This window comes from Acipenser ruthenus, chromosome 4, assembly GCF_902713425.1.
Source record: "Acipenser ruthenus chromosome 4, fAciRut3.2 maternal haplotype, whole genome shotgun sequence".
NCBI classification, from domain to species: domain Eukaryota; kingdom Metazoa; phylum Chordata; class Actinopteri; order Acipenseriformes; family Acipenseridae; genus Acipenser; species Acipenser ruthenus.
The window spans coordinates 65,901,068-66,024,150 of record NC_081192.1 but is presented as its reverse complement, the minus strand read 5'-3'; the positions used below and the strand labels follow the sequence as shown (position 1 = coordinate 66,024,150).

At 40.1% G+C, this 123,083-nt stretch overlaps 2 protein-coding genes and 1 long non-coding RNA gene across 5 annotated transcripts; 2 read left to right on the top strand and 1 right to left on the bottom strand.

Moving 5' to 3' along the window:
* Positions 1 to 43,946: 43,946 nt before the first annotated feature.
* LOC117969815 (uncharacterized) lies at positions 43,947 to 80,947 on the top strand. 3 transcript variants are annotated; one of them, XM_034917778.2, is made up of 11 exons: positions 43,964 to 44,174; positions 49,974 to 50,048; positions 50,348 to 50,413; positions 54,215 to 54,289; positions 54,597 to 54,662; positions 58,464 to 58,538; positions 58,846 to 58,911; positions 62,695 to 62,769; positions 63,071 to 63,136; positions 76,588 to 76,680; positions 79,280 to 80,947. In XM_034917778.2, the coding sequence occupies exons 1-11, from the start codon at positions 44,010 to 44,012 to the stop codon at positions 79,316 to 79,318; spliced, it is 861 nt and encodes a 286-aa protein (XP_034773669.2). In that variant the 5' UTR covers positions 43,964 to 44,009; the 3' UTR covers positions 79,319 to 80,947. The 3 variants fall into 3 exon arrangements, with proteins under 3 accessions (XP_058878652.1, XP_034773670.2, XP_034773669.2); XM_059022669.1 differs by lacking the exon at positions 54,215 to 54,289 and having other exon boundaries at positions 43,947 to 44,174; XM_034917779.2 differs by lacking the exon at positions 49,974 to 50,048 and having other exon boundaries at positions 43,953 to 44,174.
* Positions 80,948 to 86,559: 5,612 nt separating this feature from the next.
* On the bottom strand, positions 86,560 to 92,374 carry LOC117966699 (uncharacterized). Its single transcript, XR_004661760.2, has 3 exons — positions 91,086 to 92,374; positions 88,518 to 88,627; positions 86,560 to 86,840 (listed from the first exon to the last, which is right to left on the bottom strand). It is a non-coding gene; the product is annotated as an uncharacterized LOC117966699 (long non-coding RNA).
* An 8,487-nt stretch (positions 92,375 to 100,861) lies between these two features.
* LOC117399878 (atypical chemokine receptor 4-like) lies at positions 100,862 to 107,258 on the top strand. Its single transcript, XM_033999313.3, has 2 exons — positions 100,862 to 101,141; positions 105,745 to 107,258. Exon 2 carries the CDS (start codon positions 105,753 to 105,755, stop codon positions 106,803 to 106,805), a length of 1,053 nt encoding a protein of 350 aa, XP_033855204.3. The 5' UTR covers positions 100,862 to 101,141; positions 105,745 to 105,752; the 3' UTR covers positions 106,806 to 107,258.
* The last annotated feature ends 15,825 nt before the right edge of the window (positions 107,259 to 123,083 follow it).

Here is a 123,083-nt window from a genome sequence, read left to right as displayed (position 1 = left end):
GGTGTTTGCAAAAAAGAATGCAGATGATACTGCAGACATGTGGAAAAAGGTTTTGTGGTCAGACATGACAAATTGAACTTTTCGGTCTAAATTCCAAGCGTTACACCTGGCGCAAGTCCAACACTGCACATCACCCAGTCAACACCATCCCAACTGTCAAGCATGATGGTGGCAGCATCATGTTATGGGGATGCTTCTCTTCAGCAGGGACTGGGAAGCTTGTCAGGATAGAGGGGAGAATGGATGGTGCAAAGTACAGGTGAATCCTTGAGGAAAACCTGTTTGAGTCAGCCAAGACTCTGAAACTGGGGAGGAAATTCACATTTCAGCAGGACAGTGACCCAAAGCACAAAGCCTAAGCCACACTGGAGTGGTTGAACAAGAAGAGAATTAATGTTCTTGAGTAGACCAGTCAAAGTCCTTACTTGAATCCAATCGAATATTTATGGCGAGACTTGAAGATTGCAATCCATCAACGATCCCCAACAAACTTATCAGAACTGGAGCAATTTTCCCGTGAAGAATGGGCAGAAATTTCACCATCCTACTGTGCAAAGCTAGTAGAGACCTATCCAAAAAGATTCATAGCAGTAATTGCTGCAAAAGGTGCTTCTACCAAGTACTGACTTAAGGGGCTGAATACTTATGCAACCAGTACATTTCATTTTGTACATTTTCTTTGCAAGTTTTGCTGACATTTAACCTCCTCATCATATAACAGTGTTCAGTTTAACCACTACAGCTTTGAATAAAAAAAAGTTAGTTTGAAAAACTATGCATACATTATTTGTAATTCAACAAAATGGGACATTATTGGTAGGGGGTGAATACTTCTGCAAACCACTGTGTGTATATATATATATATATATATATATATATATATATATATATATATATATATATATATATATATATATATATATATATATATATATATATATATATATATATATATTGTAACACGATTCGTACTCACTCGGGTTCGTGCCCCTTTAAAAATACGACCCAGCACACAGAAATGGATTTTCTTGCACGGTTGCACTAATTTAATAAACACAAAAATAAAACAAATACACAAAATAAACACCTAGCTCTGTACAAGCACTAACTAACACACGGGAACATCCTTCCTAACACGGGACAGCTAAGCTGTTTTCCCGACTTTTCAAAAATCACAAACTTAAACACCCAGATTTGACACCGCACTTACTTTTCTTCTCTGGCTACTCGGAGACAGAGCACCTCTTCTGCCTCCTTCTACTCAGCAGCCTCGAGCAGACTGCCTGCTCTCCTTTTAAATCCCACACCTGGACCTAATTTTTAATAACGTCCAGGTGCGGATGATAATTAACAATAAAACAATTAAACTAAACAATAAGCAAATTAAATGAAACAATAAAGCAATACAAAACTGTGCATTCTCACATGTTTTTCTTTCTTTTTCCTTTGCAGGGAGGTTTTAACCCCCTCCCTGCCGTCTCTCACAACCCGCTATATTACAATATATATATATATATATATATATATATATATAATTTTTTTTTTACTATGGGATTTTGAGGAGGCAGTGCCTCCCTTGCCTCTTCTAAGGAACCTTCACTAATGTGTGTATATATCCTTCAGATGACACATGTGACTCTGCAGCAGCAGTTGCATAGATCACCCCTAGTCTCTGTCGCTTTGGATAAAAGCGTCTGCTAAATGACTGATTATTATTATTATTATTATTATTATTAATAATAATAATAATAATAATAATAATAATAATAATAATAATAATAATAATAATAATAATAATAATAGGTTTATGATTAAATATATATGCAGTCAAAAATGTTTAGCAAATAATACATGCGCTTTCTTATGGAATGTTTTTTTTTTGTTTGCTTTTATTTGTGTAACACTATGTCCCTGCTTTTTTAGTTTTTTCCCTGTGTTTTTTTTATTACATTTGTGGCCAAATGAGACAGGCTGCACTTTCAGTGTTTTAACACAACCTAAAAGCTTTGTGGAAACCCAGTTTAAGAAAGCTGTACGATATGAGGTTTCGCGCAAAACCAAATCAGAACTCAGACATTAAATATACCCTGCCATATTTTAATAACACATACAACCCAAAAGTACTACCAAAATAGAGTGAGAAAAAGGTGAGACTTTTTTATCTTTTTCCATGGAAATTTCACCAAGCACAATAATCTCTCTGCGCCTTTATTTTTTATTCCTCCAAACGTGCTGCCTGCATCTTAACAGTAGTTTAATTTCTCCAGAGCAGTGTTGCTAGATCAGTTTTTCCCTCCAGATCTAGGGGTTTTATGTTTCTGCTCAGGGCAATCTGGAGGTAAGAAATGGGCAAAGTTTTTTTTAAAGGTATATTTTTAATTTTAGATGATTTTCTTTGGCAGGTTAGATCAATCCTACTTGTTATCTACTATGTATGGCCATTTGCTAATGAAATCTTAAAAGCCCCATAAAATAATTTTAAGATCTCTCGAAATAATATTCTGTTAATTTAGAGATATCTCCAAATGGACAGGAAGTCCACTGAAAACATTTTTCACAGGAAATCATATAAAGAATGTGCAAACACATTTTCGGATGCCAGACATTAACCTCATCTTCATCTGGGAATTTAGTTGGAGAAACGGAAGACATAATAGCCCTCAATATTGCTGCACATAGCGCAGTGTCGATCATTTAACTGAGCTGTGCAAAGCTTGATTTAAGAATTCCCATGCATCTTGTCTGGGGCTGCACAGTGCTCGGCTATCATTAACATTTTGTGTAGTATCAGTTGGCCAACCCCAACCCTAATCATAACCCCACCCCCCTCTAGTGACATTTCTGGAGACTTTTCACAGTATAGTCTACAGTCTTTCACCAAGTAGGTGTTGGCAACACTGCCCAGTCACGCTTTGACCTTCAAAGGTGGTTTGCCTTACTGCATGGGCATGTGATCTTCTTCAGCCAATCACAGGGTTTAATTTATCCAAGCCATTCTAGAAGTAACATTTCCACTAGGCTTTAACCAAAGCTTATTCTGTGAAAGTCCCGTCTGTGATCAGTCCCAGTTACCGTGAGTCCACGGAGGCAGGAATTCAGTCTGTAAATCTGGTATATTTAAAACAGTGCCATAAAAATGAATTGTAGGGCACATAAAAAAAAATCTTTCTAATTAAGTATTTATTTTCTTTTGGACCGGATCACTAAGGAAGCTTGAAACGTATGTGTTGTATCAGTTTTATGCAACGAATGATGAGGAACGACCAAATAACTTCCACGTAAAGTGGCATAAAACTGATAAAACACAAGATTCTAGCCAGTAACCTATTTATACCTGTGAAAGGGCAGTGTCACTGGTAAGGGTATTTCTACCAGGAAGTGAGACTCAGACACAGAAGGTACAGTAAAGCGCTAATGCACACGTTTATTAATAATAATAATAATAATAATAATAATAATAATACACAAAAGACAGGAACAAAACTAACGGCACAAGGGCCAAAACAAAAGGGTATACAAAACACTTACAGTACTACAGGATGAGACAGGGACTAAATACACAAACAAGATGGCACAGCACGCACCATGAAAACCTCCATGTCTTACCAACAACAAATCCAACACTAACCAAGCTAACACCCGTGATCACCTTATTTATACACCTGTGGCTGGAGCCTTAGTTAATTATTTAATCACTTATTCAACTCATGGCTCCAGCCACATTCCCACGTGTTTTTGCAGGGAGGATTTTAACTTCCTCCCTGCCACCCAATAATCACCCCCCCCACTCACACACACACACACACACACACACACATTTTTTTTTTTATTTTTTTTTTAAATTTAGTCGTTGCCAATTAGTTTTTTTTTTATTATTTTCTCCCCAATTTGAAATGCCCAATTATTTTATTATGCTCAGCTCACCGCTACCACCCCTGTGCTGACTCGGGAGGGGCGAAGATGAACACACGCTGTCCTCCGAAGCGTGTGCCGTCAGCCGCCCGCTTCTTTACACACTGCGAACTCACCGTGCAGCCGCCTCAGAGCTACAGCGTCGGAGGACAACGCAGCTCTGGGCAGCTTACAGGCAAGCCCGCAGGCGCCCGGCCAGACTACAGGGGTCGCTGGTGCGCGGTGAGCTGAGGACACCCTGGCCGACCTAACCCTCCCTCCCCCCGGGCGACGCTCGGCCAATTGAGTGCCGCCCCCTGGAAGCTCCCGTCCACGGTCGGCTGTGGAATAGCCTGGACTCGAACTCGTGACGTCCAGGCTATAGAGCGCATCCTGCACTCTGCGAGTGCTTTTACTGGATGCGCCACTCAGGAGCCCCCCCACACACATTTTTTTAATTCTGTTTTTCTTAAAATAAATAACATTTTAGAGATCCAGCTACTTGGTTTCATTGGGACGAAAACAAACCTCAGATAAAAGTTAAGCCTTATTATAAATAATTTGTATGCAATGGATTTTACGTACTCTAATGTGGTAGAATCTATGAATAATAACCACTTTACTTGGAACCTGATGGGCTGAGACGGACGATCAACTAAGTTTTAATCACAATTATTTCTTCTTGACATGTAATAACATGGCTGCACTATAGGTATGAAAACATGAAGACAATGAACACATGTTCAGAGGTTTTTGTTTTCGTGACTTGGAACCTAAATACCCTAACCTCATGGTGAGCAACTGATCTGAAAAAACAGGATTAACTCTTATATAACTAATACAAGTATTCCACAGTTATAGAAGAAGCATTCCTTTCAGTTTATCCGAATCACATGCTAAAGCTTTTCTGTACCAGTGTATAGCAATAATAAAGGTTATTAAAACCTTTTTTTTTATTTGTAGTATCTCTCTATGATTTGACTGTCTGATGTAGTTTTCTAGTAGATTAGCAATCTAAATATTTTCTCATAGTTTGTGTTTTATAACTTTTACTGAGTGAGAATTTTATTTCACATCTTCTCAGAGGTTATTTCAGGTTATAAAATGTCCCTTGGAAACATGCACTGCTTGATTAACCACTAGTATATAGTCTAGTGGAGCATAACCTGACTTTACATATTTACTGAGAGCTCAACACACCAATACTGATTACTCAATAGGAACCCATTTCTATTTGCAGCCATTTTGTTCCCTAAATAATAAACAGGATTCACTTGTTTATTTCCTAATGTGAAACTATGACAGGGCATTTTAAAATGTAATCCTAAATTTCTGATATAAGCAGTTCTATTACTCAGATCAGTAATGTTTTGTTGTTATAACAAATATAATGTTTGATATCAACAATTCTCAATATCATTTTTTTATATCAAATATAGAATTGTTGATATCAAAACTTCATACTAATAAACACCTGGCCTGCAAGAGCTCCAGGGCTATTTTTCTATTGAGTGTCTATGGAGATGAGTCAGATTGGGCAGATTTTCTCAGTTTCTGAAAGAAATGTGTTAACTTTCATATCACCCACAGTGAAGTTTATACAAGTGGACAGACCAGATGTGGTCACCTAATTAGTATGCATTTTTATATAAAAAATTCATACTGGTTGGTCATTAATATGCATTTTCTATATCAACAATTCAGACCAGATGCTCATTACCATGCATTTTTTTATAGAAAAAATGTAATTGTTGATATCAACAAATCTATTTTTTATATATAAAAAATTACAATTACTGATTTAAATTTTAGATTTTTTTATATAAAAAATTATATTTCTGGTATCAAAAATAAAAATGTTGATATAAAAAATAAAATTGTTGATATCAGAAATAGAACTGTTCATATAAAAAATTGAGGATTAAATGTTAAAACTGCTTGCCATATGATACTGCCTTTATTTGAACACACACAAAACATTAAATACATATTTAATTATCCTGTGCTAGACAACTTCAGGCAAAATTAAAAGAAAATTGGTCAAATTTTGATAAATGTAAAAATGGAACACAATGTGCAAACTCAAGCACTTGTGTAAGATGTGTAAATGTCACTAAGTATAGTGTGCACTGATTAATTATTATTATTATTATTAGTTTGATTATTATTGATTTCACTTATTTGATGTATTTTGTGTGAACTTCACTTTCGTTTGTAGCTTGTATTAGGAAATGTTTTTGTTTCACATACCCCTTTGTCACAGTACCCCAGTGTACGACAGCTCATTGAGGCCATTGAAAAAAATAAAATGTCTCCTTTAGGTCAAGATCACAAGATCATTTATCTCGTGATTTTTTGTGTTTAAAATATGTTTTTTACAATTGAATTTTTCCCCTACATGCTCAACATTGATAAATAAAGAAAGATACACAGGTTTAGTTTTGAAATAACCCTTGTTTGCAACATTTGATTCCATTAATAATTTTACAGTGTTGTTTTTCGTTTGTAGTTAAACTGCTAGAAACTATTCAGTTTTTCAAAATTTCTAAAATTTAAAAAGTAATAATTAACAGAGTGTAAAATCAAGTTATACATCCCATATCACTTTTGTTTAACCTATTTTATTTTAGCTTATCAAGTACCCAAACAAGTTCAAGAACATATCTTCTTTGCTTTACTGAACATTTCTTTCCAAAACCATACTTAGACAATAGTTCCAGCTGCATTGGCTTTTACAAATGTGTTGTATAATTCAAATTTAAAAGAAAAAGCTGCTTGCATCAATAAAAAAAGCAAAAAAAAAAAAATCAATAAAATCAATAAACTAAACAGTGTGCCATCTAATAACCAGTATTTTAACCACTGCACCATCTAATAACCAGTATTTTAACCACGGTGCAGTACAATTGCATTACATTTCCAACTGTACAAATACATTAGTTTTGTTTTGTTAATCAGAACCATAGCCATACACAAACTTTACAAGTGTAGCACTGCACAGCACTGACATGTAGAACAAGTTACAGCAGAGGCGGATTAACGCACGGGCCTACAGGGACCCCCGGGAAAAAACACTGTAACACTACTATGGCAAAAAAACAATACAATTAATTAATACACTTAAATAAATAGGTATTGTTAGACCCGTACTAGAGGCTATTGGTATGGCCTGTATGTTTTCTTGTAGTTTACCGCAGTGTACAATGTAGAATGTGTATTAAAAAAAAGTGTCAAACAAGAGTCTACATGACCACTAAACTAAAACATCATTCCATTTCATGTTATTTTACATTTATGGTGATCCCATGCATCTAAGTCCATTTCCTAAGGCAGTTATTTTATTCAGTTTTGTCTGTTGTAGGCTTTCTGCATGAGGTATTAATTATGTTATTAATTATATGTTTTACATTTACGTGTATGTCTTTTATAGTTAAATTGTTTTTAATCATTATGTTTAAATTGTGTGTGAATGTGCTTTTATAGTCGTTTTAATGCAGTATTGTCCAAGTTTAGAATTCTCTTATTACACATGGCTGACCCTGAGATGGGGGGAATGTGCATTTAAAAGGCAAAAGGGACGCACCATACCACATTACACGTGGCTGACCCTGAGACGAGGGGAGGTATTTTAAAAGAAGATGGATGCGCCCTGCTGAATGTAGAACATGGCGGACCATAAGGTCAGAGAGCACCGCCCCTTTCCCACAGAGGAAGTATGTGGTAGGCTCGCCATGTGTAATAAGAGAACGACTACCTTGATTATTGGACGGAAACCAAGGGGAGACAACAATTGGTTACGAAGGTATAAATATCAAACATTGTAAAGTTTTGTCAGTCTTTTCATCTCTTTTGAATTGACTCCATGAATATCCGTGCTTTCTGATACAAACGTATCATACACAGAGCTGTACTGAGGCTTTATCTAAAGTCAATTTGTAACCCGTGCTTATATGATTGTATTGGAGGTATACCTTTCTTGTATACAAAGTGTTTTTTAATCAAAAACCATTTGTCAGCTTAATTTGTTCACTACAGTGTGGCAAAATTGAGTAGTTAATTTTGACATTGTGTATTGTGATTTGATTGCTACAGATCCCAGGGGTGGGTTCAGTCTGAATGTAGACAAATGTAGGAAAAAGGAAATTCACAGAGACTGACAGCTATTGACCTAACAGTGGAGCAGTATAGCTGTGACCTTTTCATATTCCAAAGATTGATAACTTTACCACATTTTTTTTTTCTCCACGTACACACGCGTCTCAGTCGAGAGGAGGTCAGTCAAGAGTCTGAAAGCTTGCGTTTAACATTCAAAATGACTAAGGATATTGAGAGTAACAAATTAAAACTTTTAATTAGAACAGTGGCTACAGCTGAGAGACCCTCCTTCTTCCCTGCTGAATGTGCTCTCATCTCTAAAATCGAGATTGACATTCATCTGAACCCTTGTATGTTCATCCGGTACCTCGTAAATGTTTTGATATTTATTATAAAATGGCCTTTATGATGAGATATTTTACTTGTAAATTCTTACTATAAACTTTAATAATAATAATAATAATAATAATAATAATAATAATAATAATAAAAACCTTTGCTGAGAACTAGTATACGGTGGCACAAGCTGGCAATTAATTGACCCTCGACTGAGAAATTAGAGGTTGCTCCATACATAAAACATAGCTAACAGAGGCCTGAGAGCAGTAAGTTGTAGCAACAGCCCAGCAACTGGACAAAGCCTTGGGTGTGCAAGCGAGAAGGCTGTAATCAAATAACTGTACGCTACGTACTGATACAAGTGAGGTGGCTGTGCTGTGTATAGAGAATTGACAGCCTTTCTCACCTATAAACAGTATTCATGTTGCTGGGTGAATCTGACCTAGTGATTTGATTGGTGGGAAGTATAAAAACACGATGCAAGAGTTTGAAGGTATCACAATCAAGACACAATCTTTATTTTAAATACAGACACAAGCACATTCTGTGCACATACATAAATGTTAAAAATACAGATCGTCTTAGGTCCTCTACTAATAATTTTAACTATAATGCACTGCACTAAATCAAACTAGAAATACACACTTTCATTTCAGAACAAGTGAATAAATACTTTAGGCCAACTTTTTTTTACCCGAGGTCCACCTGTTGAGCTGCATTAGGCACTGCGGCCCACTATTAGCACTCCTTGGGAAAATGTCAAATTAAGAACATTTTACATGTTTAAACCTGTAACATTATAAATAAACCTAATCTAAACTGTCCTTTATTCACTTGAATAAATATTGTAAAAGATGGAAATCACATAGAATATGCACTGAGTGTAAATACATTTTTTTGAAACACTTTAATTTTACTAAACAAAATAAATTGCAAAACTAAACATTTTTTATCTAACTTTTAAATTTGGATTAATCAACTGCTTTTGTTCCTTTGATCAAATCAACCTAAAAATATATATATATATATATTATTATTATTATTATTTATTTCTTAGCAGACACCCTTATCCAGGGCGACTTACCATTGTTACAGGATATCACATTATTTTTACATACAATTAACCATTTATACAGTTGGGTTTTTACTGGAGCAATCTAGGTAAAGTACCTTGCTCAAGGGTACAGCAGCAGTGTCCCCCACCTGGGATTGAACACACGAGCCTCCGGTCCAAGAGCCCTAACCATTACTCCACACTGCTGCCCTGAAATGCACACAATTATTGATTTATTTGACATTCTATTAAATATGTATGGGGTTTTGTTTCAGGACTTGCTAATATTTCAATATAATTGTGCTGTCATTTGTAAAGCTGACAATTTTATGATCTTTTATTACAGACTGATATTTTACCCACACGTTTGAAGTTATGACAAGTTGAGGTGCTTTGTTGCTTTGTGGATGTTTAACTTTGTACTCTTTTGTAAAACTATTTCTGTCCCTTGTCCTTTGCAAAGAATTAATGTATTGCCAAGTCATTCTTTGAGACTATAATGTATCCACATTAGGAACATCAATCAATGATTTTCCGTGAAATCCCTGTTTACTGCCCTGTGACTATGCCCATGTAGAGCACATAGGATCCAGGAGCTTGCAACAGAGACTGCTCCCCATGGAGTTACATTGGTACGTCAGCGCAGCAATGAGGATTCAAGGGATTCAGAGGTGTACCTGGCCAGTTGACAGGTGGGGGGCTCTGATTGGTTGGAGTGTATACAATGTTGCAACTGCTGTATACTGGGGGGGGGGGGGGGGGGGGTATTTAAGGACAGCGTCTGCATGGAGCATGGGGGAGTGTATTGGTGGTGTATAGAAGAGTCCAACTTACAGAGACTAGGGTGTGTGAACTATGCATCAGCTGCAGAATCACTTACAATTACGTCTCATCCAAAAGACGGAGCACAAGGAGGTTAAGTAACTTGCTCAGGGTCACACAATGAGTCAGTGGCTGAGGTGAGATTTGAACCGGGGATCTTCTGGTTACCAAGCCCTTTTTTTACCACTGGTCCACACAGCCTCCTGACGGAGCATAAAACCAGTGTGGTCTTAGGTCACAAACAATACAAAATAATAATTTAAAAAAATGGACCCATATCCAGCCCCTATCTACCTGAAAGCACGGAAAGTCGCAAGGTTGGGGAGTGGGTAAAAGCCAAAACTTTTCATATTTTTTAATCACTTCAAATGCTGCCAGACCAAGAAAAAACTATCCGGACGGGGCATTTAAAGGGGTCTGGTCTTCTTAAAACCTACCTCAAATTATTTCTTCTGCATATCAAAAATTATCATTATAGCAGTTTTTCAATTCTTTTTAAATACATTATAATGGTTCCGGAACAAAACAATACTAATTATCACTTTCCCAAGCTCCTTTTCTTGGTGCTCTGTGTATCAAGAAAATTTTAAATGGACTGAGCCGACAGATACAAAATAGGAGACAACTCGAGTAATTAAGATAATGAAGCTGTACTGTCTCTGTGCTCCTCATATGTAATTTAAGTAATCGTTGCAATAGTAATAATAATAAAGCAGACAAAATGGCAGTCCAGTATCAGATATCCTCCGGACCGGCCCGGACGCAGCAGTTATTTCAATTTAACATATGATACATCATTCATATGATACGTGTTATTTAAGTTGAATTAACTGCTCCGTCAAATGAAACCTGCAGAATAATGTTACTTTAACATATTGAATTACATACCGCTTTGTAGTTTTCCATATACTTAATGAAAAACTAACAAAAATTTAAATATAACATGAAATACTGTACTACTAGAATGGCTTCCAGTAGGCTTTTGCGATATAATTTAGTTTTTTTGATTACATGATGGTTAATAAAATATCTAAAGTACTGTATAACCAATTACCACCAATTCGAGCATACATGGATGACATGACAACCATGACTACAACAGTAGCCTGCACTAATCGGTTATTGGGCAAATTAACCAATAACATTGAATGGGCATGAATGCAATTCAAGCCCACTAAATCAAGGAGCATCTCTATAATTAAAGGTAAAGTAGTAGATAAAACATTCTTCATTAATGGTGAGGCAATACCTACAGTGTCTGAGAAGCCAGTGAAGAGTCTTGGGAGATGGTACAACTGGGATCTAAAGGACACAGTTCGTGTGGGAGAAGTTAGACAACAAGCAGTGGAAGGGTTGAAGAGCATAGACAGCAGCGCTCTACCAGGCAAACTAAAACTCTGGTGCTTTCAGTTTGGTCTACTGCCGAGGTTGCTGTGGCCACTGACTGTGTACGAGGTTTCTTTGACAACAGTAGAGAAGCTGGAAGCTTTAACCAGTTCATACATCAGGAAATGGTTGGGAGTTCCACGCTGCCTCAGCAGAGTGGGACTTTATGGTAAAGGAATACTGCAGCTACCAGTCTCCGCTCTAACCGAGGAGTTTAAGTGCGCCAAGGTCAGACTGGAAATGACATTAGTAGAGTCACGCGACAAATGTGTAAGGGAGGCAGCACCTGTGTTGAAAACTGGAAGAAAGTGGGCGGCAAAGAAAGCTGTGGAGGATGCAAAGGCTGCCCTTCGAATTGGTGATATCATGGGGCAAGTTCAGCTTGGAAGAGGGGGTCTTGGTCTCAGTTCAGCTCCTCCTACATGGCACAAGGCAGCCCCAGCTCAATGGAGGAAGCTGGTAGTCAACGAGGTGCAAAAGCAGGAGGAGAGTATGAGGTGTATAAAGGCCATTTTTCCAGGACAACTGGAAGCTGCTAGAGACTGGAAAATGCTGGCAGATGTTGGTCAACGGCTTATTTTTCCACCTGAGATTGCCACCACTAACCTTCGACCAGATATTGTCTTGTGGTCTGGATCAGCACGTCTTGTTCACCTGGTAGAGTTAACAGTGCCATGGGAGGATGCTGTAGATGAGGCGTATGAGAGGAAGAAACTGCGGTATGCTCAACTAGCCACTGAAGCGGAACAACGAGGATGGAGAGTCCGGGTTTACCCAGTGGAGGTGGGTTGTCAAGGATTTGTGGCACACTCTACAACCCAGTTTCTCAGAGACGTCGGATTCAGTGGCCAAGAGTTGCGTTGCACAGTGAAGAACTTATCTGAAGCAGCAGAGAGGAGCAGCAACTGGCTGTGGTTGAGACGGAAAGATTCTGGCTGGGGATCTCAAGCACAATAGAAAGAAAGAAACGCTGATGTACAGGTAAGTAAGCTGGGCTGAGTTGAGTGGGAGACGGAGGGGGGTGATGCTGGGACGCCAGAATCACCGTCGAGCCCTCTTGAAGTGTCGTGGGCTAGTCAACGAAACACTGAGGATGGAAGGTGCCCACTTGAAGACCCCAGAGATGTACCCTACTTAGCTCAATCCAGACGGTTGTCATGCTGATGCGCTGGGGAGGCCGCACTGTGGTTGACCCCCGGAGCCAGCATCGCAGCCGTTGTGTGTGCTGATGCGCCAGGGAGGCAAAATAAGCTGATCCCTGGAGCCAGCATTACACTTCAGCCATTAACACCAGACAGAAGGATATCTACATCATCATATGGAAGGAAACGTAAATGGATGGAGACACATATGGATCACATTAGTTTACTGTAAAGCTACGTCTTAGTTGGTGCTTATCTTGGCGAGAGCTGAGTTCAAATCAGCATGAAGTTTTAACATCTACTCTCGTGTAATGGAAATCAATTTTTTTTATGTTCATAGAGTTTATTTTTTATTTTTATTACAGTATCAGTCTCAATCCTAAAATTTTAGGGTGATGCAAAACTTTGAGCATTTGATTTACATATGATCTGTGTCATTAAGTTTTAATTAAGTGCCTTGCCTGCATAGCAATGTGCTGTGTCGACCACGTAAATACACCATATAACTGAAAGAAGTATGCAATAGCTCCTAAAATTAATTTGGAAAGTATTTCCATTGCATTTGTGCACATCATTTATCGTACAGGATACATTTTTATCCACCTCTATCAAAAAAATAAATAAATTCCATTCACTCGCATGAATTAACCGAATTTTGCCTGTTTCTGTCACAATTGTCGCACTTTTTTTCATACTCATTACACATAAAAAAAGTTTGATGGAAACATAGTTAATAACACTACTGCTGCAGTTTAGCAGGATAATATTGCTGAAATTCTGTTGAGTAGCCTTTTTAGCTTAATAATTATTTATGAAATCCATACACCATCTGTTTACAGCTAGACTATGGTAATACAATATATCCCAGAAATGCAGGTTTCTAAATGTATCAGTTTCATGAAGTTTATTAATTTTTAACACGTACATATTACAACATGTATTTCACATAAAATAAACCCACAATAAACAAAACAAATATTACTGTACAGCCGATTAACTTTGTTTCCATATTTCTTAAGGTTCTCCTTCAACATTTGGGTAAATTTCCTTAGCAATTATTTCTTTCATTTAATATATCTAATTGATTATTACCTATTTCTATTAATTTGTTGAATTTTTGAAAAAATAAAAGATAAGGTGCTGTCCTGTTTTTGTAAAAGAAAAAAAAAAGAAATCAATGGCTGCTTTCTGGTAAAGATTGCTCTGTCCAATAGAAGAAGGGGACATTTGCCAAATAATCCTTATACCCCCCCCCCCCCCCATATTTCTGCATCAATGGATAAATGTAGCTCTTCATCTATTCATTCTGTGTCAACCCCTTCAAAGCATACATTCCCCTCCCCAAGTGTGAATCGACTCATCACATTGAATTGCATCACTGTTGAGCCTTCCTGAGGTGTCGTGGGTTAGACAACGAAATACAGGAGATGGGAGGTGCCCATCTAATGACTCCTGCAAAGTGCCCCACCCAGCCCATTCCAGACGGTTACCCTGCTAAGGTGCTAGGGAGGCTACACTTTGGTTGATCCCTGGAGCCAGCATTACACTTCAGCCAGCAACACTGTGCCAATGGAAAATCCACATTACCTGGTGGAGGAAAAAAGCCAAATGCTCATATATTACAGCAAAGCTACGTTGGTAGCTTGGTTGATCCCTACCACTACTACCTTATTTTATATGGGAAAAAGCCAAGTCCAATATTAGCATGAAGTAAACAGTTTCTCTGAGTGGGATCTACAGATCAAATGACAAAGAAGATTACTGGCTATTTAAGTTCAAAGGAGAGAAGTGGCACATTGTAACACAACATAAATATTGTCTATCTGATTATATTTATAAATGAAAAGCATTTTAAATTGCTCTTTTGCCTACACTAGCTTTGCTACACATGGCTTGTGTTATAAAAAATGGTAATGAAGGGTTAAACAAAACAACACTAACATTAACAGAAGGGTTCTCAGTAAAATGTAAGTTATGCCCCCCACACATTTTAAAACAGCTAAGATGAAGCCACCTCTTCCTCTGCCATACGGTACATGAGTGAGGAAGGTTCCGCTCTGGTCAGTGCTGCAGCCTGGCGTTGAGAAGCCAGTTTGCCCTTTGATCATTGTCTTATATCGTTGACGCTCTCCCTACAGTCCATCCCGGTTCTACGGAATGAGGAAGAGGTATTGATGATTGCAGCTATTTTCCCATGCAGCTTTACACTCATTTGGGTGAAGTGCCCAATTTATCTCCTGTGATGTGAAACATTGCTTTTGCTGTCTCATATGAAGTGCCTGTTCCGAAGTGATGCTGTCTTCCTTCACAATTTTGGATCCATTGTTATTTGTGTTGTGCTATTCAAGTACAGGCTGCAGCACTCTTCAAGAGATTGTTGTATTCTCAAGCAAAAAGAAGTTGACCACACACAAAGAAGTCCTAGAAATTCCCAGTTTGTGATGCTAGGGTAATATGCCTCTTAAAGGGATAGTGCATTGTTCATAATTGGTCACTGTTCAACACCCACTGGTCATAATTGGCCAGCGCTACCCAAAACGCAACAGCGACTGTTGATTTAATTTTTTGCATTTATCACAATTGGGAATTCTAATTTCAGTAGGCATTGCACTAGATTCTAATTTCACTACATTCTATTCAAAGCCCCATACATAATCTAAAAATACCCACCACAATGACAGGTTATGATGCTTTCCAGTAATTTTAGCTGTTGCCATGCAAAATGTGTTGGTTTGCGAAGTGAGCTCCACCTCTGTTAGTCAGGGTACTGCAATCTGTTCCTTCACAAAGGCTGCAGTGAGTTCAGCTAAGTGGTACATTTTCTTCTTGGCCTGACCTAAACAGTTTGTTTTTTCCAATGTAGATTAATTTAAAATCAAATCATGAAGTACATCTGATGATCCATATGTGTTAAACTCAATTGACACTAAGAGTGATTGTGTTGCAGAAATAGATCTTATTCTCCGCAATAAAAATTCTTGGCAAGCTGTGCTGTCTTTTACATAGTTATTGTAATGTAACCATGGGTAAGGAAACCTAGGCTTCTTCAAAAACTGACAGTCTTGTTTTATGTAGTATTTCTTACATTCACTAGGGGCTGAGAGTTGCAGGGTCACAGGTTAACGGTTACAATCTGCTGTACCAGCTGAACTTAAGGAGAAAACACATTTGAGAGCAGCTTTGAGGCCAGGCTATGCTATAAACACAAAAAGTCAACAGGGTGTAATGACTGAAACAGAAATGATATACAAAGTGATTCTAAATAAGAACACATTACCAGTAGTTTACATTAAATGAAAACTGTGATATACCATACCCACAACAAGTTACTCTTTAATATGAGAACTTTACAATTTAGACAAACGTTTAGATGGACAGCAGATTTCATTGCCTAGGTTATAAATGTTCTGTGGGCCAATTTTGAGTACAAACATAAATATTTGTATGGTTGGAGGTACACCTCCACTGTACAACTTTCATCTTCACTGTAACCAGAAGGGGGTCTGTAAAGCGGATGTTGTGATTAAACCCTGCTCGGAGTGAGCATGTAGGACAGACAAACCAATCAAAAAGCTGAACTTAGGCAGATGAGTCAGGAACCAATGAAATGTTGCTGATTGAACAGGTTGGATTCCAGCTGCCCCTGTTGTGAATACAGAAGACATTCTGCCAGGAAGACCCGACGTAAAACTGATGTGAAACAAATACAACTAGTCAAAATTGATTGAACAATCGCAATTATGTTGAAAACGATATTGCAAGAATACGTACAGTTAGGGTAAGTAATGCACTGTTTTACATCCTACAACCTGTTCAGTAACACTTTCATATATATTTCCAAAAAATGTACGTTTTCATTTTCAAATAATTCATTTTTAAGTCTGTACAGAGAGGTGAAACGGAAGTTAAGAAAAGCATCAGGCACCTAGGTTTGTTTTTGCTTTACTGGTGTCAGGTACCCATGGGAATAATGATCTGCTTCAGCAGAGAACCCAGAACCTGCAAGCCAGTCAATTACCTAGAAAGATAAAACTGACTTCTGAGCAAGGGTGTGCAGGATTCAGACTCGAAAATGGGCGGGGTCATACAAGTAAAGGGCGGGACAAATTGTCAGATTGAATGTGGATGGGGTCAGAAATCTTTGTAAAACATGTTCCATTCGACTTTCTATTCATGCTGTGTTCATGTTCTATTCACCTTGTGCCCACAGGGCCAGCACAGGTACATCCAAACTCAAGTAAACTAAATTAAATCGTTTAAATGTCAGCCTTAAGGCATAATTCGGGGGGCACAGGAGAGGGCCTCTTTCCCTATGATTCCTATCCTTACCTCAATTCTGCTTCGATGCAGCCTTTCCCAAACACTCTGGTCAAGTTAATGGGTGCAGTTTTGGATGCAAGGTCTGCCGCACGCCCGAATCCCATCTTTTATTCCTGACTCCAGATACACGCCGGGGGGGCAGTGAAGCTCACTCCCCCTGCCTTGGGTTCTGGCCGCGCCGCCCATATGCCAATATGGCAGAGGCTGTCATGGGAAGCCAGAGGGGACCCCCGGCCACACCTGTACTTTCACAGCTCATGCTCTTTGCCTCTACATAGGCGCTATCCTAATCCTGTCTCTACTAGCCAAGCTCAACTCTCGCAGCTCTGGCCTCTAACTGTTTTCTTATTCAAAGAAACCCTCACAAACCCTAACCCTAACCCTAACCCTAACCAACTCTTTCTGTTTCCAGGTCCGAGACCTTTCCGCCCCTTGGGAAGCCGAGTCTACCCAGGCCACTAGAACACGGTCCTCCGAGCAGTAGGGGCTCTTCCCGTCCTATATGTTTTCGGTTCCAATCACATGGTAACCTCTGCGCTCTCATGGGTATCTGTTTCCCAGACGAGGTCCTCTGAGCAGTGAGAGTTATGTCTGTCCTGTAACACTCAGCCTTCATATGCGCCCTGTGAATGCTATGTTTCCAACTGACCTGCCATTTCTATTTGCTATCTACAATCCAATCCAATTATACAAAGATGACTTATACTGTACTGCATGTATAGTATATGTTTTTTATACAGTCTGAGGTTTTTAACTCACCTCTGAAATTATTTTTATTCGATTCTAATTAGGTTGCTTCCTCCATAAAAGTAATTTAAAAAGGCCCAAATTTTGACTGGTGGGTTTCAAAGCCATTTACAAAAGGTTTCATTTTGGATGCCTCCGATGGAGGACGATAGGACTGATTTCAAATTGCTTTCAATTCAGCCCCAAATGGAAAGGCATTTGTTGAAAGGCAGTGATATGGTTAGACGTGTGCATAGCTGGTTTACTTTGATTAAACCTAAATGAATTAAGCTTTATAAGCATTAAGATATATGACTTCAGAGAAGTCTTAACATCATGGCTAAAGGGGAAAACCGAGAAGCTTAATCTATTAGACAAAGTGTCAAAAAACATAACATTGCTTAACAGTAAAATTAACAATTCAGTTACTGTTAAGGAGAAAAATCAAGCCTGGGCAAAAATCACTGAAGCTGTGAACTCTGTTAATCTGGAGGTAAACAGGACGGTTGACAAAATAAAAAAGAGGTGGAACAACATGGTTTCTGATGCTAGGAGAGAATTCTCCAAAATGAAAAGACCAAAAACGGGGTGGACCGCTGATTGAAATTTGGAGGAATTTCCCAAGGATGGGACATAATCTATCAGGTGAGATAAATTAAACATTTATATTCTATCCAATGTTCATTGATCTGATAAACAATACTTATAAATCTCCCAATAATTCTTCTTGGTTCCCAATATTTCCTCCAGTGTTATATTTGAAATTCTTATTTTGTTCAGACGAGTAATCATAATTATCCTTTCCAAATCATTCTTGCTACAGTGAATAATAAGATGACACACACACCACATCCTCTACATGTGCCATCAATATGTTTCCCAATTCATTTTAGATACTTATTTAACCCACAATGACCTATTCGTAGTCTACCTATAATGACCTCATCCTAAATATAGGTCAGATCAAAACTTTGGTATACAAGGATTCTAGTTTCTTTTTCAGTGTTACTCCAGTTGAGGACCAGAGTTCAACATCCTCAGGTCCAGATCCAGACCCTGTATCTCACCCAACATCAACACCTCATAGTACAGAGGTGCACAGAAACAAGGGAGAGACCGTTTAAGTGAACTACAACAAGAAGTGCTAGAGCTAGAAAAAAAACTGCAAGCTGAAATCACTAAATTAACACACAAGACAAAAAAATATATATGCTCACAAATGTAAAGCTACAATTCAAGTGAAAGCAGACGGGCATACACATCGAATTCCACAATGAATTGTAAACATGATGGTCATTTTTTTGTTTTTTGTTTTTGTTTGATTTTTTTACTTAAACAATAAATAAAATTAACTTAGCTCTTAAAGTTGCAGATTTCAAGTTTCTTTTAATTAAGCAAGTTGTTAGTTAATTTAAGGGTTTAGTTAAATAATTAAAAGCCCAGTTGTAACAAAAACCTGAGGACACTGGGGTGTATTTTACTATTTTTATTTTACTAGGCAATGAGATTAAAACCTCTTTTACAAGTGAGACAGCAACACCAACAATACGACAATCAATTAAGACACAATAAATATAAATACAGTGACAGGATTAAACAGCATATACAATAGAATTCATTTAAACATTCAGACAAGCAAATCTCAATAAAAAACAATAAAGTAAATGCTAACAATGCTAACATTTCACACAAAATGAGTTTGAATGAGGATTCTTCCTGCTGCAATCCCATCGTTAAAACAGGGCCCTCATAATTAAACTGGCCCCCTCATTAGCTGCTTGAGCAACTCCATCTATTTCCTCTCTATCAGGAAAATTCCTCTCTCTGGCAATGTTATGCAGAATGATGGTAGTTGTGATGACATTCACTGCTCTTTCTGGGCAAAGACGCAATTCATCATATAGGCAACAAAACCTGCGTTTCCACACTTATATAATACACCTCTCCACGATACATCTGGTTGAACTGTGTGCCCTATTGTATAAATGGATTGATATGTGGAGAAAGACCTAAGGGGGTATCCAATGTCTCCCAGTAAAAACCCACGACCCAGGTCACCTGTTACATAAAAAGGAGTATAGTTTGTTGTATACAATTGTGCAAAAATATGACTGGGGAAAGACCATATTAAGAGAAATATGTCAAGAGTAGCCTACTATATTTGAATATAAATATATTTAATTTATTATATAATAAATTCTATATAAATATTATATAAATTCATAATGAATAAATCACCAATATATTCCATAATTTGAGTAATAAAACATTTACATATACTGTGTGTGTGTGTCCCGCAGACACTTCAAATCCAGGCCGGTAATTGGGGGGGTGGTGTCTGGCCTTGTCTTTACCTGCTTTTCTAAGAGTTTTCCTGACTCACAGGAATACATTATTGCTGGTTTTAAACTCGCTGTCAGCAGAGATGTTAAAACTTCTACTGTTAAAATATATATTTAGTCCAGCTCAGCGTTATAAAACTGGAGACTGGTCCCCAGTTGAACTTCTTGCACTGGCATAAAATTCCCTTAATGTAGTTGAGATTTTTTGGACTTATTTCCATAAAACGAATAACCATATTTTTTTCTTTAAGTACATTAACCAGCCTATGCTGTAGTTTTTTTTGTGTGTGTTTTTTTTCAATCTTTGTTTTCTTCTATTTCATTTAGCTGTCCCTCATCTACTGTTATGTGTCTACTCTTCCTAGTGCACTTATTTTATTTATTTATTTTTGTGGGGTGTGATACTGAGCTTATTAAAAATCTTATTAAAATAAAGCTTTATACTACGTAAACCATATGCAATCTGTAGGACCTCACTTTTACCAATCAATGCATTCTCAAATAATGTACGCACTAATTAGATGAAAAACAATCTGTTGTGATGGTGGGTGTATTATATGGAGTGCCAGTAGATGGCAGTGCAGCATTAAAGCCTAGGCGTATGCAAGTGAAGGCACGGTAAAAAAAAAAAAAAAAAACAGCTTTGTGTGAATCTTCTTTTTTTTTTTAAGCACTATATAATTAAATGCAGGTGTCACCTGGCAGTATTTGGCAATGCCGCTACTTTGCAGGGCTGGAGTCATATTTGCCCAATGTTGTTAGTCAACAACAGTTGTGGTAAATAAAATAAACATGTGCATTTGTGTTTACATATCATGACTACCTGAAAACTAGTTAAACTGCTTTACATATGACTGCAATTCTATCTATCTATCTATCTATCTATCTATCTATCTATCTATCTCCACTGAAACCGCCCTCCTGTCTGTCACCAACTCACTTAAGTGTGCCCGAGCTGCCTCTCTCTCCTCTGTCCTAATTCTCCTCGACCTCTCTGCTGCCTTTGACACTGTTGATCACTCTATTCTACTATCATCTCTTGCTGACCTGGGGATCTCTGGCACTGCTCTGGCCTGGTTCTCCTCCTACCTCTCCAACCGCACTTACCAGGTAACCTGGCGTGGAGCAACCTCCACACCTCACCCTCTCTTAACTGGAGTCCCCCAAGGGTCAGTCTTGGGTCCTCTCCTGTTCTCTCTCTACACCCGCTCCCTGGGCCCCCTCATCGCATCCTATGGTTTCTCATACCATTTCTATGCTGATGATGCTCAGATTTTCCTCTCCTTCCCCACCTCTGACTCCACCATCTCCTCCCGTATCTCTACCTGTCTGTCTGCTATTTCCTCCTGGATGCACTTGCATCACCTCAAACTCAACCTCTCTAAATCTGACCTCCTTTTCTTTCCCTCCTCCTCCCCCTCCTCTGATCTCTCTATCTCTGTTCCTCTGGAATCTACCACACTCTCTCCCTCTTCCTCAGCTAAGAACCTTGGAGTCACCCTGGACCCCTGCCTCTCTTATTCCCAGCACATCTCCACTTTGGCACGCACTTGCCGATTCTTCCTGAGCAACATCCGAAGAATCCGACCCTTCCTCACCAACTATGCTACCCAGCTCCTGGTCCAGGCCCTGGTACTCTCCCGCCTAGACTACTGCAACTCCCTCCTGGCTGGCCTCCCTGCATCCGCCACCCGTCCGCTCCAGCTCATCCAGAACTCTGCTGCCCGCCTGGTGTTCTCTCTGCCTCGCTTCGCCCACGCTACTCCACTACTCCGCTCGCTCCACTGGCTCCCGATCACCGCTCGCATCCAGTTCAAGACTCTTGTACTAGCCTACAGATGCCTTGACCAGACTGCACCCAGCTACCTCCAGACCCTCATCTCTCCCTACACCCCCACTCGACCTCTCCGCTCCGCCTGCACTAGAAGACTAGCTCTACCTCCGCTACGGTCCCCTGCCTCCAGAGCCCGCTCCTTCTCCACCCTTGCTCCGCAGTGGTGGAATGACCTTCCTACAGATGTCAGGACTGCCCAGTCCCTGACCACATTCCGGCGCCTCCTCAAGACTCACCTCTTCAAAGAGCACCTGTAGAACTCCTCTGTTTGTATCCTGGGACACTATCACCCTTCATGTAAATGTGCTTTACTTTGCTCTTATCTGCCCCCTATTTTACTGCATTTAATCCTGTACTTCAGAATACTGTAATCTGCCAAGTGTTTAACCTGTAGTACTTTGTATTTAATCACATCCTGATGTAACTATCACTATTTAATCATATCCTAATGTAACTATCACTATTATCTGCTGTATTATTGAATTGTGGTTTGTCACACTTGTACTTTGCTTGAACAAAAGTTATTGTATTTCTTGCTCTTATTGTATTACTTGTATTGTAACACTTGAAATGTATTTGCTTACGATTGTAAGTCGCCCTGGATAAGGGCGTCTGCTAAGAAATAAATAATAATAATAATATCTATCTATCTATCTATCTATCTATCTATCTATCTATCTATCTATATATATATATATATATATATATATATATATATATATATATATATATATATATATATATATATATATATATATATAACACTAATAACTGTGATCCCCATAGGATATTGCATATATTTCAGACCTGTCACCTCCATATTACTGAAATTGAAACCACCTTGATGTCCATCTAATTTGAAAATCAATAATCAATAATCAGGCAAATCAATAATCTAGTCCACTGTGTACTGACAGCTGTCTGACCTTTCATTGAATTCACAACTCGTCATCTAAACTTGCAGGTCTACATTAAAAAATGTAAACATGAAGCAACTAGAGTAACAGGAAGCAAGCAAAAATGTAAACAACTTAAAATGTTTGTATAAAAACTATATCCATAATAGGTACTATACACATTTTAACTATATCCATAATAGGTACTATACACATTTTTTAAATATACATTTTAGTGTGTATGTATATATCACATACAGACAAACAGACACACAGGGCTGAGCTATGGTGTTACGGAAATGAAACAATGGGCCATTCAGAGAAATAATAAAGCAAATTAAAGTGCAAAGCTTTTAGAAATGTATCTTACCTTCTGTCTGCCTTCTAACAAGGAGTAACTAGCTGTCAGGGATCACAGATTCGATTGGGAATGTTTGTTTGATGTTGAACTCTTACTTGCACAACACCTTTTAAGTATAGACAACTCAAATACACCCAACTAAGAACTTCTGCATCCTTAATCCCTGATTAACCTTGCTTACACTTGTTACAGACAAACTCTACAGATTTACTGTTGAAAACATCTTCCCCAATACTTTCACATGACTGTTGAAACCACTCTTTGCAGTTTGTGCGCTGCGCCATGGGGATTTCCTCATGTAACAAGGCAGGCTGTCTACATATGCAGTATAACTGGACACAAGTGGTTTGTTTTGTTAAGCACTCTACCAAATGCATTTGCATTTTTGGCTGATCCCATCTGATTGTAGTTGGGTGTTCTCCATTGCACAATGCATAAGCATTGGCAATGACAAACAAGCCACAATCACTACCACCTGTTGCTGGACCGCCATGTGCTGGGTTTCTATAAAACTTTGTTGGCAATAAAGAAGGGCTGCCACTGTTTGCTTTAGTTGTAGAGTAACAGACACTCCCAGGCTATCGTATATTCTTACCACATTTTGACAAGGTACAGAAACATTTGAAATAGTTAACCAGTGGCTCGCCTTTAAGTTTAGAAGTTGAACAAATGGCTTGTCATAAATGATCACCTTGCCTCCTGCATTGCCAGCATGTAATGCCACTACAGTTTGAAACCCTTGGACTTCTTTGAATTCCATAGCCAGTAAAGCCTGGGCTGCATCAATATGCTCATCAATAAGCCAGTCACCAGCAATAAAGTACTTCATGTCCAAATTAGAGCTGTCTTTTTTTAGGCGCATGGCAGGTGGCGGCACTAAACGTTTTCAGAAAACTGTATATATTGATGCTGTATCTGGCTTGAAACCTTTGTATACACTGATCCTCTGTCAAACCCAGAATATTGTATTTAGCCCGGGGTCTGTATATTCGCTCCTGAATTTGTCTCCTTCTCCTGCACTGTCTCCAGTGTCTTTCTCAGTGTAATTTGCAATGTAATTCAAAGTATAAACTGAAGGACACATTTTGTATACTTCTGGTCAGAGAGAGAGAAACTGCATTTAAAAAAACAACTGCTAAGTATCGTGCTGGTGCTAAAACCAGCACGCTTATTTGTTTCTATTCGTTTGGCCAACGCGCCTTTTTGTTTTGTGTTTTGTTGTTTGTTTAAATCTTTTGTTTTGTTTTATTATTTAATAAATACGCTGACCGCAGTAGCGTTCAGCTTCACCCGCCCATCCACTGTTTTGTTTCTGGTACTTCCTGGTCCGTGACGTCACCACACCTCACCACTGCAAGCCATCCTGCCACACAGCCACAGAGAGGGATAGAGTAAATCGATATGCCACCCCTCCAATGGACATTTTAAAAACAATTTGGGCAAGATCAGTAAAACATATTATTAAACAACCAGGCACGTGGCATTTACAAACCACAGATTTATTACATGAGCTTAACACTGTGCTTTAGAGTTTCACGCAAACAAGATGTCACCTGACAACCATGGATTTCCAGTTGAGATTCTCTCGTGCAACTGTCTCTGTGCATGGAAACCACATTTTCACAAGCTATCTGCGAAAACAGCATGAGAACGCTATGCGTGGCTAAGTTGCATATCGACCTCCTCCTTTCCACTTTATTTGCATGACATCAGGTGAAAAGAGGGTCTTCTCGAGTAATATAAACTGAGACCATGGAAACACGAAATGTATAGGGTCATTTTTAATTTGGCTCGAGCACAATGGCTCGAGAAAAATTACAACACACAAGGAAACTCCCTCATTGAATATTTATATATTGCTACAATTGGCATGATACGGATTGTTAGGCTATATTCTCACGATGAGTTAATGGATTTTAATAATAAACCATAGCAATTGTCCCTAAATAATTATCCTATAATGCCATGGAAATGCAATATTTAATAGAAAATGTAACATATGTACAGTAAAGTTCTTTATATATACAGTATATATTTAATGTTAAACGGATTTTATATATATATATATATACGTAATTATTTGTAGACCCACAATCAACCCAGTAATTATTAGCCTAATATATGCCTCATACTTCTTAAAGCTGCTGCCTACCCCTTGAAAAGTCCACTCACTATACTCATTAATATGTCTCTTATGTCTCGTGAAATGCCTCACCATTTAAAACAAGCTATAGTATCTCCTATCTTTAAAAGTGGGGATGTCACGGCCTCTGGTAATTATAGGCCTATATCTGTCTTGCCAGTATTATCAAAGGCTATTGAAAAAATTGTGCAAACCCAATTGACTAATTATCTAACAACAAATAATGTATTTACTGATTATCTATCTGGTTTTTGAAAAGCTCACTCGACCACAACTACATTAATAAAACTAACAAATGATATATATCAGGCTACAGGAGAAAAGAAACTCACTGGTGCCATTTTTATTGATTTCTCTAAAGCTTTTGACCTAGTTGACCATAGTTACAACACTTCTTAACAAGTTAAGTAACCTTGGAGTCATGGGTACAACATTGTCGTGGTTTAAATCATATTTATCGGAGCGTTCTCAAACTGTTGTCTTTGAAAAAAATAAATCTGACTTCATGCCTATATCCCTAGGTGTCCCGCAAGGGTCAATTCTCATACCTCTTTTATTTTCTATTTTTATTTATGAAATACCGAATAACTGTCAGAAAAGTTCTGTACATATGTATGCAGATGATACTGTGGTTTACTATAGTTCTGATAATATCCATGACTTAACTAAGATACTACAGAGCGATTTTCTTGAACTTCAGAAATGGTTTGATGAAAATGGTCTGATCTTAAATGAAAAAAAAGACTAATATCATGCTCTTTGGTTTGGAGAAAATGATACAAAACACTAGTACCATTTTTTCTACTGTTACTTGTAATATTACACCATTGGAAAGAGTTGACACTTTTAAATATCTGTGGGTTTATATTGACACAACTCTTAAATTTGAAAAACACATTAAAGATGTATGTAGTAAAATTGGTAGGAAGCTTGGAGTATTGTATTGTCAGCACCACTGTTTAAGCTTTACAGCAGGGTTTAAATAGCCCAACAACTTTTGTTCCCCATTCTAGACTATACTGATGTGATCTATAGGACTGCTAATAAGGAATCATTCAAGACGATCGATACAATGTATAATAGGATCTGTAGGCTTTTCCTTCAGTGTACTCCACTAGAGCATCATTGCAGCTTGTACTTAGATTAAAATTGCTATGCCCTGCTAACAGAAGGAATTACCACTGGAATCTGATTCTTTTTAAAGGGGCACTGATGTAACTTAAAACATGAGTATCGATGTTTCTTAAGAAACTGCACAGATGCCATTTCTTAATCAGTGTTAAGTTTATTTCATACATGCAGGGAAACCAGTCCAAGTATAGAACCGATTACCAGTTACATCTTTTACATGACATTAAATACCCTTCTGCATAGGTGTCTCTCTCCTCCTCTTCCTATAACACTTAACCAATAGAAAAGGTACAACACATTATTCTGTTACCATATATTTAATTTTGTGTGTGTGTGTGTGTGTGTGTGTGTGTGTGTGTGTGTGTGTGTGTGTAATCTAGTGTGACGACCTCTGAACTCAGTGCATTCTTCAGACCCCTGGTGGTGCCCCAAAAAGGTCCATACATCTGGTTTTTGTCATCTTCCTTGTTCCTATCTCTCTGTTTTGCCTGAGACCCTTTGAGTCCAGTGGCATTATCTCTTATTCTCCCTGTGAACCTTTGGGTCCAACGGCAGTCCCTGGGAGCCTTTTAGCTCCTTTATGCTTTGTATTCCCAAAAGTCTTAGAGCCTGGCCCCTTCTGGTCCACAGCGTTGTTATCTTGTTAGCTTGCAGTCAATGTTGGACAAGAAGCTTGTAGACGCAAGGTCTCTTATCAATTGTTAGCAGTACATGCAATTTGAACCAAACAGTCTGCTATCTGCAATATTAGTCTCTTTTCAGAAAAGAACACCAGTATAGCTCTGCCAGTCCACATGCATAGCAAACCGCTAATCAATTCTCGATCCATGTTTTCCAACAGGCACATAGCACATTACCAGTTTATTTCATGAGTTTGCCTGTAAAAGCCTACATAATGTCTGTGGCACAAAATACTTCAATATACCATCTGTAAAAAGTGCTGCGGGAAGAAAATCTGTAGTTTTTTCTGCTGCTACAGACTGGAACCTGTTACCCGCAGGACAGATCTGACATCTCCTGTTGTAATTTTTAAAAACTGTTGTTCCAGTACTTAAACAGGCCTTGTGTATGTTCTGTGTAAATTTAACATGTACTTTGTGTATTGTATTGTCATTATGTGTTTTTTATTATTTTTATTTTGAAATCTGTAACCTGCTGCTGTACTTTCTAGGACGCCTTTGTAAAAAAAAATATATCTTATCTGCAGCAAAGTCATCTATTTTTCTACTTTCTCTTTTTAACTCTGCCAATTCCAAACAAGCAACATTGTGATCTCTCTCCTACTCAAAGACAGAAGACACCGACAGACACAAAACACCTGGAATCGCCATCCCGTTTGTTAAAACTTGGGCTTGTACATCCAGGTGTGTAAAATTACAGATAATTTAATTAGATGGTACCCACAAATAAAGTGGAGAAGCTGTTTGAAAATGATACAAATCAAATAAAACATTTTCTTAGAACTCAAATCTCACAGGAGAACCAACTCCTACCAGAACTGAATTGTTTAAATTTATTAAGCTTCACTAGACTTTTTACCAAGGGCATTCTGCTTGATTTATTCTTTTTTCTCTATGCTCAGCAAACGGTTTTATCTTTGTATAAAAAAGAGTGTCATCAGATGTTATTCAGCAGGACAGATTTGCATGTCCTGAATAAGTGGAACACTGGTAGGATAATTTATTGAAAAATGTATGTGCTCATTATATTATGAGTTGCTGACAACAGAGGTCATGGAGAGGTTAAACGTAACTTCCATCTGTATGTCTTTCATTAAGTTTCTTTCTAAATTACTTGTTGATTTGCAAAGAGGTAGCCATGAGAAGCATGATGTTTCTTTATTTTTCCTAACTTGCCCAGGTGGTTAAGCTGGTTCCTGCAATACTATTGAAAAATGAATGCCAATAGTGCTACTTATCATAGTAATTTTTAAATATTGTGTAAGTTATTAATTGTAATTGGTTATTGCACTCCTACATAACACATCAGTTTATCCATATGCATCATATCATATTATACTTTGTCTGGGATGCCGGAGGATGTGGTGCTAAAGCGTTATCGTCTCTCTCCGCAGGTCATCCTAGACCCAATAGCTGAAGTTAGGGATGAGCTAGACCCCAGCGTCAATCTAGGGACTGCTATCCCTGCACATGTGAAAGTGCTGTGTTCTCTGCACTACTTAGGATTTGGTTTCTTTCAGACCATACTTGAAATGTCGGGAGGAATCGCTAAAGCCACCTTTTCCAGTGCTAGGCAAATTTCTAGATACGATCTAGAAATATAATTTCCTAAGGATACTCGCATAATTGATGTTGGCTGAGGCTTTTCCAAACAACTCTGTTTCAGTGACCTCAGCCATAAGGACTCTCAGCTCCTTCTCAGAATTAATTTTTTTCCAGTGCGCCAAGAGGACTTTGCTGCCCTTTCTCTGAAATATTTTTTTTTATTTATATTTTCATGCTCCACAAATGTCATACAGCGAGTACCGCTCTCTGTACTCCTAACTCTGCAAGTGCGGCCACTAAACAGACCGATGCGCTCATTTTCAATTCTTTATTTCTCTCCGCTGGGAGTTACTTTGAAGTCACCTGTGACAAACAGGCCTGGAAATACAGGCGGACAATAATATTACATATTAACATTATATATAGGGGTTTGATAAAAAAAAAAAAATAGAAACACCTGAAATGCATACACTGCACCTTTGTTCAAAAGCCGCTTACATACAAAAAATGTCAAGCTATCACCTCAGAATTAATATCGTTCATTTTTTAACCTAAAAATAATGTAACCTAACATTGAATTAACAGCCAATCAGAATTTGCCATCGTAGGGGTGGACAGTACTATCAAAAAGCCAATTTTAAAATCCCAACATACAGTATATTTGTCCACTGGTGTTCAATATGGTCGGCTGGACACATGCAGGTCTGTCACTGGATCAATATGTTTGTGACAGTATTCCAATGGTATTTCAGACCACTCTTCCAGTGCAGTTGTTTGCAGCTGCTAAAACAAGTTTGATGGAGTTGCCTCTAAACATAATAATGTGACAAGTGAAGTTAAGGGATTCCACAGTATCAGTTTTCATATACATCAAGTTATCAGCCCTGTGGATTAGCTTGCTATGATACAAAATTAAAATTCAGGGGTGTAATGCCACAGTGTGGGGAGTCAATTGGCTTGTAGCTGGAGTTTTAATATGTACCCTGTACAAGAGCTACATCTGCATTTGTGGCACTTCGGTATAAAAACATTATCAATCTTACTTAGAACCAAACCAACCCCTTCCTTTAACACTAATTTCTGTAACACCTCTATGTGACATTCCTCCAATTTTACAAACATTCCCCTTTCATCTCACAGGAGGTTAAGCCCCATTTACCTCCAGATGAAATGCATGGAGTTTGAATCAATTAATCTTGTGCATACCGTATCATACAATAGGGATAAGGCTTAATGATAATGTAGTACTTTGAAAAATCATGTAAAGAAAGTGGAGGTGCTGTTTCATATGCAATAAAGTCTCGCAGCTGGCGATTTTATTGCAGGCATACTTCATATCACTGCACTTACAAATGTCTAATATCAATTAATGTACAAAAAGCTTTTTTCTAGTGGATCTGTCCGTAATAAGGTATGTCCCTCACTCATTAAATTATTAAGCACTTGAGGCAATTTCTTGAATTTGAAACAATTTCACTTGAAGCAAACTGGCATACTTTTATTTAAACCAAAAGCGCCTGTGAGTTGTATATGGAGTTGCATATTAGCAAAAAATTGCTAATTGCAACTCCATATTCCAGAAAAGTTTAATTATTTTATAACTACATTAGAGTGATATGCATTCATAAACCATTAGCAAACTGTAAATACATAGGGCTGTGCTGATACTTTATGAAAATGTAGGAACAGTAGCTTAACTATAATTTTATGCAAAGCTGCATTTGATTAGTTCCAATTTACTAATTTTGAAAAAGTTTGATAAGATTGAGGAATTACAATGAACAATACAATCAGAAAACAAGAGGGTTTAATTAGTAGCAGCAGTTTATTGAATGGCTACATATATTGACATATCTTTATGAAGTCCTACCCAATAAAATCGAGCCAATATTCACTCCCTTGTCTTGTCAGCTCCGAGGTGCCCCGCAAAAGGGATATCATGCGCCAGCCTCATGACCTCTGTCCGACAAGACGGGGGGAACCAATAATTGTTACAGGCTGTCCTGTGACTGCGGCTAGGTTTACCCTATACAGTAATTGCCCCTTGATAATGAAATGTGGAAATACTAGCGCCCCAGCGCCGTCAACATCCTTACCTTCAACAGACTGGACCTGTCCCCAAGTGTGTACTAGTGAGGGGTCGTTGTGTTGTCCCACACTATGTCCGCACTTGAATACCACATATCCGGTACATTGAGAGGGGCTGGAGTAGCATCTGCTCTAGATGGCCCAGTAACCTTGCCCCCTCGCAGTCACATTGCGTACCGACTCTTTTTGATTAGCATTTGTTACCTTCCTTGCATTCTCCCACCAGACCCCAGCCTCATCTCATTAATGCTCCTTCCCACTTTCTAATCCGTCTCTCTTTATTAGTTTTTCTAGGATGAAAGAGGGGGGAAAACGTTTCAGTTTAAAGGAAGAATATCACCAATTATTTCCTTTTCTTGCTTTTCTGCCACATTTACGTGTGTGGTCGAGTCTGCTATTAATTTGACCAATTCTTTATAATTTACCACCCAAGAGAGCTGCCTTAATTAAGGTCTGCTCACACCCGGTGTCCACTAATGCATGGGTTTTCACCTTTCCCAAAACCGCATTAACAATACAAGGCCCTCCCGACCATTTTCCCCTCGCTTACCAGCTTCTGATGTCCATTTACACGTTGCCACTTCACACTCCATTGCTGATGGGCATTACCTGGCCTGGTGTCCCTGTTGATTGCATCTAAAACAGGTAGGGGTAAGGAGGGGTATTATTATTATTTGTTTATTTAGCAGACGCCTTTATCCAAGGCGACTTACAGAGACTAGGGTGTGTGAACTATGCATCAGCTGCAGAGTCACTTACAATTACGTCTTATCCGAAAGACGGAGCACAAGGAGGTTAAGTGACTTGCTCAGGGTCACACTATGAGTCAGTGGCTGAGGTGGGATTTGAACCGGGGACCTCCTGGTTACAAGACCTTTTCTTTAACCACTGGACCACACAGCATCCTTCCACTGGACCACACAGCCTTGGATACATATCTGTCCCTTTGCTGGTATGGCAACGGGGCAGGGGCAGCAGCTCTACCCCAGCTGAGGGCCAAACTTGACCTCCATGGAGAGGATGCAAGGTTGCCCATTGGGGCCAGATATTTAGAAGGTCTCGGTCCCAGTCCCGGTGTTGAGGGTGGAGCAGAGAGAGGGGTGGTGTACGGCTGCTCCGGTGGACGGGAGCTGTGAGCAGGCTGGTGTTCGTTGAGACCAGGGAGTCCTCGAAATCCTCAGCCAGTGTAACTGGGGCTGTGCGGGGTTGTGACACCATATCCACACCTGTAAGTTTTCTGTGGCCTTGCCTTTGGGGCCGTCATCACAGGTGCAGACCCATACCAGAATCTTTCCAGTGTCCATATATATATATATATACAGACGTGCTCAAATTTGTTGGTACCCCTCCACAAAAAACGAAGAATGCACAATTTTCTCTGAAATAACTTGAAACTGACAAAAGTAATTGGTATCCACCATTGTTTATTCCATATTTAATAGAAATCAGACTTTGCTTTTGATTTTTTATTCAACATAATATTGTAAATAATAAAACAAATGAAAATGGCATGGACAAAAATGATTGGACTGCTAACCTAATATTTTGTTGCACAACCTTTAGAGGCAATCACTGCAATCAAACGTTTTCTGTAGCTCTCAATGAGACTTCTGCACCTGTTAACAGGTAGTTTGGCCCACTCTTCCTGAGCAAACTGCTCCAGCTGTCTCAGGTTTGATGGGTGCCTTCTCCAGACTGCAAGTTTCAGCTCTTTCCATAGATGTTCGATAGGATTCAGATCAGGACTCATAGAAGGCTTCAGAATATTCCAGTTTTGTTCTTATCCATTCTTGGGTGCTTTTAGCTGTGTGTTTTGGGTCATTATCCTGTTGGAGGACCCATGACCTGCGTCTGAGACAGAGCTTTCTGACACTGGACAGTACGTTTCGCTCCAGAATGTCTTGATAGTCTTGAGATTTCATTGTGCCCTGCACAGATTCAAGGCACCCTGTGCCAGGCGCAGCAAAGCAGCCCCAAAACATAACAGAACCTCCTCCATGTTTCACTGTAGGTATGGTGTTCTTTTCTTTGAAAGCTTCATTTTTTCGTCTGTGAACATAGAGCTGATGTGACTTGCCAAAAAGCTCCAGTTTTGACTCATCTGTCCAAAGGACATTCTCCCAGAAGGATTGTGGCTTGTCAATATACATTTTAGCAAATTCCAGTCTGGCTTTTTTATGTTTTTCTGTCAAAAGTGGAGTCCTCCTGGGTCTTCTTCCATGGAGCCCACTTTCACTCAAAAAGCGACGGATGGTGTGATCAGAAACTGACGTACCTTTACCTTGGAGTTCAGCTTGTATCTCTTTGGCAGTTATCCTTGGTTCTTTTTCTACCATTCGCACTATCCTTCTGTTCAATCTGGGGTCGATTTTCCTCTTGCGGCCACGCCCAGGGAGGTTGGCTACAGTTCCATGGACCTTAAACTTCTTAATAATATTTGCAACTGTTGTCACAGGAACATCAAGCTGCTTGGAGATGGTCTTGTAGCCTTTACCTTTACCATGCTTGTCTATTATTTTCTTTCTGATCTCCTCAGACAACTCTCTCCTTTGCTTTCTCTGGTCCATGTTCAGTGTGGTGCACACAATGATACCAAACAGCACAGTGACTACTTTTCTCCATTTAAATAGGCTGAATGACTGATTACAAGATTGGAGACATGTGTGATACTAATTAAAGAAACTAATTAGTTTGAAATATCACTATAATCCAATTATTTATTATCTTTTCTAAGGGGTACCAACAAATGTGTCCAGGCCATTTTAGAATATCTTTGTAGAATAAGCAATAATTCATCTCTTTTCACAGCTTCTTTGCTTTATTCTATGATATACCAAAGGCATGCAAGTATACATGATAAAATAGCTTTTAATTTCATCACTTTTCAGGAGGAATGAAGCATTATTTCAATGAGCTATAAGGGTACCAACAAATTTGAGCACGTCTGTACTTCCGACTGTGACCCAATTTTTGGTCACAGTCAGTGACATCCGGTCTCTCCTCTCCTCCTTCTCCTCTACTCTCTCCTCTGCTAAATGTTCTTATTTCCAATCTATAATCCAAGCCTCCACTAACAAGCCACGTAAACTATTCTCTACCTTCTCCTCCCTCCTCAACACTCCCCCTCCTCCTCTATCTCCTCTGATGACTTTGCCTTTCTTCTCTTCTAAAATCTCAGATATCTGCAAACTCTCTAAACTCTTCAACCTCTCTAAATCTGACCTCCTGTTCTTTCCCTCCTCCCCCTCCTCTGATCTCTCTATCTTCATTCCTCTGGAATCTACCACACTCTCTCCCTCCTCCTCAGCTAAGAACTTGCCGATTCTTCCTGAGCAACATACAAAGAATCCGACCCTTCCTCACCAACTACGCCACTCAGCTTCTGGTCCAGGCCCTGGTACTCTCCTGCCTAGATTACTGCAACTCCCTCCAGGCTGGCCTCCCTGTGTCTGCTACCCGTCCGCTCCAGCTCATCCAGAACTCCGCTGCTCGCCTGGTGTTCTTTCTGCCTCGCTTCTCCCACGCAACTCCACTGCTCCGCTCACTCCACTGGCTCCCGATCACCGCTCGCATCCAGTTCAAGACTCTTGTACTAGCCTACAGATGCCTTGACCAGACTGCACCCAGCTACCTCCAGACCCTCATCTCTCCCTACACCCCCACTCGACCTCTCCGCTCCTCCTGTACTAGAAGACTGGCTCTACCTCCTCTACGCTCCCCTGCCTCCAGAGCCCGCTCCTTCTCCACCCTCGCCCCGCAGTGGTGGAATGACCTTCCTACAGATGTCAGGACTGCCCAGTTCCTCACCACCTTCCAGTGTCTCCTCAAGACTCACCTCTTCAGACAGCACCTGTAGAATTCCTCTTTTCCCTCTGGACACTTTATCACTCTTCCTTAAATGCGCTTTACTTGCTCTTATCTGCCCCCTATTTTACTGCATTTAATACTGTACTTTAGAGTACTGTAATATGTCAAGTGTTATTTAATCTGTAGTATTTTGTATTTAATTATATCCTGATGTAACTATGACTGACACTGTTATCTGCTCCGTTATTGAATTGTATTTTGTCATACTTGTACTTGCTAGAACCAAAGTCATTGTTTTTATCTTGCTGTTAATTGTATTATTACTTGTACTGTGATTCTTGAAATGTATTTTTGTTTACGACTGTAAGTCGCCCTGTATAAGGGCGTCTGCTAAGAAATAAATTGTTTGTTTGCATATTATTATATTGCACCAGGATCTTTATCATAATTTCCAATTCAACTATCTGCCTGTTCCGCACACAGTGCAGCAATGGAAGCAGTGTGTATTAATCAAATGATGAATCAGCTTCTACAGACCCAGGGGAGTGTGGGAGATTGATGTGTGTGACATATCACCCCACTTTTGAACTGTTTTATTTAATGTAAAGCTTTTCTAGGCAAATACACAAATGTATTCATTATTTTCATTGATTCTTCTCTAAATTATGGAGTCACCAGGAATAATATAGCACACATCTAAAATAAATTGACAGAACACACATTTTTTTATATCCATTGTATCTGGAATGTGTTTTTATTTTGCAGTGTCAGTATTTTTAATTTATTCAATTCTAAATTGAGACCTGTGGCAGGGTAAAGTATTCTCCCCGTTTATTGGTGGAGTTCGGCCTCCCGACAGGTGGTGACGCTGCGTTTACTAACTCCTGTTCCTTACCAAGATGTCGTGGACCCTAAGTCTAGTGTCCGATTGTGGTGGCCATCTTAGTAGAGGAAAACCGCACATGTGCTATAGATGCCATTTCCTTGAGTCATTGTTAGATCAGCTGCACCTGTGCCTTAAGGATAGATGCAGGACTGATTTATGGGGTGGAGACTCAAAACAATGAATGGCGGGTGAAACTGAGGCGCAGTGGCGCTCAGTGCTTTATTAAACAATATAAACAATAAGATTTAAACAAAACAAAACACTTTGGCCAAACAAATAACAAATAAGTATTGGACTGTTTTTTAAGCCAGCACGCTTAGCATATTGTTATATTTTTCAGTTACTTAATTTATCTCCTCGCTCCCGTTCTCTACTCCTAGACACTCTCTTTCCCGAACAAGGAAAACTGCAGGCTTTTATATTCTGACCAAGGTGTTAACTAGCTATTTATTATCTTATTACCTCTCGGCCACAGTCAGTTTTAATAAGGATGCATGACTGTCAGCTAGTTAAACAATCAGTAGCTGATCAGTCACGCATCCTCATGAGGTCTTTAAAATCAAAACAATAACCTGGCAGACGGCGTCTTGCTCGCCAAACCATGTAATACAAAATACAAATAATAAACAAAGGGGTGGGACACTCCGCCACAGGGAGTTAGTCATGCTAGAGGATGCCAGAAGCGGAGCTGAGCCGAGCCGAGCCACACTATACACAGCGAGATATACAAATTGCTTGCTGTCTGACTTTGTGCTGTGAACAGCGTTTGCAGGACATCGATCCTGCTTCGGACTGCATACATGGAACTACCCGAGTGAACTTGTAGTTGGATTAGAGCAAGTGAATGAAGGTAAAATTATATGTAAAAACAACCTGGAAAGTGCAATATGGCAATTGGAAATGAAACAGCAGGTACTGATGACTGACTCAGACAACTAACAAGATACAGTATGGCTGCTAGAGTTTAACAGAATGCATTGTTACTGCTTCTTTCTTAATGCTATATTTTCTTAATTGATCAGTTTATTTCTTTATATAATTAAGGATGGCAAAGGGGGTCCTTGTGAATAATTGCGAGCATGGTAGGTCCTCAAACCCCCCCACCCCCCCACCCCCACCCCACCTCACCTACCTGGCTATCGTTTATTTCTAAAATGTGAAAGTTGGAAAACATGGTACACTGTGGTATCGCAGTTACGAAACATCTGGCTTTAGCAGATTTTTTATGTTGCTCTTCTTGCTCAAAAGAGAAGTGAGACATGAAAGATCAAAGGTGGTGTGCAGCTGTGATGATGAAAAGAAGTCTAGGTGTTGAGCCAAAAAGAAGACTTCCGGTGGGGTGGCTATGTGTCTCCATATTGATATGATGCACAAAGTATGCTCTTATGAAACCAATGCCCATGTGGTAAATATGTGCTAAACTAAAGCAACAATTCAGAAGGAATACTTTGTGGCTTTCTTTACAGAAGCAAACCAGACTGCATCCTGTCACAGACTCAGAAGTCACAATAAAATGTCTGGGCATTAACAGGTGTCTGGTTGAGATACAAAGAGAGATGGAAAGAAGTTTGTATGTGTGGATAAGGTGTGAACAGAGACAGCCACAAAGAGCAAACTAGTTTGAACCAACTTTTCATGCAACGAAAGTAGGATGTTATGTAAAATTTGTTGATTTAAGTAAAAGAGGTTAAATGTCATAGAATGTTCTATAGCTTTGGGCCGATTCCCCCCTGAACAGGAGGTGTGCTAAAGGTGTGAGGGTGGTTGCCTCAGCAATTGGATATTGAACAAGAAGATGGGATAAATGTATGTGTTTTTCCTGTTATACTTGTTCTGTTCATGTCCTTGAATTGAACCCACAGATATCTGTGTTCTAATGCAAACATATACATTGATTCAGATGGAGACTTGTACTTGAAGTCGACTGTAAACAGTGTCTATAAGATTGTATTGGGGTATGCCTTTCTATCATATAAAGTGTTTTTGACCATAAACCAATTTGTCTGTCATTTCTCTCTACAATTAATGTTGAAGGAAAATACTTTTGGGTGGATTTCTCTCAAAGGACACCACGAGGCAACTACAGTCATTATATTTCTTAATCATGATGGATTCAATTTGAAATAAAATGTTTACCTTTTTAAATTTCAGATCACACATTCACTTAGAATATTCTTTTTTATTAATTTGCCAGACAGGTAATAATCAAATCCTTCAGTGGCGATGCCAGGGGCTAGCTGGACTGGTTCCTGTATTTTGGTCACTCTTTCCAGAGGCATCTTTGCTAAATGAATCCCTGCGGTTGCTTTCTGTAATTGGGTTGCTTTGGGTGTCACGCACATGCAGAGCACACGTGGGTTGATATAGGACTGAAAACTACAGGCTGTTAGACCAAACAATTACAAGTGAACTGAAATAATCCGAAGAATATTTCTCCATTTCACATGTGGTGGGATTTCAAATTGGGATGGTCACCAATGTACTAGAGAATGTCCAGATACATTAACTCACCACAGCAATTATCCACAACAGCCCAGGAGAACTGAAGGTTAGTGCGTGTCCTTCAAAGCCAATTGCCTTTTACTCCTAGGAACTCAAGAGTGAATGCCAGCAAGTTACACACATGGGAATGTGGCTGGAGCCGTCAATTGAATACATGTTTAAATAATGAATTATGGTTCCAGCCACAGGTGTATAAATAAGATGATCACAGGTGGTGAAAGGGTTAGTGTGTTAGAAGTAATGTTGGTGTTAGAGGTATGTGGTGAGTTTTTTTCGTGTTCTGTGCTGTGTCGTTTGTCCTGTGTTATTTACTCCTTGAGTGTTTTGTACAGTCCTTTTGTTTTGGCCCTTGCGTCGGTTATTTTGTTAATGTGTTTTGTTCTGTGTTCTGTCTAGTGTTTGTTTATTCTTATTATTTATAATAAATCTGCGCATCAGCGCTACACTCACAGTACTGTGTCTCTTACTGGTCTGACGTCACCCACCCAAGCCTATCCGTGACAAAGGGATTATCTTAGAGTCTGTTATATTTCCAAGGTTCTTTTTAAGGGTAGCATTATGCCATTGTTATTTAATATAGACTATTAATAAATCCAAACAAAAATTGGTTTATTTTATATTTTAAGGTGCTTTATTTTAAAGTAACTAAAAGCCTGTAAATGTTTAAACAGGAAGTTTCACATACGAACAGCTAGTTGAATCTACACCAGTGAGAGGCATGCGTAAAATAACATCACAAACCAAAGTCGTAAATCAGGAAAACATGATAATACATCAAGTGTAAGCGCGAAACTTCGATATTATAATACGATTCGTACATTTGCATATGAAAATAGTTTGAAACAAACAGTCGCAACTAAACTACCGCAGCAGGGATGAAAATGACTTTAATACATCGCGGGTAGGTCTACGAAGTCACAAAAACCCACAAAAAGGAAAGATACAAAGGAAAAATCAATGATACATAGAGCCCAATGGCATTGAGCAAACCCTCCACGAGTAATAAACAAAAGTGTGAGGCTATAAATCAGACTGGGAGAAAGAGTTTGCTTTCACTGAAAACAATGGTAAACCTGTGTCTCATCTGCAACAAATCGCTTACACACTGTAGTCTGTACAAGGCGAGCAGCCTCAAACGTCATTATGAAACAAATCACAACACATTTTCATCTGAATATCCTCCTGGATCAGACAAGGAGAAACAAGCTAGCCTCTTTAAAAACATGCCTCAGTAGTCAGCAGGTGCATCTTTCGGCATTCAGTAAAGAAGCTGATTTAACAACTGAAGCGAGTTTTGTATGGCATGGAATATCGCTCGTGGCATATCATATGTCTCGTCATGAGCAGGTACTGTAATCCCTTTCAAAAATCTCAAAAAGAAATTCAGCATTCAGATCTTTAAGGGAAGAGCTTGTCAAAAAGAATCCTTAAAAAATGTATTTTTATGTTTTTTTAGTGAAACCAGGTCAGTTATTGTATTTTGCTTCATAATATATGTTTTATTTAAAGTGCGTGTGACGGGGGACTGCCCCGTCTTTATGATCATGGTTGGGACTGGCAGGGAGGGGGTTAAAATTCCTCCCTGCCAGGAAAACATGTGAGAATGTGGCTGGAGCCCTAATTGAATAATTAGCAATTATTAATTAATTGGGCTCCAGCCACAGGGAATAAAAGCCAGGGGAGAGGCCCTGGCTGGGGAGAGTTGTAGAGAGAGTTTTGGAAGCAGAAGGAGTGTTTTGGAAGCAGAAGGAGTGTTTTGGAAGCAGAAGGAGTGTTTTGGAAGCAGAAGGAGTGTTTTGTTTGTGCTGTGTTTTCAGTTTGTTTTTCTGTTCCAGTGAAGGCAACGCCCAGCCTGGAAACCTTTATTTTTGTAAGTTTTGCTTTTTGCTTTGTGTTTGTTTTATGTTTAAACCTTTTTGTTTGGCCCTTGTGCTGGTTTATTTTGTATTTTTGTTTATTAAAAACTTTATTTTTGAACTCTATACTGTCTCTGAGTCTCAAACCTCGGTCAATCCTGTCACAGTGCGTAATACATAGAAATCATGGAAAAGCACCACAGTGTTACATTTAAAGTTCAAAACACTATAGATCTACAATACAATAAAAAATACAAATATTTAATGTTTAACAGTATGTGTCTTGCGGCTCATGGACATTTTGGTATGCGGCTCCTAAGGTCAGGAAGTTTGGCCACCCCTGATCCATTCACTCACATCCTTTTCAGTGGCACATGTTTCCAATTTTAGTTTGAGGTTATTTATCACAAACATGTAGCTGTCTTGAATACAAAACAGATCCTCTACATATGTTTCTGATATTGATTGTATTTATAAAGGCACACTGTACCTCCAGTATTATTCTTTGTTTTTCAGAACATCTTTATTTGGTAACATGCTAATTCAAACATTTAAAACCACAACGAAAAAAACGTTACTAAAATAAATACTGAAGACTTTGTCCAAGATTGAGCCTGCATTATAAATTAAGTAATGCACACAGAGCAATGTAATAGCAATGTAATTGACTCTTTTGTATAGTGTTTAAGAGCTGGTGCTGAAGAGTGCAAGGAGAACCTGAAATTGTATGTTCATGGATTCTGTCTTTCTTCCATGACCTGACAACATGATGGATGGTTTGTTTTGGAATGTGCTTTTCAACTATGCCTACCTGACAGCCACTCCAAAAATAGCTTTGTTAACAATGTTAACTCAATTAAATATTGTAGCGCTTTATTTAATTGTATGGCAGTTCAATGTATGTTCCAAATGAATTTGGCTACAGTAGTCGTGAAACATTGAAGTTTGCCAGCTTTGTAATTGAAACCATTAATTATGCATCTACTTTGCATATTTTCAATTTTCCCAGTCATTGATGACACCAAGCTTTTCAAACATCTTACAGCAGTTTTTTTCTAAGTAGTATTAGTGTGCAAAAAACACCAGCCCACTTTGCTTCCAGATCACTCTACTTAATTTTAAAATCCCTTTAGCACATCGTATATTGGCTCTACTATCACTCGCATACATCAAAGTGGAGATATCAAAAACACAAGCAAAGTTTCAAGAAACCATTGGGGCAACCTTGGCCCCCATCGGCTTTGTGCTGGACAAGGTTGTCCCCAATGGTTTCTTGAAACTTGGCTTGTGTTTTTGATATCTCCACTTTAAATGGCTGGGACTTTTGATAACTTGCTGTTTTCTCACATTTCCAATGTGTTTTTGTTTCAGATATCACTTCTTTTTTCACTTAATGGATAATAACACACACACGGGTTACGTGAATAGCAAAATTGTTCAACCTATATTGAGGTAATTTATTGCCGTTTGGATAGGGTAAATGTAAATAGTAGCCTAGTCTGTTGAAAGGGTTAAGATGTGAATCTGTGTAGCATAACGGTTATGTAGTTAGAGTAAAAGTATGACTAGTTAGCTTGTGTTTTTTATACAAGTTAGAAGAAACAATTGGGGCAACCTTGGTCCCCATTGGTTTTACAGTTGTGCCTATTTGCTTGATGCTGGGCAAGGTTGCCCCAATGGTTTCTTGAAACTTGGTTTGTGTTTTTGATATCTCTACTTTAAATAGCTGGGCACTTTTGATAACTTGGCGTGTTTTTGTTTAAAGACTAGTAAGAAAGCAGTATGCTACTGTTTAGAGACATTTATTAGCAACTGTGACTTATTAATATAGGGTTTTCTCCTCTCACTGTAGGAGGATGTAGCCACTACAGTACACACCGCTGATTTCGTAAAATACAGATATTCTGTCGGGATATACACGACTTGTTAAACTTAACAAATAGCAAAAATGTAGAATTAGCAAAGAAACAACCTGAATTATTAATTAGCTGATGTGTTTGCATTTTAATGGGCGCTGTTTAAATTGCGATCCGTGATACAGAGCAATACACCTGTTAGAGCCTTGAGCTAGTTAGTCAGTGCGTTGCTTTTTTCTGTAAGTAATTCTTTAGAGTGAAAGAAAGATTGAAGTCAATGTCGCTGTAAAATGATTAGTTTTGATTTTGTTTTTATTTGAATTGTTTTATCTCTTAACAGTAATATACAGTAGTTTAATTAGGACGCTCAGTTAGGACGCATTCAGTCTGTGATGATTGTTACAGTATTAATCAACAATGCAAAACACGTATTTCGGAAAACCCCCCATTCCCTTGCGGTCAATTACAATACTTTCAAATCAAAATGTTACAATCAACAATGGTCAGTGGAAAAGTGATTTACTACTGGAGGCTAAAAAGGCATCAGGCCAGCAGTGTGGAGTTGTGGTTAGGGCTCTGGACTCTTGACCGGAGGACTTTACCTAGATTGCTCCAGTAAAAACCCAACTGCATAAATGGGTAATTGTATGTAAAAATAATGTGATATCTTATAACAATTGTAAGTCGCCCTGGATAAGGGTGTCTGCTAAGAAATACATAATAATAATAATAATAATAATAATAATAATAATAATAATAATAATAATAATAAAAAGAAAAAGGGGAGTTTGTAATGACGTGGCAAGAAACAGTTATGTATCCATTAAAACAGACGTAAGCTTACCTTGTGAACATCTCTTCCAAAAACATATAATGTCACTTTCTACTTGAAGCCATTCATAAAAAAAAAAAAAAAAAAAAAAAAATCACAAATTCCAAATACAGTAGGCCTACTAGTAAAAGCCTATTACTTGAAATGATCGTGCCTCCTGGCCTGGGCTGTTGCAGTAACAGTTACAAACGGGCATAGTGAATATAAAAAAGAATATGACACAGAAGACAGCAGCACGAAAAATACATTGTTAGATTACGATTTCTTTGGTTAAATTAAAATAAGTGGCATACAGAATGTGGATTACTACTAGTAAAAAGAAACGCAGGAAGGTTATGGTTTGTTTACTGAGAAATATATTGACATATGTTATCCTTTATTCTTGAATGTTTTAAATGTGGTTCTGGAGGTTACAGAGATTTATTTTTTAATGTTTTTTAATTGTTAAGCACAGTTATCATAGCGAAACCAGCTGCTAGGTCAGAACACATTTGTTTACGCTGTCTCTCGCATGACAGTTGTTGGTGCTGATACTATAGTGATAGGTGATAGGTTGAAGCGATGAATGCCTGCCCTCGCATAGCAATGCTTTGTGCTAATTGGTTGAAACATTAAATGCCAGCACCCACACACGGCAATACTAATTGGTTGAAACAGTTGATTCATGACTTTCTTGCATGCAGTGCAAATGCTCATTCATCAAATAAAGTTAACGAGAAAAGTTGCTGGTGGGGCCACACCCCCACTTCTCGCGTCCCTGGTCCCTGTAATGTGCAGGAAAGCCAGGATAAGTAAGCGTTTCCCAGCTAAAATTGCAAGCTTAGCACAGCTAGTACACAAATCTGCACACCACCAAGTGGGCCACTCAGGGATCCTTACAGTTTATTCTTTTGACCCCACACCGTGAAGTTAACGTTTTTCTTTTAAATAATCTGCATGCTACAAAAAGACAAGCAGTGTCGCATAATCAACACGAGAGGGTGTTGCAGTCATGAAGCTTTCGGTGTTGTGAGGGCCCCTTAAGTCTGCCTTCAATAACAAACAGAGAAATGGATGTTTTGTAGCTTGGGGGTGTAAGAGCTCAAACAAAACACTTAAAAGTTGGCAACTTAGCAATAACAAAATTTGGAGCCTATCATTAAACCAGCATATCCATATTTTATTTCTCTCAAGATTGAAAACAGAACCCATTTGAAATATAGTCACTTTGTTAAGTGTGTTTTGGAGCCAATAATAAAATGAGGTCATAAGGGAAGATAAATGATGTATATTTTTTTAAATTTCCTGCTATTGGCTTGATTTATGGCGCAATAAACCAGGCAAGGGTCAGAATGGAGCCGATTGAGACACACTTGTGTTTTTTTTAAACAGTTGTTTGGTTTGTGAGCCTGTGTTTATTTCTGCAAGACATCTGGACTGCATTATCTCTAAAGTATAAAACACCAAACTGAACTGCCTTTCAGCAGCAATTCACAATGGAACGGACCCTAGCAGTACTGCTCTGTTTACAGAGTAGCCTGCTTGTTACTGCCTTTCAATGTTCAGACAAAGTGATCATCTCAGCGGTGAAAGAATACAATGTGGAAAATACACACAAACATTGGTTTGACTGTATACAAGTGAACACCGTAGATTCGGAGGTAAGTTATCTTACCCTTTTATATTCTTTTTTTTTTGGTGGGGGTGGTATTTGTATAGTTGATTTAATTTGTCCAAACCACTGTTGTTTCTTCTTGAGTTTAACTTACCAGTAATGTATTATTGTATTGTAATGATGTAACCTAGACTTGCTTCCAGAAGCAGTCATTCAGGTTTTGGTTAGGCATCCAAAAGGTAAGAATATCAGTGATCTAGATCCAGGGGGGCCAAAGAGAGGGAGGAGGGCACTCTGCTGGACGATTTTTAAGTGTAACGTTTGTAAAAGACAAAGCAGAAACAAGTATTTGACTCTTTTTTGTTTCTACCAGTACATTTTAAAGAGGTGTGTCAACTTGAATATGTTTTATTGCTTTCCCCATCAGGGAGTTAATTGTCGTTGTCTTAATGCAGCAAAAATAAAGATAGCTCACAGCCTTGACGACCTTGCAGGAGTTCAGTCTCCAAGGATACTCAGCGGAAAGTCATCTGGGTCAAAAGCATGTTTTAGTACACTTTTGAACTATACAACAACAAAAAAAATGGAATTGTACACATTCTAAATTGGACCAATCAGATATAATCCAGTCATTTTCCTTTGGATTCCAGGACAGTAAAACTGCAGTTAGTATAAGATTATAAACATTGAGGTATTTATTTGAGTTTTTAAGTATTAACCTATAGTAAAACCACTGCAGTTTGTTGGCAATTTACTCCCTTGGAATCTAAGGGAATGTGCTGTTTGGTTTTTTTGTTAATCTAGCCAATGAACAATCCAGGTGATTGGTTAGGTGCACTGATGGAATAGCTGCGATTTATGATATCAACATTACCACTTCCCTACATAGAAAATTGTAATTTAAATGATTTTAGAACAAGTCCAAAATAGCATGTGTAATAATTGCAATTATTATTTTTTTTAAAAAAACACTGAGTTTGTTTAGCTGCTGGCATTACAGAAGGTGCCCCTGCCACATTATTTTTACCTGCTTCTTAGGGCTTAGTTTGACTACAAAAAATCTGTATTTCAGTGGATCCCATTTCTATACTATTGTTGTTCTCAATACAATGAAAAGCATTATGAAATGGTTTAGCCTTTTTATAATTCAGTTGAGAAACTAAGCATTGGGAATGGTAAGCTCTGTTTTATATTTTTCTGTTGTCATTGGAAGCATAAAATAAAGCAATTCTATAGTACCAGTATAGCTGTTTTCTCCTCTAAGATAATATGAAACCAAATCAAAATAATTCTTCAACAGTAGTAGCCTGGATATGCTAGTGCAGGGGTTATCTACCGGGGGTACGTGTCTAATTTGTATGTATGTAGGATGAAATAAAGTAAAAGAAAATAATGATCAAATTAATTTTTGAACAGTATTACCTCTAAACCACTGTGCCTAAATATTTTATTTTTGTTTAGCAGCTCAAAGTTTACAGTCTGGCTATAGTTTCAAAATTATCATCTACCTGTACGTGTGCGTGATTTCAATTGAGCGTGTTTCTACTGTGATATTACTCAGGCGCGGCTGCCTTTTAGTAACAACAATAGCGGCTGGTTTAATCGTGTATCATATCTCAAGTCAAAAATGGATACGTTTCTTACTTGCAAAAGGAAAAAAGACGGAAGAAAACACAAAAGAGTCTACAAAACGAGCAAAGCGACAGAAAGTTATACCAAGTCCATTTGGATCATTTTATGTTGCCGTTAACATTGAGGTTAATGTTTTTTTGATGTTGTAAACATTTTAAATGGCACATGTAATTATGCTGAGAAGGGAAGTAAATGGTAACGTGATAAATATTTCCAATACAGACTAAAATAATATTGCCAAATAGAAAGTGAATATGTGTGTTTCCGAAGAGATTCCCAAATATTGCATTTTGATTCTGTGAATCCAAAGATGTGTAATTAAAAGTTTCAAAAAGGTATTCTGTCCTAAACCAGCAGTCCCAAATCATATATTAAATAAATGGGGAAAAAAATATTAATCGGATTATTCTGCCTTTTATTGCAACCTTGGTACCATTCAGTAAAACAAAAAAATGTAAAGGGTTACTTGAGCTGAAAACCTCAGACTGAAAGTGTGCAGTTTTAGAAAAAGGTTAAAAACTGCCATGCAGTAATCCGACTATGCCAGATCTATAAACAAAGAGCAACAAAAATGTAATATTTGCCAATTTTGTTCAGTTTAACAGCACAAGAAAAGCAGAGAGCAAGCAAAGATGGAGTTCAATGTTTTTATTAAGATAAAATAAGCTTTTCACATTTACAAAAATAGAATATATCAAATGGATCCTTTTTTTCCTGGGCTTCATAAAAACAGAGGCATATTAGTTATCAGCTACACAAATTAGACACCATCGTTCACAAGTCAGCATCACAATTTGTAAAGCACTGAAAGGCACCTAAGTAGAATAAAACAATCCAGTTAGTTACATTGGTGACTTGGAGATGTGGTTGAGGACAGTCAACAAAGTGTTTTCAAATAACTTGGTGCTCCAACTAAACAAAGCAAAACCTAGCGAGTCCTCAATCTCGCCTCCAATGGAGTTCAGACACTGAGCATCGGGCACGTATTCTATTGACTAAAAATCCCATTCTTTCACAGCTTTCAAAGAAAGGAAATGGATTTTCATTTTACAGGGTAAATAATCACATAGGAGCCATTCTAGATCTCCCCCTACCCCTCTCACTACGATGCCAGGCTAAGAATGTAACAGCAGCGGCAACTCATGAGCTACAATTGCTATATGCGGATACATACCACCGCCAGTATACGCTACAGTTCATAAACTTCATACACAAACTCATATCAGTTTCTCAAAACCCCCTGCTACCGCTCCTACTTCCCAGCCTGGCATCCATGCTCACATGACTTGCTCGTTATCCTGAACGTCCTCCCAGCTCTCTCCTAGGTCTTAATGAATCAATGACAATGCAATTTCCTTACACACATCCACACATGCTTTAAAAAACATATCAATATAAAATAATCAAAGTCCAATACAAAAATGACACATCTATAAATTATAAATACAAAATAAAGTGCAAAGAAAGCTTAACCCTGTTACATATGGACAGTTCAAATTATCAATATTGGTGGTGGGTCCCTGTGACAGAGAAAGAATGAATCTTGGTTATAAAGTTCCCTCCCGACCTGTGAGGTTGCTGCATAAAGGGAACAGAGTGTCCTGGACTGGATGGTCAGACAATTCATTCCAAGGGTTAGGTGGAAGTTGGCCATCTAGAAAGGGGGCGGGGCTACGGTACAAAAGGGGACGTGGCTAGGTGATCTGTTCCTTTGTAATGGTTAAGAGAGAACCACTGAAGGACGAGTGCAAAATAACCATGAGTGTTTTGTTGGTTTGTATCGTCTAATTGTACTGTTTGTTATTTATTAGACAGCTAACACGATCCGGAGCTGTCGCTATAGGCCAGCGCAAAACACTTCACCACTGTGCACAAGTAAATTGTATTTCACCACGAGCACTACAGCACTCACTCTGGACTTGTGACAGTGTCTGTGTTTTGTGTGTGTGTGTTTAATTCCGTGTTTATAATTTCGGGACTAAACCTTTATTGAACTGTGCAATACATATTGTTGTGTATTGCCAGCCCTCCATTTCTTTACTGTTTGTCATCAGACTTTAAATTATAAATAAACCACCATTTCACCAGTACTTTGTTGTTTGTCATAGTCTTGAGCACTGCATCACCTTTACACCTGCGCACTGTAAACCACTTTACCACAGTTCCCATGCCCAGAATTGTCCAATTACAGTCAATCCTTGTAAATATGAATTTCAAAGTACCAGCAAAAATATGTGTCTTATCAGTAATTAGCATTATCAGGAATCTAAAGCTTTATTCACATTTTTTTCCCTGAGAAGGGGAGAGGGCTCCATATTATTTGCATTAACAGGAAAATCGTGTTTAGTGAATTTGTATTATAAGAAGTAATTTACAGTGACTGCTAAATTTTGCCAGGACCTTCGAAATTCATCTGATCTGAGTTTGTTTTAACGAGAATTGACTGTAGTTCTTTCTAAAGGTCTAACTTGGATTTTGCAGGTCAAAGGAAATACATTTGTAATAATGCCATCTTTGTAGTATGTATGTGTGGCGGGGTGTCCCACCCCTTTGTATTATTATTAATATTATGATTTATTGTATTATTGTTGTGGCGTGGACAAAAGCCACCACCATTATGTATTATTGTTTTTGTGTGTTTTTAGAACCTCGTGAAGATGCGTGACTGATCTAGCCATAGTATACAAATCTTTATGTAATTTTAAAGACAATCAATAAAGGTGGCAATTATATAAATGTTGCTGCATTTAAAGCTCATTTTCGGATGGAGCGAGCAATATTCGAGGTAGCTTATGTCATGTTTTATTTTAATAATGCTAATAGTAATTGTAATATTTATAATAATAATAATGAAGTTAATGTCACTTGCCCCCTTTAAAAAAAAAAACTGTGCAGAGGTAGCAAAACTATGAGAATAATAGCGTTTAACATCTTTACTAACGTAATAAAAATACTACAGTATGTGACCATAAGTTTATATTTATTTACAATAACATTTATAAATGTGAGCAGCCATTACAACACACAATAATGTTTACTTCTTGTACGTGTGGAAACGTATGAAAAATGTCACTTTTTTTAAAGCAAACAAGATTTACACATTAACAATGACTACAAGCATGGACAATAATGTACTTAACACAGATATATTGGTCAAATGTGACCACACTTTGCACACTGGTAGTTCACCTCTGCCATTTTGACACGCTGTGACAGAGATTGAATGATTCTTGGTGTTAGATCTCCCTCTCGACCTGTAAGGGCACTGTGTAAAAAGAACAGAGTACCCTTAACTAAATGGCACGACAATTTATTCTGTAGGGTAGGTGGAGTTCGGTCATTTAGGAAAGGGGCGGAGCTACAGTATCCAAACTCAATGACCCAGACGGTAAACGGTGTGGCATCAGAGGACTGAAGGAGCGGATGCGCTCGTTAACCTAGGGGTCATGAGTGAGGATATAAATAGGGGACATAGCATAAGTGATCTGTTCCTTTGTAAATGGTTAGAACAACCTAAAAGGAGATTGCTGTTTAAGTGAAAACGTTAGTGTTGTGTTTGTTTGTTTTGTCTTAGTAATAACTGTTTGTTTTTGTTTCTGAAGACTACTAACACTATCCGGAGCTGCAGCTGCAGGCCAGCAACAAACCCGGACACCAGCACTTCTCTGTTTGACAAACTAACTTTTCACCACTAGTTTCACGCACTAAATAAACACTGTGTTTTGTGTTCTGTGTTACGTGTGGGTGAGGAAAGAACAGGATTTTTTGTTATGGGTTCCGGGTCAAACCGGAGGATTACAAACAGAGTGATACACGCCGCTGTAGCACTTCCAACATTTATTATTTACAGGTGTTTGCCCTAAGGCTCTGGACATTGTAAAACAATAAACATAATTGCACCTGTTAATCATTGTCTGTGTATTTTGTATCCGTTCTGCACTGCACACATCTGTAACCATTCACCACTTTGCCACACACACGCCCACAGAGTCAACTCCTGAGAGTGTTAGCTAACGTTACAGAGCGCTTTTTTGAAACAGGGCGTTCAATAGAAAACGTTACGGAACGTTCTGTAGCGCTCTGGCTATTGAACGCACTGGATTATCGTTGTCTGTCTCTTTATTAATCACTGCTGCATTACCTTCACCTGCACACAGTTAACCATTTTGCCACACAAGCCTAAAGTATTCACAACTTATATTTTCTTTTTTAGAGTGGAAAAACAAAGCGAGATGTACAGATGCAGGGAAACAATAAACTGAAACGTCGACCTGGAATGTTTTCCCTTGTGGGTATTGTTTTTATCTAATGGAATTGCGTCATAACCCACCACATATAGTTAGTTCTTTTTTTCTGTTACTGCCAAAGCTCAAGCTACTCCTTATAAACCTGTCGCACTGCTATTCAGAAACTATCTAAAATAGTTTTATTGCATTTTAAAAACAAGATCAAACTGAAAATCTCCCCCTATGTTCCCCCTATTGTGTTATTCATTATTTTATTACAAATTCACCACATCTATTTCTATGTCAACAACTCATTCTATGAATATAACCGTAACTGAAGTATGTTTTATTTTATGTTCAGGCATCCAGAACTTCCAGTCAACAGCTAACTGAATCACCACCAGTCCTTCCAGTATTGGATTCAGCTGTAAGTATAAACTCCAGAAATGTTCTGGTAGTACGGTGTAAATGGATCGTAAACAGCAATTTTCAAGTCTTGCCACAGATTCTCAATTGGATTGAGGTCTGGGCTTTGACTGGGCCATTCTAAGACATTCAGGTTCTTGTTTTTAAATCACTCCATTGTAGCTTTGGCTGTGTGTTTAGGGTCATTGTCCTGCTGGAAGGTGAACCTCCACCCCAGTCCCAGGTTTCTTGCAGACGGAAAGGTTTTCCTCTAGAATTTCCCTGTATTTGGCTCCATCCATCTTGCCCTCAATCCTGACCAGTTTCCCAGTCCCTGCCGATGAAAAGCATCCCCATAACATGATGCTGCCACCACCATGCTTCACCGTGGGGATGGTGTTCTCAGGGTGATGAGCAGTGTTGGCTTTGCGCCACACATAGCGTTTTGTGCTAAGGCCAAAAAGTTCAATTTTGGTCTCATCAGACCAGAGAACCTTTTTCCACATGTTTGCTGTGTCTCCCACATGCCTTTTGGCAAAATCCAAACGGGATTTGATATGGGTTTTTTTCAGCAATGGCTTTCTTCTCACCACTCTTCCATAAAGCCCAGCTTTGTGGAGCGTCCGGGTTATAGTTGTCCCATGGACGGTTTCTCCCATCTCAGCTGTGGATCTCTCCAGCTCCTTCAGAGTTACCATTGGCCTCTTGGTTGCTTCTCTGACTAATGCCCTCCTTACCTGGTCACTGAGTTTTGGTGGATGGCCTTCTCTAGGCAGAGTCGTGGTTGTGCCATATTCTTTCCATTTTTTAATAATGGATTTAACGGTGCTCTGGGGGATGTTCAAAGTTTGGGATATTTTTTTATAACCCAACCCTGATTGGTGCTTCTCCAGAACTTTTTCCTGGACTTGTTTTGATAGCTCCTTGGTCTTCATTATGCTGTTTGTTTAGATATGCTCTCTAACAAACTCTGGGGTCTTCCAGAAACAGGTGTGTTTAATCTGAGATCATGTGACACTTTAATTGCACACAGGTGGACTCCATTCAAGTAATTATGTGACTTCTGAAGGCAATTGGTTGCACCAGAGCTTATTTAGGGGTGTCACAGCAAAGGGGGTGAATACTTATGCAATCAAGACTTTTCAGTTTTTTATTTGTAAATAATTTTGAAAAATATGTCCATTTTTTTTTTTTCCCCACTTCGACATTATGGACTATTTTGTGTAGATCACTGACAAAAAATCTTATTAAATCAATTTTAATTCCAGGTTGTAACACTACAAAATGTGGAAAAGTCCAAGGGGGGTGAATACTTATGCAAGGCACTGTATATAAATGGGTATAGTTGTTTGTATAATAAAAAAGCTTATAGTTCACTATCACTAATTATTGTCCTACCACAGTGAGCCTTGTACCCTGGACTAAATGGCACAACAGTTTATTCCCAGGGTTAGGTGGAAGTCGGCCATCTAGAAAGGGGGCAGAGCTACAGTACACAAATTCAATGACCCGGACGGGAAACAGCGTGGCATCCGCGGATTGGAGGAGCGGATGCACTCGTTGACCAAGGGGTCATGGGTGACGTTATAAAAAGGGGATGTAGTGATGTGATTTGTTCCTTTGCGAATGGTTAAAACGGGATTACCCAAAAGGAAACTGTGCTGTAAAATCGTGAGTGTTTTGTTTGTTTATTGTCGTGTTTAAAAGAATACTGTTGGTTATTATTTAGACAGCTGAAGCAAACCAGGAGCTGTCGCTTAAGGCCAGCACTAGCCTGGACAACATTGCACTTTGTTTGCACTAAAGAACTGTATTTTCACCATGAGCACTAGAGCACGCACTGTGGACGGGTGTTTGTGTTTGTGTCTGTGTTACGTGTGGGTGAACTAAACGGGACTGTTATTATTTCAGGGCAAACCCGCAGATTACAAATAAGCAATACACGACACTGTATTGCTTCATTACCATTGTTATTATGTATTGTTGTTTTGCCACCAGGCCATTGGATTTAAAAAACCATTAAACAACATTGCACCTGCGTTCAATAAGCAGAGCGCTTTTTTGTGGCGCTACGAGGCGGAAGTTAGGTCTTATTGAACGGTATGTTAACGAACGTTTTCAAAAATGGCAGACAAAGTTGAAATGGGGTTAGCTTTACAGGAGTTTCTGGAAGATAGACAGCATCATGCTTACTTGACGGTATACTCAGCAACGAATATTGCAGCGTTAGCGACTGTGACAGCAGTGAACTCAAATAGTCCAGTGAGGGTAGAAAATGACGTTGAGAATGATGTGATATAGCCTACTACACCGATGCTGCATTTAAAGCTCATTTTCGGATGGAGCGAGCAATATTCGAGTTAGCCTATGTCATGTTTTATTTTAATAATACTAATAGTAATTGTAATATTTATAATAATAATAATTAAGTTAATGTCACTTACCCCCTTTAAAAAAAAACCAAAAAAAAAAACATTATAACTGTGCAGGGGTAGCAAACATATGAGAATAATAGCGTTTAACATTCCTATCTTTACTAACGTAATAAAAATACTACAGTATGTGACCATAAGTTTATATTTATTTACAATAACATTTATAAATGTGTGCAGCCATTACAACACACAATAATGTTTACTTCTTGTACGTGTGGAAACGTACGAAAAATGTCACTTTTTTTAAAGCAAACAAGATTTACACATTAACAATGACTACAAGCATAGACAATAATGTACTTAACACAGATATTTTGGTCAATTGTGACCACACTTTGCACACTGGTAGTTCACCTCCGCCATTTTGACACGCTGTGACAGAGATTGAATGATTCTTGGTGTTAGATCTCCCTCTCGACCTGTAAGGGCACTGTGTAAAAAGAACAGAGTACCCTTAACTAAATGGCACGACAATTTATTCTGTAGGGTAGGTGGAGTTCGGTCATTTAGGAAAGGGGCGGAGCTACAGTATCCAAACTCAATGACCCAGACGGTAAACGGTGTGGCATCAGAGGACTGAAGGAGCGGATGCGCTCGTTAACCTAGGGGTCATGAGTGAGGATATAAATAGGGGACATAGCATAAGTGATCTGTTCCTTTGTAAATGGTTAGAACAACCTAAAAGGAGATTGCTGTTTAAGTGAAAACGTTAGTGTTGTGTTTGTTTGTTTTGTCTTAGTAATAACTGTTTGTTTTTGTTTCTGAAGACTACTAACACTATCTGGAGTTGCAGCTGCAGGCCAGCAACAAACCCGGACACCAGCACTTCTCTGTTTGACAAACTAACTGTCTTTTCACCACGAGCACTAGTTTCACGCACTAAATAAACACTGTGTTTTGTGTTCTGTGTTACGTGTGGGTGAGGAAAGAACAGGATTTTTTGTTATGGGTTCCGGGTCAAACCGGAGGATTACAAACAGAGTGATACACGCCTCTGTAGCACTTCCAACATTTATTATTTACAGGTGTTTGCCCTAAGGCTCTGGACATTGTAAAACAATAAACATAATTGCACCTGTTAATCATTGTCTGTGTATTTTGTATCCGTTCTGCACTGCACACATCTGTAACCATTCACCACTTTGCCACACACACGCCCACAGAGTCAACTCCTGAGAGTGTTAGCTAACGTTACAGAGCACTTTTTTGAAACAGGGCGTTCAATAGAAAATGTTACGGAACGTTCTGTAGCGCTCTGGCTATTGAACGCACTGGATTATCGTTGTCTGTCTCTTTATTAATCACTGCTGCATTACCTTCACCTGCACACAGTTAACCATTTTGCCACACAAGCCTAAAGTATTCACAACTTATATTTTCTTTTTTAGAGAGGAAGAACAAAGCGAGATGTACAGATGCAGGGAAACAATAAATTGAAACGTCGACCTGGAATGTTTTCCCTTGTGGGTATTGTTTTTATCTAATGGAATTGCGTCATAACCCACCACATATAGTTAGTTCTTTTTTTCTGTTACTGCCAAAGCTCAAGCTACTCCTTATAAACCTGTCGCACTGCTATTCAGAAACTATCTAAAATAGTTTTATTGCATTTTAAAAACAAGATCAAACTGAAAATCTCCCCCTATGTTCCCCCTATTGTGTTATTCATTATTTTATTATTTTATTACAAATTCACCACATCTATTTCTATGTCAACAACTCATTCTATGAATATAACCGTAACTGAAGTATGTTTTATTTTATGTTCAGGCATCCAGAACTTCCAGTCAACAGCTAACTGAATCACCACCAGTCCTTCCAGTATTGGATTCAGCTGTAAGTATAAACTCCAGAAATGTTCTGGTAGTACGGTGTAAATGGATCGTAAACAGCAATTTTCAAGTCTTGCCACAGATTCTCAATTGGATTGAGGTCTGGGCTTTGACTGGGCCATTCTAAGACATTCAGGTTCTTGTTTTTAAATCACTCCATTGTAGCTTTGGCTGTGTGTTTAGGGTCATTGTCCTGCTGGAAGGTGAACCTCCACCCCAGTCCCAGGTTTCTTGCAGACGGAAAGGTTTTCCTCTAGAATTTCCCTGTATTTGGCTCCATCCATCTTGCCCTCAATCCTGACCAGTTTCCCAGTCCCTGCCGATGAAAAGCATCCCCATAACATGATGCTGCCACCACCATGCTTCACCGTGGGGATGGTGTTCTCAGGGTGATGAGCAGTGTTGGCTTTGCGCCACACATAGCGTTTTGTGCTAAGGCCAAAAAGTTCAATTTTGGTCTCATCAGACCAGAGAACCTTTTTCCACATGTTTGCTGTGTCTCCCACATGCCTTTTGGCAAAATCCAAACGGGATTTGATATGGGTTTTTTTCAGCAATGGCTTTCTTCTCACCACTCTTCCATAAAGCCCAGCTTTGTGGAGCGTCCGGGTTATAGTTGTCCCATGGACGGTTTCTCCCATCTCAGCTGTGGATCTCTCCAGCTCCTTCAGAGTTACCATTGGCCTCTTGGTTGCTTCTCTGACTAATGCCCTCCTTACCTGGTCACTGAGTTTTGGTGGATGGCCTTCTCTAGGCAGAGTCGTGGTTGTGCCATATTCTTTCCATTTTTTAATAATGGATTTAACGGTGCTCTGGGGGATGTTCAAAGTTTGGGATATTTTTTTATAACCCAACCCTGATTGGTGCTTCTCCAGAACTTTTTCCTGGACTTGTTTTGATAGCTCCTTGGTCTTCATTATGCTGTTTGTTTAGATATGCTCTCTAACAAACTCTGGGGTCTTCCAGAAACAGGTGTGTTTAATCTGAGATCATGTGACACTTTAATTGCACACAGGTGGACTCCATTCAAGTAATTATGTGACTTCTGAAGGCAATTGGTTGCACCAGAGCTTATTTAGGGGTGTCACAGCAAAGGGGGTGAATACTTATGCAATCAAGACTTTTCAGTTTTTTATTTGTAAATAATTTTGAAAAATATGTCCATTTTTTTTTTTTCCCCACTTCGACATTATGGACTATTTTGTGTAGATCACTGACAAAAAATCTTATTAAATCAATTTTAATTCCAGGTTGTAACACTACAAAATGTGGAAAAGTCCAAGGGGGGTGAATACTTATGCAAGGCACTGTATATAAATGGGTATAGTTGTTTGTATAATAAAAAAGCTTATAGTTCACTATCACTAATTATTGTCCTACCACAGTGAGCCTTGTACCCTGGACTAAATGGCACAACAGTTTATTCCCAGGGTTAGGTGGAAGTCGGCCATCTAGAAAGGGGGCAGAGCTACAGTACACAAATTCAATGACCCGGACGGGAAACAGCGTGGCATCCGCGGATTGGAGGAGCGGATGCACTCGTTGACCAAGGGGTCATGGGTGACGTTATAAAAAGGGGATGTAGTGATGTGATTTGTTCCTTTGCGAATGGTTAAAACGGGATTACCCAAAAGGAAACTGTGCTGTAAAATCGTGAGTGTTTTGTTTGTTTATTGTCGTGTTTAAAAGAATACTGTTGGTTATTATTTAGACAGCTGAAGCAAACCAGGAGCTGTCGCTTAAGGCCAGCACTAGCCTGGACAACATTGCACTTTGTTTGCACTAAAGAACTGTATTTTCACCATGAGCACTAGAGCACGCACTGTGGACGGGTGTTTGTGTTTGTGTCTGTGTTACGTGTGGGTGAACTAAACGGGACTGTTATTATTTCAGGGCAAACCCGCAGATTACAAATAAGCAATACACGACACTGTATTGCTTCATTACCATTGTTATTATGTATTGTTGTTTTGCCACCAGGCCATTGGATTTAAAAAACCATTAAACAACATTGCACCTGCGTTCAATAAGCAGAGCGCTTTTTTGTGGCGCTACGAGGCGGAAGTTAGGTCTTATTGAACGGTATGTTAACGAACGTTTTCAAAAATGGCAGACAAAGTTGAAATGGGGTTAGCTTTACAGGAGTTTCTGGAAGATAGACAGCATCATGCTTACTTGACGGTATACTCAGCAACGAATATTGCAGCGTTAGCGACTGTGACAGCAGTGAACTCAAATAGTCCAGTGAGGGTAGAAAATGACGTTGAGAATGATGTGATATAGCCTACTACACCGATGCTGCATTTAAAGCTCATTTTCGGATGGAGCGAGCAATATTCGAGTTAGCCTATGTCATGTTTTATTTTAATAATACTAATAGTAATTGTAATATTTATAATAATAATAATTAAGTTAATGTCACTTACCCCCTTTAAAAAAAAACCAAAAAAAAAAACATTATAACTGTGCAGGGGTAGCAAACATATGAGAATAATAGCGTTTAACATTCCTATCTTTACTAACGTAATAAAAATACTACAGTATGTGACCATAAGTTTATATTTATTTACAATAACATTTATAAATGTGTGCAGCCATTACAACACACAATAATGTTTACTTCTTGTACGTGTGGAAACGTACGAAAAATGTCACTTTTTTTAAAGCAAACAAGATTTACACATTAACAATGACTACAAGCATAGACAATAATGTACTTAACACAGATATTTTGGTCAATTGTGACCACACTTTGCACACTGGTAGTTCACCTCCGCCATTTTGACACGCTGTGACAGAGATTGAATGATTCTTGGTGTTAGATCTCCCTCTCGACCTGTAAGGGCACTGTGTAAAAAGAACAGAGTACCCTTAACTAAATGGCACGACAATTTATTCTGTAGGGTAGGTGGAGTTCGGTCATTTAGGAAAGGGGCGGAGCTACAGTATCCAAACTCAATGACCCAGACGGTAAACGGTGTGGCATCAGAGGACTGAAGGAGCGGATGCGCTCGTTAACCTAGGGGTCATGAGTGAGGATATAAATAGGGGACATAGCATAAGTGATCTGTTCCTTTGTAAATGGTTAGAACAACCTAAAAGGAGATTGCTGTTTAAGTGAAAACGTTAGTGTTGTGTTTGTTTGTTTTGTCTTAGTAATAACTGTTTGTTTTTGTTTCTGAAGACTACTAACACTATCTGGAGTTGCAGCTGCAGGCCAGCAACAAACCCGGACACCAGCACTTCTCTGTTTGACAAACTAACTGTCTTTTCACCACGAGCACTAGTTTCACGCACTAAATAAACACTGTGTTTTGTGTTCTGTGTTACGTGTGGGTGAGGAAAGAACAGGATTTTTTGTTATGGGTTCCGGGTCAAACCGGAGGATTACAAACAGAGTGATACACGCCTCTGTAGCACTTCCAACATTTATTATTTACAGGTGTTTGCCCTAAGGCTCTGGACATTGTAAAACAATAAACATAATTGCACCTGTTAATCATTGTCTGTGTATTTTGTATCCGTTCTGCACTGCACACATCTGTAACCATTCACCACTTTGCCACACACACGCCCACAGAGTCAACTCCTGAGAGTGTTAGCTAACGTTACAGAGCACTTTTTTGAAACAGGGCGTTCAATAGAAAATGTTACGGAACGTTCTGTAGCGCTCTGGCTATTGAACGCACTGGATTATCGTTGTCTGTCTCTTTATTAATCACTGCTGCATTACCTTCACCTGCACACAGTTAACCATTTTGCCACACAAGCCTAAAGTATTCACAACTTATATTTTCTTTTTTAGAGAGGAAGAACAAAGCGAGATGTACAGATGCAGGGAAACAATAAATTGAAACGTCGACCTGGAATGTTTTCCCTTGTGGGTATTGTTTTTATCTAATGGAATTGCGTCATAACCCACCACATATAGTTAGTTCTTTTTTTCTGTTACTGCCAAAGCTCAAGCTACTCCTTATAAACCTGTCGCACTGCTATTCAGAAACTATCTAAAATAGTTTTATTGCATTTTAAAAACAAGATCAAACTGAAAATCTCCCCATATGTTCCCCCTATTGTGTTATTCATTATTTTATTATTTTATTACAAATTCACCACATCTATTTCTATGTCAACAACTCATTCTATGAATATAACCGTAACTGAAGTGTGTTTTATTTTATGTTCAGGCATCCAGAACTTCCAGTCAACAGCTAACTGAATCACCACCAGTCCTTCCAGTATTGGATTCAGCTGTAAGTATAAACTCCAGAAATGTTCTGGTAGTACGGTGTAAATGGATCGTAAACAGCAATTTTCAAGTCTTGCCACAGATTCTCAATTGGATTGAGGTCTGGGCTTTGACTGGGCCATTCTAAGACATTCAGGTTCTTGTTTTTAAATCACTCCATTGTAGCTTTGGCTGTGTGTTTAGGGTCATTGTCCTGCTGGAAGGTGAACCTCCGCCCCAGTCCCAGGTTTCTTGCAGACGGAAACAGGTTTTCCTCTAGAATTTCCCTGTATTTGGCTCCATCCATCTTGCCCTCAATCCTGACCAGTTTCCCAGTCCCTGCCGATGAAAAGCATCCCCATAACATGATGCTGCCACCACCATGCTTCACCGTGGGGATGGTGTTCTCAGGGTGATGAGCAGTGTTGGCTTTGCGCCACACATAGCGTTTTGTGCTAAGGCCAAAAAGTTCAATTTTGGTCTCATCAGACCAGAGAACCTTTTTCCACATGTTTGCTGTGTCTCCCACATGCCTTTTGGCAAAATCCAAACAGGATTTGATATGGGTTTTTTTCAGCAATGGCTTTCTTCTCACCACTCTTCCATAAAGCCCAGCTTTGTGGAGCGTCCGGGTTATAGTTGTCCCATGGACGGTTTCTCCCATCTCAGCTGTGGATCTCTCCAGCTCCTTCAGAGTTACCATTGGCCTCTTGGTTGCTTCTCTGACTAATGCCCTCCTTACCTGGTCACTGAGTTTTGGTGGACAGCCTTCTCTAGGCAGAGTCGCAGTTGTGCCATATTCTTTCCATTTTTTAATAATGGATTTAACGGTGCTCTGGGGGATGTTCAAAGTTTGGGATATTTTTTTATAACCCAACCCTGATTGGTGCTTCTCCAGAACTTTTTCCTGGACTTGTTTTGATAGCTCCTTGGTCTTCATTATGCTGTTTGTTTAGATGTGCTCTCTAACAAACTCTGGGGTCTTCCAGAAACAGGTGTGTTTAATCTGAGATCATGTGACACTTTAATTGCACACAGGTGGACTCCATTCAAGTAATTATGTGACTTCTGAAGGCAATTGGTTGCACCAGAGCTTATTTAGGGGTGTCACAGCAAAGGGGGTGAATACTTATGCAATCAAGACTTTTCAGTTTTTTATTTGTAAATAATTTTGAAAAATATGTCCATTTTTTTTTTTCCCCACTTCGACATTATGGACTATTTTGTGTAGATCACTGACAAAAAATCTTATTAAATCAATTTTAATTCCAGGTTGTAACACTACAAAATGTGGAAAAGTCCAAGGGGGGTGAATACTTATGCAAGGCACTGTATATAAATGGGTATAGTTGTTTGTATAATAAAAAAGCTTATAGTTCACTATCACTAATTATTGTCCTACCACAGTGAGCCTTGTACCCTGGACTAAATGGCACAACAGTTTATTCCCAGGGTTAGGTGGAAGTCGGCCATCTAGAAAGGGGGCAGAGCTACAGTACACAAATTCAATGACCCGGACGGGAAACAGCGTGGCATCCGCGGATTGGAGGAGCGGATGCACTCGTTGACCAAGGGGTCATGGGTGACGTTATAAAAAGGGGATGTAGTGATGTGATTTGTTCCTTTGCGAATGGTTAAAACGGGATTACCCAAAAGGAAACTGTGCTGTAAAATCGTGAGTGTTTTGTTTGTTTATTGTCGTGTTTAAAAGAATACTGTTGGTTATTATTTAGACAGCTGAAGCAAACCAGGAGCTGTTGCTTAAGGCCAGCACTAGCCTGGACAACATTGCACTTTGTTTGCACTAAAGAACTGTATTTTCACCATGAGCACTAGAGCACGCACTGTGGACGGGTGTTTGTGTTTGTGTCTGTGTTACGTGTGGGTGAACTAAACGGGACTGTTATTATTTCAGGGCAAACCCGCAGATTACAAATAAGCAATACACGACACTGTATTGCTTCATTACCATTGTTATTATGTATTGTTGTTTTGCCACCAGGCCATTGGATTTAAAAAACCATTAAACAACATTGCACCTGCGTTCAATAAGCAGAGCGCTTTTTTGTGGCGCTACGAGGCGGAAGTTAGGTCTTATTGAACGGTATGTTAACGAACGTTTTCAAAAATGGCAGACAAAGTTGAAATGGGGTTAGCTTTACAGGAGTTTCTGGAAGATAGACAGCATCATGCTTACTTGACGGTATACTCAGCAACGAATATTGCAGCGTTAGCGACTGTGACAGCAGTGAACTCAAATAGTCCAGTGAGGGTAGAAAATGACGTTGAGAATGATGTGATATAGCCTACTACACCGATGCTGCATTTAAAGCTCATTTTCGGATGGAGCGAGCAATATTCGAGTTAGCCTATGTCATGTTTTATTTTAATAATACTAATAGTAATTGTAATATTTATAATAATAATGTCACTTACCCCCTTTAAAAAAAAACCCCAAAAAAACATTATAACTGTGCAGGGGTAGCAAACCTATGAGAATAATAGCGTTTAACATTCCTATCTTTACTAACGTAATAAAAATACTACAGTATGTGACCATAAGTTTATATTTATTTACAATAACATTTATAAATGTGTGCAGCCATTACAACACAATGTTTACTTCTTGTACGTGTGGAAACGTACGGAAAATGTCACTTTTTTTAAAGCAAACAAGATTTACACATTAACAATGACTACAAGCATAGACAATAATGTACTTAACACAGATATATTGGTCAATTGTGACCACACTTTGCACACTGGTAGTTCACCTCCGCCATTTTGACACGCTGTGACAGAGAGCGAATGATTCTTGGTGTTAGATCTCCCTCTCGACCTGTAAGGGCACTGTGTAAAAAGAACAGAGTACCCTTAACTAAATGGCACGACAATTTATTCTGTAGGGTAGGTGGAGTTCGGTCATTTAGGAAAGGGGCGGAGCTACAGTATCCAAACTCAATGACCCAGACGGTAAACGGTGTGGCATCAGAGGACTGAAGGAGCGGATGCGCTCGTTAACCTAGGGGTCATGAGCGAGGATATAAATAGGGGACATAGCATAAGTGATCTGTTCCTTTGTAAATGGTTAGAACAACCTAAAAGGAGATTGCTGTTTAAGTGAAAACGTTAGTGTTGTGTTTGTTTGTTTTGTCTAAGTAATAACTGTTTGTTTTTGTTTCTGAAGACTACTAACACTATCCAGAGCTGCAGCTGCAGGCCAGCAACAAACCCGGACACCAGCACTTCTCTGTTTGACAAACTAACTGTCTTTTCATCACGAGCACTAGTTTCACGCACTAAATAAACACTGTGTTTTGTGTTCTGTGTTGCGTGTGGGTGAGGAAAGAACAGGATTTTTTGTTATGGGTTCCAGGTTAAACCCGAGGATTACAAACAGAGTGATACACGCCGCTGTAGCACTTCCAACATTTATTATTTACAGGTGTTTGCCCTAAGGCTCTGGACATTGTAAAACAATAAACATAATTGCACCTGTTAATCATTGTCGGTGTATTTTGTATCCGTTCTGCACTGCACACATCTGTAACCATTCACCACTTTGCCACACACACGCCCACAGAGTCAACTCCTGAGAGTGTTAGCTAACGTTACAGAGCGCTTTTTTGAAACAGGGCGTTCAATAGAAAACGTTACGGAATGTTCTGTAGCGCTCTGGCTATTGAACGCACTGGATTATCGTTGTCTGTCTCTTTATTAATCACTGCTGCATTACCTTCACCTGCACACAGTTAACCATTTTGCCACACAAGCCTAAAGTATTCACAACTTATATTTTCTTTTTTAGAGTGGAAAAACAAAGCAAGATGTACAGATGCAGGAAAACAATAAATTGAAACGTCGACCTGGAATGTTTTCCCTTGTGGGTATTGTTTTTATCTAATGGAATTGCCTCATAACCCACCACATATAGTTAGTTCTTTTCTTCTGTTACTGCCAAAGCTCAAGCTACTCCTTATAAACCTGTGACACTGCTATTCAAAAACTAAAATAGTTTTATTGCATTTTAAAAACAAGATCAAACTGAATCTCCCCCTATGTTCCCCCTATTGTGTTATTCATTATTTTATTATTTTATTACAAATTCATCACATCTATTTCTATGTCAACAACTCATTCTATGAATATAACCATAACTGAAGTATGTTTTATTTTATGTTCAGACATCCAGAACTTCCAGTCAACATCTAACTGAATCACCACCAGTCCTTCCAGTATTGGATTCAGCTGTAAGTATAAACTCCAGAAATGTTCTGGTAGTACGGTGTAAATGGATTTTACAAATCCAGGCACAGCTATTAAACTGCCAGTATCTAAATAATTTTGAGATATTCAAAATACATTTAGAGATATCTGAAAATGATTTCCAGAAATCATTAAATGGAGCTTTAAATCAGATCTAAAATCTATCAGATATCTTGAAATCATTTTAGAGAGATCTCTAAAAGAACAGGAATTAATTTCGAGATATCTTAAATTGAATTTCAGATGTGACAATTATTTAAGGATATCTCAAATACATTTTGAGATATTTTCAAATGATTTAAAGATATCTGAAATGCATTTTAAAGCGCCATTTAAAGATATCTGGAAATCATTTTCAGATATTTTATATGTATTTGAGATATCTTAAAATGATTTAGAGATATATTTAAATATTTGAAGATATCTTGCCATAAAACACAGCACAAAAATGTCTGCGTCAGGAGCATGGAAACAACAGAAGGGAAGAAAATATATTTTCAGATTCTATCTTGCCCAGATATTTACGCATTTAGAAGCATATAGGATTATACTTGCTTTTCATTGTTGTGGTGGATAGACAATAGGCTATATTGTTTTTACATGGTAGAATAATAAAAGGTAATCTCAAGAATGTAAAAAAGATGATATATTTGAAAGATTTTAATCAAATATGGGCTTTATTTGTGAAGAAATTACCTCATAGGCCTACTACATGTTGTATTATTTTCTTAATTAATTTTATTATATGACAGGTTACATTGTGTTTGTGTTGCCGACCCTGGAATCTGTGAAGGTCTTAAATGTATTTAGGGGCAACAGTAAAAGGGAAAAACAGTTTATTTTGAATGTTTGTTTTCCTATATTAAGTATGCTAAGTTTTTTTTTCTGCACTTCACGCAAACAATGGATGAAGACAAACGTGTAGCCTACAGCCTTCAATATTTAAATGAATACAATAAAAAAAAAATATATATCTATTTGTCATAAAACCCCTAAAAATTCCAAAGTATGAAGTGTTTGTAAAACTTATTACAGAATTTGTAGCATCTAATCATTCTATTAATATAACCATAACTGATGTCTGCTTTATTTCAATGTTCTTATAAGCATTTATGGTAGTAAATGGATTTTTACAAGTCCAGACATAGCACTGAGTATCACACTTTAAACCATCGACATACAGGGTTTCAGTTAATAAAATACCTGCTGTAAGTAAATATAGTAGCGAGGACTATGTTTTAGATGTAGAACATGAAAGTGGCATTAGGAAAATAAAAATGCAAAAAACAAAGGAATGTGAATTGGGAATGGAGAGGAAGGTTATTGATCGTTTTGCCAAAACTAAAACAGATGTAGACCTAATATCATTGCAAGCGCTCAGTTGTAAGTGTACATGAGTAGGCTGTTGGCTTGTTTGAACAATGGTTAAAACCAGGAAAGAAATGCAAATCTAACATCTGTGTAATTGATGGTTCCCTTTCAAGTACGAAATGTAACCATTACCTAACGGGTATTTACCTCATAAAGACCCCAAAACCTAAATATTCTATACCAAAGCTGCTCGGACGAGCCTGTGACAGAGTCATGCTCGCCCCTGAGGGTATAAAGGACTGCATGCACAGAACTCAGTGCCATTATTCCTGACAGATAAGTAGTTGTTGCTTACATCTGCATAAATTGCGCTAATTTTTGTGTATTACACTTCATTAATGCGATATTGATAACGTTGTATTAGATTTACTAATTGCACGTATATTGTGCACACAGCCTGTTGCTTGTTAAGTCCCGCTGCGACCTTGTGCCCCGCATGAAGCCAGCGGCTTGAGGCGATCCTTCCCAGGGATCAAGCAACATAAGTCGGCTGACTTGTGCTCTCTTCACAGGCTGCATAGCTCCGGCTGGAGTTAAAATTAAAAGTTTGTTTTTAGTAACGATATTATATTCTGAACTGTAATTGTTTTATTACTGTTTCCTGAGAGAGCATTTTTCTCTTGTGTGTTTCTGTTTTCTTTTTTTTTTTGTTTTTTTTTTTTTGTTTTTTTTTTTTACAGAAGTACGCGCACAGATACTGGGCTCAGCAGCTCTGCGTTGGACCGAGATACATGCTTCGGAGGAGATTGCTTACAGTCTCTTTCCACAGTATCTCGCTGCCGTTTTGGTGACTGCTTTGGGTATAGACTGTGGTTTTGCCAGTAGCCTATACAAGTGGGCATCCCTGTATAGTGCTTCCTGCGGTAACTGCGAACTGAGTGGACCCGTACCGGTACTGCAGTCACCGATTCGCTCAGTTCCCAACCCGGTACCATTACGTACCAAACCAAGAACGAAGTTACCGCACTGGCACCATAACGTATCGACTGGTGTTAATCACCGAACCAGTACCAAACCGACCCTGGCTCCGCTCCGGTTCCTTACAGTACCTACCGGGTGCTACAGTTACCAAACCAACCCAGTATCATCTGGTACCATCCCGATCCATACCCGGTACTGCACACAGTGCTATAGTCACCGAACCGGTACTGAACTGACCCAGTGCTTACACCCCTGGTCCGGTACCATGCCACCCTGTTGTTGTCTATGAGCACATTGAGGCAGCATCTGTTCTTACTGTACAAAACAGCTGGGTTTTATCCTGCGACTTATGCAAGGCCAAGACAGGCACTAACAAACAGTTTCTGTGAGTTTTGCGTAGTTTTCTGAAAGCACACGCTAGAGAAATGTGTCTCCCATAGCTCTACAGAGCGCTTTGTATCTGTTACACCAGCACATCGTTCCCCATCACCGTCTGGTAGGGAGGTGGCTGCGTCCTCACCCCATAGCGCTATGCCAAGGGAGATCAGGTGACGTACCCGCAGCCCGCACAGGAAGCCGTCCTCGCTGTCTTCCTCATGCTCTGCCTCTCCTTCTCCTCCTCCGAGGAATAAGAAGAGTCGCCGTTTAAAGCGGTCAGCAGACTCGGAGCAGATTGGAGAAGGTCTGGGCAGCCATTTATCATCAGGGAACGGTGCTCGCAGAGCTGCTGCGTGAACGTGTAGTGCCACCTGTCCCCATGGATCCCCAGGGGGGAGAAAGTGCAGAGTAACAGCAGGAGGACGTACTGTCCATCGCCGCCTCTGAGGAGGTGGGCGAACAGGAGCTGCCGTTATCGTCGGAAGACGTGGAGTCAGACAGTACATCCCCTGCGGGTAAGCTCTCCCTGTTGGCAGAGTCGCTGATTAAGATGGCCACTGGAGTTTTGCAAGTGCCTTGGCCTACACAAGGTGAGACAAGGCAGTCCATCTTTGATGATGAGTCTACCACCTCTCCTGCGGGCCCCCCAGTGCACCCAGACTTTCTTTTTGAGATAGTCATCCTGGATTCACCCGGCTACAGCTGTGGCTGTTTCTCGGTCGATGGACACCCTATATAGCGTGCAAGTTGGGTTTGCCATAGTTTCCACCGGTAGAGGCTTCAATTTCCGCTTTGGTACAGGTGCCTACTTTAGGGCTCCTATCCAAATACGCGATCTGCCCTAACAAGCTGTGCCGGATCTCTGAGGTGATCCTGCTTATTCAGCTGGTTTATTCACAGCATGTCTGGGCAACTATAATAGCATACTGGTAGCTGACCAGTCTCTCTTGGACAGCCACAGGCCCTCGGCACAGCAACTGGAGGAGCTGCACTTGGTCAATAAAAACCTGCTCCATATATTAAAGCTGAACGGGCAGGCTGTGGGCAGGAACCTGGCTGCATTGGCAGTTGCATGCAGCCAGCTGTGGCTTCCCATGGCTCATGTGCTTGACGGGGATAAAGAGCCTTTGTTGGATGCCCATATTATGCGTTTGGTCCTGCGGTGGACAAGATGCTGCAGCGCTCTCACCGCACGCGTGAATCCACAAAGGAGCTGGTTCACCTGCTTCCCAAGCGACCACCTCCAAGGCCCAAGGCCCCAGCAGCCTCAAAGACCGACACAGCCGGCTGCACCTGTAGCTAGAGGTGATTTTCAGAACCGGCTCACGGCTGCTTGCCGCGGAGGTTTTAACAGGTTTCGCCTCCAGGGGCAGAAGCAAAAACCTCAGTCCAAGCCACAAAGCCAGGAGCAGCCCTAGGAACTTGCTGCCAGAAGCCCAGGGCTCCTTTTCAGTGAGCCATCTGGGGTATTGGCGTCAGTGCACCACGGACATCCGGGTGCTCACTACCATTCAGACCGGCTACTCTCTGCAGTTCAAGCACAGTCCTCATCCCTGCAGTGCTGTCTCAGGAGGTAGCAGCTCTGCTGCAAAAAAGGGCTATTCTCATGATCGACCCTCTCCGCTGGGAGGAAGCGTTCTACTCCAGGTACTTCCTGATGCCTCCCTGTAGCCCCCAGTGCATTTTCCAAGTGCAGGGAAGCTGCCCAGCCCCATTGAGACTCAGAGGCATCAGAGTGTTCAATTATTTGGATGACTGGCTCATTTGTGCCCAGTCGCCAGCGCATCAACCCATTGTCCCCTCTGGCTCTCCATAATAGGAGACGGGGACCTGCTGGCGGTAGATGCCTTGGCACACTAGTGGCCGACGCAACTGTTATATGCCTTCCCACCGTTCCTCTTGCTACCACTGTGTCTGGAGAAAATCAGGTAGGACCAGACCAAGGTGCTCCTAGTAGCCCCTTATTGGCCCAGGAGACTCTAGTTTTAAACACTGATGCAGCTCCTGAGCGGTCAGCCGTGGAGACTGCCCAAGCGCCGTGACCTACTTAGTCAGGCATGGGGGACTTTATGGCATGCCGACCCATTTGAGCCTGTGGCTCTGGGTGTAGCCCCTGAACGGCTGCATTTGAGCCATCTGGGTCAGTCCAACAGGGTCATTGACACCTTACAAAATGCCAGAACAACATCCATCTGTTCCCATTAGGGGTACAGACTTGTCCCATGGCAGTAATATTGCAATGTTTGGCAAAATCCACCTCTACATTAAAGGTCTATCTGGCAGCCATTTGGCTTGCCATGTCAAAATTGATGGTCTCCCAGGAGCTCAGCTTCCTAGCATGGCAATTTTTGAAAGGTGCTCAGCGGCTTCTGCAGTCTTTAAAGGATATTGTTCCTCGTGGAGGCTTAACGCGGTGCTTGATACACTCATGAAGCCTCCATTTGAGCCCTTGCATTGAGCTGAGTTGAAATATTATCGCTCAAAGTGTCTTTCTTGCTTGCTATCACCCCCGCAAAGTGGGTGAGTGAGATGCAGGCGTTCTCCATTGCAAAAGCTTGCCAGGACAAAGGTTGCAGTCCATACCAATCCTGCCTTTTTGCCAAAGCCAATCTTGACATTCCATGTCAACCAGTCTGTGGAATTGGAGGCTTTCCAGCCACCTCCTTTCCAGTGTAGCAGAGAGCGACAACTCCATTCGTTCTGCCCAGTTTGGGCCCTGGTGTACTATGTTGACAGGACAAAAAGTTGGAGGCAGCCAAACCTATTTTTTGTCTGCTATGGGGCCGAGTCCCATGGTCAAGCCCTGTCTAAGCAGAGGATCGTGGATCCTGAAAACCTTGGTTTTGGAACTAGAGTGTTAAAGGCGGCTTCTCAGTCGACCCTTACAACACAGGCATAAAGGTGAGTTTCTGCTTCAGTTTTGTAGTATTTCAGTTGTTCTGCAATATTGTCCTTGCAACGGGCTTTGGTACACATACCCATATGGTAATAGTAAAATTTCGTACTTGAAAGGGAACTTTAGGTTATTATCATAACCCTGGTTCCCTGAAATAGAAATGTAAGCATTAACCTTTAAAGTCACTGCATCCATGATTGCAGCAGGCTTAAAGGAAAAATGACATTGAGGTCTGTGACTGCAGTGTTTTTATGTCCTCAGGGGCGGGCCATGACTGCGTCACAGGCTCGTCGAGCAGTTTTGAAATATCATATTCACGTTTTGGGTCTTTAGTAGGTAAATATGTAGCGCTTGACTGGCTATAAAAAAGATATAATAAGTGTACAGTCTGACCACGCCAGCCCTATTAAGAGCACTACATTTATAATGTTAAATTATTAGTTAGACACTCAGGTCCTTTTTATTCTGTTGGCTGGGACACAATGGGCATGCAACACATGAAAAGGACAGAACTTTACAATAAATGATATATTTTAATTACCACTGGAATCCTCCCAGTGCTCCCACAAAACAATATTGGAATAAAATTGCAGTACAGTTTCAATACAATTATGCCACTTTAGAAACAAGAAGGGGTTTGTAGAAGTCCGAAGTTAGAAGACACTTTTGTCTACTAAACACTACCTGCTGCCACAATTTAACAAAAGGTGGTTGTTTAACTATGCATTTAGCTTATAAACAATTCCAATCCTCTGTGTGTCTTTTACAGAAGACAGCACGTAGCAGACCTCCAAACTCCCCTCTGATGCCTATACAAAAATCACCTAATATATAATGGTAGTCCCTGGAGCTAAAATACTAAAATCAACTAAAATGATTAACAGATAAGTAAACAAGCTAAAATCAATGTATACCTGTGACAGGCTGGCTGCAGGGAGGAACTCAGACCAGAGAGAGAAACACACACAGACGGTGGTGATGAGAAGCTGAGTGCAAATGGTAGCACTCAGCGTTTATTAACAAAATAAAAGGATTAAACAGAACACAAAAACAGGACACGGCACTTGAGGCCAAAATAAATAGACGAACAAAAACGGACTAAAACAGTAAACAGACAGACAAACGGTGCGTGAAGCAAAACAAACGTTTCTTTCTTTTTCTTTCTTTCTTACTTTCTTTCTCCTCTCTCTCTCTCTCCCGTTCTCCACTCACAAACACCCAACCCCGAGTGAGTCAAACGTGCATCTATATATACTGTTGTGCTGGGATTCCAATTACTAATTAATTATTCACTTGAATCCCAGCACGTGAATTAATTACGTGCAACCTCGTGCTCACATATTAATTACTTTAAATGCACGTGAAGTGATGTGCAATCCCGTGCCTAAATACAATTGCATCTTAAATAACTCGTGCTGCACACACCCATTTATATCCCGTGCAGCCATCTCTATACACCAACATTTACACACAACACGTAACATACAACATATAACACACAAATGCACACAGGGGCGGGGCACATTGCCACATATACCCCCCCTTGTGCGCAGCACACATGGCCTCAACGGCCACCTCCCCCCTTAAAAACCCAGCAGTCCAGGACAAAGTCTGGGGCTGGGAAGGGAGGCTTCAGTGGACCCGTGGCTGGCAATGCTGTCAGCACCCCTGCCGGTAGTGGCACGGCTGACAGCATGCTGGTCCACTCCTGCAGCGAAATTGCTGCGGGGGATGCTGGTCTCCTGACCTCTCCCCCTTTCTTCGTAGCCGGTAGCTCCCCTTGGTGGGGCTCCGACCACAGTACTTCCGGCAGCGAAGAAGCTGCAGTGGGAGCAGGTCTCTGGACCTCCCCCACGATCTCCGGCAATGAAACTGCTGCAGTGGGAGCAGGTCTCCGGACCTCCCCCACGATCTCCGGCAGCGAAAATGCTGCAGTGGGAGCAGGTCTCCGGACCTCCCCCACGATCTCCGGCAGTGAAACTGCTGCAGTGGGAGCAGGTCTCCTGACCTCCCCCACAATCTCCGGCAGCGAAACTGCTGCAGTGGGAGCAGGTCTCCTGACCTCCCCCACAATCTCCGGCAGCAAAACTGCTGCAGTGGGAGCAGGTCTCCTGACCTCCCCCACCTTCTTCGTGGCCGGCAGCTCCCCTTGGTGGGGTTCCGGCCACAGTACTTCCTGCTGCGATGCGGAGCGACAGGCAACCCCAGGCGATGCGGCGCGACAGGCAGCCCCAGGCGACGCGGCACGACAGGCAGCCCCAGGCGATGCGGCGCGACAGGCAGCCCCAGGCGATGCCAGACAGGCATCCTTGGGCGAAGCGTGGCAAGCATCCTTGGGCGAAGCGTGGCAGGCATCCTTGGGCGAAGCGAGGCAGGCATCCTTGGGCGAAGCAAGGCAGGGAGTCAGGACAAGCTGGGGTGCGGGTATTGGCCCTCTTCTCGGTCTCTGCGGCCGGGCGGTTCTTCCCCGTGCTTCCCTCAGCAGCCTATGCAAGGGCTGCTGAGGACCGCCAGCATCTAGTCCTGGTCTTTCTGGTGAAGGGAGAGGCAGCTCCTGCTCCTCTTCCCCTGATGGTGATGGAGGCAGAGGCAGCTCCTGCTGCTCTGCTCCTGGCGGTGGAGGTGGCAGAAGTAGAGGCAGCTCCTGCTGCCCTGCTCCTGGCGACGAAGGTGGGAGCAGCGTGTAGTCTCCTGGCGACGAAGGTGGGAGCAGCGTGTAGTCTCCTGGCGACGGAGGTGGGAGCAGCGTGTAGTCTCCCCCTTTTGCAGGGGACTGGTGCTGCTCTGCCTCTCTTGCAGGGGACTGGTGCGGCTCTGCCTCTCTTGCAGGGGACTGGTGCGGCTCTGCCTCTGAAGGGGAAACCAGCAGGCATTCTTCCTCTGCTGGTGGAGATGGGGACAGCAGGCATTTTCCCTCTGCTGGTGGACATGGGGACAGCAGGCATTCTTCCTCTGCTGGTGGAGGTGGAAGCCCCGACTTCCCTCTCTTTTGGGCTGTGGACGCACCGACTCCCCCCTCTTGGGCTGTGGACGCACCGACTCCCCCCTCTTGGGCTGTGGACGCACCGACTCCCCCCTCTTGGGCTGTGGACGCACCGACTCCCCCCTCTTGGGCTGTGGACGCACCGACTCCCCCCTCTTGGGCTGTGGACGCACCGACTCCCCCCTCTTGGGCTGTGGACGCACCGACTCCCCCCTCTTGGGCTGTGGACGCACCGACTCCCCCCTCTTGGGCTATGGACGTTCAGGCTCCTCCCACTCAGGCGTAGGACGTTCGGGCTCCTCCCACTCAGGCATAGGACGTTCGGGCTCCTCCCGCTTGGGCTGTGGACGCTCTGGCTCCTCCCACTTGGGTTGTGGACGCTCAGGCTCCTCCCGCTTGGGCTGTGGACACTCTGGCTCCTCCCGCTTGGGCTGTGGAGGCAAAACCAGCAGGCATTCTTCCTCTGCTTGTGGAGACGGGGACAGCAGGCATTCTTCCTCTGCTGGTGGTGATGGGGACAGCAGGTACTCCACTGCTGGTGGACCTGCTACCTGGGCTGCTGTTGTGGTTATAGCTGCCTCCAGGTAGCTGAGGACCAACTCCAAACCTTCCTCCAAGGTGTTTGGGGTGTGTTCCCTCTCATAGGCCTCCCATCGCTCCCTATCCATCAACCACAGGATCCGGATGGCTACTGGCATAGACTGGGCCTCCAGCCCAGCATTTTCCAGGACCCAGTCCCGCATCCCGATGTAGTCATCTGCCATTGCCCCCCAACTTTTTTTTTTTTTTTTTTTTTTTTGGTTGGTGTTTTTTTTTTTTTATTCCTGTAGTACTCTCTCTGGCCTGAGTCTGGAGGCGCTGTCGTCCCGGTTCTGACACCACGTGTGACAGGCTGGCTGCAGGGAGGAACTCAGACCAGAGAGAGAAACACACACAGACGGTGGTGATGAGAAGCTGAGTGCAAATGGTAGCACTCAGCGTTTATTAACAAAATAAAAGGTTTAAACAGAACACAAAAAGAGGACACGGCACTTGAGGCCAAAATAAATAGACAAACAAAAATGGACTAAAACAGTAAACAGACAGACAAACGGTGAGTGAAGCAAAACAAACGTTTCTTTCTTTCTTTCTTTTACTTTCTTTCTCCTCTCTCTCTCTCTCCCGTTCTCCACTCACGAACACCCAACCCCGAGTGAGTCAAACGTGCATCTATATATACTGTTGTGATGGGATTCAATTACTAATTAATTATTCACTTGAATCCCAGCACGTGAATTAATTACGTGCAACCTCGTGCTCACATATTAATTACTTTAAATGCACGTGAAGTGATGTGCAATCCCGTGCCTAAATACAATTACATCTTAAATAACTCGTGCTGCACACACCCATTTATATCCCGTGCAGCCATCTCTATACACCAACATTTACACACAACACGTAACATACAACATATAACACACAACTGCACACAGGGGCAGGGCACATTGCCACAATACCCTGGCACATTAAATACAAAGTTAAAATACAATTGCAATTAAAATGATTAAACAATTAAAATACTAAAACAACAATACAAGTATTGGTGCAATTTCTTTCTGAGCTAACAGTACACATTTAGAAGCTGCTAGGTGCCCATTAACTAACTTGGCAAATTAGTCTATTTACATTTCAGGCTCATATTTTGGAAGTTAATTTGTGTTGTATTTAACATTTTATAAATTAATTTGACTGAATGGAACACACACTTGTTGTGTTTTAGTGGGTACCAGCTGGTATTTAACAAGATCATTACCATCATTAAATTTCTTCATTTTTTAAACCATAAAGGCAATCTTATAAACAAACATATAACTTCAACATTCATACATGTATACATCTTAACCCACAACCCATACCTTCAGTAATAATTATAACATAATAGGGATAATATGATAACAAGTCACTATAGTAAGTCGACAGTAATATATATACAGTGCAGTCCGTTTATAAGAATCACACCCGCCCCGGGTGTTTTGATTGTTATAAGCAGTTGATTCTTAAAAGCGGACCGATATGATTACTGTGGTGCAGAATCAAACTTGGTATGAGAATTATAAGAGCTTGTTCCCTGGCTGCAGTGTAATGGGTTGACCACTAGAGGTCACGAGTTCCCGCATGTATGCACGCCCACAAAAAATCTGCAGCTGCTTTCCTTAACAAATTATGGATAATAGTCAATTGGTTAACTGCTTGTTAAAGTTAATGACACCTTGATAGAAACGGCTTAGCCGACAGCTTTGTGATGGGGGTATAGAGGCATAAGGAAGCAGAAGTAACAAAAAGAAACCAAAACATGAGTAAGAGATCTAGTGTTTGTTCCACACAAAGTATTGTGCTCCAGCTGAGAGCTAGGTTTATTTTGTTTGTTTTATTTGCGGTTGTTTCTCCACCGCAGTGTAAGAAAAATAAAACCAACACCGGTTTAAAACTGTAAATTAAGACTCCAGCCTGATAATTTACACTATCCTTGGCCACTCTGCTGCATTACAATTAGCAAAAGCGGGCAATCAGCAGTTTAAATACAGTATACAGATTGTCCTCAATCATTGAGGACAATCCATCAAAACAAGTCCTTGTGGGTAAGCAGCTTGTTATACGATCACGGTTATGACTTATGTTTACTCAAGGCTGCAGAATCCATTTTACTGTATACTTGAGAAGAGATCGTCTCGTGAGGGTGCCTAGTTTAACTGCTGTTACTTGTAATGGCCTTTGAATTAAAATGACATTACAGTACAGTATTTTACTGTCAGGACTACCACTGTATTTAAACATCTGTGGCTTACTTATTTTCTGTTGCGATGCAGATCTCACAGTTTTTCATTAAATGGAGATGCAAAGCTCTGCAATCCACTCCTCCTCTTCTGTCTCACCATGCCACGCAGTCTCCATGCATATCACACAATAACACTGCTGTACTCGGTATGTATTCAACAAACATGTATTCACTTTATTGAAACACATTTTCAATAACAGAGAACACAAAAAACATACCTGCACAATGCAGTGGCGCAGTCATGTTTGATTACAAACCATGCAGTGTTTCCTGCATCACCGCACGATCCACGCTGCGTACGTGCCTAATCACGAGAGATGTGATCAAATTCAAAAACAGCTTTTATTGGCTGTACACATCATTGTATTTGATAGAGTACCGTATTACATGTAGTCAGTTTGCCCCGAAATGATTCTTGTAAGCGGATTATTTTACATTGGTTGGTATAGGAATGATTTTGTCCCAGTGGTTTTGATCAGTATATTGTGATAACTTGCACCCACTTAGGTTCGTTGCCCCTTTACAAATTGACCCAGACACAGAAATTGGGGTTCAGCGCTTCCGCGCACTTTTAATAATACAAACAGAAATACAAAACAAAAACAAACACCTAGCTCTTTACGAGCACTAACTTAACTTTCAGGAACACCCTGACTACAAGTAGGACGGCTAAGCCGTTTCCCCACCAAACAAAACCCAACAAACTAAAACCACACAGGTTTGACACAGCACTTACTTCTGTTTGACTGCTTGGAGACAGAGCACACTATCTGCCTCCTTCTATACAGCAGCCGTGAGCAGACTGACTGCACCCCTTATATGCCCTGCACCTGGTCCTAATTTAACAATAATTACCAGGTGCAGGGGATAATTAACAATTAACACAATGTGCATTCTCACATGTTTTCATGCATGGAGGATTAACCCCCTCCCTGCTGTGTTACAATATGCGGTTGATTCTTATATCAGTGATTCTTCTAAACGGACTGCACTGTATCATATATCTATTTTTGTAATTAATTTATAAATGGGTCCCATATTTTAAGGAAGTAACTTAATTTTCCTTTATCTGTCTGGTAGAGCCTCCAGCTGTAACACATATAGCATTAGATGTTTCCATTCTGTGAAAGTTTGACATTTCTGTCTTTTCCAGTATTTAAGGATTCACTTTTTTAGTATCAAAGAACAATAGCTTAAGACAATATTAACATAATTTCTATTAATGGTATCCCACAAGATCTTAGGCCCAAAATGCAGAAGCTAGGTATCGCTTTGTGCCTTACTTTGTAAATATCAGAAATGTATTCATGAATTTGTTGTCATATTGCATTAATTTTAACAGCCCCAAAATGCATGTGTAATATTCTCAGTTTGTAACTTGTATCCTGAGGATGTGCTAGGTGTGAATTTCGACATTTTTAACTTGGCGTAATCAAATCTATTCATTATTTTATATTGAATTAGCCTTAGTCCTTCATTTTGGGTAATATTTTTACAGTTATAGGGCAGCAGTGTGGAGTAGTGGTTAGGGCTCTGGACTCTTGACCGGAGGGTCGTGGGTTCAATCCCAGGTAAGGGATACTGCTGCTGTACCCTTGAGCAAGGTACTTTACCTAGATTGCTCCAGTAAAAACCCAACTATATAAATGGGTAATTGTATGTAAAAATATTGTGATATAAATAATAATAATTTGTCCAGGCCCTTGCCCATGAAACATCAGATATAATAACACCTAGATCTTGCTGACAGCTTTTTTATTTTCAGAAGGATTTATCAAAATGTCATATAAAAGTGAAACAAGTCCTTTTTCTGATTTAATAATTGGTTCTGTATGTTGAGCGAGTAATAGGGATTCAAATATAGACACTGACAAATAGGAAAATGTATAGTTTTTATTAGAAACAAATTATTGCAGCTGAAATAAGTTTGTATCATTACCCAAGACAACTAAATTAATTAATAGATTTTTTTAGTTTTACGTTTGTTTGTTTTTTTTTTCTACATACCTTACAATTGAGTTTGGTGTAGTTATGGATACATTAACTATTGTTCTTGGTTTTCTTGCAGAGTAAAAAAGTCAAGCGAGACACACAGTCAACTACGAAAAAACCCAAGAAAACTCGTCCTGGATCATACAGCACATTGTTATTGCCAGACCAGGTAAAACACAGTACTGTGGGGTAAGCCGTCAATGCCCTTGTTTTTATTAAACAAAATAAATAAAACAGCACGAGGGCCAAACAAACAAACATACACAAAACAAATACCGTGCTGGTTCATCTTCAGTATGCGTAGCAATTGTCTTTTAGATACGTTCCTCTTTCTCTCCGTCTCCCGTCTCCAAAAACTCTCCCCCATCAGCAAAAGCTGCTGGTATATATATATATACAGACGTGCTCAAATTTGTTGGTACCCCTCCACAAAAAACGAAGAATGCACAATTTTCTCTGAAATAACTTGAAACTGACAAAAGTAATTGGCATCCACCATTGTTTATTCCATATTTAATAGAAATCAGACTTTGCTTTTGATTTTTTATTCAACATAATATTGTAAATAATAAAACAAATGAACATGGCATGGACAAAAATGATGGGACCGCTAACCTAATATTTTGTTGCACAACCTTTAGAGGCAATCACTGCAATCAAACGTTTTCTGTAGCTCTCAATGAGACTTCTGCACCTGTTAACAGATAGTTTGGCCCACTCTTCCTGAGCAAACTGCTCCAGCTGTCTCAGGTTTGATGGGTGCCTTCTCCAGACTGCAAGTTTCAGCTCTTTCCATAGATGTTCGATAGGATTCAGATCAGGACTCATAGAAGGCCACTTCAGAATAGTCCAATGTTTTGTCCTTATTCATTCTTGGGTGCTTTTAGCTGTGTGTTTTGGGTCATTATCCTGTTGGAGACCCATGACCTGCGACTGAGACAGAGCTTTCTGACACTGGGCAGTACGTTTCGCTCCAGAATGCCTCGATAGTCTTGAGATTTCATTGTGCCCTGCACAGATTCAAGGCACCCTGTGCCAGGCGCAGCAAAGCAGCCCCAAAACATAACCGAGCCTCCTCCATGTTTCACTGTAGGTATGGTGTTCTTTTCTTTGAAAGCTTCATTTTTTCGTCTGTGAACATAGAGCTGATGTGACTTGCCAAAAAGCTCCAGTTTTGACTCATCTGTCCAAAGGACATTCTCCCAGAAGGATTGTGGCTTGTCAATATGCATTTTAGCAAATTCCAGTCTGGCTTTTTTATGTTTTTCTTCCATGGAGCCCACTTTCGCTCAAAAAGCGACGGATGGTGTGATCAGAAACTGACGTACCTTCACCTTGGAGTTCAGCTTGTATCTCTTTGGCAGTTATCCTTGGTTCTTTTTCTACCATTTGCACTATCCTTCTGTTCACTCTGGGGTCGATTTTCCTCTTGCGACCGCACCCAGGGAGGTTGGCTACAGTTCCATGGACCTTAAACTTTTTAATAATATTTGCAACTGTTGTCACAGGAACATCAAGCCGCTTGGAGATGGTCTTGTAGCCTTTACCTTTACCATGCTTGTCTATTATTTTCTTTCTGATCTCCTCAGACAACTCTCTCCTTTGCTTTCTCTGGTCCATGTTCAGTGTGGTGCACACAATGATACCAAACAGCACAGTGACTACTTTTCTCCATTTAAATAGGCTGAATGACTGATTACAAGATTGGAGACATGTGTGATACTAATTAAAGAAACTAATTAGTTTGAAATATCACTATAATCCAATTATTTATTATCTTTTCTAAGGGGTACCAACAAATGTGTCCAGGCCATTTTAGAATATCTTTGTAGAATAAGCAATAATTCATCTCTTTTCACAGCTTCTTGCTTTATTCTATGACATACCAAAGGCATGTAAGTATACATGATAAAATAGCTTTTAATTTCATCAGTTTTCAGGTGGAATGAAGCATTATTTCAATGAGCTGTAAGGGTACCAACAAATTTGAGCACGTCTGTGTGTGTATATATATATATAGTGGTCAAGGGATTAACTGGTTGTCAATTACCTTGTTTATCCCCCGACCACATTCTGCATGGGCTTTCTAATAAGTGTGGTAAACAGCCAATTCGTCAATAAATTATTAGCTGCCGACTACACATTCTTAAGGAATGTATTTGGCAGACGAGTGGCAAACATCATCCCTGCCAACTACACTCAACTATAATAACAATACACAATTTACTTTAAATTAACCAAAATAATAACAGAAATACATTAAATAACAATAATACAAAAATACTACAGGCAGTCCAGGGCGGGATCTCACTGTAAGCACCAAATCTACATAGCCCCTTTTTTAACAGCACCTATCCCTCCAGAACAATTTAAACACTATTGTCAGACTTGTTGCCACAAATCAGTGCTGTCCTGGTTGTCTATAGTGTTTTGCATATTTTGTATAACTGGACTGATTGCACAGCAGCAGGATGGTCCTAGAATTGCAATGTGCAGCAAATGAAAATTAGAGGCAGAGTGGACGAGAACCAAAACATTTTAATAAATGTTGAAAAAACACCTAAACTGATCAACAATAGGTACAATGTACAATGTCCAACATCTAAAGATCAACTTTCACGTTATGACGAAAAATGAAAATATAATTTTAAAAAATTAAGTTTTCCTACTCATAGTATAGATATACAGATGTTACTGACAAGTTTATTACCCTTGAATGGTCTTTTCTCCCTATAAACCGAGTCATCACTCTTCTGGTTCTCTTTCAGGGTAGAAGAGCCCAACAAGATGTCCAGACAAGGAAGTGAAATGAAGGCTTCATATATACCAAGTGAACAGCATTTGTAGCTAATGTATTTAGTAAATAAGAAAGCAAAGACAACAAACCATGGAGTCCTTTTTAGCAATAATGTACATGATTTTTTTTAAACCAATTGTAGCTAACAAAATAATTCCATAAGTTTTGTGCACCTCCATTTGTTATGTATGCCTCAAATATCCAGTTTTGAAGCCCATGTTATTTTAAACAGGTATTTTCACTTTAAAACATAACTGGTACTACACTTGATAATTGAAACCTTTATTTTATACCCGCGCTTTCAGATAGAGTTGTACTTAGTTGGTAATTTCGCCTGGAGGGGAATATTGTCCCCACCCCTTCAATGGCTTATTTCCTGTCAATAACCAATCAGCTGTTTCCCCTATTGACTGACATGCTTTTAGCCAGTAACATTCCATGACCCAGAATACACTGCTGAGGTGAAATGGAGCAGGGGGTGCAAGGGCACTGCCATATTAAAATGCTCACCTGAAAATAGTGGTATCATCTGAAATACCCACAAGGACCTTCACACCCATCGTATAAATATCAGCCATCTGCAGTGTGGAGCTCAGAAAGAGTATACAATATTCCGTGGAGACTAGGTGACATATTTCACCTTTTAAACAAGGTTGCGTAATTGGGAAAAATTGACTGTAAAAAAGGCAAAGAACATTTTAACTTCCTTTAATCTAACATATTAACAGATATATTTTAAAATGAAAATTGCACAATTACAAAACTGCGCATTTGAGACCTATGTAGCTAATGGAAGTGATAAACAATGAACTACTCATTAATACTGGTTCTGCTGTATATAGGGGTGGAAAAAAATTCTTAAAAGTTTAAAACAAAATTTATGATTGAGTCATTAAAATGATAAAATTACACCTTCACATTTTCCCTTGGAGATTAAAATCTAAGTCAACCAAAAGGAGCAGAACTGATAAGCTATAGAGCAGTGGAAAACAATGTAATTAAATAAAGCAATCCAGCCAGCATTCTAAAATGGGGGGTCTTTGCATATTCAGTTCACGGGTACAGATCTGCGCAGTGAGTAATAACCAGTTCCAAAGTCTTATGCACATTTTCTCATGCTTGTCTCCACTTGAAGAGCAGTTATTTTATTGTTGATTGCTGTATAATGCTATCACCATAATGGCAAAATTCATATTCATTTAACATAAAACAAAATACTTATGCTGAAACAAATGCACAATAACAGTAATATGTTTCTGTATTATCATGACTTCCATAAATATTATAATTAATGTTATTAAAAACATCTTAGCATGATTGTCTATAGGAAGCACTGTGTCTACCTTGTGTTTGCACTGTCAGAAAAGCCTCACACTGTTTCTCACTCCTCCAATGATATTTAATAAAATAAATACATATTTGTACTTTATAAGGCCTACAGCTGTGGCCAAATGTATTGCATCACTTAGAATTTTAGGATTGAGATATCATTTTAAAAAATTGGCCATAGCTGTATATTACAGAACATCTTAGCTTCTTTACATGCTGTTCAAATTAATCAATAGGTATTCTAAGAAGCATATGAGATTATGAATGGCAACTGCCTGTTTTTAATATTTTAATAAATATATTATCTTTATTTTCTGTAATACAGTGCATTATAGTAAGCAATTAATATTAGAATTTGAATTAGGCCTGCATGCAGTTGTGTCAGAAATACTAAAGCAAAGGTTATGTGCTACATTATGTGCTACATTACAACTGTGGCTTTTACAATCTAAAATACCCGATCAACTTCAGTGGGTCATGACTTTTGTAGTATTTTATATGTAATCACCAGTTAACCCAATGACTATATCAGACAGTTACATTGAACAGGTAAAAATGGACAGAAACTTAAACATCACCAAGACAAATTCCTTGTGCAGAGTCCACAAGAGGGAGCCATGGCTGCTTGATGCTGCAATTTAGAATCCGAAGAATCCGACCCTTCCTCACCAACTATGCCACCCAGCTCCTGGTCCAGGTCCTGGTACTCTCCCGCCTAGACTACTGCAACTCCCTCCTGGCTGGCCTCCCTGCGTCCGCCACCCGTCCGCTCCAGCTCATCCAGAACTCTGCTGCCCGCCTGGTGTTCTCTCTGCCTCGCTTCGCCCACGCTACTCCACTACTCCGCTCGCTCCACTGGCTCCCGATCACCGCTCGCATCCAGTTCAAGACTCTTGTACTAGCCTACAGATGCCTTGACCAGACTGCACCCAGCTACCTCCAGACCCTCATCTCTCCCTACACCCCCACTCGACCTCTCCCCTCCGCCTGCACTAGAAGACTGGCTCTACCTCCGCTACGCTCCCCTGCCTCCAGAGCCCGCTCCTTCTCCACCCTTGCTCCGCAGTGGTGGAATGACCTTCCTACAGATGTCAGGACTGCCCAGTCCCTGACCACATTCCGGCGCCTCCTTAAGACTCACCTCTTCAAACAGCACCTGTAGAACTCCTCTGTCTGTATCCTGGGACACTATCACCCTTCATTTAAATGTGCTTTATTTTGCTCTAATCTGCCAAGTGTTTAACCTGTAGTACTTTGTATTTAATCATATCCTGATGTAACTATCACTATTTTATCATATCCTGATGTAACTATCACTATTATCTGCTGTATTATTGAATTGTGGTTTGTCACACTTGTACTTTGCTTGAACAAAAGTTATTGTAATTCTTGCTCTTATTGTATTACTTGTATTGTAACACTTGAAATTTATTTGCTTACGATTGTAAGTCGCCCTGGATAAGGGCGTCTGCTAAGAAATAAAAAATAATAATAATAAAAAATAATAGTGACAGCCATTTGGAGACCTCTCACTAAACCTTCTTAAAAGTAGAAATAAGATGTGCATTAATACAATGCCTTAACACATGTCTTATTTCTACAAGTAAGTTGGTATTTACTAAAGTGAATGCCTCTTTTGAAGGCGCACCCTAAGGAATTCCTTAGAATATCATAGCACGCGACTTATCTGATAAAGTGCACCTTAAGAAGGAATTCACAACCTATTAAGCAAGGAGATGAGATAGAGGAAGTGTGGAGGAGAAGATAGCAAAAATAGCCTCTATCCTGCGCATAGAAGGGACTGCCAGGGCTGATAGACACAAGCTATGTTTCTATCAAACTATGTTTTTTTTTTCTATCAACGCAGGACATTTTTACCTGGACGGGGTACGTAATTAAAACTTAATAACAACTTTCATATGCCAATCAATTGCTCTACAGCTATGGCCAAAACTTCTGCATCACCTGGAATTTTATGACTGAAACTGAAAATGATTTAACATCATGTAATCAAAGAAACTACAAAATGATATCGCAAAAGTCTACTGGAAGCCCTAATAGTAAGTAGGACAGTATTCCATGTTAGATTTCAAAATGTCACATTTTTAAATTTTTTTTGTTTTTTGTTACGTAGATGGAAAACTACAAAGCGATATATAATTCGGTATGTTAACATAACATTATTCAGCAGGTTTCACTGGACTTTATGAAGCAAATTTTTTAAATTTTTTAATTCTATAGGGTGATGCAAAACTTTTGTCCATAGCTGTAATTGCCCCCCATAATTATCAAAAATAATTATTCTTGAATCACCTTGTAATATTGTGACAGAAAGCGAATTAATCCTAGTCAACAATCTCCCTCCCGACCTGGGAGGACACGGTACAACAGGAACAGTGTGCCCTGGACTGGATGGTTTGGCATTTCATTCCAGGGTCAGTTGGAAGTCGTCGATCCAGAAAAGGGGCAGAGTCACAATACCACAAGTCATCGGCATAATGCGGTAGGTGATGTGTCAGTCATGGATTGGAGGATACGTGATTGCTCTCGCTACCGAAGGGGGCGGGACTGAGGGTATATCGGGGGATGTGGCCGAGCAATCTGTTCCTTTGTTATGGTTACGGACGGACCTGTAAAAGGAGTATAGATATAAAATAACCGTGAGTGTTTCGTGTTTTGTTTGTTTTGTTGGTCTAACTGTCATTGTTAGCCGGCTAACACTAGCCAGGAGCTGTCGCTAAAAGCCAGCACCGAACCCGGACTACACTGCACCACTGTTTCACAATTGTTGTATAGCACCACCTGCACAAAGACCACTCACTGTTTGGATAAGTGATCGTGTCTGTGTTGTGTGTTGTTATTACTGAATTATTATTTGATTTATTTGACTGAACCCCGTGGTTTAACTGAGTGATACACATTGGTGTGTAGAGCGTTATTATTATTTACCAGGAAATAAAGAGCTGTTTAACCATGAACTGTGTTGTTTCCAATCATTCCTGAGCACTACAAACCACTTTGCCACAACACCACATTCATGACTGACCCATTCAATGTCTTTGGCTGCAAGTAACCTAACTGCTTTGAAAAACAGATTGCTTATTTTGCCTCATTCTCAAGTACCTCATATTGCAAATGTGTAATGATGCATGAATGAAAGCATACTTCAATCAGCCTGGTGTTACAGTACAGGAGTTCTGGAGTAATATGTACCAGTTTGCAGATAACTACAAGCCCCTGGCTAAAGCTGCTTTTCTTTTCTTGTCCCTGTTCCCTACTATGGTGCTGTGTGAGAGGTCATTCAGTGCTCTGCACTTTCTCAAAAACAAGCACCGAAACCGCCTAACAAGCTAACCTGGAAGCTTCGCTCTTAGTTTCACAAGTTTCACCTCTGAGCCTGCAGACTTTCTATTTAAAGGACTGAACTTTTGCAAGTAGTAATCGTGTTAAGTGATCACAGGTTTAAGCAGAATCTTTTTTTTTTCATCTGAAAAGTGTGTTCTGATACTAACCCGTGCTGTTCTTTTTACTGTGCAAGTTTTGTGCAAAAAAAGTTTTCTTAAATGTCAGTTTTTTAAAGTTTCAGGTTACTGTAAAGGCCTGGTCACACGGGCGACATTTGTCGACAGCAATAAGGGGACGGCAGCTGTTGCCAACTTGTCACCTCGTGTGACCACCCTGGTCACTCAAGTCACAATCGGGATACAGATGCAGGTGGGCTTCACGCGTTCTACACACTGGCCCAACTTTCAAGGCAAATGTTATGTTTAGTGATCAACATTTTGTTTTGCTGTGATCCTATTTTGTGTTATGTGGAGAGTAATTTAAGACTATAACTATGGATCTTTTTTGTAGAATGTATGTTTGTATGCATATATACATGCATTGTAGAGTTTTAACATTACTTCCCTTGATTTAAATTCAACACTTCTCACAATATATCCGAGCATCTTGTTGGCCTTTTTTATAGCTTCCCCACATTGTCTAGATGAAGACATTTCTGAGTCAACATAAACTCCTAGGTCTTTTTCATAGTTCCCCTTCTTCAATTTCAGTATCTCCCATATGATATTTATAATGCACATTTGTATTGCCTGCGTGCAGTACCTTACACTTTTCTCTATTAATTGTAATTTTACCATGTGTCTGCCCAATTCTGAACGCTGTCTAGATCATTTTGAATGACCTTTGCTGCTGCAACAGTGTTTGCCATTCCTCCTATTTTTGTGTCGTCTGCAAATTTAACGAGTTTGCTTACTATACAAGAATCTAAATCAATAATGTAGATTAGGAATAGCAGAGGACCTAATACTGATACCCGTGGTACACCACTGGTTACCTCACTCCATTTTGAGGTTTCTCCTCTAATCAGTACTTTCTGTTTTCTACATGTTAACCACTCCCTAATCCATGTGCATGCATTTCCTTGAATCCCTACTGCGTTCAGTTTGAGAATTAATCTTTTATGCGGGACTTTGTCAAAAGCTTTCTGGAAATCTAAATAAACCATGTTGTATGCTTTGCAGTTATCCATTTTCAATGTTGCATCCTCAAAAAAGTCAAGTAGGTTAGTTAGACACGATCTCCCTTTCCTAAAACCATGCTGACTGTCTCCCAGGATATTTTTACCATATAGGTAATTTTCCATTTTGGATCTTATTATAGTTTCCATAAGTTTACATATAATAGAAGTCAGGCTTATTGGTCTGTAGTTACCTGGTTCGGTTTTGTCTCCCTTTTTGTGGATCGGTATTACGTTTTCTATTTTCCAGTCTGTCTGTTTAACTTCAATACATTAGTAATATACTTTTGCTTAGGTATTGCATTAATGTATATACATTTAATATGATTGATCAACCTACTAAGTTTGATTTGTTGTCATAGCAATAATAATAAAAAAGAAAATCTAGCAGAAGACCTGACTTTTGTTTCCAGATTATTAAAAAAAAACACAGGTCTATTCCACCAGGCTGCGCATATGAGTACCTGTACTTTTTTGTTTTGCGAATTTCACCCCTGCAGCTAATCATATTTGATTAATAACATGGCAATGTGGACGCATGATTTGGAAGTGAAGCTAATAGATTATTTTGCTTTTTTTATAGGTTTGAGAAATAATTACATATAAGAAAATAAAAGGTTCCTGTGGAGGCCATCTGTTACTTTGTGTTTCCTTTGTTTAAATTAAAAAAAAAAAAAAAGTTTTTACAGTAAAAGAAAACAACAGACAATATATATATATATATATATATATATATATATATATATATATATATATATATATATATATATATATATATATTTATATATATATATTTATATATACAGTATATATATATATGTTTTGCTCATGAGATAAAAAATGAAAAGGTTATAATGGTTGCGTTTTTGTAACAAATGATTGTCACCACCTTTTTAAAAAAAAAAATGCCATAAGATTTGTTTTTTGTGCAAGTTTAAAAACAAATGATACAATAATAGTTCTTCATGTCTCATAACCCAGGGCCGAACCCAAAACTTTCTTTTTTTTCTACTCAACTCCTCTAACGTTGCTATTAAAGCAGCGACAACATCCTTCCTTCTCAGCATGTTTACGTCTCGTGGCAAAAACGTGCCTTATGATTGGTTTGCATTACGTTGTTGCCTGTGTGTTACCAGCTTGTCTCACGAGTAACCACCGCAAACTTCAAGGGAACACACTGGCAGCAAATGTGTTCCTCTTGTTGCCATCAACAAAAGTCGCCCGTGTGACCAGGCCTTTAGTTTTAGTTTGTTTCTTTGTTGCTGTATTTCTGGGTCAGGCAGTAATTCTGGGTTTGTTTCCATATTTTTATGGCCTTGTTTAACAAGGTGTGGCAAAGTGGGTACAGGTGCAGGAGTGATGCAGTGCGTGAATGAAACAGACAGAGATTATAATCCGGTTTGGAAAGGAGTTTTATTTTGTTTTCCAAGTCTGGCGACCAAACAATAATCCCCCGGCAATACACACCAATGTGTACTGCACAGGATAAATAACAACAGGATTGCAGTCCCAAATAATAAACAATAATATCCGCCCCACAATGATACAAACACGGTCACCAGTCCTGGGTGCGTGCAGTAGTGCTCGTGGTGGGTGATACAGTTTATTTCGTGACAGTGGTGGAGTGTTGTTCCGGGTTTGTGCTGGCCCAAGGCGACAGCTCCGGAAACATGTTAGCTGTCTGGTGATTCACAAACAAGACAATTACTAACAGACAGAACAAAACAAACAAAACACTCATGAAACTGCTATGTTCTCTGGGGTCTCTCACAGTCCTTCTAGGTTAAAATAAAAAAACAATACGAAGGAACAGATTGCGATTCTCTGTCCTCTTTTATACTGTCACATGTGACCCCTTGGTAAATGAGTGCAACCACCTCTCCAATCTGCGGCTGCCACGTTGTTTCCCTTCCGGATCAATGCATTCTTGCAACGGAGTCTCGCCTTCATCCAGACTGGCCGACTTCCCGACCCTGGGAAAGAACTCTCAGACCAGCCCGTCCAAAGAACTCTGTTCTCACTGCTTAGCGCCCTCACAGGGCGGAAGGGAGATTTACAACCAAGAATCATTGTATTTCTGTCACGTATCCCACCGCTCAGAGTGGAGGAGAAGAAACACTCGGCTGAATCTATCTTTCCCATTAGCATATTTTTACTCAGATGCAGTATCGGGTGTTCTACTCCATCTACCTTTTGGAACAAGACAGCACCCAAACCCACATCTGACGATCGGTGTGGAGGATGAATCTCTTGGTGTCAGGTGTAATAAGGGTGGGGGCCTGGCACAGTTTACACTTAATAGTATCAAACGCCCCCTGACGCCAGCTGACCACTTAATTAAATTTGGTTAAATTTTGGTGAGGTCAACTAAAGGGTTAACCATGGGGGCATACTCAGGGATAAAGCGGGGGTAATAACTGGCTAATCCCAGTAGTGACATCACCTGAGTCTTGTTATTGTTAGAGGACCTTGGAATTAAGATCCAGTAGAGGGACTGTTGTAATTTAGCTTTATTACAGAAATGATTGAAAACTATTTAGATGTGCATATGCCTACATATTCTTTATTTTTCAGCCGATTAACTAAGTATATTTAAGAAAAGGAAGCCACCAAAGAAAATTGCTTGAGAACCACTACTTTAGTGAACGAGGCCCTTTATATACAGCAACTTTATGTTGTGTTATTAAAACAGTAACAGTATATGGGAAACCAATAAATACAGTGTCCCTGTTTGTGGATACTACTGTTGTAATGCTTTTCTATTACATGCATTTCAAGTGTTGTTTTATAAAATGGTTATATTATCAGAAGAAGATTGTGACTAATATCATCCTTTCCAAGTGAACACCATGCATGTGAATGCTTTTGTTCACTTTTAGCCTTTTAGGGAGTGAGCCTTGGAAACTACTTTGACATAACAGCATAAAACATTCTGAAAAACAGCAGAACATATTGAAGTTAAGTAAATTAATTCTGTTGGCTGTTATGACAAAGGAGTAATGGATGCAAATGCGATGACTAAAAACGACAACATGAATTACAGTACATGTCGCACGGTATAAGTGAAGAATAAGGGAGAGTTGCCAGCTAGGAATTACAAATCAAGCATATGCATTACCATACTATAAATTAATACTTCTGTAGTGTCAGCAGTTGGGTTTCTTCAAACCCAAGGGATGTTAGGCAAATTAAACCTGAACATTTCTCAAATGTCTTGGACATAATGAGAGAGTTTACAAGAAAACCCATACATACAAAGACAGTGACCTGCAGGGACACCCCCACTGATATAAAACATGCTGGTGCGATACCTTGAATTATCATGTCCTGGTTCATGTGCAGAGAGTATTTTACTTACATCTGTGCAACAGGGAAATTTTGAGACACTCCACCTCCTCCATGAACTTGAATTGCGTTGTCGACCACCTTACAGGCCATTCCAGCAGCTGCCACCTTGATCATTGCAATCTGCATGAGAGGTTGGGATACTGTTAGCGTACTGGACTCAATCAAGAAAATAAATGATCAAATAAAGCACATTGTTTCAGTATTATTATTATTATTTTTTTAGGATTACCAAAAGATTTTCAAAGAACCTTCTTTGTGCATAATATTTTTTTATAAAACAAATTGATTTGTGCTATTATCTAGTTGCAGTCCCCTTTTTGCAAAATGTCTACACTGCCTGTTTTTGTTTGCAAAATAAAATAATCTAAAATATCACTGCCTTTTAATGTAAAACACTGCTTCCTCTCGAGGGATAGTTATCTAATGTTCACCAAGTAGAGACTTCATAACCAGCAGTATTTAAACTTGGGGGTGTGGTAAGGTTTCTGCTCCCCGTGGAGCAAGGTTATGTGGGACTGTATCAATTCAAATCTTAATTCCAGTTAGATCGGATTTCAAAGGGTGCCTGTTAAGATATTACCTTGACCAGTGTTTTGAACAGGCAGGAAATATGTGATGTGATATCTAAAGGGTTAAAAACGATTGTGTGGTGTTGTTAATACTGTGCGTTATCGTGTGGTGTTCTGAGCACAGCACATTCATCACATTCTGGTGAGAGCTTCTAGAGATGCATTTCTCAAAAGATAGGGCGCTGTTATGTCTAGTTTGAGGCAAAGCTGCTAGTTAAAAACAACCCCTTATAAGGGAATCTTCATCTTTGAGAAAGTTCTAGAAAGTTCTATAATCATGACGTGTTAACTTGCCTATTTGTTGCTATGCTAATCAAGTATAAATATTGTGCTACCTTATCAATAATCGAGAGAGAGAGTGTGTTCCAATGACTGCTGCTGCTCTTCCCTTGCGCATTGTATTAAAGCTTCTTGAAACTGCAATCGAGTGGAGTCATCAGTCATTTCATATTAAACTGGATTTTACAGACTACAGTTTCTCAACCTTTTTAAAGCCAGGGACTGGCACAGTGTCTTCCTAAACCCTTGCGAACCACTTGTAAAGCCTTTACCTCTGCAATGTATTCATTACAGGCATTTTTTTTTTTTTTTTTTTTTTTTTAAGCGTTTTAACCCAGAGCAAAGTTTACAAAAATCATATTTTGAAAAACTAGAAAAAAAATCCAAGGTGGTTTATATAAGTGCACCTAAGTTGTTTCTTAGTGATTTTGTAAAATTTTGTAAAAGATATTTCTCCCTTTCATAGAACAGTTGATAAAATGATTAAGCATTACTATATAGATATAAGTATGCGGTGTCAGTAATTTTTTGGTCTCAATGAAATCCAGGGACTGGTGTTTTAAATATAATTGTCACTACACACTGGAAATCATATGTTATATTTGGACATCAGAAGAAAAACAGATTTACCCCTAGTCAAGAAAATTTATATTTTAATCTATATAGCAGCCTATGTTATGCATGCATATTTGTGTGCCTTCTATTTTTTATTTTTTTTTTATCATTCAAAGCTGTTCAGTATAGTGATAACAATGTCAAATGTTTCTCAGAAAACAGATGCATATTTTCAGCTGCAGAATTCTCTCATCAGGCAACTATTATGAATAGGTGTTTATTTTACAAGTTGGATCAAGTCTGTTTTTATTTGTGCTGGGTTTTTTTTTGGAGTAATTGTAAGGCAATGCTAAGCTGACAATGTCACTGGAATTCTACTGAGGTAAACAAGACAGTACATGTGTGAAACAGGCGGAAATCTTTGATTTAATAAGCATTTTATTTCAGTTTGGCATCATATGCATGCAGGATATTATATTACAGCTTTGCATTACTTGTACAGTATGGGTCATATGATTCAGATACTAACCAGTTCCTGTCTTTTGTTCAACCTCCTTATATTTGTTGCCCATTAAATACCTAAGTCAGATTAAAGATTTTCAAACAGGTTAACTGTCTCATGAATATGGTCTCCACCTCGAAAATGGGATGGCTATTTAAGGTTCTGATAGCAATTGGATATTCCATGTCAACTGGTACAAATGGGGGGCTGGATTATAGTTATGTTGGGGTCAATGGAAACATGTGGCATTTGGTTTCATTTTTATTATGAAACGAGTCAAACAATGATGACAGTATTAGTCACGGAATATATCTTTGTTGAGGTAAACATAAGTCTGTGTAGTCTACCACCCAGTCTGCAACTGAAAGAGTACAAGTTCCTTTATTTCCAGCCCATATTTCAGTCATAGTATACTACCTTGTTATTTTACCCTATACCCTATTTCACACTTGAATATACCGAATTTGACCAGCATTGCCCTAAACACATTTACATTTACAAACCAAATTTGTGAACTGGTAGTATTAAAATGCATGTCTGTGATTCTCTAAAAAACTATATCCACTGTTTCTTAGGTGATTTCTGTCTGCTTCTTTACAGAGTAAAGCAGTTTAATGAACGTGTAATGCAAAGCACTCAAGTATTAAGGACAGAGGTACCTTAACACACTTACATGCTGGTAGAGTTTCCTTCCGAAGGTCTCTCTAAAGGCCGCACGCTGGTACAATATTTCCAGAGCTCGCTCAGCCAGCCCTATTGTTCTCATACAGTGGTGAAGTTGGCCTGGTCCAAGTCGACCTTGTGCAGTCAAATCCTCTTCTGTCACCGAAGGAAACAGTTGTATCAGCAAATGAAAAAGGATACTCCTTTGTGGTTTCTTTTATAACATTTAAGCTTGGCTATGAATTGAAACCTGTTTGTCACTGGAATGCAGCACTTGAAAAGTGTTAAACTCTGATAAAACTGTCCTTGTGTTTGACCCTCCTGGATTAAAATGGCTTTGTACATCAGAGGATATTTCTTTTTATTTTTACCCACAAGTTAAATTCATAGGTTAAGATCACACAATTCATTAAATCTAAGAAATGCAATGGTGATGCAATTTCAGCAGTCTTCACAGAGGGAGAATGGCCAAGGGGTTGGTCCCCAGAGGATTCCTCCTAAATAGGGTACACGATCCCCTGGGCATTGTGGCCTTACTTTTTCATCCTTGACCCTTCATGTAAAGGTGATGATTTTTACACCATCCTGCCAATTTGATTTTAACTTTTGTTCAATAACTTTCTGCCAAATAAAAGGTAATGTATGAAACTAAAAAGCTCTGTAGTCATCGAAGGTTAAAATGAACTTGAGATTATATTTGGCTGCTATTCTGATTGGTTGGGAATCTCTTTTTGCAAAATTTTAGTTCTTTGGGACAATTTACATGTGTTATATTAAAAAAATATTAACAATTTACATGTATTATATGTGATATACCTCTCAGAAACATTAAAAACTCGTAGAATATCTAAATTCAAGACATGCAGGAAAAACATGTGGTACTCCACTTAGGTCTTACAATCACAATGTTTATGTTAGTTCAATGAGTCAGTGGTTCGCCTCTTTCAAAATATTTATTTTATTATATTGCTATCCTTAACGTTTTGTTTATATATCAAATAACACAGAGGCAAAGGCAACAGATGTTCTTGAAAATACTTACCTAAAAAAACTGTACACTGTACTTACGTAAGATAAAGGCACATGCACATCTTCAAAATGTATCTCAAAGTGACCACCATGACCACCTTCATTGCAAAACACAAACAGTACATCTGCATTGTCAGGGGTTAAGTCAGATTGTACATGTTTGATGTTCATTAAGATGAAAGGCATTAGCAGTAATGAAAAACTGAGAATATGGGTGTCCAAGGTCAAGTATTACTGAGGAGCAGTCATTACTGTCAGTAGTAAGGATAGCCCCAGAGGATCCTTACAAAAGAGAAACCTTTGAATATTAATAAATCAGCTGTCATTTTGATGAGAGGGTTGATATTTCTAAATTGACCTTGATGAATGGGTACCTTTATAAATGCCACCATAAATTAAAACATGTACGTGTATAGTAGCTGGTATTGTTTGATAGAATAATAAAAAAAAAAATCCAAAAAACATTATCAGTATAAATGTTCATTCACTTGGGCCTTGACCTTTGTGGAAGCCTCTTGGCTCTGCCTGCCTCATGTTTCAAATATCAAATGCCTGTCACCATTTATAGTGGAATGGGTTTTCTACCTTCGTCCTTTTTATTATATAGTTTTTTAAAAAAAACATGAATATAACTATGTCACAAAGACGGCCGGAGTGGGTGGCGTCAGACCAGAAGCAGGAAATAAACAGACAGAGACTTGGAGTTTGGTGGAGCTGAGCGAATGGTTTCGCTCAGCATTTAATAAAACAGCACAGAAAATAAAAGGTTTGAAACAACAAAAACACAGGACACGGCACTTGAGGCCAAAATAAATAGACAAACAAAACGAACTAAACAGTGCACAGACAGACGAACACAACACGGTGAGCAGATTTTACTACTACTTATTATTATTTTTCCTAACATTTACCTCCGCTCCTCACCCGTTCTCCACTCACCGAACACCTAACCCTGAGTGAATGAAAATGTGTCTATATATACTGTTGTGCTGGGATTCAATTACTAATTAATTATTCACTTGAATCCCAGCACGTGAATTAATTCTGTGCAACCCCGTGCTCACATATACATTTAACCAGCACGTGAAGTGATTTGTGCCCTCCTCGTGCCTAAATATAAATCTACATTTTAACTCACACGTGAAACACAGACCCGTTTATATCCCGTGTACCAATGACTATACACCAACATTAACACACGCAACATACAACACATAATAAGCACACAGGGGCGGGGCACATTGCCACAAACTACCATATTCCTTCGAATTTAAGACGCCTTCAAATTTAATACGCAGACCAAATTTCCCACCCTCAATTTGAGGAAAAAATAAAACATCAAATAAATATGCATTTACAAAGATACCTCAATTACACATATGGAGGCAGTTTTCGGCCATCTGCTATCACACAGAGCATTACAGTTATGTGCTGCTTCTCATTTCCAATTGTGAATACTCCCAGTTTGTAAACTGTGCTACAATAGTCTCCACGTATAGGAACCTCTCACTAGAACACTTCGCCTAAGAGAACACCCTTGTTGTAAAACTGATGTTTCCCGTTTAAATGCTCCGCCTAAAGGAACAGGAACTTTGCTTAAAAGAACACCTTTTTGGCACCGATAGTGATTCGTTCACAACTGATACAGTACTGTTTTGTAACCTGATAACTCATCATCATCAAACTTAAATTCTAATGGTTTATTCATTCTTTACGTGCGTGACTTGTTATTATGAGTGTTTTGTAAATCTTTCCAGAACCGCCCTCATATCATTGTCTCGTTTTGTATTCTGATTTCCATGAGTGTGCCTCATCGCTACAAAATGGCATGTTAACAAACCGCAAAATGTGCTGCTGTTTCTGTTGTTACCAAAAGTTGGAAATTGTAAATAATGTTGTGCATGTCTTAAATATTGCTCCTGTACATGTATTCAAAATTAATTTAGAGCTGCTGCTGCATTTTTAACGTGTGTAGGGGTGCTGTGTTAATTTAATTTGACAATTTGTTTCTTAACGTTAGTTTGTCTGTGTGGCAAAGTGCCCGCCCCTGTGTGTATTTTGTGTGTTATGTGTTGTATGTATGGTGCGTATGTTAATGTTGGTGTATAGATTGGTACACGGGATATAAACGGGTCTGTGTTTCACGTGTATTTAAAAAGTGTAGATTTGTATTTAGGCACGAGGAGGGCACAAATCACTTCACGTGCTGGTTAAATGTAATATGTGAGCACGGGGTTGCACAGAATTAATTCACGTGCTGGGATTCAAGTGAATAATTAATTAGTAATTGAATCCCAGCACAACAGTATAAATAGGCACATTTTTAGTCACTCGGGGTTGGGTGTTCGGAAGAGGAGAACGGGTGAGAGAGAGAGGAGTGATTAGAAGTAAAATCGTAAACGTAAAGTGTTTGTTCTCACCGTGTCTGTTTGTCTGTCCGTGCACCGTTTGTTTAGTGTTAGTCGTTTTGTATGTCTGTTTATTTTGGCGCAAGTGCCGTGTCCTGTTTTGTGCTGTTTTCAAACCTTTTATTTGTTAATAAACGCTGAGTGCAGCCATTGCACTCAGCTCATCATCACCACCGTCTCTGTCTGTGTTTGAATTCCTTTCTGGTCTGACGCAACCCACTCTGGCCGTCTTTGTGACAGTCTGTTACTTTATTGTTATAGTTTATTGACATACACTTGCCTATTGCTTTTCTCTTACTTATTCAGTTTATTTCATATGTTGATACACGTGCGTCATGACAAGTAATACATATTTATTTGTTTCTTGATTCATAATGTCTGATGGTCAACTCTGTCTTAAAGAACACTTCGGCTAAGAGAACACTTTGCTTGCTTCCAGAGGGGTGTTCTCTTACCTGGAGACAAGTGTATTGTTTGGCATGTCGAAAAATACGGGGGTCTGATCAGTCTCATTATTTCCGATCTGTCCAAGCTGGTACTGTTTGTTAGAGCTGATCCTAATAATGAAACACTGAAGTTGTAAAATCTTCTCTTTGAATTCCTCAGGAAGATAATGACGCTTCTTTGAAAATGGCTGCCTTTGTTTGTCTTTTCTCGGCAGTAAGTCACTTTGCTTTTGTTGCCAATTTTAATACACGCATCACTATACTATACTCTAATTCGAAGGAATACAGTATTTAATTTTACCATTCTGCTGTATATATATCCCACTTTTATCAAAAATTATACAGTAAGTACCAACATACCAGTAAGAACTTAATTGCCTCTACCTAGATCTAGTTGTTTTCTTGCTAGCTTTATAAAATGTAAATTTTTTTCTCAGTGTTAAAAATGTGGCGGCCAGGTGCAAACAGAACATAATATGTTTACAGTTCTTTTAATGTTATTCCAATAGGTTAGTCAATGCACGCCCTGGTAAATGATTCATTCATTCAAATAAATTGGATCCAGAGGTATGAAATTCTATTCATCACATTTTGCATATTACAGGTGTGTACCATTTAATTAATTATTCCTTTCATTATACAGCTACATAACTTTGGGGTTATAATTATATCAGTGTGTTTTTTTCATCTTCTGAATTTTTTATGGCATGAATATCATTATTCCTTCTTGAGAGATATATGAGTGACTTTAAGTACACTTTGAGCCCCTGGGTTATAAAGGAAACACTTAAAGAGACATTAGAGCAGTGGTACTAAACTCAGGCCCTCAAGATCCATTCCAGTCCTGTTTTTTACTCCACGCAGGTTCTAATGTAGTTGCTAAGAGGCAATGAACTAATTTAGGACCTGATTGGAATAAAGACCAGGACTGGAATGGAGCGTGGTGCTTGTAACAGTCACATCAAGACAAGATACAGTCAAACACTTGCAATCTCTTTACTGTACCTTGCAGTAAACATGACAACTGTCAGGAAGACAGGATTTCTGGCTAATGCCTTCATCAATGATGTACAATTTATTGCTTAAGTCTAAGAAAGTCACCTGAGGGAAAACTGTTTTGCACCCATTAAGGAGAGACCTAAGAGTAATTCTGTTATTTATGGCTTTTAAAGCACAACCTAAAAAACAACCCTTTTTAATCCTTAAGAAGATCAGTCACTTATTTTTAAAATGAATGAATACAATACGCCCTGCAACCTCAGTCAGTCATTCCCATGTTTGATTTGGATTGTTTGTATTCATTGAAATGCAGTTTGGGTGGAGACAAAGTTCATAATTATAATATACCCAAGGCAAGATTGTTTAATTACAGTGCTTTGTAAATGCTGAGAAATGCTACTTATTAGTCATGACATCCTAGATCCAAAAACAACATGTCTTTGTGCATTTCATGGTTGCTATACTAAATATATATATATTGAATAAATACTGTAATTCATCTGTGCATAATTAATGAGAAATACATTACAAACATGGCTACATAGATTAACTATTAGCTTTACAGAAGCGTCATATTTATTTCTTGTTATAGACTACTGTAATGTTAATATACTCTAGATAGTTTACCAGGAATTAATTTCCCAGTCCTGAAGTGCACAGTTCAAACTATGTTTTTAAACAGCTGAATGCACCACTACAAGCATAGTTTTAATCCTTGCAGAGGATAATTTATTTTCTAAAGCAAGGGTTGCGGAGAATAACAAAATGACATTGACAGTTGGCCAACCAGATGAAGTTGTTGTCATTATAATGGATGAGTTTATAATCCACTTTTTGAAACACTTTATCAGCCATTTGCTAAAAGTCTGTGAAGTTTTTGCTACAGGGATAAAAAAAAAGGCCCAACCCTTCTCAAACACACATGAAAGTAAGTCCACACCAAATGAATATGCTTTCATTGAATTAAAAACTATATTATACTCTTATTACCATATCCGGTAAACCAATATAAAATAAAAGTAACTTGAAAGTGCAGTATTGCTTAATAATGTATGTGCACAGTGATGTTAAACACAATTATGTTGTTAAAAATTTATTATGTGTGTCTACTAATGTAACCATGGTTAACTCAGTAACATTTAAATACAGAAAGATGAAACAGTGATTGATTATATACAGTGTTCAATGTTCACTTTTCAGTGAAACAAACAACATGAAAGGCAAGAACACAGAGGTAATTTATCACTGATAAGCCTGCAAGTAAACACTACTTTCAGGAGGATTCTATTTTTGAGTGTGCCTTGGCACATGTAAAACATCGTGTATATCACATGCTCCACAGCTCGTTGATGATTCTTTTACATGAACTTTGAGTTGCTATGTATTTAGGAGCAAAAAGCTTACCTTTCCACAGAACTAGTTCTACTCCTGCCCATCACATTAGCTACTTTACAGTTTGGATTTCCAGCACCTGAAAAATAATAAATATGTATTAATATATATACACACAGACTAAGCATAAACTCAAGTGTAACTGTAAAAAACAAAATAAATGAAAAGTCACACTCACCAAAAAAAAGTTGGTTTTAAGACAACAAAACATAAATCACAAGGAATTGTTTACTTCCTGTTTTGTCAAACCAAGAAGCTAAGGAAGTCCGTTCTTTGTGCTTTAACTGTAGGCTTTCCAAAGCTAATCTACTGTATGTCAGTTACTTACAGTTGTTATTTGCCGACCACTGGTGTACAGTATACATAATGTATTTGATCACACACTGATATAAGGTCCTCCAGTTTTAACTTCATATTGCAGTATCTAAGAATCTTCCCCCTGGGATTAAACATTTTAAAAAGTGACAGTATTTAAAAAAAAAAAAAAAAAAAGAAAATTATATGTTAAAATGTACTGTGACAGGGAGAACCCTGTCACTGGTTCTTGCGAGAATGTGTGCAGCTGGGACGCGTAACAGGAGATGCGCTGCTAGGCAACCAATTGAGCAGGTAGGCGCTGAGCTAATTGGGAGGTCCGGATTGGCTGGGGGGCATGCCCGGGGAGACTGCGCGCAGCTCAAAAAAGCGACTGCGCTGTCATGCTACACAGAAAGGCGCTTTGTTTACGTAGAGGAGGACAGCGTCCGCTCCGCAGGATAACTACTACGGTACCCTTCAACTGCAAGACGGTACCTGTGAAGGCGCTGAGCAGCCAGGACCGTCGCAATGAACCGGAGTCACTGGGAGGTCAGGACTTCGAGAGCAGCAGCAGTAGGTTAGTTTAAGGGATGTTGAGTATAGAGAGGGTTTGGTAGTGTAGTAGTTCCCTGGAGAAAGATGTCCCTTTTAGTGAGATTAGCGCTCGCCTTGTTTGGCAAATTTTTATTTTGAACTTTGTTTTGTTTTCTTTATTAAATCTGACACTAGTGGCTGCACCCCTAGTGGCAGCACCTGTGTTGTTATTAAATCTGCGTGCCTGTGTGGTGTGTCAACACCCAATGCTCTGTGTCTGATTCAGCATTATTCAGTGACAAACCACACACGTAACACTTCACCCTGTTACATATACATAGATAAAAAAGAATGAACACAGCAAGATGTTTTAATCAATTCAAAGGTCAGATTTTTTTTATCTATCTTGAACTTTACAATTAGGGCTTTTAAGTTGTAAAATGTTTAGTGGCCTTTACAGAGCAGGGCCCACATTTATGAAAATCCTATATGCTTGGGGCAAGGGAGAAAAAACAGTTTCCCATGAAAAGTGGCTTCCTGTTTACATAGATTGACATGTCATGGTAGTAACTGCGATCAAGTGAGACTAAAGGATGGAGGAAAACTACTATCTATAGTGACAATCTATAGAGAACCCATCTTTATGGAGAATCTATGGTATTGCCACAGCTATTTCAGTTGTTTCGCCATTTAAACTGTATTTCTGGACATACTAACATCACATACAAAACAATATTTTAAGAGGAGGTGGTTTAAACACTGTTCAGTTATGGATAGGGCAGTGTTTTTTTTCACAGTACAAAAATGGCTAATTTCATGGTCTAAAACTAGGAATGTTGTCACATTCAAAATGTATAATTTTCTCTACAGTTATTACACATCAGATGTTTATAAATATGTATTACCTGAAAAACGATAAATGCTAAATTGTAGAATATTTCATTTTTTATGTCCACCATTTAAAAACATTCCATTTTCACCATCAGTGAATTATCAAACAAAACAAAAAACATAAATCAATATAAATGTAACAATCTTGGTTCCTGCAGGCAGAGGCTTCTCACACAGGGCGAGGCAATCCACACTCTAAAGCATGGTGTCCTTTCTTTTCCCATCTTAACAGCTTAAAAATGCTCAAACCACATTGGCGTGTGCACAGCTTGGAGACAAGGGATCTGACAGAATACAGACTTTGTCCTTTTTTAAAATAAACAAAAGAACATTTTTTTTATTTTTATTACTGGGTTCAATTTCTCAGATGCCTATATCATTACATTTTGTTTTTATTTAGTTTTATACACATATAATTGTTGAGTTTGCAATTATTAAGCAAACCATTTCTAACACCTGCATCTAATGCACAACACAACTTTGTCCCATTGCATTTCATTTTGATTTCTGATTTGAGTAATTAGTTATTGTTTTCAATTTTTCTTATGGCGGAACTTCTGCCTTTAAGGCAACCATGGGGGGGAAACCCTGTCTCGATGGAGATTTTTACTGGAGCAATCTAGGTAAAGTACCTTGCTCAAGGGTACAGCAGCAGGGTCCCCCACCTGGGATTGAACCCATGACCCTCTGGAACAGAGCCCTAACCACTACTCCACACTGGATAGCTAGATAGGATCAAATTTTTTAAAGGTAAAAAAGAGTAAGAAAGGGTCAATGGACTTTGTACTTAAAATAGATCTAATTTCTTCAGCTTTTGCAATAAACAATTTGCAATAATGTGTAAACGTTAAAGTAATTGTAACATGGGGAGTATCACTAATGTGTCAGTATCAGTGCTATGTCACTCACATTACTGTAAAAAAAATCTACAGTCAACCTGTATCCACCTCTACAGCTGCCCACAGACTTACGTGGGGGTCTCTAACCGCCATAAAAATGAAGGACAATATTTGGGTGTCTAACTCCCAGCGGCTGATGAGTTAAAATGGAAGTGGTTACGGTGCTGGGCCTGACGTTGGAACTCCCTGAGCCAAGGTGTTTATGCTTGAGGAGCTTTATTTAGCTGATTAAAGTAAATTAAAGTAATGGATCTACTCCTGGCAGCTAATGAGTTAATGGTACTGACCTCAGCATAAGACACATACTTACCTTTAGATGACAGATCTTGCTCTTTAATGGTAAGACAGTCATCTTTGAATTGTATGGCTTGCGTTTTGCATCAAGGGTAGAGGAAGTCAGCACACACCAACTGAAATATGACCAGCATAGTAGACTTAAAGTATGTGTCACATACATTACTTATCACCCAGTTTAGAAATACACTAACCAATAACCTAACCGTAAACGGATGATAAATGAAGAAGCATTTTGAACACGGAAAGTACAGTATTTCTTTTCCAGTTAAGCTTTTGGAGCCCATTTTATGGTCTACTTGTACCTATGGAAACAGGAAAAAAAAGAAACAAGTAAAGACCATATCTTATCTATGACCACATGTTATGCTAGGAACTCCAAAAATGTTTCTAAGTGCCATAGAGAACATTATAAATGGAGATAGTCTGCCTGATAAATTATAACAAACATTTCCAAGACGTCTGTTTCAACAGTTTATTAAAGTTCCCTATAAGCTTCCTGCCGTTTTCAATCCTCCAGCAGTGGATGTATTTCTTTTTTTTTTTTTTTTTTACTGTTAATGACTTCATCTATCAAAAAAAAAACCCCTTTTAATCTTGCTGACTTTCAAAAAGCTCAACAACAAACTATTCTGATTCATACTTTTATATAGTGTAGGAGATTCTGTGTACCAATTATATCCTTACTGATCAGGGCAAGCCTCTCTTAGTGACACATTTCCTTTAGACATATACACAGTGTTCCAAAAGGAGACTCCCTTTAGAGATATCTAAGAAATCCTGAGATTACAGTGCCACAAGACCGACAAGAAGAATATCCTGGGTGTTAAGTGAATTATTCCTGACTTTTTTTAAATCCACACTTTCAGAAAAAAAGGTAAGCTGTACATTTATATATATATATATATATATAGAGAGAGAGAGAGAGAGAGAGAGAGAGAGAGAGAGAAATGTTATTATGTTAATAGCTTTAAATGTAGTTAATGATATAAGATCAGTTAACAACCTAACACAGTTTAAATTGTTACTGTGAGGCAACTGTAGGAAAGGGCATGACTAAATACAGTCAGAAGATTCTTTAGAAAAGTGTTCAGCTTTGTTCCAGTTTAGTCATTAGTGTTTTCAGAAACGTGTGTGTTTGAAAGTAGGTGTAGGCAACATAATTTAAATCCTTACTATTTATTTATGGAATAAAAAAGTCAATGTCAATTCACAAGAAGTGCAAGAAAGGACACATTTCTAAAATAAAAAAAAATTTTTTTAATAGTATATAACTTGCAAATATTTCTCAAAATAACAATAGGGCAGCAGTGTGGAGTAGTGGTTAGGGCTCTGGACTCTTGGCCGGAGAGTTGTGGGTTCAATCCCCAGTGGGGGACACTGCTGTTGTACCCTTGAGCAAGGTACTTTACCTAGATTGCTCCAGTAAAGACCCAACTGTATAAATAAGTAATTGTATGTGAAATAATGTATAATGTGATATCTTGTAACAATTGTAAGTCGCCCTGGATAAGGCTGCTAGCGTCTGCTAAGAAATAAATTAGCCTACTACTATGTGCAACCAAGTTGTTTGTTGTTAGTTTTAAGTGTTTATTATTCCTTTCAGAAAATGTGTCTCTGCATAAGGACCAAACTTTAAAATAAAAGTATGTGCAGTCAAAACAGATTGCACTTATATAACTAAACTACAAAACATCTCTAAAGGGTGTTCCCTGAAGTTAACTACATAAAGATATCCATCAGAAACACAACAGCTGTAAACAATCAAAGTGGTAGTTATCTAACTTGCCTATAGAATGCAGATTGTCCTGTCTGTTTGGCCACATCTGGAGTAAAAAAAATGCAAACAGCTACGTCTAGAATACCACTTACCCTTCAGGTTTATCTGGAATTGCATCTTAACTGCCTGTGGTTTACTCTGGCTTTAATTTGTATGCAATCTACAGTTAACATGATTTTTTTTAATGCATTTTAACAAAATATTTTTTTTCTTACTGTTTCGTTTAGATGTGGATACATACAACATCTTATAGAGTAAACAGAGAGCAATTACATTTAAACTTCTGAAGAGGTGAACTGATATTATTATATAAATTTGGCACAGAATGAATAATGTACCACTATGACTATTACAAATACAGTAAAAAACAGTGTATAAGTCACAATGGTGTATAAGTCACCCCCCACCCGAATTTTTGAGACAATTGCAGGAAAAAGCCTATAGGTCACACTGGACAAGATTTAAATAGCTGAAACCATGAAATTTCAGATTTTTTAACCCTTTGCAGTCCATTTATTAAGTGCGTGTCAGGCACGTCAGGTCCAATTTATTTTCACACGCGCAGTTAATTTTAGACGCGCTGTTTAAAAGTATTTTTTTTCCACAGTCAAACGGGTTTAAAAGGCTCTGCATAACAACAAAGCACTCACTAGGCATCTCCAGCCCTGCCCCACCCTTTCGTTCGCTATAGCTTTCACCTATATAAGAAATAAATAATAACAATAATAATAGTTGTACATACCGATCAATCATCTCCTGATCACTCGTTTTATCACCAAACTCCTCAATAATGCGATCCAAGTTTATTACTATAACATCTCAAAAAAGCTCTGCAAATGTCAGTGTTCTCTGTGCGCTGTTGCACTATCAGCCAGCTTGTTTACTTATGAACGCCCCGTTATCTGATACCAGGGCCATGTATGACTAATCATGAGATACGCCTTTATTTTATTTATTTATTTATTTTTTTACTTGTCTCGGCTCCTGTCGCTCCCACTCGGCCATTGAATGGTTTTCTCGGCTTTTTCCGGAGAAAAAACGACTAGAAACACGTTTTTTGCGTTTCTATAATGATGTTGGACAGGGTCCGACAATGGACCGCAAAGGGTTAAATGTTATGACTGTGAAATTTACAAAAATGTACCGTGAATTTGGTAGGGCCCTAGCTGTGTGACACAGAACCCAAATTTGACCCATTTATTGTTGTTGGATTAACAACTTTAAACAATGCTTACTGTACAATGCAGACCTTTTGCTTCCACATAAAAACTGTTAGCAATTTAGATATACAGTTTACATGTTAGAAAAGTGCATTATATTGTTCAGCTCCAAAAGCGAAATCCACTTCAGTGTCATCAGCTATGCTAATACATTAAAACGGTTCCATGAAAGAGAAGACGACCACCAACAATACTTTTGGGAAATGCCTAACACTGGTAGGTATTCATTGAGCATTTAATCAGAGCTGCAGATAGGCCTCTCCGGGGAGTGATGTCCTCGGTCCCGCCTTCCGAGGGAACAAATAGTCACTCTGCGAAGCTCACTTCCTCTTTTGCATTGAACCCTCTTTCAGGGAACCAGGGTTATGTCTGTAACCTAACATTCCCTTTCAATTCGAAGACGACCGCCATACCAAAGCCGTTGTGAGGGAGCGTGAGCGGAGACAGCAGACCAGGGACATCTCGAAACCGCAAAGTTAGCGGTGCGAGCGTGCAACCTCAAGGACCTTTGTGCCTAATGAAGGTATAGAGGGATCTACCACATTAAGTCGCTCTTGTTTTGTCCACATAGCATCTTAATGCCTGAACCAGGCAGAGGTAGTTTAGTCTCTGATCCTCCTCCGAAGAAAATGGCAACACCGAGGGGTGAAAGGGCACATGCATCAAGGCTTTGAGTCTCTGAAGGCTCCGATGCATGAGGAACGTCAAAAAAATGGGATACCGAAGCACCAAGGGCTCCGAAGCACTGAGGGCACCGTGTGCACCGAGGCTCTGAGGTCCTGAGGGTGTGGAAGCACTGAGGGGTACAAGCACCGAGGACGCCTGACTATGGCGCGCCGCACTGAGGCACCGAGAGCGCTGAAGCATCAAGGGCACCATGGACCGAGGGCTTTGAGGTCCAGAGGGTGTATAAGCACCGAGTGGTGGCGAGCAACGAGGGCGTTTAAACTTTGGAGCGCCAAGGCACAGAGGGCATCAAAGCACCGAGGGCAAGCAACACCATGGCACTGAGGTCCCGTGGGTGCCGAAGCACTGAGGGCACCTAATGCCTTTGCGTACTAGAGTGCCTTGGTGCCGAAGCACGGAGCGTCTAAGCACCGAGCACCGAGGGTACTGGGGACACGCACCTAGACTTTAACTGTGTGCAGTCACACAACCCGGGGTAGAGCGTAACATACGTCGGGGTGGATACACAGGCTCGATGGCTGCAGTAGGCAATGAGAGAGTAGCGTTTAAGCACACTGTGCTGCACCAGGGTACAGCGTGGGCGATAGTCTGGCCTTAACCACGTGCAGTCACATGACCAGGGCAGAGCGTAGCCTACACCAGAGTGGAGACAGGCTTCAAGAGCTGCAGTAGGCAATCAGGGTGTTTTTTTTTTAAAAAAAACAGTAATAAGACTCTGTATTGTTTTTTTTTTGTTTTTTTTTACGGCCCAGCGCCGGTGGGCAGGCCGAGACAGCCAGTGAACTCTACTCGACAGCGGGGCAAGGTAGAACCAGGCCCCGGTGGAGGAGGCACACGTTGTTTGTTGTTTTTCTTTTTTTTTTAACACTGCAAACGCAGTTAGAAAAGCCACACACTCACACAACAGCTTAGCTGTGGAAAAGTGGGCAATCACCATGCCAGGTGGGTAGACTGATAGACTGAAAAATGTTATTACAATGGTTTTTTTGGTTTTTTTTAAGCCAGCGTGCCGAGCGTGCGGGTCGAGACAACCGACGGAGTCGACTCAACAGCAGGACGTGGTCGCGCTAAGTCCCGGTGGAGGAACCCGTGTCTCTGTTTTTTCTGTGTCTCTGTCTCCGTGTCTCTGTTTTTTGTTGTTTTTTGCTGCAAATAGCAGGAGAAAAAAACACAGAACAGCAGGCACTATGGTTAGAAAGCAGACTGCGACCGCAAGTGATGCAGGCTGGTGAAAAGATAGGAAAGATTTAACAAAGCACAGAGTGCAATGATAATAGCTCGGTTCAGAAGCTGTTTCTGATTCCAGGGAAGTGACAAGCAGACTTCCAGCAATATATATATATATATATATATATTTTAATAATGCAGGGGAATTCGAGAGAGAGAGAGAGAGAGAGAGAGAGAGAGAGAGAGAGAGAGAGAGCTCTTTCATACAGACTCAATCAGCAACTGGTTTGGTTAGTACCTTACCTTACCGCAGTGAGCAGCAAAAGAGGAAGTGAGCTCCGCAGAGTGACTATTTGTTCCCTCGGAAGGCAGGACCGAGGACGTCAATCCCCGGAGAGGCCTATCGGCAGCTCTTATATAAAATGCTCAGCGAATACCTACCAGTGGCAGGCATTTCCCAAAAGTGCTGTTGGTGGTCGTCTTTGAATTGAAAGGGAAGCACCTTCATATACATGTAAATGTACAGTAGTTGTTCTTTTTTGTTTTAAATTTGTTCTTAATCAACCCTGAAACACTTCTTTATAAAATATCCTACCTGTAATGTTTTTTTTTTTCCCCTCATTCAGCCTGCTTCATGGACTACACGGAAGAAGAATATTCTGATGAATATTATAATTATAATGAAAGTTATAGTTTGGACGGTTACCATACAATTTGTATCAAAGAGGATATCCGGAATTTTGGGAAAGTCTTTCTACCTATCTTTTATGCACTGGCCTTAATAATTGGACTTGCAGGGAACGCCCTAGTGGTGGCCATTTACACCTATTATAAGAAGCTGAAGACCAAGACAGATGTGTACATCCTTAATCTGGCCATAGCAGATATTCTGCTTCTCCTGACCCTTCCCTTTTGGGCAGCAGACGCTGTCCATGGTTGGGAGCTGGGGGAAGTAATGTGCAAGATTACCTCAGCTTTGTATATCACAAACTTCAGCTGCGGCATGCTCTTCCTCGCCTGCATTAGTATAGACCGATACCAAGCCATAATCGAAGCCCGAACCGGAAAGGGCAAAAGCCTGATCATCTGTTTAATTGTTTGGGTGGCTGCAGTCCTCCTAAGCCTCCCTGAGCTTATCTTTACCACTGTGGGTGAATCACAGGGTGGAACTAGGAAGATATGTCACCCTGTGTACCCTACGAATATGGCTCGGCCAGCCAAGGCAACTATCCAGATCTTGGAGATACTTTTCAGCTTTGGGATCCCTTTCATAGTCATGTTGTTCTGCTACACAAAAGTGTCTCACGCTCTTATAAGAACCCCAAACGTTAAGAAATGGAGAGCTTTCAAGGTGTTGTTGGCAGTTGTGGGTGTGTTCATTCTGACCCAGCTGCCATACAACATTGTAAAGCTCTGCCGGTCAATAGACCTGATCTACTCCTTCTTAAGTGACTGTGAAACCAGCAAAAGATTTGACATGGCTAACCAGATAACAGAGAGCATCGCCCTTTTCCACAGCTGCCTCAACCCTATCATGTACACCTTTGTAGGCGTCTCCATCAAAAACCACATTCTGAAATTCTTAAAGAGCTTCAGTAATCGTCAAAGAAGAAACTGGGAAAACGTCACAGAAATTTCATTGAATTCCCATTCCAACTCTGAAAACACCTGTACTTTCTCAATATAGGAAGACAAACTAGGCTAAACTTTCAATGAGTGTAGGAGGTGCAGGAACTACTGCTGAAAGTGAACAGTTTCAAAATGTACTAAAAAAACCAATACAACTGGCCCTTACTGATTTGTCTGCCTCTGAAGTAAATTCTGTAAATTCTGAGACAATGTTTCAGTTTTATACTTCAACTTAATATAGAAGATGTTTCATGCAATTGGCCACAGGATTTTTGGCATGCCATGTATTACATGATTACAAAATCATAATGCAAAGTTCTAGATGTAAAAGTACAAAAAAAAAGATTACAGCAGTCACCCAAAAAGTTGATGTAATTTCAAAAGACATCCTGTACTGTACTTTATATTCTATAACATCTACCAGGAATCTGCTGCATGGTGTTACGTTCATTAATTGCAAGCCTGCATTTGAAACCATTGTATAACCTATTTTTAAAAAACAAATTCAATAATACTATATATATATATATATATATATATATATATATATATATATATATATATATAAATTGTTGATTTAAACTCATGTATTGCATGAAATTAGTATTCAGTTATGTTAATAAAAAAATGTTTAAACAATATTAAAAAAAAAAACTTATCTCTGCATCTGTTTGCAAAGTGTTCCATTTTTCTACCACTAGTACTATAATTATTTTCTACTTCGGAAGTTTATGTGAATTTGAAATGTTATTGTTGAAAACTCAGCCCTTTAAATGTAATGGTTTTCTCTTATCAAATAATCCATATATTTATTCAATGCAACAGGAATTAAGCCATTTACTTTTAGCACACAGTTTCCTGCGAAGGTCAGGAGTGATGGAAAGTAAACTGTTACAGCCCAGTTCCTGTGTCCCCACCACGACTGAGAAATGGCACTGTGGCAGAGCAGGGCTCTGCCCTTAGAAATACTGGCAGGGAAGGAGTTAAATTCTCCTCCCTGCCCAGATTGATTGTGTCAGGTGGGAGCAATCAGTTAATTAATCATCCAATTAAGGACCCAGCCACCTGGCATAAAAGGAGGCCTCAGCCTCTCATTTTGGGGGGAGAGTTCTGGAAGGAGAAGAAGAGTGATTTTGTTTGTGCTGTATTATTGAAACCAGTGAAGGCAACGCCCAGCCTGGAAGCTTTATTTTGTAAGTTTTGTTTTGTGTTGATTGTTTTGTGTTTTTGAAACCTTTCTGTTTGGCCCTTGTGCCTATTTATTTTGTATTTGTGTTTATTAAAAAGCTTTATTTTGAACTTTAAAACTGTCTGAGTCTCCAGGTGGCGTTATCCCACACTGCCACCAACTGTGACAAGGATGACCGAGGTTTGAGACTCAGAGACAGTTTTAAAGTTCAAAATAAAGCTTTTTAATAAACACAAATACAAAATAAATAGGCACAAGGGCCAAACAGAAAGGTTTCAAAAACACAAAACAAAACTTACAAAACAAAGCTTCCAGGCTGGGCGTTGCCTACACTGGTTAAATTACTACAGCACAAACAAAAACACTCTTCTTCTCCTTCCAGAACTCTCCCCCCCAAAATGAGAGGCTGAGGCCTCCTTTTATGCCAGGTGGCTGGGTCCTTAATTGGATGATTAATTAACTGATTGCTCCCACCTGACACAATCAATCTGGGTAGGGAGGAGAATTTAACTCCTTCCCTGCCAGTATTTCTAAGGGTAGAGCCCTGCTCTGCCACAGGCACCTTTGTAGGAAACTTCTCAGAGTCCAAACATTAGATTGTAAACAGAACTACTATACTAATACCTGCATGGAACAGCTGTCCCTCTCTTGTTAAAATAACCAATCAGGTCTATGTCTGTGATCTAAAAAGTGGAAGCTTGAAATAGCTTTGCTGTTTACCTCTATTTATCCATATTTGTACTCATTTACACTAGTTAGGCATTTATCAAGTCCTTTTTACCATATTTGCTAGCAGTAGAAAGTCAATGCCTGTGATACTATTTGCATAGAGAGATATTGATCATTAAACCCACAGGTTTTACTAACCCACAGGTTTTATTGACTTGTCTGGATAGACAAAACATTAAACTGACTTTAAAATACTCTAATAGTTGACAAAAAACTAAAAAAAAAAACAAAAAAAAACAAGGGGCCAGATATTCAAGAGATGTAGAGTTTTTTCCTCTCAAATCTGCCTTGAGAAAAAAGTTGTACTTGAGAGTGAAATTTAAAACAGGAGTTGTGGGAGAAAAATAAAAACACTTAACCCAAAAAAGAGCCCCATCCTGTTGTTACTGTGAAATGCTGAAATAACAATGAGTCAACCAAATACCAGCCCAAAAGTAGCCCAATATTATGCTGCCTAAGCTAGCCCAATAAACACAGTATTTTCCAGTTCCTTACTACATTTTTATCTTAAGATATTAGAATGATCAGAACTCAGCAGTGCACAAACACGCACTCTGTGTAGCTACTTGTAGCAGAGTGGTCAATATAGGTTAGTGCATTTGAAACTGTATAAGCATAGAGAAATAAAAATGTTTTGTAGGGTTAAGTGATTAGTAAAGCCACACGGCTTTTTTAATTCGAAATACAATTGCTTTCCCTAGTATAATTTATATTATATATCAATAAATCTTAGTATTCAAAAAGTAACTTACCTGAATTCTGATGACGGGTCCGTGTGAGGAGGATATATATCCAAAGAATTTATGTACAAAAAATGTAAAGAAAATGTCCTGAAATTAACTGAAATGTCAAATATCATTAAAGTATATACACAGGCAGTCGCCTTGGTTCTATTAGTCACTACATGCTGTTGGAGGGGAGTAGCTAGGTTGGAATGGGCCCCGGTGCAGAATTTTTAAATGGGCCCCTGTGGAAGGGTGGTGGGCAATTCACTGACACACATGGGAGACAGAAGGTTTTATTTGTAACGCCACTCAGGTACACTGATTTATTTTTACCCGCAGAGGGCGCTGTTGTCCGTGGCTTGAATACTGGCAACAGTAAACAGGACCACGGGTTTACCAATGCTGGTATACAGTCCAGTGCACATACAAGTGCCCCAAAATAATAAATAATAATAATGAAAACAAAAGCCGTAAGAAAAAGGGAAAATAAAACTACAAAACAAAAGTGCTCCTTACGCAGCGCCTCCACTGCCGCTAAGCCGGCCAGAATGGGCCTCCGTCCTACGCTCAGTTATCCTATACACTGGGGTGGCCAGAGTTCCCCATACAACTAAACACATCCCCTTGGGTACGTGATTATTTCTTTTACTTTTTAGTTTCTTTTAAGGCAGACTATCTCACTCAGCCATGCTTGCTGTTCTTTGTTTATACTGACATCTTCCGCCAGCGTCACTGGGTATCCTCTCTCGTCACACGAATGCACAACCATGCGCAGTTCTTATGGGCCAGGCAATCCCCCAAGGCCCGCCTCTCAGCCACTCAGAGAGAGGGAAAGCCAACACACCCTCTTCCCCACCTCTCCGTGTCATCGCCATGACTGACAGGCGGATCTTACGAGACTGCTGCCCTCTTCCTGCAGAACCACAGATACGCCAGATAGTCAGTACAGATCTCCCCTGTTACAGCCCCCATCCCGCATTCACCTAAAAGTTGGTTTCTTATTCCAAAGCAAGATGCTATTACTCTGTAAATAAAGAAATGTACACACTCCATTTCAGTGGTTTCTTCCTCGCTTTCAGCTCGGCATCAATGACACGTTCAGCTTCTTTGCACGTTCATTCTCGATTCATAGCAAAGCCAGACCACTCAGTCTTTCTTGGGACATAGTGCTTCTCAGATAGTTCTTATTAAGCTTCAGTTTTGAGAAGGAGCGCTCACAAGATGCCACTGTAACCAGTATGGTAAGAAACAGCATGCATGCAGTGCAGATATCGGGTAAATTCAAAGAGACCCAGTGGGCACACAACGTTATACTGACGTTGTTTATTGATTGTATTTGAGTCGTGAAGTCAGGCAACCAAAATGTAAACCAGTGCACAATGTCTTTTTGATGACATCAAGGCTGTTTTAGACATCATTTTAAGGTAGGGTCGCCACCTCATGACCTCAAAAATAAGGAACAGACTCTAACGCAACGCCACGCAACACCCGTGCCCCCCCCCCCCCCCCCCCCCCCACATTTTTATTTTTTTACTTTCACAGATACAGTATACCTCTTAAAACATAATTATTAGTTAATGTTTTTTGAGATATTTTGACAATTGAAAGCATGTGGCAACGTGCCCCATCCCTGTGTGCATTTCTGTGTTATATGTTGCGTGTGGTGTGTTAATGTTTGTGTATAGATATTGCTGCATGGGATATAAATGGGTGTGTGTAGCACGAGTTATTTAAAATGTATAATTGTCACTTCACGTGCATTTAAAGTAGTTAATAATATGTAAGCACGGGGTTGCACAGATTTAGTTCACGTGCTGGGATTCAAGTGAATAATTAATTGGTAATTGAATCCCAGCACAATTGTATATATAGATGCACCTTTAATTCACTCAGGGTTGTGTGTTCAGGACGAAGGAACGGGAGAGAGTGAGGAGATAAAAATCAATAATAATAATAATAAGCAATTGCTACGTGGTGCTGGAGGACCAGCACGGTACGTGTTTGTTTAGTGTTCGTCCCTGTTTGTTAGTGTCTGTTCGTTTTGTTTGTCTATTTATTTTGGCCGCAAGTGCCGTATTCTGTTTTTGTTCAACATTTTATTTTCCCTTTAAAATAAATTTCCTCTTTAAAATAAATACCACAAAGCTATTGCACATTTCAAATTAAGCAGTGGACATGCAACCTGCCATGGTTCCCGATGAAATTTCTGCTGACAGGAAGTCACATGCCAGAATGAATTTGCTGCATAAAGCTAAAGATAAATAAAAAAAGATATATTGATCTTTGTAAACTCTCTGCATATACAAATTCTGATAAATTCTCAGCCTGAGTTTGTAAGTCTTTACATAATCAGAATTGGTTGTCAAAATGACTAAGATATGTGAATCTTTATTGGCAGCCATTAAGTTCTTTATTTCCTTTTCCATGCATATTTTTGGTTGCTTCTTGCAGCAGCAAGGAGAGGTTTGTCCTCCATGATCAAGGAGTGGAAGTCTGCACACCCCACATCAAAATTGAGGCTCACAAGGAGCTCACTTTTGATAAGCTCTACTGAACACCTGTTTCAGCTGTCGATCCATTTATTTTGCCAGGGACACCATAGTTGTCTGCAGATTCATCTAGATTTTCCACAAAATCAATCATTTTATTTGCTACACCATCCTAAGGAGTGAAGAACTGGACTGCAATAGGAAACATTTTCCTTTTCCCTTGGTTTGAGGCATCCATTTGTATGGAAAAGGAAAGTGGCTTCTCATTCCCATTGGTGGATGATAAGGTCTGGATGACGTCAGCTACTGCTTTTGGGTAAGCACATCCTTCGCAAGTGATTTTGTTCTCCTACAGGCAAGTCTTTTACAGATGTATGAATCACTAAACGTTTTCTGTGCCAGTTTCAAAACACAGTCTGTACTGTTGTAGCTCAAGTTCTGCTTCACTGTGTGGTATACATTAGCCAATTCAGCAGCTGTGACCTATTAATAAAGTAGCCTTTGTTATTAAAAACCTCTTACACTAAATACTTAATAGAAATAACATGAAATAAGCTAATAAACAACTGATTCTGTATTAAAATATGTATCTGGCAATTATTTTATCTTAAGTATTAAAACATATGAGTATATAAATATTATTTCAATACATTTTAAATAACATTATATATATATACACAGTGTACAAAACATTAGGAACACCTTCCTAATATTGAGTTGCACCCCCTTTTGTCCTCAGAACAGCCTCAATTCGTCGGGGCATGGACTCTACAAGGGGTCGAAAGCGTTCCACAGGGATGCTGGCCCATGTTGACTCCAGTGATTCCCACAGTTGTGTCAAGTTGGCTGGTAGTGGATCTCTACTCCGAATAGCTCGTTCCATCTCATCCCACAGATGCTCAATTTGATTGAGATCTGGTGACTGGGCAGGCCACTGCAGTAAGCTGAATTCACTGTCATGTTCGTGGAACCATTCCTGGACAATCCTAGCCCTGTGGCATGGGGCATTATCCTTCTGAAAAATTATCCATTAGCAGATGGATACACTGCTGCCATGAAGGGATGCACCTGATTGGGAATGATGTTCAGACATCCTGTGGCATTCAAACATTGCTCCACTTTTATCAAGGGGCCTAATGTGTGCTATGAAAACACACCCCACACCATCACACCACCACCACCAGCCTGTAATGTTGACACGCAGCATGATGGATGCATGTACTCATGTGGTTTTCTCCATACCCTAGTCCTCCCATCGGCGTGAAACAGCAGGAACCGGGATTCATCAGACCAGGCAATGTTTTTCCAATCCTCCAGTGTCCAATGTTTTCGTTCCTTAGCCCACTGCAACCGCAGTTTCTTTCTTTTTTTTTTTTTTATAAATTTAGTCGTTGCCAATTATTTTTATTATTTTCTCCCAATTTGGAATCGCCAATTATTTTATTATGCTCAGCTCACCGCTACCACTCTGACTCAGGAGGGTGAAGACGAACACACACAGTCCTCCGAAGCGTGTGCCGTCAGCCGACCACTTTTTTTCACACTGCGGACTCACCATGCAGCCACCCAAGAGCTACAGTGTCGGAGGACAACGCAGCTCTCGGGCAGCTTACAGGCAAGCCCGCAGGCCCCCGGCCAGACTACAGGGATTGCTGGTGCGCGGTGAGCCGAGGACACCCTGGCCAACCTAGCCCTCCCTCCCCCGGGCGGCGCTCGGCCAATTGAGCGCCGCCCCCTGGAAGCTCCCGTCCTCGGTCAGCAAAGGAATAGCCTGGACTCGAACTCATAACGTCCAGTCTATAGAGCGCATCCTGCACTCCACGTGGAGCGCCTTTACTGGATGCGCCACTCGGGAGCCTGCAACCATAGTTTCTTGTGTTTTGTTGAAAGAAGTGGAACTCTGTTAGGTCGTCGGCTGCCATACCCCATTCGTGTCAATGTACGACGAGTTGTGCATTCTTTTATGGGTCTTTCGGCACCAATGTTGTACTGGACTGTCAGTTGAGTAACTGTAGCCCGTCTGTTGCTCTACATAATTCGTGTCAGCCTCCTTTGGCCTCTTTAATCAATGAGCCGTTTTCGACCACTAACCTGCCGTTGGCTGGATGTCCTTTGGGTGGTGGACCATCCTTGATACACACGGGAACCTGTTGAGCATGAAAAACCCAGCAGCGTTGCAGTTCTTGACACACTCAAACCGGCGCACCTGGCACCTACTACCATACCCCGTTCAAAGGCACTTAAATTTTGTCTTGCCTATTTACCCTCTGAATGGCACACATACACAATCCATGTCTCAATTGTGTCATGGCTTAAAAATCCTTCTTTAACCTGTCTCCCCTTCATCTATTATTATTTTACTATTATTTATTTCTTAGCTGATGCCCTTATCCAGGGCGACTTACAATTGTTACAAGATATCACATTATACATTATTTCACATTATTTTTACATACAATTACCCATTTATACAGTTGGGTTTTTACGGGAGCAATCTAGGTAAAGTACCTTCCTCAAGGGTACAACAGCAGTGTTCCCCACTGGGGATTGAACCCACAACCCTCCGGTCAAGAGTCCAGAGCCCTAATCACTACTCCACACTACTGCCCTATACTGATTGCCCTATACCATCTACACTGATTGAAGTGGATTTAACAGGTTACATCAATAAGGCATCATAGCTTTCACCTGGATTCACCTCGTCAGTCTATTTCATGGAAAGAACAGGTGTTCCTAATGTTTTGTACACTCAGTGTATATATATATATATATATATATATATATATATATATATATATATATATATAGTCACCTCCAAAATTATTGGCACCCTTGATAAAGATGAGCAACAAAGACATATGTATAAAATAAATACCAGTACTGAGCTATATTGTAATTTTCCAACATGTGGAATATATTTGACTTTATTAATGATTCAATGGAATCAACCAAAATTCCACATTTCTCATTTGGCACCCTTGTTTTCAGTACTTTGTGCACCCTCCCCTTGCAAGGATAATGGCACTGAGTCTTTTTCTATAATGTTTAATGAGATTTGAGAACACATTGGGAGGGATCTTAGACCATTCCTCCATACAGAATCTTTCCAGATCCTTGATATCCTTCGGTCTGCGCTTATGGACTGCCCTCTTCAATTGAAACCACAGGTTTTCAATGGGGTTCAAGTCCAGAGACTGAGATGGCCATTGCAAAATGTTGATTTTGTGGTCAATTAACCATTTCTTTGTGGATTTTGATGTGTGCTTGGGGTCATTTCCTTGCTGGAAGATCCACTTGCGGCCAAGTTTCAGCCTCCTGGCAGAGGCAACCAGGTTTTTGGCTAAAATGTCCTGGTACTGGGTAGAGTTCATGGTGCCGTTGACCTTAACAAGGGCCCCAGGACCAGTGGAAGCAAAACAGCCCCATAACATCAAAAATCCACCACCATATTTTACAGTAGTGTGGCAAAGTGGGTGGTAGGGGGAACAGGTGTAGCAGTGATGCGGTGCAGGAATGACGGGCAGACAACTGTAATCCAGGAAACAAGCTTTTATTTTTAGTCCTGGTCTAGTGACCACAAATAATAAGCCCCGGCAATACACAACGATGTGTAAAGCTCGGGGCTGAAGAACACAGGTTGCAGTCCTGACAAAAGAAACAAAACACGGTCACCCGTCTCGGGTGCGTGCAGTCGTGATGGTGGTGCGTGAATATACTTTATTCCGTGACAGTTCGTGAAGTGGTGATCCGGCTTGTGCTGGCCCAAGGCGACAGCTCCGGATGTGCGTTTAGCTGTCTAGTGATTCCAAAGACACAGACAGTTAGTTTACAGAGACGAACAAACACAAACCCACACACACACAACTCTTTGCAGAGTAATACAGTTATTACGTCCTTCTCGGTCCTTGGCTTAACCCAAACGAAGGAAAAGAACAGCGTTACCCTGGCCCCTATATGTAATCCCGCATAATATCTAGGTAAACGGTTGCAGCTGCCTTTTACTTGCAGCTGCCCCTCGTTTACCTGTCAAATCAATACGGTCTTACAACAGAGTCTCGCTTCCTTCCAGGCTGACCCACTTTCCGGTCCCGGAAACGAACTGTCAGGCCAGCCCTTCCAGATACTTCTCCTCCCGTTCTTTAGCGCCCTCACAGGTCGGGAGGAAGATTTATCACCAGAACTCATTGTATTTCTGTCACAAGTAGGTATGAGGTTCTTTTCTGCACATGCATCCTTCTTTCGATGCCAAACCCACCGCTGGTTTGCCTGGCCAAAGAGCTCTATTTTTTTCTCATTTGACCATACATAGCACCTGGTTCCAATCGAAGTGCCAATGCTGTTTAGCAAACTCTAGGCACTTACATTTGTTGGTTGCTCTCAATAAAGGCTTTTTTCTGGCACCTTTCCAAATAGCCTATTGGCATGGAGGTGGCGTCTAATTGTAGATTTGGAGACTTGGTGACCCCAAGATGCAACCAAGTTCTGTAATTCTCCAACTGTGGCCCCTGGATTTCCCTTTGCCTCCCAAACCATCTGCCTCAATGTGCGTGGGGGCAAGATACACTTGCGTCCTCTACCAGGCAAGTTTACCACTGTTCCAGTGGTTTTGAACTTCTTAATTATTGCCCTAATAGTGGTAAGTGGTATATTTAGTTTTTTTAGCTATTGTTTTGTACCCATTGCCTGATTTATGAAGGTCAACAAGCATTTGTCTCTTCATTTTTGAGTTCTTTGCCTTTCCCCATGGTGATGGATGACAAATGGATTTCATATGCTTGTTACCTCATTTTTATACCCCAGTGAAACAGGAAGCCATGGAAGGCCACAATACAGTTCCTTAAGACTGAGATGAACTTAAAGAAGTAGAATGTTAATGCAGTTTTAGTTTTGTTTGATTTTATTTATAAGAATCTTTAGGGGTGCCAATAATTCTGACACATCTTTTGAGACACCATTTTATTACTTGATAATAAAAAAACGTGTTCTCCGAGCAATTGTATTATAATAATAGAATATGGTTTTCCCATATATTTGAGCATAAAATATAGCTCATTACCTGTGTTGTTTATTTTATACAGCCTTTTTTGCTCATCTTTATCAAGGGTGACAATCATTTTGGAGGTGACTGTATATCAATAATAATGAATAAGGAATAAAACTTCACTCTAGCTACATTAAGTAATACTAGCTAGTTCTTTCAATATTTAAATACAAATTGTGTAATGCAAATAATAACAGCAACACGTTCAATACATACTATTAAAATGCAAATATATAAATAGGCTACATCTTAGATTATAAGAACCCAGAAAATGATCGATACATTAAAACACTATTTACATTCACACATCAAGAAAATACACTTAGAATGATGAACAGATTAAGAGTGCACGCACGTAAAGTATAAAGTCCTTTTAAAATGTTAAGAGTAACGTTAGCTACTAATTGGTGGTGCGCTTTGAGTTGTGAAAGTGACCCAGAAAATGTATTTCGTAAACGATCAGTCAAAACTACACAAGAGCAACCCTAACCCTCGGTCAGCTAGGTTATATGTTTCATAGCTACATAGCTGACAGCGACACACACCACCCAATAGGATTTAGAACTGCCTCACGCTAGTCAATCCTTTTCGCGCAGTATGTGTAAAGTGAATAATTGTTAATCAAATGAACTAATCCTCCCATAATTACCTGATAACTCTGAGATGGCTCCGGTTCCGGTAGGAAGTTGGTGCTTCACCAGAGACGGAGATCTCTGACTTCTCATGCTTGAAAAATACATTTGGCTCAGTAGTGCAAAATATGGAACAAATTGCATTCCATATCGATTTGAAATGGAACGCAACATTTTATTTACCAGTACAGGACCATTCTCCAGGGGCATTCTCCACTCAACTGCCCTCTCCTGTCAGAGGGGTGCCTGCTATGCCCATTCCCACCAGCAGAGGGAGAGTGCCTGCTGGTCCCATCACCACCTGAGAGAGGAGACCTGGAGAGGGAGACTGAATGTCCTGTGCCTGAGTGGGAGGAGCCCGAGCGTCCTGCGCCTGGGTGGGAGGAGCCCGAGCGTCCTGCGCCTGAGTGGGAGGAGCCCGAACGTCCTGCGCCTGAGTGGGAGGAGCCCGAACGTCCTGCACCTGAGTGGGAGGAGCCCGAGCGTCCACAGCCCAAGAGGGGGGAGTCGGTGCGTCCACAGCCCAAGAGGGGGGAGTCGGTGCGTCCACAGCCCAAGAGGGGGGAGTCGGTGCGTCCACAGCCCAAGAGGGGGAAGTCGGTGCGTCCACGGCCCAAGAAGGGGAAGGCCGAAGGTCCACAGCTCAGGTACCTGCCAGCAGAGGGGGAATACCTGCGGTGCCGCCTCCATCTCCAGGGGAGGACTGTGAGTCGCTCCCACCTCCGCCAGCAGAGGGAGCATGCCTGCTGGTTCCGCTTCCACCGCCCTGGGAGGACTGTGAGTCGCTCCCACCTCCGTCAGCAGAGGGAGCATTCCTGCTGGTTCCACCTCCACCGCCCTGGGAGGACTGTGAGTCGCTCCCACCTCCGCCAGCAGAGGGAGCATTCCTGCTGGTTCCACCTCCATCGCCCTGGGAGGACTGTGAGTCGCTCCCACCTCCGCCAGCAGAGGGAGCATTCCTGCTGGTTCCACCTCCACCGCCCTGGGAGGACTGTGAGTCGCTCCCACCTCCGCCAGCAGAGGGAGCATTCCTGCTGGTTCCACCTCCACCGCCCTGGGAGGACTGTGAGTTGCTCCCGCCTCCGCCAGCAGAGGGAGCATACCTGCTGGTTCCACCTCCACCGCCGTGGGAGAATGACGTGTCGCTCCCACCACCAGCAGAGGGAGCATACCTGCTGGTGCCACCTCCGTCTCCGTGGGAGGACGACATGTCGCTCCCACCACCACCACCAGCAGAGGGAACATGCCTGCTGGTTTCCCTGTTGCTGCCAGAAGGGGAGGAGCCGCCTTCGCTGCCAGAAGGGGAGGAGCCGCCTTCGCTGCCAGAAGGGGAGGAGCCGCCTTCGCAGCCTGAGGAGGAGGAGCCCCTGCCGCCTTCGCAGCCTGAAGGGGAGGAGCCCCTGCCGCCTTCGCAGCCTGAAGGGGAGGAGCCCCTGCCGCCTTCGCAGCCTGAAGGGGAGGAAGCCCTGCCGCCTTCGCAGCCTGAAGGGGAGGAAGCCCTGCCGCCTTCGCCGCCTGAAGGGGAGGAGCCGCCTTGGCTGCCAGAAGGGGAGGAGCCGCCTTGGCCGCCTGAAGGGGAGGAAGCCCTGCCGCCTTGGCCGCCTGAAGGGGAAGAAGCCCTGCCGCCTTGGCCGCCAGAAGGGGAGGAGCCCCTGTCGCCTTGGCCGCCAGAAGGGGAGGAGCCCCTGTCGCCTTGGCCGCCAGAAGGGGAGGAGCCCCTGTCGCCTTGGCCGCCAGAAGGGGAGCAGCCCCTGCCGCCTTGGCCGCCAGAAGAGGAGGAGCCCCTGCCGCCTTTACCGTCTAGAGGAGAGGAGCAGGAGCTACCTCTACCTCCACCACCACCACCATTGGGAGAAGTGGAGCTCCTGCTGCCGCCTTCATGGCCAGGGGCTCCCCTCCCGCCGTCGGCATCGCCTAGGGTCGCCTGTGTCTCCCTTGCATCTCCTAGGGTTGCTGCCGGTCCTGCGTCGCCTCCCGAGGGTCCGCTGCCGTCGCCTCCCGAGGGTCCACTGCCGTCGCCTCCCGAGGGTCCGCTGCCGCTGCCGTCGCCTCCCGAGGGTCCGCTGCCGTCGCCTCCCGAGGGTCCGCTGCCGCTGCCGTCGCCTGGGGTCGCCAGGGATCCAGCTTCGCCTGGGGTCGCCAGGGATCCGGCTTCGCCTGGGATCACTACACTATGGCCGGAGCCCCACGGAGGGGAACTGATGGCCATGAAGAAAGGGGGAGAGGTCCGGAGACCAGCTCCCCCAGCCGCACTTTCACGGCCGGAGATCATGTGGTCGGAGCCCCACGGAGGGGAACTGCCGGCCATGAAGAAGGGGGGGGAGGTCAGGAGACCAGCTCCCCCAGCCGCACTTTCGTGGCAGGAGTTTGTGTGGTCAGAGCCCCACGGAGGGGAACTGCTGGCCATGAAGAGGAGGGGGAAGGTCAGGAGAACAGCACCCCCAGCCGCAATTTTGCGGCAGGAGAGAGTGTGGAGGGAGTCCCGGAAGAGGGAGCTGCCGGCCACGAAGAATTGGGGGGTGCCGGAGATTCCACCATGGCCACCCCCCAGAAGCAACTTGCTTCCCCCTCTTCCGAGACATTGAGACTGAGGGGGGAGGTGGCCGTTGGGGCCCAGAATTACATTCATTTAAGGCTAAAGCACAAATAAGAACTGCGGCTGCAAAGCATTTGTTAAAATGATGCTAACAGTGTTGCGTTTGTTTTGTACATTTCACACTACACTTCTGACTGGTTTTCATATGGTTTGCAACGATTGCGACAGACTCAACACTTTAGTACATCTACCCCATTTATGTTATTTCAGTACAATGATTTATACATTTAAAATACATTGAGCACTATAAATGTGTGTTTATTCTTTATTTTTTTAAACTGGACACCTCGTTACTTCGGACGACCTGTATGTTTTCTGACATGTCCGGTTTAGTGAGGGACTGCTGTACTTTTATTGAAAGTAAGACTAATCACCAACAAAGTATATTAAGTATATTTTGTGAGTTAGGTTATAGACAAAGGGCTCTGTGTCATTGATTTTTCTTTCGTATCTTGACTTTTCGTAGGTTTTTTAAATTCCTATACCTAGCCACCATATATTAAAGTTATCTTCACTCCCGTAACACAGTTTCATCCCTGCTGTGGTAGTTTAGTTAAGCCCGCCGCACACAGCCCGACTCTAGCCGTCCCGACTCATCTCATCTCAACTGGCCGTACAGAGTTTGGATGAATCGTATCAGTGTGAGTACTCTTAAAACCAAGATTATACAGATTTTAGTTGGGATGTCTTCAGATTTGAAGATTGAACATGTTGAATCTTTTTCAGACGCAGTTTCGTTCAGATGTTATCAGTCCGTCTGTGTGCGGCGTTTGCCGACCAAGACTGACTGAGACCGATTAGTCATAAGGGTGTCAACCAATGGTGAAGCAGGTTTAAGTGACGTAGCTTGTCATGTAACTTGTCATACAAGATGGTGGAATATTGACAGCTTTAGTTCCACACAGCGTTGCCAGACGTATGATAATTATCGTATTTGTACTATAATTTCAACCCTTGTACGATGTACGATCAATAATTGCAAAAAAGGCCAAATATACGATAATTCAGGCATGTTTAAATTCCTTAAAACTTTTCTCACTCAGAGAGTGAGAAAAGATTATGAGCTACATCACCACGTCTCTGGCTTCAGCAGCACAGATGTGCAGTACATTGTGTACTACTGAGGCTTTTCACGTGACGTCACCTGCTGCTAAGACGCTGGGTGTGTTCACGACATGCAGACTTTCGTCATTCTGCGAAGAATCTGCACAGAATCGGAGCAAGTAGCCAATGAATTTTCAGAATCTTTGCAGAATCTGCGCAGACTTAGCAAAGTCTGCCTCTCGTGAACGCACCCAATATGTTAAGAGTTAACATGCAGGCAGGCATGCACTACGTATGTTGTTAATTAAGTGCGACTGACACTCGCTACCTCGAGGCTGTGCGGTAGAGACGTGTGACGACCAAGCTTAGCACAGTAAAATAACAGCGATTCCGAAGTGGAATTCGACAAAATTTAATATTATACAGTTAAATTATAATTTAGAAAACGATTGAGTGTCAACAGCCAATCAGCTTCCCCCGCTGGAACGTTGAAGTGAAATCAGGATAAAACTATTAGAAAACCTTTTTTAAAAAAATGTTGTTTAAAGTTTCTATATTATAATAGCATCTATAGTCTCGTTATGTTAACTGTACTAGGCGGGCGTTACCATAAGATTACGTGTGTGTTGTGTCGTTTCTTTTTATTCATACATGTAAGGGAAGTTGCAATAGAACAAACAGTTAAACAAAATGACTTGTGATCAGCGCGGTGTCAAGTAGTTCAGTGTAGTGTTTTTTTTTGTTCATTTCAGTGTTGGTGATGCAGTTTATCAGGTAATATGATGATGTCACATAATAAGGATGGAAAAATAACACATATATTCTTAAAGTTTTACAGTGTACGATAATTTTTCTGAAAATACGATAATTTTGAGGGTCCAATACGATATTTCCACATTTCAGATCTGGCAACGCTGGTTCCACAGGTAAAAATACATTAGTTTTGAATTGCTCCGAGTGTCCCGAATTAAAAAAAAAAATACCAGATATGAGCACATTTGAATCGTTTTTTTAGGCGTTTACTATCAGCGTATATTTTCTTACTGCGCAAAACAGAAGTAACCGGTGCGTCGATCTCCAATAGGTCACAAATCACAAGCCCCTAGATCCACACGCTGAGAAAAAAATGCCAAAGTCAAATAAAAAATCAACAGTTTGGATTTTATTTACCACAGGCTAAAGTGTAGTAGACAAACTATACAAAAAGTCAAACACTGCCTGAAACGTTTGCACGGTGTAAATGGTCAATAGCTAAATTAATAGGCTAAGTAAGCGCTTCTTTTGGTTGCCTCGCGGCGCTGTCTCCGTCGTCTAATCAGCATACGATGCCATGCATAATATGAGGGTCGCTATGTTGGGCTAAGTTAATACAAAAATGTGTACAGGGCAGTATTAATTAAATTTGCGTACATAGTAATCACCAGAATCTAGTTGTGGTCAGTAATTCAGTCTTAGCAGTGTGCGACACCCAGTCGTAAAAAACTGAACTGTAACGTCAGACCAAAACTGAGCAAAACTGATTGCAAAATCTGTGCATACTCAGATGAGATGAGTCGGGCTGTGTGCAGCGGGCTTTATGATGACTGTTCGTTTCAAACTAGTTTCGTATGCGAATCTCATTATAATATCAAAGTTTCGTGCTTACCCTTGATGTATTATCATTTTTTCCTGATTTACGACGTTGGTTTGTGCCTGTTATTTTACATGCCTCTCACTGGTGTAGATTCAACTAGCTGTTCGTATGTGAAACTTCCTGTTTAAACGTTTACAGGCTTTTAGTTACTTTAAAATAAAGCACCTTAAAATATAAAATAAACTATTTTTTTTATTATTAATAGTCTATATTAAACAACAATGGCAATAAATACATTTGTTTTTGGTTTCTTTTATA

Coding starts and splice junctions, on each gene's coding strand:
- LOC117969815 (XM_034917778.2), top strand. CDS start 44,010: ATGGAACGGACCCTAGCAGTACTGCTCTGTTTACAGAGTAGCCTGCTT. Junction 58,912..62,694: donor TTCCAGTATTGGATTCAGCT/GTAAGTATAAAC, acceptor TTTCTTTTTTAG/AGTGGAAAAACAAAGCAAGA. Junction 63,137..76,587: donor TTCCAGTATTGGATTCAGCT/GTAAGTATAAAC, acceptor GTTTTCTTGCAG/AGTAAAAAAGTCAAGCGAGA.
- LOC117399878 (XM_033999313.3), top strand. CDS start 105,753: ATGGACTACACGGAAGAAGAATATTCTGATGAATATTATAATTATAAT.